At 38.3% G+C, this 144179-nt stretch overlaps 3 protein-coding genes across 6 annotated transcripts; 1 reads left to right on the top strand and 2 right to left on the bottom strand.

The window, feature by feature from the left end:
* Window positions 1–28145: 28145 nt before the first annotated feature.
* rpl15 (ribosomal protein L15) lies at window positions 28146–57745 on the bottom strand. The gene is made up of 4 exons (XM_084423307.1): window positions 57707–57745; window positions 56710–56891; window positions 35106–35242; window positions 28146–28505 (listed from the first exon to the last, which is right to left on the bottom strand). Exons 2-4 carry the CDS (start codon window positions 56879–56881, stop codon window positions 28200–28202), a joined length of 615 nt encoding a protein of 204 aa, XP_084279433.1. The 5' UTR covers window positions 56882–56891; window positions 57707–57745; the 3' UTR covers window positions 28146–28199.
* A 269-nt stretch (window positions 57746–58014) lies between these two features.
* Window positions 58015–63654, top strand: nkiras1 (NFKB inhibitor interacting Ras-like 1). Its single transcript, XM_084423306.1, has 4 exons — window positions 58015–58136; window positions 58727–58831; window positions 60251–60492; window positions 62400–63654. The coding sequence occupies exons 2-4, from the start codon at window positions 58738–58740 to the stop codon at window positions 62640–62642; spliced, it is 579 nt and encodes a 192-aa protein (XP_084279432.1). The 5' UTR covers window positions 58015–58136; window positions 58727–58737; the 3' UTR covers window positions 62643–63654.
* Window positions 63655–64256: 602 nt separating this feature from the next.
* On the bottom strand, window positions 64257–138032 carry ube2e1 (ubiquitin-conjugating enzyme E2E 1). 4 transcript variants are annotated; one of them, XM_084423305.1, is made up of 8 exons: window positions 138013–138032; window positions 126957–127077; window positions 111985–112122; window positions 104409–104569; window positions 103075–103125; window positions 72579–72711; window positions 66460–66607; window positions 64257–64718 (listed from the first exon to the last, which is right to left on the bottom strand). In XM_084423305.1, exons 4-8 carry the CDS (start codon window positions 104561–104563, stop codon window positions 64621–64623), a joined length of 585 nt encoding a protein of 194 aa, XP_084279431.1. In that variant the 5' UTR covers window positions 104564–104569; window positions 111985–112122; window positions 126957–127077; window positions 138013–138032; the 3' UTR covers window positions 64257–64620. The 4 variants fall into 4 exon arrangements, with proteins under 4 accessions (XP_084279431.1, XP_084279429.1, XP_084279428.1 ...); XM_084423303.1 differs by lacking the exons at window positions 126957–127077; window positions 138013–138032 and adding an exon at window positions 112292–112439; XM_084423302.1 differs by lacking the exons at window positions 111985–112122; window positions 126957–127077; window positions 138013–138032 and adding an exon at window positions 105174–105287.
* Window positions 138033–144179: the final 6147 nt, after the last annotated feature.

Raw genomic sequence — 144179 nt, 5'->3', positions numbered from 1 at the left:
TTAGTATGATTTCTGAAGGATCATGTGACACTGAAGACTGGAGTAATGATGCTGAAAACTCAACTTTGATCACAGAAATGAATTACTATGTAAAATATTTTAAAATTGAAAACAGCTGTTTTAAATTGGAATAATATTTCACAATATTACTGTTTTTGTTTGTATTTTTAATCAATAAATGCAGCCTTGGTGAGCAGAAGAGACTTCTCCTAAAAACATTAAAAATCTTACTGACCCCAAACTTTTGAACAATAATATATATATATATATATACATACATATATATGTATGTGTGTGTATGTATGTATGTATGTATGTATGTATGTATATATATATATATATATATATATATATATATATATATATAAATATAGCTGCGAGCAGCGATTACGGGCCAAAGCCGGCGGTACCGCCACCCCGGTGCCTTTAGGTAACTAAAGGCACCGGGGTTGCGGTGCCACCGGCTTGGGCCCGTAATCGCTGCTCGCAGCTATATTTATTATTATTATTATTATTATTGTTCTTCAAGGGTTCGGGGGCTTTTGGGGCCTTTAACGTGCTCAAAAACTCATGAAACTTTGCACACAGGTCAGAAGCTGCGGCCATTAGGGCCGGGCTGAAGATGGTACCTGGGCGTGGCAGGGGGGCTCGACAGCGCCCCCTTGAATGGGGTCCGAGTGCGGTCCGAAAACTTGGTCCATATACCAAACACTCTTGCATGAATTAATATGAAACTCGGTACACATATAGATCTTATTGGGCTGAACAACTTTCGTGCTCTAAGTTTTACGCCAGCCCAACAGGAAGTCGGCTATTATGGGTTGTTTGGAAAACGCATGCTGTGGAATTTGATGTACTCCTCCTAGGAAATGCATCCATTCGCCTCCAAACTCGGTGTGCATGAAGTCAAGACATTGAGGATGATAAATTGCAGACGGATTTTTGATATCTCTAACGGTTTGGCCGAGGCGAGGAAACGAATTTATGGCGAATAATGGGACACAGGAAGTGTATTATAACTTCTGCATACATTGACTGATCTTGATAAAACTTCAGCAGTGTGTTCGTGGTCAGAGGCCGATCATATTGATGTGACTATTGTGAGTCAAAGTTATAGCGCCACCAACTGGCAGCAGGAAGTGTGTCACTTTCAAAATGCTTTGAAATCACCCTCATATTTTTACCCGATTTGCTTCAAACTTTATGTGTATAATGTAAACACACGGCAGATGTAGACCTGTGAAAGGATTTTTGATATCTTTAATACTGTTGCCATGGCAACGCTTCAAACTTTAATATTCTTTTTTGATGCTTTTGAGACTCTTAACATACTTGAAATTGCATGAAACTCGACAGACACATCACATTTATTTGCCCGTAGACATGTGCAAAGTTTCAGAAACGGGTGTGGTGAGGGGCTCAGTAGCGCCACCTTTAGTCATAAGTGGGGCGGTTAGTTTTATCAACAGTAACAAAACTTGGTATGTGTATTGTTCTCATCAAGACGGACAACTTTCTAATTGACAATAACCATCTCCGACCAACAGGAAGAGAGATATTTTGGTTTGAATGTGGATTTTCTGAAGAATTTTCTCTCCCTCTCTCTGTGTCTCTGTGTGTGTGAGGGGAGGGGGGGGATTTGACTATTGCTTTTATATTGTTAATCAAGGTTTCAGGGGCTTTTGGGGTCCTTAACGTGCTCAAAAACTCTTGAAACTTTGCACACAGGTCAGAACACACGGCCATCAGGGCCGGGCTGAAGCTGGTACCCGGGCGTGGCTGGGGGGCTCAACAGCGCCCCCTTGAACGGGGTTCTAAAACTTGGTCCATATATCAAACATGCTTGCATGAATTAATATGAAACTCGGTACACATATAGATCTCATCGTGCCGAACAACTTTCCCCTGGTCAAGTTTTACGCCAGCCCAACAGGAAGTCGGCTATTATGGGTTGTTTGGAAAACGCTTGCTGTGGAATGTGAAATACTCCTCCTAGAAAATTCACCGTGTCCGCTCCAAACTCGGTGTGCATGTAGTCAAGACTTTGAGGATGCTAAATTGCGGACGGATTTTTGATATCTCGAACGGTTTGGCCATGGCGAGGAATCGAATTTATGGCGAGAAAAGAGAAACACGAAGTGGAATAACTTCTGCATACATTAATTGATCTTGATGAAACTTCAGCAGTGTGTTCGTGGTAAGAGGCCGATCAGATGGATGTAGCTATTGTGATTCAAAGTTATAGCGCCACCAACTGGCAGCAGGAAGTGTGTCACTTTCAACATGCTTTTGACAAAAGTGGGGGGGGGTTAGTTTTAACTACAGTAAAAAAAACTCAGTTCATATATTGATCTCATCGACCCGGACAACTTTCTAATTTAAAGTCATTATCTCTGACCATCAGGAAGTCAGATATTTTGGTCTGAATGTGGATTTTTTTGCAAAATCAGCCTCTGAATTTTTAGCCACCTTTATCTAAGTGGTTTATTTTATTCCCACCAAACTTTTTCAACATGATAAAAATATATTAATGATGCTAAATTGTGAACGGATAATAAATATCTCAAACGGTTTTGCTATGGCGAGGGATTAAAGTATTGTCTAAAAAGGAAACACAAAGGCTCATATATTCTAAAAATGTAACTATACACCATTTATTACTATATAAAAGTATACAAATATCAGAACTTAACTCATTTTACTCTTTTTTTTCAATTTAAGAATGAAGTTTAAGTTTAAAAACTGCCAGAATGGTTGTTTAGTCTAAACAATAAATAAATAAAGTCAAACATAGTGCTATACTGCCCTCTTGTGTTCAAAATCAGGTAGGCCTATTATATCTATATAAAAATATACTAGGTATGTGACGGTGAGAATATTCCTCGCTGAGGACGCGCACCATTATGAATGCCTGTGCAGCCGTGAGCATTTTAGTTTCATTTTCGGGGCGGATTGCTTGAATGTATTTTAAAAAAGCACAATGTTGTGTTTTATTGCTACTGTACAAAAATATAAGTTAACACTTTGCAGTTTGAATGATGTTCTGAACAAAATGACAGAGTATGTTTTTATGTGTCCACTGTTCAATCGCGCCCTCGTTTTAGTGATTCCCAAGTTATTTTTTCATTTAAGTTTTTTCATTGTTCTAATCAGGTCAGGCAAGTAAAATTACCTGTGTCTTATCCCTTACATTTTTATATAATATATATACACTACTGTTCAAAATTTGGCGTCAGTAAGATTTTTAAGCGAAGTTTCTTCTGCTCACCAAGGCTGCATTTATTTGATTAAAAATACAAACAAAAACAGTAACATTGTAAAATAGTATTCCAATTTAAAACAGCTGCTTTCTATTTTAATTTATTTTAAACTGTTATTTATTCCTGTGATCAAAGCTGAGTTTTCAGCATCATTACTCCAGTCGTCACTGTCACATGATCCTTCAGAAATTATTCTAATATGATGATTGATGCTCAAGAAACATTCATTATTATTTTAAATGTCGAAAACAGTTGTGTACAGTCTTTGATGAATAGAAAGTTCAAAAGAACAGCATTTATCTGAAATCTAAAGCTTTTGTAACATTAAACACTACCGTTCAGAAGTTTGGGGTCAGTAATAATTTTAATTAAAATTTTGGGGGAAAGAAATAAAATAAATCAATACTTTTATTCATCGAGAATGAGTTAAACTGATCAAAAGTTACAGTACAGACATTTATAATGTTAAAAAAAATTCTATTTGAAATAAATGCTGTTCTTTTGAACTTTACATTCATCAACGCATTTTGAAAAAAAATCTGAACACAACTGTTTTCAACATTGAAAATAATAAATATTTATTGACCATCAATCATCATATTAGAATGATTTCTGAAGGATCATGTGACACTGAAGACGGGAGTAATGATGCTGAAAACTCAGCTTTGATCACATAAATTAATTACAGTGTAAAATATTTTAAAATAGAAAACAGCTGTTTTAAATTGGAATAATATTTCACAATATTACTGTTTTTGTTTGTATTTTTAATCAAATAAATGCAGCCTTGGTGAGCAGAAGAAACTTCTCCTAAAAACATTAAAAATCTTCCTGACCCCAAACTTTTAAACGGTATATATATATATATATATAAATATAGCTGCGAGCAGCGATGGAGGGCCAAAGCCGGCGGTACCGCCACCCCGGTGCCTACACTAAGGCACCATGGTGGCGGTGCCACCGGCTTGGGCCCGCAATCGCTGCTCGCAGCTATATTTATTATTTATTATTTTTCTGTCAACCTTTCGGGCACTTTTGGGGCTCTTATCATGCTCGAAAACTCTTGAAACTTTGCACACAGGTCAGAACCTGCGGCCATCAGGGCCGGGCTGAAGCTGGTACCCGGGCGTGGCAGGGGGGCTCAACAGCGCCCCCTTGAACAGGGTCCGAAAACTTGGTCCATAAATCAAACACGCTTGCATGTAATAATATGAAACTCGGTACACATATAGATCTCATCGGGCCGAACAACTTTTGTACTCTTACTTTTTACGCCAGCCCAACAGGAAGTTGGCTATTTAGCGTTGTTTGGAAACGCATGCTGTGGAATTTAATGTACTCCTCCTAGGGAATTCATCGATTCGCCTCCAAACTCGGTGTGCATGAAGTCAAGACATTGAGGATGCTAAATTGCGGACGGATTTTTGATATCTCGAACGGTTTGGCCGTGGCGAGGAAACAAATTTATGGCGAAAAAATGAAACAGGAAGTGTGTTATAACTTCTGCATACATTAACTGATCTTGATTAAACTTCAGCTGTGTGTTCGTTGTAAGAGGCCGATCGCACAGATGTGACTATTGTGAGTCAAAGTTATAGCGCCACCAACAGGCAGCAGGAAGTACATCACTTTCAAAATGCTTTGAAATCAGTGTCTTATTTTTACCCGATTTGCTTCAAACTTTATGTGTTTAATGTAGACACACGGCAGAAGTAAACCTGTGAAAGGATTATTGATATCTTAGATACTGTTGCCGTGGCAACGCATCAAACTTTAATATTCTTTTTTGATGCTTTTGAGACTCTTAACATACTTGAAATTGCATGAAACTCGACAGACACATCACATTTATTAGCCAGTAGACATGTGCAAAGTTTCAGAAACGGGCGTGCTGGAATGGCTCAGTAGCGCCACCTTTAGTCATAAATGGGGCGGTTAGTTTTATCAACAGCAACAAAACTTGGTATGTGTATTGTTCTCATCAAGACGGACAACTTTCTAATTGACATTAACCATCTCCGACCAACAGGAAGAGAGATATTTTGGTTTGAATGTGGATTTTCTGAAGAATTTTCTCTCCCTCTCTCTGTGTCTGTGTGTGTGTGAGGGGAGGGGGGGATTTGACTATTGCTTTTATATTGTTAATCAAGGTTTCAGGGGCTTTTGGGGTCCTTAACGTGCTCAAAAACTCTTGAAACTTTGCACACAGGTCAGAACCCACGGCCATCAGGGCCGGGCTGAAGCTGGTACCCGGGCGTGGCTGGGGGGCTCAACAGCGCCCCCTTGAATGGGGTTCTAAAACTTGATCCATATATCAAACACGCTCGCATGAATTAATATGAAACTCGGTACACATATAGATCTCATCGGGCCGAACAACTTTACCCCGGTCAAGTTTTACGCCAGCCCAACAGGAAGTCGGCTATTATGGGTTGTTTGGAAAACGCTTGCTGTGGAATGTGAAATACTCCTCCTAGAAAATTCACCGTGTCCCCTTCAAACTCGGTGTGCATGTAGTCAAGACTTTGAGGATGCTAAATTGCAGACGGATTTTTGATATCTCGAACGGTTTGGCTGTGGCGAGGAATCGAATTTATGGCGAGAAAAGAGAAACACGGAAGTGGAATAACTTCTGCATACATTAACTGATCTTGATGAAACTTCAGCAGTGTGTTCGTGGTAAGAGGCCGATCAGATGGATGTAGCTATTGTGAGTCAAAGTTATAGCGCCACCAACTGGCAGCAGGAAGTGTGTCACTTTCAACATGCTTTTGACAAAAGTGGGGGGGTTAGTTTTAACTACAGTTAAAAACAAAATAGTTTGAATATTGTTCTCATCAAGCCGGACAACTTTCTAATTTACATTCAATAGCTCTGGCCATTAGGAAGTCAGATATTTTGGTCTGAATGTGAATTTTTTTGCAAAATCAGCCTCTGAATTTTTAGCCACTCCTCTTAAACTATTTATTTTATTCGTACCAAACTTTTTCAACATGATGAAACTACATTAAATATGCTAAATTGTGAATGGATAATAAATATCTCAAACGGTTTTGCTATGGCGAGGGATTAAAGTAATGTCCAAAAAGGAAACACTAAAAATCTTCTAAAAATGTAATTATATACCATTTATTTCTATATAAAAGTATACAAATATCACAACTAAACCCATTTTATTCTGTTTTTGCAATTCAAGAAGAATGAAAAAGTTAAAAACAGGCTATTTAGTGCTATTTGGTTCAACAAAAAAGCAAACATAGGGCTATACTGCCCTCTTGTGTCCAAAAGGACATCAAAATAGTATATAAAACTTTTTACCAGGTAGGCCAATATTGTATTTAAATATACATTTATTAGGTATGTGTCTGGGGATATTTTCCCACCGGTTAATCGACGTGTGACACGAGTGGGTGCTTTTAAATCGCTAATATAATAGTGAAAGAAAAATAATGATAATGTTGCACACACAAATCACACACATGTGGAAAAGAATGATGCTTTTAAACAACACTAAACCACCATTAGGTGTCGCCAGGCATCCATCTTAATAAGCGAGTCATTGATTCATTCGTTCACACGATTCGTTCGAATGAGTCGATCATGATTAAGACAGATGTTTATGGATTGATCATTCAATCTTTGAGTCAACCGATTCGTTAAAAATGCTGAATCGTTCTGTTATGAGAAAACACGTGATGCGTGATGGTTCTGCCGTGATCTTTGTTTAACTATTTTCGCTGCTGAAACAGAACAAAAACAGTCAACATTGCATCTAAAATGTAAGTGACTTAATTGTAACTGTTTATTAACCTGTTGTATGAAATCTAGGGGTGGGAGAAAAAATTGATTCTTAGATGCATCGCGATGCGGACGTGGACGATTCTGAATCGATTCACAAATGTCAAAAAATCGATTCTCTAAAAAAATATTTTTCTAATAACGTAATATTGACGGAAGGCAAAAGGCGGAACTCTAAGCGGATGTGCGTGCAGTCTGTGGCGCGCACATGACAGAGAAGTTTCTTCTGCTCACCAAGGCTGCATTTATTTGATTAAAAATACAAACAAAAACAGTAATATTGTAAAATATTATTCCAATTTAAAACAGCTGCTTTCTATTTTAATATATTTTAAACTGTTATTTATTCCTGTGATCAAAGCTGAGTTTTCAGCATCATTACTCCAGTCGTCACTGTCACATGATCCTTCAGAAATTATTCTAATATGATGATTGATACTCAAGAAACATTCATTATTATTTTAAATGTCGAAAACAGTTATATATATATATATATATATATATATATATATATATATATATATATGTTTGTATATATGAATATATATGAATATATATATATATATATATATATATAGCTGCCAGCAGCGATGGAGGGCCAAAGCCGGCGGTACCGCAACTGTACACATATAGATCTCATCGGGCCAAACAACTTTCCCCCGGTCAAGTTTTACGACAGCCCAACAGGAAGTCGGCTATTATGGGTTGTTTGGAAAACGCTTGCTGTGGAATGCGAAGTACTCCTCATAGAGAATTCATCCAATCCCCACCAAACTCGGTGTGCATGAAGTCAAGACTTTGAGGATTCTAAATTGCAGACGGATTTTTGATATCTCGAACGGTTTGGCCGTGGCGAGGAAACGAATTTATGGCGAGAAAAGAGAAACACGAAGTGGTATAACTTCTGCACACATTAACTGATCTTGATGAAACTTCAGCAGTGTGTTCGTTGTAAGAGGCCGATCACATGGATGTGACTATTGTGAGTCAAAGTTATAGCGCCACCAACTGGCAGCAGGAAGTGTGTCACTTTCAAAATGTTTTTGACAAAAGTGGGGGGGTTAGTTTCACCCACAATTACAAAAATCAGTACGTATATTGGTCTCACCGACCCGGACAACTTTCTAATTTACAGTTATTAGCTCTGACCAACAGGAAGTCAGATATTTTGTTTTGAATGTGGATTTATTTGCAAATTCAGCCTCTGAATTTTTACCCACTCCTGCTAAGTGGTTTATTTATTCACACCAAACTTTTTCAACATGATGAAAATACATTAAAGATGCTAAATTGTGAACGGATATTGAATATCTCAAACGGTTTTGACATGGCGAGGGATTAAAATAATGTCAAAAAAGGAATCAGAAAACATCTCATATCTTCTTAAAATGTAATTATACACCATTTATTTTTATATAAAATTATACAAATATCAGGACTAAACCGAAACAGAACTAGTTTTGGGTTTATTCAGTTTTTTCAATACAAGAATTATGTACAAGTTTAAAATCAGCCAGAATGCGCTATTTAGTAAAAAGAAAAGTCATACATAGGGCTATACTGCCCTCTTGTGTTCAAAATCAGGTAGGCCCATTGTATATTGTATTTATATATAAATATAATAGCGATGTGACTGAGAATTTTTTCCCACTGGTTAATCGATGTGTGACACCGCGGCGGGGGCTTTTAAATCGCTAACTTAAAGGGATACTCCACTTTAAATTGAAAATTCTGTCATCATATACTCACCCTCATGTTGTTTCAATCCTTTATTAATTTCTTTCTTCTGCTGAACAGAAATGAAGATATTTAGAAGAATGTCAGTAACCAGACAGTTTCTGGTCTCATTGACTTCCATAGTATAATTTTTTTTCCTACTATGGAAGTCAATGGGATCAGAAACTGTCTGGTTACTGACATTCTCCTAAATATCTTCCTTTCTGTTCAGCAGAAGAAAGAAATTCATAAAGGATTAAAACAACATGAGGGTGAGTATATAATGACAGAATTTTCATTTTAAAGTGGCGTATCCCTTTAAAAGCGAAAGTGAAATACGGACGTCCAGTAGGAATGAACTAAAAAACAGTCACTCTGTTCTGCTCGTTCCTCGCTGTAGACGCGTTATTGCCCATGCAGCCGTGAGCATTTTAGTTTCATTTAAAAAATAGCGCCATTTCGGGGGTGGGATTGCTTGAATGTTTTTTAACAAAAGCACAATGTTGTGTTTTATTGCGAGTGTACATAAATATAAGTAAACAAAGTGCAGTTTAAATTATGTCCTGTATGAACAAACCGACGGAGTAGCCTATGTTTTTATGTTTCCACTATTCGATCGTGCCCACGCCTCACACACACACACACTGTGCATTCCAGCATTGCAATCTTGACATCACAGCCGGTTCATTACAGCCGTAATAAAATATAATAATAAATATAAATAGTCAACCTATTTGCAGCAAATGATAGTAGATTTTAGATCAATATATTTGTTTTCCTTACAATTTTAATTAACACCAACTTTATTCTCATCTGAATTATAAATAATTTATTTCTGTATAAAATAATACTACCATTAAAAAATACATTTGATTGTCTTTTTTAATCAATGGAGAATGTGTGACTTAAAAATAAACAGATTAGTGCTCGGTTTGAGGGCAAGAAATGAAAACCAATGCAATATGATGAATGTCCAAAAACGTTCGCTCTTCTCTGCCCGTTCCTCGCCTCGCCATATATGTATATATATATATTTTTTTTTTTTTTTGTTACATTTATGTATATATATGTATATATATATATATATATATATATATATATATATATATATATATATATATATATATATATATATATATATATAAATATAGCTGCGAGCAGCGATGGAGGGCCCAAGCCGGTGACACCGCCACCCTGGTGGCTTTAGTGTAACTAAAGGCACCAGGGTGGCGGTGCCACCGGCTTGGGCCCGCAATCGCTGCTCGCAGCTATATTTTATTATTATTATTTATTATTTTTCTGTCAACCTTTCGGGCACTTTTGGGTCTCTTATCATGCTCGAAAACTCGTGAAACTTTGCACACAGGTCAGAACCCGCGGCCATCAGGGCCGGGCTGAAGCTGGTACCCGGGCGTGGCAGGGGGGCTCAACAGCGCCCCCTTGAACAGGGTCCGAAAACTTGGTCCATAAATCAAACACGCTTGCATGTAATAATATGAAACTCGGTACACATATAGATCTCATCGGGCCGAACAACTTTCGTACTCTTACTTTTTACGCCAGCCCAACAGGAAGTCGGCTATTTAGAGTTGTTTGAAAAACGCATGCTGTGGAATTTAATGTACTCCTCCTAGAGAATTCATCCATTCGCCTCCAAACTCGGTCGGCATGAAGTCAAGACATTGAGGATGCTAAATTGTGGACGGATTTTTGATATCTCGAACGGTTTGGCTGTGGCGATGAAACGAATTTATGGCGAATAAGGGACACAGGAAGTATGTTATAACTTCTGCATACATTAACTGATCTTGATGAAACTTCAGCAGTGTGTTCGTTGTAAGACGCCGATCACATGGATGTGACTATTGTGAGTCAAAGTTATAGCGCCACCAACTGGCAGCAGGAAGTGTGTCACTTTCAAAATGCTTGGAAATCACTCTCTTATTTCTTCAAACTTTAATATTCTTTTTTGATGCTTTTGAGACTCTTAACATACTTGAAATTGGATGAAACTCGACAGACACATCACATTTATTAGCCAGTAGACATGTGCAAAGTTTCAGAAACGGGCGTGCTGGAATGGCTCAGTAGCGCCACCTTTAGTCATAAATGGGGCGGTTAGTTTTATCAACAGCAACAAAACTTGGTATGTGTATTGTTCTCATCAAGACGGACAACTTTCTAATTTACATGAACTATCTCCGACCAACAGGAAGATAGATATTTTGGTTTGAATGTGGATTTTCTGAAGAATTTTCTCTCCCTCTCTCTGTGTCTCTGTGTGTGTGAGGGGAGGGGGGGATTTGACTATTGCTTTTATATTGTTAATCAAGGTTTCAGGGGCTTTTGGGGTCCTTAACGTGCTCAAAAACTCTTGAAACTTTGCACACAAGTCAGAACCCCCTGCCATCAGGGACGGGCTGAAGCTGGTACCCGGGCGTGGCAGGGGGGCTCAACAGCGCCCCCTTGAAACACGCTTGCATTAATTAATATGAAACTCGGTACACATATAGATCTCATCGGGCCGAACAACTTTCCCCCGGTCAAGTTTTACGCCAGCCCAACAGGAAGTCGGCTATTATGGGTTGTTTGGAAAACGCTTGCTATGGAATGCGAAGTACTCCTCCTAGAGAATTCATCCAATCCCCACCAAACTCGGTGTGCATGAAGTCAAGACATTGAGGATTCTAAATTGCGGACGGATTTTTGATATCTCGAACGGTTTGGCCGTGGCAAGGAAACGAATTTATGGCGAGAAAAGAGAAACACGAAGTGGTATAACTTCTGCATACATTAACTGATCTTGATGAAACTTCACCAGTGTGTTCGTGGTAAGAGGCCGATCAGATGGATGTAACTATTGTGAGTCAAAGTTATAGCGCCACCAACTGGCAGCAGGAAGTGTGTCACTTTCAAAATGTTTTTGACAAAAGTGGGGGGGTTAGTTTTACCCACAGTTACAAAAATCAGTACGTACATTGGTCTCATCGAGCCGGACAACTTTCTAATATACAGTTATTAGCTTCGACCAATAGGAAGTCAGATATTTTGGTTTGAATGTGGATTTATTTGCAAATTCAGCCTCTGCTTTTTACCCACTCCTGCTAAGTGTTTTTTTTTATTCACACCAAACTTTTTTAACACAATGAAAATACATTAAAGATGCAAAATTGTGAACGGATATTAAATATTTCAAACGGTTTTGACATGGCGAGGGATTAAAATAATGTCAAAAAAGGAATCAGAAAACATCTCATATCTTCTTAAAATTTAATTATACACCATTTATTTTTATATAAAATTATACAAATATCAGAACTAAACCGAAACAGAACTAGTTTTGGGTTTATTCAGTTTTTTCAATTCAAGAATTATGTACAAGTTTAAAATCAGCCAGAATGCGCTATTTAGTTTAAAAAAAGGTCATACATAGGGCTATACTGCCCTCTTGTGTTCAAAATCAGGTAGGCCCATTGTATATTGTATTTATATATAAATATAATAGCGATGTGACTGAGAATTTTTTCCCACTGGTTAATCGATGTGTGACACCGCGGCGGGGGCTTTTAAATCGCTAACTTAAAGGGATACTCCACTTTAAATTGAAAATTCTGTCATCATATACTCACCCTCATGTTGTTTCAATCTTTTATTAATTTCTTTCTTCTGCTGAACAGAAAGGAAGATATTTAGAAGAATGTCAGTAACCAGACAGTTTCTGGTCTCATTGACTTCCATAGTATAATTTTTTTTCCTACTATGGAAGTCAATGGGATCAGAAACTGTCTGGTTACTGACATTCTCCTAAATATCTTCCTTTCTGTTCAGCAGAAGAAAGAAATTCATAAAGGATTAAAACAACATGAGGGTGAGTATATGATGACAGAATTTTCATTTTAAAGTGGAGTATCCCTTTAAAAACGAAAGTGAAATAGGGACGTCCAGTAGGAATGAACTAAAAAACATTCACTCTGTTCTGCTCGTTCCTCGCTGTAGACGCGTTATTGCCCATGCAGCCGTGAGCATTTTAGTTTCATTTAAAAAATAGCGCCATTTCGGGGGTGGGATTGCTTGAATGTTTTTTTTACAAAAGCACAATGTTGTGTTTTATTGCGAGTGTACATAAATATAAGTAAACACAGTGCAGTTTAAATTATGTCCTGTTTGAACAAACCTACGGAGTATCCTATGTTTTTATGTTTCCACTGTTCGATCGCGCCCATGCCTCACACACACACACACACACACACACACACACACACTGTGCATTCCAGCATTGCGATCTTGACATCGCAGCCGGTTCATTACAGCCGTAATAAAATATAATAATAAATATAAATAGTCAACCTATTTGCAGCAAATGATAGTAGATTTTAGATCAATATATTTGTTTTCCTTACAATTTTAATTAACACTAACTTTATTCTCATCTGAATTATAAATAATTTATTTCTGTATAAAATAATACTACCATTAAAAAATACATTTGATTGTCTTTTTTAATCAATGGAGAATGTGTGACTTAAAAATAAACAGATTAGTGCTCGGTTTGAGGACAAGAAATGAAAACCAATGCAATATGATGAATGTCCAAAAACGTTCGCTCTTCTCTGCCCGTTCCTCGCCTCGCCATATATATATATATTTTTTTTTTTTTTGTTACATATATATAATGTATATATATATATTTTTTTTTTTGTCACATTTATATATATATATATATATATATATATATATATATATATATATATAGCTGCGAGCAGCGATGGAGGGCCCAAGGCGGTGACACCGCCACCCCGGTGGCTTTAGTGTAACTAAAGGCACCAGGGTGGCGGTGCCACCGGCTTGGGCCCGCAATCGCTGCTCGCAGCTATATATATATATATATATATATATATATATATATATAATATATATATATATATATGTATATATACATATATATATATATATATATATATTTAGGGCCCAAGCCCTGAAAGGGCGAAGGCCCTATTGTTTTCGGTAGGATTATTTATTATTATTAGGGCCCAAGCCCTGAAAGGGCGAAGGCCCTATTGTTTTCGGTAGGATTATTGTTTATTAGGGCCCAAGCCCTGAAAGGGCGAAGGCCCTATTGTTTCCGGTAGGATTATTTATTATTATTATTATTATTTTGTCAACCTTTTGGGCACTTTTGGGGCCCTTAACATGCTCAAAAACTCTTGAAATTTTGCACACACATCAGAACCTGCGGCCATCAGGGCCGGACTGAAGCTGGTACCCGGGCGTGGCACGGGGGCTCGACAGCGCCCCCTGGAATGGTGTCCGAAAACTTGGTCTATAAATCAAACACGCTTGCATATAATAATATGAAACTCAGTACACATATAGATCTCATCGGGCCGAACAACTTTCGTGCTCTAAGTTTTACACCAGCCCAACAGGAAGTCAACTATTATGGGTTGTTTGAAAAACGCATCCTCTGGAATTTGAAATACTCCTCCTAGAATATTCGTCCAATCACAACCAAACTCGGTGTGCATGAAGTCAAGACATTGAGGATGCTAAATTGCGGACGGATTTTTGATATCTCGAACGGTTTGGCTGTGGCGAGGAAACGAATTTATGGCGAATAATGGTACACAGGAAGTGTGTTATAACTTCTGCATACATTAACTGATCTTGATGAAACTTTCGCAGTGTGTTTGTTGTAAGAGGCCGATCACAAGGATGTGACTATTGTGAGTCAAAGTTATAGCGCCACCAACTGGCAGCAGGAAGTGTGTCCCTTTCAAAATGCTTTGAAGTCACCCTCTTAATTTTACCCGATTTGCTTCAAACTTTATGTGTATAATGTAAACACACGGCAGATGTAGACCTGTGAAAGGATTATTGATATCTTAGATACTGTTGCCGTGGCAACGCATCAAATTTTAATATTCTTTTCGGATGCGTTTGAGACTCTTAACATGCTTGAAATTGGATGAAACTCGACAGACACATAACACTTATTAGCCAGTAGACATGTGAAAAGTTTCAGAAACGGGCGTGGCAGGGGGGCTCAACAGCGCCCTCTTGAACAGGGTCTGAAAACTTGGTCCATATATCAAATACGTTTGCATGAATTAATATGAAACTTGGTACACATATAGATTTCATGGGGCCGAACAACTTTCCCTCTGTCAAGTTTCACGCCAGCCCAACAGGAAGTCGGCTATTATGGGTTGTTTGGAAAACGCTTGCTGTGGAATGTGATGTACTCCTCCTAGAGAATTCATTCAATCACCTCCAAACTCAGTCAGCATGAAGTCAAGACATTGAGGATGCTAAATTGCGAACAGATTTTTGATATCTCGAACGGTTTGGCTGTGGCGAGGAATCGAATTTATGGCGAGAAAAGAGAAACACGAAGTGGAATAACTTCTGCATACATTAACTGATCTTGATGAAACTTCAGCAGTGTGTTCGTGGTAAGAGGCCGATCAGATCGATGTAGCTATTGTGAGTCAAAGTTATAGCGCCACCAACTGGCAGCAGGAAGTGTGTCACTTTCAACATGCTTTTGACAAAAGTGGGGGGGTTAGTTTTAACTACAGTAAAGAAAAAATAGTTTGTATATTGTTCTCATCAAGCCGGACAACTTTCTAATTTACATTCAATAGCTCTGGCCATCAGGAAGTCAGATATTTTGGTCTGAATGTGATTTTTTTTGCTAAATCAGCCTCTGAATTTTTAGCCACTCCTCTTAAACTATTTATTTTATTCGTACCAAACTTTTTCAACATGATGAAACTACATTAAATATGCTAAATTGTGAATGGATAATAAATATCTTAAACGGTTTTGCTATGGCGAGGGATTAAAGTAATGTCCAAAAAGGAAACACTAAAAATCTTCTAAAAATGTAATTATATACCATTTATTTCTATATAAAAGAATGCAAATATCACAACTAAACCCATTTTATTCTGTTTTTGCAATTCAAGAAGAATGAAAAAGTTAAAACAGGCTATTTAGTGCTATTTGGTTCAACAAAAAAGCAAACATAGGGCTATACTGCCCTCTTGTGTCCAAAAGGACATCAAAATAGTATATAAAACTTTTTACCAGGTAGGCCAATATTGTATTTAAATATACATTTATTAGGTATGTGTCTGAGGATATTTTCCCACCGGTTAATCGACGTGTGACACGAGTGGGTGCTTTTAAATCGCTAATATAATAGTGAAAGAAAAATAATGATAATGTTGCACACACAAATCACACACATGTGGGAAAGAATAAACAACACTAAACCGCCATTAGGTGTCGCCAGGCATCCATCTTAATAAGCGAGTCATTGATTCATTCGTTCAAACGATTCGTTCGAATGAGTCGATCATGATTAAGACAGATGTTTATGGATTGATCATTCAATCTTTGAGTCAACCGATTCGTTAAAAATGCTGAATCGTTCAGTTATGAGAAAACACGTGATAAGTGATGGTTCTGCCGTGATCTTTGTTGAACTATTTTCGCTGCTGAAACAGAACAAAAACAGTCAACATTGCATCTAAAATGTAAGTGACTTAATTGTAACTGTTTATTTGTATGAAATCTAGGGGTGGGAGAAAAAAATTATTCTTAGATGCATCGCGATGCGGACGTGGACGATTCTGAATCGATTCACAAATGTCAAAAAATCGATTCTCTAAAAAAATATTTTTCTAATAACGTAATATTGACGGAAGGCAAAAGGCGGAACTCTAAGCGGACGTGCGTGCAGTCTGTGGCGCGCACATAACAGAGAAGTTTCTTCTGCTCACCAAGGCTGCATATATTTGATTAAAAATACAAACAAAAACAGTAATATTGTAAAATATTATTCCAATTTAAAACAGCTGCTTTCTATTTTAATATATTTTAAACTGTTATTTATTCCTGTGATCAAAGCTGAGTTTTCAGCATCATTACTCCAGTCGTCACTGTCACATGATCCTTCAGAAATTATTCTAATATGATGATTGATACTCAAGAAACATTCATTATTATTTTAAATGTCGAAAACAGTTGTGTACAGTCTTTGATGAATAGAAAGTTCAAAAGAACAGCATTTATCTGAAATCTAAAGCTTTTGTAACGTTAAACACTACCGCTCAAAAGTTTTGGGTTAGTAATAATTAAAATGTTATTTTTGGGGTAAATAAATAAAATAAATCAGTACTTTTATTTATGAAGGATGTGATCAACAGTTACAGTAAAGACATTTATAATGTTAAAAAAATATATATTTGAAATATATGCTGTTCTTTTGAACTAACATTCATCAAAGCATTTTGAAAAAAAAAATCTGTACACAACTGTTTTCAACATTGAAAATAATAATGAATATTTATTGAGCATCAATCATCATATTAGTATGATTTCTGAAGGATCATGTGACACTGAAGACTGGAGTAATGATGCTGAAAACTCAACTTTGATCACAGAAATGAATTACTATGTAAAATATTTAAAAATTGAAAACAGCTGTTTTAAATTGGAATAATATTTCACAATATTACTGTTTTTGTTTGTATTTTTAATCAATAAATGCAGCCTTGGTGAGCAGAAGAGACTTCTCCTAAAAACATTAAAAATCTTACTGACCCCAAACTTTTGAACAATAATATATATATATATATATATATATATATATATATATATATACATATATATGTATGTGTGTGTATGTATGTATATATATATATATATATATATATATATATATAAATATAGCTGCGAGCAGCGATGGAGGGCCCAAGCCGGCGGTACCGCCACCCCGGTGCCTTTAGGTAACTAAAGGCACCGGGGTTGCGGTGCCACCGGCTTGGGCCCGTAATCGCTGCTCGCAGCTATATTTATTATTATTTTTTTCTACTTCTCTGGCACTTTTGGGGCCCTTAACGTGCTCGAAAACTCTTGAAACTTTGCACACAGGTCAGAACCCGCGGCCATCAGGGCCGGGCTGAAGCTGGTACCCGGGGCGTGGCAGGGGGGCTCAATAGCGCCCCCTAGAACACAATCTGAAATCTTGGACACATACAAGAACGTATTAGTATGAAACTCGGTACACATATAGATCTCATCAGGCCGAACAACTTCCGCACTCTATGTTATTATCTCCGCCCAACAGGAAGTCAGCTATTATGGGTTGTTTGAAAAACGTATGCTCTGGAATTTGAAATACTCCTCCTAGAGAATTCATCCAATCCCCTCGAAACTCGGAGTGCATGAAGTCAAGACATTGAGGATGCTAAATTGCGGACGGATTTTTGATATCTCGAACGGTTTGGCCGTGGCGATGAAACGAATTTATAGCGAGAAAAGATAAACAGGAAGTGTGTTATAACTTCTGCATACATGAACTGATCTTGATGAAACTTCCGCAGTGTGTTCGTTGTAAGAGGCCGATCACATGGATGTGACTATTGTGAGTCAAAGTTATAGCGCCACCAACTGGCAGCAGGAAGTGTGTCACTTTCAAAATGCTTTGAAATCACCCTCTTATTTTTACCCGATTTGCTTCAAACTTTATGTGTATAATGTAGACACACGGCAGATGTAGACCTGTGAAAGCTTTATTGATATCTTAAATACTGTTGCCGTGGCAACGCATCAAACTTTAATATTCTTTTCAGATGCTTTTGAGACTCTTAACATACTTGAAATTGGATGAAACTCGACAGACACATCACATTTATTAGCCAGTAGACATGTGCAAAGTTTCAGAAACGGGCGTGGTGAGGGGCTCAGTAGCGCCACCTTTAGTCAAAAATGGGGGCTTAGTTTTAAGTAGAGTCACAAAAATCGTTATGTATATTGTTCTCATCAAGCCGGACAACTTTCTAATTTATAGTCATAAGCTGTGACCAACAGGAAGTGAGATATTTTGGTTTGAATGTGATTTTTTGGAGAATTCTCTCCCTCTCTCTCTCTGCCTCTGCGTCTCTGTGTGTGTGAGGGGTGGGGGGATTTGTCTTTTGAGTGAGATTTGTTTAAAATTCCTGTTTTTCAAGGTTTCAGGGGCTTTTGGGGCCTTTAACGTGCTCGAAAACTCTTGAAACTTTGCACACAGGTCAGAACCTGCGGCCATCAGGGCCGGGCTGAAGCTGGTACCCGGGCGTGGCAGGGGAGCTCAACAGCGCCCCCTGGAACAGGATCCGAACACTTGTCCATAAATCAAACACACTTGCATGTAATGATATGAAACTCGGTACACATATAGATCTCATCGGGCCGAACAACTTTCGTGCTCTAAGTTTTACGCCAGCCCAACAGGAAGTCGGCAATTATGGGTTGTTTGGAGAACGCTTGCTGTGGAATTTGAAACACTTCTCCTAGAGAATTAATTAAATCGCCACCAAACTCGGTGTGCATGAAGTCAAGACACTGAGGATGCTAAATTGCGGACGGATTTTTGATATCTCAAACGGTTTGGCCGTGGCGAGGACACGAATTTATGGCGAGAAAAGAGAAACACGAAGTGTTATAACTTCTGCACACATTAACTGATCTTGATGAAACTTCAGCAGTGTGTTCGTGGTAAGAGGCCGATCAGATGGATGTGACTATTGTGAGTCAAAGTTATAGCGCCACCAACTGGCAGCAGGAAGTGTGTCACTTTCAAAATGTTTTTGACAAAAGTGGGGGGGTTAGTTTTACCCACAATTACAAAAATCAGTACGTATATTGGTCTCATCGAGCCGGACAACTTTCTAATTTAAAGTTATTAGCTCTGACCAACAGGAAGTCAGATATTTTGGTTTGAATGTGGATTTATTTGCAAATTCAGCCTCTGCATTTTTACCCACTCCTGCTAAGTGGTTTATTTTATTCACACCAAACTTTTTCAACATGATGAAAATACATTAAAGATGCTAAATTGTGAACGGATATTGAATATCTCAAACGGTTTTGATATGGCGAGGGATTAAAATAATGTCAAAAAAGGAATCAGAAAACATCTCATATCTTTAAAAAATTTAATTATACACCATTTATTTTTATATAAAATTATACAAATATCAGAACTAAAACGAAACAGAACTAGTTTTGGGTTTATTCAGTTTTTTCAATTCAAGAATTATGTGCAAGTTTAAAATCAGCCAGAATGCGCTATTTAGTAAAAAAAAAAAAGTCATACATAGGGCTATACTGCCCTCTTGTGTTCAAAATCAGGTAGGCCCATTGTATATTGTATTTATATATAAATATAATAGCGATGTGACTGAGAATTTTTTCCCACTGGTTAATCGATGTGTGACACCGCAGCGGGGGCTTTTAAATCGCTAACTTAAAGGGATACTCCACTTTAAATTGAAAATTCTGTCATCATATACTCACCCTCATGTTGTTTCAATCCTTTATTAATTTCTTTCTTCTGCTGAACAGAAAGGAAGATATTTAGAAGAATGTCAGTAACCAGACAGTTTCTGGTCTCATTGACTTCCATAGTATAATTTTTTTTCCTACTATGGAAGTCAATGGGATCAGAAACTGTCTGGTTACTGACATTCTCCTAAATATCTTCCTTTCTGTTCAGCAGAAGAAAGAAATTCATAAAGGATTAAAACAACATGAGGGTGAGAATATGATGACAGAATTTTCATTTTAAAGTGGAGTATCCCTTTAAAAGCGAAAGTGAAATACGGACGTCCAGTAGGAATGAACTAAAAAACATTCACTCTGTTCTGCTCGTTCCTCGCTGTAGACGCGTTATTGCCCATGCAGCCGTGAGCATTTTAGTTTCATTTAAAAAATAGCGCCATTTCGGGGGTGGGATTGCTTGAATGTTTTTTTTACAAAAGCACAATGTTGTGTTTTATTGCGAGTGTACATAAATATAAGTAAACACATTGCAGTTTAAATGATGTCCTGTATGAACAAACCGACGGAGTAGCCTATGTTTTTATGTTTCCACTGTTCGATCGCGTCCACGCCTCACACACACACACTGTGCATTCCAGCATTCCAATCTTGACATCGCAGCCGGTTCATTACAGCCGTAATAAAATATAATAATAAATATAAATAGTCAACCTATTTGCAGCAAATGATAGTAGATTTTAGATCAATATATTTGTTTTCCTTACAATTTTAATTAACACTAACTTTATTCTCATCTGAATTATAAATAATTTATTTCTGTATAAAATAATACTACCATTAAAAAATACATTTGATTGTCTTTTTTAATCAATGGAGAATGTGTGACTTAAAAATAAACAGATTAGTGCTCGGTTTGAGGACAAGAAATGAAAACCAATGCAATATGATGAATGTCCAAAAACGTTCGCTCTTCTCTGCCCGTTCCTCGCCTCGCCATATATATATATATATATATATATATATATATATATTTTTTTTTTTTTGTTACATATATATAATGTGTATATATATATATATATATTTTTTTTTTGTTACATATATATAATGTATATATATATATTTTTTTACATTTATATATATATATATATATATATATATATATATATATATATATATATATATATATATAAAAATAAATAAATATAGCTGCGAGCAGCGATGGAGGGCCCAAGGCGGTGACACCGCCACCCCGGTGGCTTTAGTGTAACTAAAGGCACCAGAGTGGCGGTGCCACCGGCTTGGGCCCGCAATCGCTGCTCGCAGCTATATTTATATATATATTTAGGGCCCAAGCCCTGAAAGGGCGAAGGCCCTATTGTTTTCGGTAGGATTATTGTTTATTAGGGCCCAAGCCCTGAAAGGGCGAAGGCCCTATTGTTTTCGGTAGGATTATTATTATTATTATTAGGGCCCAAGCCCTGAAAGGGCGAAGGCCCTATTGTTTCCGTAAGGATTATTATTTTTTTTCTTTTTCTTTTTCTTTTTCTTTTTCTTCATTCTTTTTTTTTTTGCCTTTTTGCCACTTTTGGGGCCCTTAACATGCTCAAAAACTCTTGAAACTTTGCACACAGGTCAGAACCCGCGGCCATCAGGGCCGGACTGAAGCTGGTACCCGGGCGTGGCAGGGGGGCTCGACAGCGCCCCCTGGAATGGGGTCCGAAATCTTGGTCCATATATCAAACACGCTTGCATGTAATAATATGAAACTCAGTACACATATAGATCTCATCGGGCCGCACAACTTTCGTGCTCTAAGTTTTACAAAAGCCCAACAGGAAGTCGGTTATTATACATTGTTTGGAAAACGCATACAATGGAATGTGAAATACTCCTCCTAGGGAATTCATCCGATCGCCGCCAAACTCGGTGTGAATGAAGTCAAGACATTGAGGATGAATTCTTGCGAACAGATTTTTGATATCTCTAACGGTTTGGCCGTGGCGAGGAAACGAATTTATGGCGAATAATGGGACACAGGAAGTGTGTTATAACTTCTGCATACATTATCTGATCTTGCTGAAACTTCAGCAGTGTGTTCGTTGTAAGAGGCCGATCACATGGATGTGACCTTTGTGAGTCAAAGTTATAGCGCCACCAACTGGCAACAGGAAGTGTGTCACTTTCAAAATGCTTTGAAATCACTTTCTTATTTTTACCCGATTTGCTTAAAACTTTATGTGTATAATGTAGACACACGGCAGATGTAGACCTGTGAAAGGATTATTGATATCTTAGATACTGTTGCCGTGGCAACGCATCAAACTTTAATATTCTTTTCGGATGCTTTTGAGACTCTTCACATGCTTGAAAATGCATGAAACTCGACAGACACATCACATTTATTATACAGTAGACATGTGCAAAGTTTCAGAAATGGGCGTGGTGGAATGGCTCAGTAGCGCCACCTTTAGTCAAAAATGGGGGCTTAGTTTTTCCTAGAATCACAAAACTTGGTAGGTGTATTGTTCTCATCAAGCAGGACACCTTTCTAATTTACAGTCATTACCTCAGATCCACAGGAAGTCAGATATTTTGGTTTGAATGTGGATTTTCTGGAGAATTTTTTCTCTCTCTCTGTGTGTCTGTGTGTGGGGGTGGGGGGGGGGATTTGTCTATTCCATTTAATCTTTGTTCTTCAAGGTTTCAGGGTCTTTTGGGGCCCTTAACGTGCTCAAAAACTCTTGAAACTTTCCACACAGGTCAGAACCCACAGTCATCAGAGCCGGGCTGAAGCTGGTACCCGGGCGTGGCAGGGGGGCTCAACAGCGCCCCCTTGGACATGGTCTAAAAACTTGGTCCATATATCAAACACGCTTGCATGAATTAATATGAAACTCGGTACACATATAGATCTCATCGGGCCGAACAACTTCCGCACTCTAAGTTATTAGCTCCGCCCAACAGGAAGTCGGCTATTATGGGTTGTTTGAAAAACGCATGCTGTGGAATTTGATGTACTCATCCTAGAGAATTCATCCAATCGCCTCCAAACTCGGTCAGCATGAAGTCAAGACATTGAGGATGATAAATTCCGGACGGATTTTTTGATATCTCGAACGGTTTGGCCGTGGCGAGGAAACAATGGCGAGAAAAGAGAAACACGAAGTAATATAACTTCTGCATACGTTAACTGATCTTGATGAAACTTCAGCAGTGTGTTCGTGCTTCAGCAGGCCGATCAGATGGATGTAACTATTGTGAGACAAAGTTATAGCGCCACCAACTGGCAGCAGGAAGTGTGTCACTTTCAAAATGCTTTTGACCGCACTGACATGGATAATGGTGCAGAGCGAGCGTTTTCAATGAATTCCTATGGAAGTAGGAATGAACTAAAAAACGTTCGCTCTTTTCTGCCCGTTCCTCGCCGTGGACGCACACCATATATATTTATTTATATATATATATATATATATATATATATATATATATATTTTGTTACATACATATACATATATACATATATATATATATATAAATATAGCTGCGAGCAGCGATGGAGGGCCCAAGCCGGTGACACCGCCACCCCGGTGGCTTTAGTGTAACTAAAGGCACCAGGGTGGCGGTGCCACCGGCTTGGGCCCGCAATCGCTGCTCGCAGCTATATTTATTTATTATTTTTCTGTCAACCTTTCGGGCACTTTTGGGGCTCTTATCATGCTCGAAAACTCTTGAAACTTTGCACACAGGTCAGAACCCGCGGCCATCAGGGCCAGGCTGAAGCTAAACATGCTAAACATGCCCATGCCAGCCAATTGACTAAATTGACCAATCCACATTCATTGACTTTACAAGCCAATTGATATGTTTTATAAAAGATTTAGGCTGTCTAGCTTGAAGAACTAAAGCTTATTAAACATGCCAAAGAAAGTATCTCTTTAAGATGTGTCACAACAATAGCTAAAGTGTTAAAATAGCTACAGTCTTTAAGTTTCATCAAGATCCGTTAATGTATGCAGAAGTTATACCACTTCGTGTTTCTCTTTTCTCGCCATAAATTCGTTTCCTCGCCACGGCCAAACCGTTCGAGATATCAAAAATCACAACAATAGCTTTAATCCTCAGAAGTAGGCTACTTGTTGTTCACTTCTTATGACAATACATCATAAAAAAAATCTATTTTTTCCCCAGGCGTACATACACAGCATGCTCACAGACATTGATTAGGCAATCTCTCGGGTAGCTTGTTGGCTGTAATTACGTTTTTCAAAAGTATTTTTTTCTAGAAAAACAGCTCTTAAACCCTCCAGCTTTTCGCCGCAGGGAAAAATCTCAGAGGATCTATATAAAAATGATTAAATACATTTAGAGAAACAGTCTCTGCCATATCATTGACATGTTTACCCATGCATGCCTGAATGAATTAAATAACTTCACTCTTAAAAGTGTACTATTCAGTGTTCATGGACTATAGTAAACACATTTGTGAAAGGTGAACAACCAGATGCAATATGGCACAGATTTGCAAAATATATATTTTTAATGGAACATATTGAAATATATTATTTGCATTTCTTCTGCTTCTGCCATTCCACATTATTAGATTCAGTTAACACTGGATAGATGGACAATACAAACCAAATCACTTATTCATTTTTATTCAAAGTCTTGAATTCAGTTACACGCATGCCCAGATTTATCAAGAGGCACAGAAGAGTCAAGATATATTTTTTTAAATGAATGAAGGTGTTGGGCAGCATTAAACAGTATGCCCCCAGTATGGATGACAGTTGGTGTGTGAAATTATATTTCTGATTTCTTTCTTGTGGACAACCAGTGGTCAGCCAAATCTTGATTTGTTGAGCAGAGCTCCTTGCCAGAGGATATTACATGTTGCTATAATCAAAAAGAAGGTATGAGTGCACACAGGACTGATAAAAAGATGAGAGCATTAAAAGGATTGGCAAGATATTTTCTGCATGCACTGAATCTTTTGAGTGAACCAATTTCCTTCAGATATTCTTGACTGGTTTAATAACAGAAAATATCTTATACAGTCAACAAAACAAAAACAATGCAAAAAGAGCTAAGAAGGAAATAAAAACTATACCCATATCATGTGTGGGTGGAATTGTCAGCAACCCAGATGCTGTCATGATACATGGTTAATTAACATTGATGAGTTGCCACGGCACATCCCAATTATATGCGTCCCTAAATCCAATAGAGGTTCTTGAAGGAATCTGAAATTCAGCTAATGCATGTGATGGACTTTCCAACCCCCCTAACTCCATTGAATTGATGGCTAAACAATGGAATTTGCATGCCTGTGGAGTATTTGCATTGAGTTATGGATTTTTTATTTATTTTTTTATACAAGAAGAAAACAAACTTAAACTAACCGTGAAAAGAAGATAGCACCATCAATCTTTTCCTTGGTGTGAGATTATCTAAAAAGGGGTTTATTTCAAATCATTACAGAGAGCTGCAGAAACCAACCACTTCTAAAGCAGAAAGAACAAGGCAAATAACAAAACCTGTCAGCAAAGAAGTCACTCTGATTATCACAAATCTCAATCAACCTTCTTTATAAATTAAAATCCAAAAATAAAGAAATAAAGAAATTGAATGATTCACTAAAATACTGAAAAATTGCTCTTTAAATGGCAGTTCCCTGGGCTTACTCTGAGTCATCTAGTATCAAAACATCCCTTTGTTATGTGGACACATTCTTGAATAATGCATGAATTCATATGCTGCATGATGGCAGTGAAATTATGGCCAAAAGAATGAAAACACCCGCTGAAAAGCGCCATCCATTCAGAAATGATTTACTGTGTCTGATGTGGAAGAAAAAGGCCTCCACAAAAACTCAACGAACACCTTTAGGATGAAGTGGAACAGCGTGTCAGGCTGCATATCACACATCACACTAATGCTCCCATCTTGTTTAGAACATGGCAAAAAAGCATTAATCCCTTCCTTTGCAGCCATAACAGCTTACAGTCTTCTTGGAAGGCTTTCCACTGAATGTTGGAACATGGATGTAGGGATTTGTGGCCATTCAGATCAGCGACGTATGGCATGCCATTGATGGGCAAACGTTGGCTTGCAGTTAGCCTAGTGTTCCAAGTTCCAACTGATCCTGTAGCTGTCCAGATCCAATTGAAAAATAATAAAAGTTGTGTTAACATTGTCCGTCATGTACATTGTCTTAACAGACTGGCTGATTGAGCTTAAGTTTAACGCGCATTCAGATGGAACCACCAGGGGGAGACCGTGAACTTTTATTGAATTACTTGTGACAAAATTAAAATGACTTGGTGTAAATCATTGGTTTGATGTCGAAAGGAAGACGTTCCCAGCGCAATTTATACCGTTATCAATGTCAAAAGTTTGAACGTGATAGAAGCCTATTGGCTTTATCCATATTATTTTTGGGCTTTTTCTGTCCAATCTGAAAGAACCAAACAACATCTTTCAACTTGCATACAAGGTGAGCTCTGAATGAATGGCATTTCATATTAAAAAGAAATGGATTTCCAAACCCTTGATTCTATTAGTTCCATTACCTCGTGCTCACAGCATCTGCGCGCGACCAAAAAAAAAAAAAAAAATCATCTTTCTATCTGCGTGGCACACCTGGCGCGCTCTGAATTACATATGCAGAATAGAATCGGTTTCCTACCGATTAAAAAGAGAGAACTGTATTTGAAAGGGCTCGTCCCTTCGTTTCCTCTCAGAGCCGCGTGTTCGCAGCATCTGCTCATGTGTGCGCGCGACTTCTCTTCAGGCACGCGCTGCGCACTTGGCAGTGACGCTCAGAGTAGTGAGGTGTGTGTAACCAAGAGCTAAAATTGGTTTCGTGATGAGGAAAAGTGAAGGAACAATCCGTTGCGATCTGTTCTGCTGTCTTGTTTGAAGGAACAAACTGTTACTGTAGTAACAAACCAAGAAGTTCTATCGAACAGTATTTGTCAAATTTAACACTGTTACATTTTGTAAATTTCTCACGAAGCTGATCGCGGTTACGTGTCAGTTAAACTTTTCATATCCAATCCTGTCTGTATTTGTGAGAAGTGGCGCTGTCCTTGAAAGATTACTTTACGGCTGTATTATCAAGTAGGTTAAATAGGTGTGTGTGTTCGTGTCGGCCGCTGTCCATTTCCTAAGGTTCTGCAATGCAAACATTTTTTGACTACTTTTTTTTTTTTTTTAAAGGGCTTGCGCCTATGAGCACCCACGGAGGAAAACATAAATCGGCGCCTATGTATGACGTGTTTAAATAGCATTCAGGGATTGGTGCTATCTTTCTGTATCATTTCAGTTTTACAAAGATTCCTTCATGAGAATTACGACAACAGTAAAGAGCCTTGAACTTTACTCCAGCCTCTGACTTTCTCTTGAAGCCTGTTATCTGTCGATTTGTGTACAGTCACACACACTGAGGACAGAATAAAAAAATATATAAAAAATTTAGCCTACGTGTATCATTACATGACCAGTTTGAAAGTTTTATTACATTTTTTTTCCCTGAAATTCACCCTTTTGCTGGGATCAGTATAATCCCGTGTGATGTCCCAATCTTAATAAGTTTTGAACAACCTAATGATTTGATCCACATCCAAACCAAGATTGGACTTTGTGATCTAAAGGATCCCTTTTTTTATTTTATTTTAACAACCCATTTTCAAGATTTGATCCAATCCGATAGCCAAAATCTGTCAGAATACCTTTGAACAGCTGGGCCCATGTCCCTTTATTGCCTCCATAAGGGTGCACAAAGAAAGCTGCATTACCTGATCCTGGATAGAAAAATGGGGGATTTACAAATCTGGATCATTCTGATCAAGACTACATACAAACAAAAGGGCTATTACATTCGACACTCATCTTTGGAATTTACACTCGTGCAAAATCCTCTTTAGAAAGACCTACAATGCAAACTTAATAGTGCAAATAACCAAAAACACATTCTATCATCTTAATAACTTGCGTATTACAGATTCTGTTGGTCTAAACCCACAAAATAAAGACATCACATGACCATAGAAAGGTACTTTATTTGGATAAATGTACAGTTGTAGCACACGTGGTTTAGCGATAACGGTGCAGCTGTAGGGTGTTGCGTCTCTTCCAGGCTGCACGACGAGAGCCGCCGATGGTGAGGTGGAACTTGTGGCCCTTGCCCAGACCACGGCTCTTCTTGCCAGCCGACGTGAGCCCACGCATTTCCCTGTGCTTGTGCACAGCCTTGGTGATCCATTGCGTGTCAGGGTTGCGCCTGATGGCTTTGTGGAAGGTGTCAATGAGGATCACTTCAAAGAACTTGTAAGTGGAATCTTCACCAACCCAGTAAGAGTTTAGCACCCGCAGACCTCCGCAATGACGACCAGCGCGCTCCTAAAAAAACAAAACAAACAGGGTTAGAACAGCACAATACCACCAGGACACAGGTGAGAAACTGACGTCAACTTGTGTAAATTAAAGCCATAAAAAAAAAAAAAAAACATAAGACATTGACATTTCAAACCACAACAGAGATGTGTATTGAAGACAGCAGAGGAAACAGAGTGAGCTGCAGCAAGTAATAATCCAATTTGTCTAAAATATGAGACATGCTTTATATTAAGGCCTTCAAAATAACTTGAGATAGTTAATGCTATATGCATCAGATGCTCTGACAGATACTTGTGCGGTTTAATGCATTTAACTTGTATTTCACAGGTAATTTCCCCATCTGTTTATGTTAGAAAGTCATGCAAATATTTCCGTTTTGCTGTCAGAAGTGGACAAGCCTTATACAAGCGAGTCTCTGCTAAACTTCACAGACTTCAGTGAATGAGCGACAAAGTGCAACAGAATAGAAGTGTAATAATGCTGAACAAAATATAGCACATTTAATGTCCAACACATATTTTAGATACATGTATATGTAGAATTTTAAACCTGAATTTAACTTGTGCTTTAAAAAAAAGCAGCATTATTTTCATTTTTAGATGGTCACCTTCATTTATATAGATGGTAATGTTGTTGCTAATACAGCATAGCCTACATGGTTACATTTACTTGTTTTCATAGCCTTCAATATGAACATTGTAGGATACCATTGGGCAGGGTGTATTCAAGTGTATACAGATCTATGGGGAGTAAACAAAATACTTTTAGATGGAGCAAGCATGAAGGCGGCCTTCTAAACAGTAGTCAATTGCCTCTGTCTAGTGACCTAGACTGGCGAGTTTGTGATCGTGGGCCCGCATAAAAATGAATGGCCGGTGTGAGGACCCAATGAACGAGTACAATAAGAGTAAAGAGTTAAATAAAATAATCAAAACATGTAGCTAAACTATTATATAAATGACCTATTACCAATTGGCATTCCAATTTGAGGTCGTGATAAAATGGAGTCAGATAAGTTTAATTGGAATTAAATTACTTTGCCACACTGAAAAGAAAACCTTCACCCGCTTATCGGAAACCATCGTTGGGTCGATTGGGCAGGCCTTACCATTATGTTTAAAGTAAACAACTGTTTAAAACAGATTAAAGTGCACATAATTTACAGTGAGCCTCTTTCATGCAGCATACAGACATTGTTGATAAACCGAACCAATTGATGGAAACGATGTCACTCAGAGCATCCACTAGTGTTGCACGGTGTACCGATACTTCAAAAGTATCGCGATACTCGGAAATTAAAAACGTCACGATACCTAAATTTATCAGTATCAAAAAAAAAAAAAGCCTCCCTATGGACGTCTGTGTTTTTTTTCCTGACGCACGCAGCAAAGAACCTGCCGCTGTCAGTGTCATGTGACAAAACATTTTTGATGGCTGCATGTGCGAGCACAAGTGGTCCACGACTCGTAGAAAAAGATGACGCGAGGAGTGACATATGGAAGTACGTTGCCTACCTTGCTCTGTTGCACGGTGCACCGATACTTCAAAAGTAAATCGGAAATTAAAAACGTCACGATTCCTTAATTTATTAGTACCGATAGGCTACTTCTAAGAATGACCGCGTTCCAAATTTGTAAGGCCGGCGACACACTGGCTGCGTGTCGTGTCCGTTTTTATTTCGGCTCCCATGTTAACTACCTGCGTGACACACGCGTCTGGGCGCAGCTCGAGACGCGCGGAAAACACGTGCATGCTAGAAATAGAACCGACGCCTATTTTTCACACGTCACGCAAACGTGTTGGAAGCGTTCCCAGGCAAAATAGAATAGGAAAAGATGTTTCTATGTCATTTTGACACGAATACATAAATGACATTTTGATGTTTGAAAGTTTTGACAAATACAATATAAATGTAATTAAAAAAACTATTATTGATGATGACATGATTTTCAAATATTGCACCTCTCAATACAGAACGAATTATTCTGTAGCCTATTTTGCCGTCAACACTGCCGACGTTGTCTTTACTGCTATATATTTATGTTTAACATGAAGTATAGGCCTTCCACAACTCTCTCCCCACATGTCAAATATATCACCAGTGAGGCTTATCATATGTTACCAATATTCAGAGGTGTCAAAAGTATTCACATTCATTACTCAGGTAGAAGTATAGATACTAGGGTTTAAAAAGACTTCTGTAGAAGTTGAAGTATCAACTCAAGCTTTTTACTCAAGTAAAAGTATAAAAGTACTTGTTTCAAAACTACTTAAAGTATAAAAGTAAAAGTAATGTAAGGAAAAAAAATGCAATTCTCTCTCTCTCTCTCTGAATCAATATTTGACGCGATTTGCCCCGATTTCTCCCTCGCTTACCGCATCTAGGTTTCCTTTGGAGTAGTTTTGCACGTATTTACAAGTATTTGTACTTCGTTACTTGACACCTCTGCCAATATTAAACATTGTTTAATATAATCGCTGTTCATATTTTTATTCAAAGTTCAGAATCAAGATAAAGCTCTTATGTTTCTTATGATAAATGAGAATGCTGCTAAATTTATTAAAAAAAAATGTACCTTGAATGTTATTGCTCTAATTTATTTTTTTATATTTTGATATTTCATATTTTGTTCAAATGTTTAATATATCTGCTGTTCATATGTTCATTTATTAGTGTGTTATATGATTAGAATGTTGTCCCGGTTTTAAAATAAAGCACAGCAATGATATTTGAGAGTGTTTCTCCCTTTTCAGGAAAAGTATCGAAAAAGTATCGAAATCGCAATACTTGACTTGGTATCGGTATCAAAACAATAATTTTGGTATCGTGACAACACTAGCACAGGGCTCGCAAAATCGCCTGCCCGACGTCCCGGGGCTATTGTGTTTTCCAGTCGGGCTACCAAAATGCATAACCGGCCTGCCCGACGGGCTATCTGAAGTAGTGTTCGCTTCAATCTTGTTATAATCAGATTCAGCGCGTTCTTCATCTTCAATCCGCAGCGACGCCGAGCAGAGTGCACGTCAGAAACAGAGAGGACAGGGTGGGTGTGTGTGTGTGTGTGTGTGTTCATCTGAGTCTCATTGGTCTGTAGTGCTCGTCAATGTCAGAATATTTGAGATGACCAATCAAATCAAAGTAGGCGGGCTTTATGTTCACAAGAAGCCGCTGAGTGCGAATTTGAGCAGAGCGACTCGCTTCAGTTTACGGTCAAGTGCGAGATAAGATGTAAGTAGCTAAACTAAACATTTCATATTTGACAGCTTTTTTTGGTCATAAATGTGAAACGAATGACAAATAATCAGGCAAATCAATATACTTTTGTCGAATTTCGCCACTTTGAACTGAAAATAGGCCTATATTGTGACTAATAATTAGTTTACTGTCATTGTGAGGGGACATTAGCATTAACGTAACAAAGCAGTTTTCATCATAGGCTTTATAATGAATCATCACAAGATTAATAATGAATGTGTACATGTTGAGAATTAATATACAATTTGTAGCCTTCAGTAAATTAAAAAAAGTTCAGCTTTAGGTGGGGAAGAGACAGGGCAAGAGAGAAAAAGAAAGTGATGGATAAGAAGTGAGAGCAGGTAACAGTTATCATCTACTGCCCGCTGACATGGTTTTAAAGCTATTTCTTATCCTTTTTTGGCCTTCAAACGTCTTGAAATGGACATATCGGTGAAATAAAAAAATGTGAACCCCCTAATAACCTTAAATGTAGGACCTCTTTGATTATAAAGCCCTGTCTACGGCCCTGTATTAGGAATAAGATCAATAATGAATGTGTACATATTAGGGCTGCACGATATTGGAAAAAAAATTACATTGCGATATTTTTCCCCCAACGATATATATTGCGATATTGCGAGCCATCAATCCAGGCTAAAGTCAATAATTACCATTCCATGTTATTAATAATTTCACTAATAAGCAAGCTTCATTACAAGTAACAAAAAGGCCACTTAATATTTTATTCCAGAAACATATTTCTCTCAGAATTCGGTGAACGTTCTACACAGGACCTAACGTTCTTCGGGTTCTAGGACCTGAAAAATTATGTTTTCTGTGCTGATTCAGTGACGCGTTCATGTAAACGCCACCTAGACCCAGCAAAAGTAATGATTCATATGTAAAATATTACAATGAGACATTTTAATTGTTTATTAATAAACAAGTGTTTTCTGTAAAGCTGAAGTTGACAATATACTGACTCGCGATCTTCGCAGCAGTGATCGGGAGAAATGCACTTTTCATACAGATTAAATATAGCTATATATTTTTTTTAATGGTTCTGTTTAAAAGTAGAGATTTCTGTAGATAATAGATATATTTCTTTTTTTTTTTCTTTTTTTTTTAGGTGTGTGAGGCGAGTAGGCTACCTTTTACGCTGAGTTTCGGTTCATGGATGATAGCTTAATCTCCGGTTAAGGCGCTGGCTGCTATTTTTAATTATTATTAATCATTATTAAATCCAGGAAATTGGATAATGAAATACTGATTAAAATTAAGATACAATTAATACAAAACGAAATTCGTTTTAAAGAAAGGCTTTGTGCTTTCTGTTTGAGGTTTCTGTGAAAGTTTTAAAGCAGTCTTTTAGTGCCGCTTTCATAACGGTCGCGTCCGTAATGTCACGTAACATTGTTTTTTCCTCATAAATGCGAACACGAAAAATAAACGAATGTTTAAAAAAGACAACCATCCACAACTTTATAACACTCCAGCAAAGTAGCCTACCTCTTTTTGGTCAACATCCTCCTTTTTGTAGACGAAATAGGCTAGTCCCAAATAGCTGATTTTGACTTTTTTTGCGGCAGATCCTCTTCGTCGCGCATTTTTGAATGTTGGCTGTGAGCGCGGTGAGCTGCGGCACAGCGAACCAATCACTGTTCGCTGGCACAAAAAGCCATACAACAAACTCGTGTTTACTGTGTGCTACCGTTCTCTTATGGGTACTACTAACGTTACCCTTCACATCGCATGTTCCGGCGATGTGACTATCGCTCATTCGCACATCGCGATGTCGATGTTAAAACAGAATATCGTTCAGCCCTGGTACATATTGTGAATGAATTTAATAAACTTAGTTAGGCTACCTAACGTTAGCTTTCCTAGTAGCTTTCAGTAAATGAACGCATCTGAGAAAATGATTCATAAATCAACCTATCAGTTGACCTTTTGCTTACTTTCTTCACTGACAGACAAAAATGAAAAGCCTATATCAGTCAAAGCTCAGTTTTAGGAGGGGAAGAGACAGAGCAAGAGAAAAACAAAGAGAATAGGAGTGTGATGCTGATGAGGAGAGAAAAATAATCAGCTGCCCACTTACATGGTTTTAAAGCTATTGTTATCCAATTTTTTTTGGCCTTCAAAACATCTTAAAATGCACATATGTAGATTAGAGAAATCAAAATTTTCCCTGAAACCCCCTAACTAGCATATCTCACATTCAGGACCTCAGTGATGAAAAAACCCTGCCATCTGCATGTTAATGAAACTAGTTAATAGTGAGAATTAGACCCTAAACTAAAGAGTTAGCCTACTTTTTTTTTTTTATTATCATACCCTCATTGGGGGCTAACCCACAGACACAGACTGATTCATGTTCCATACTGGTCACACACATTTCAGTTCAGTTAGAACCAGATGCATATTTGTTGATATTTGTGTTTTGAAAAAGTTTTTGATTCATTGTTTTGACTCCTAACTAATATTCTACATTAAAAGTTGTAGTCTTTTTATATGGGCTAGTAAAATTTATTTCGGGCTACCAAAATCTGAAGAGTGCCTGCCCGAAGGGCTACCAGCGATTTTGAATTTTTGCGAGCCCTGTAGCATCCACACTCGTGTGTGTGAGAGATTGTCAAAGCAATGGCCCAAACAGAAATGTATTGATCGATTCAAGTTCAACGCACGTAGCCTACTTCGAAGTGGTAGGCTGAGTGTACCTTGTGATGACATCACAGGATGCATCTAGGCCCAAAATCTGCAGCAATTTAGAAAAATTGCAAGCTCCTCCAAATTTTGTGGATTTTGCACTAAATTCTGCACTAAATTCTGCGATCGCAGAATCCTGGAGGGACTGTTTAACAAAGACTTCAACTAATTGTTTTGTTTTTTATTGGAAAATACTTGCAGAACCAAGTCACTAGGGGTGTTTATATACGGAGAGAGTTGTGGCTTGATAGTAGAGATCACAAAAGTACCTGTACTTTGGTACCAATTCAACAAGAAACTATACCAGTCTCACTATAGTACCAACTAACTCAGTAACCACACACTGTCTAACGTGCAGCAGTTTTCTGTGCACACGCGCTCTGTGAAGAACATCTTAAGAACATTTACACTGGAACTGATCCTAGCGTGCATTATTGACAAACTACAGGTCATAAAATTAATAGCATCTAACCATTAAACCTTTAACACCCATTATTCTACACTTGTGCCTGATTGTGTACTTGAGCACTTTTAAGACAGTTGTGAAGTGTGCACGGCGTGTAGATTTTAGCAAATACAATCTGTCTGAACAAAACGTGTCAAGGTTTTGCGTCCAACTGTGGATCACCTCATAGGCTGAGATGCTGCTCACATACCTCAGCTACTGACTGCAGGCTGCGTGCGAACTTGATCTGGTTGACGCCATGGTGCACGGGTTTGCCGTAGGTAGCACCTTTAGGCACGGGACGCTTGCGACCTCCACGGCGCACACGTATACGGTAGATGACGTAGCCTGTTTGGTCAAGAGTACATGAGTTCAGATACACACAAAAAACATGAGGCAGAAATTACAGTTACAGGACATTCAATTAGTTAAATAACTGATCGACAAAAATCAATGATAAATCAGATTAATTTATAATAAAGTGTAATAAAGTCATGTTTGACACACCTCTAGCACGTAGAGTCAACAGTTGCTGATAAGAATACAGTGGATAAAAAAAAAATGATCTGAGATTTCACTATAACTGTTATAACAATATTGCTATTCTAGAATTTTTCATTTTTACTATGCAGTGAATCTAATTGGTCGGTATGTACCTCAGGTTTTGACGTCACAGTTCGGTACAGCGGGGGGAGACCTAAACAAAATTGCTTTTTTTCTATTTAACAGTGGTTTAATAAACTAATTGAGTCTCTGTCTTTAAAGAAATTCATTTATTAGTTAAAAGTTTAAGGATAAAAAGTTATCTCTGCTAATGCTGTAGACTATATAGGGAGCCCTTACTTGCACATTATTATTATAACTAGATTAAAAAGTTCGTCGAGACAAACTAAGTTGGCTTGAGAAAGTTTGAAGTTTAAAGTAGTTTGAAGATTAAAGTAGTTTAAAGATTAATTTAGTTTAAAGTTTAAAATTAGTTTAAAGTTTAAAGTAGTTTGAAGTTTAATTTAGTTTAAAGTTTAAAGTAGTTTGAAGTTTAAAATAGTTTAAAGTTAAAAAATTACTAGTGTGTTCTGGGTGGTTGCTAGGCGGTTGCTAGGGTATTCTGGGTGGTTGCTAGGCGGTTGCTAGGGTGTTATGGGTGGTTGCTAGGGTGTTGCTAGGAGGTTGCTAAGATATTCAGGGTGGTTGCTAGGGTGTTCTGGGTGGTTGCTAGGCGGTTGCTAGGGTGTTTTGGGTGGTTGCTAGGCGGTCGTTAGGGTGTTCTAGGTGGTTGCTAAGGTATTCTGGGTGGTTGCTAGGCGGTTGCTAGGGTGTTATGGGGTGTTGCTAGGAGGTTGCTAAGATATTCAGGGTGGTTGCTAGGGTATTTTGGTTGGTTGCTAGGGTGTTCTGGGTGGTTGCTAGGGTGTTTTGGGTGGTTGCTAGGCGGTCGCTAGGGTGTTCTAGGTGGTTGCTATGGTGTTGCTAGGCGGTTGCTAAGGTATTCTGGGTGGTTGCTAGGGTGTTCTGGGTGGTTGCTATGGTGTTGCTAGGCGGTTGCTAAGGTATTCAGGGTGGTTGCTATGCTGTTGCTAGGTGGTTGCTAGAGTATTTTGGTTGGTTGCTAGGGTGTTCTGGGTGGTTGCTAGGCGGTTGCTAGGGTGTTCTAGGTGGTTGCTATGGTGTTGCTAGGCGGCTGCTAAGGTATTCTGGGTGGTTGCTAGGGTGCTCTGGGTGGTTGCTATGGTGTTGCTAGGCGGTTGCTAAGGTATTCAGGACGGTTGATATGGTGTTACTAGGTGGTTGGTAGTTGTCACAGATGGTTACTATGGAGTTTTTATAGAGTTCTTAGCATGATCTTGGCATGATTTAACACTTAAATAATTGCTATTAGCATGTAGCTATTCACTGCTAGCATGTGTAGCATGTTGGAAGTGCTGTTTGCTAGCATGAGTCAAAAGAGCCAAACCTCATCTCTATACGATGTTCTGATACAGAGATATCGGTCTTGCTAAACGGTTGCTAGGGTACTCAAGTTTAAAGCTTCCAGCTCCCAAGCAACTCCATAGCAACTAAACTTAAGTTTAAAGTGGTTTGAAGTTTAAAGTAGTTTGAAGTTTACTCAGAGTTTATGAATTTAGAGTTTATAAGTGTATAAATTGAGTTTATAAGTACGAGTTTTTGAGTTTAGAGTTTATAAGTTTAAATGAGTTTAAGAGTTCAGAGCTTATTAATGTATGAGTTTAAGAGTTCATAAGTCTATGAATTCATGAGTTTATAAGTTAATTAGTTCATAAGTGTATGAGGTTAGAGTTTATAAGTTAAATGAAGTAAATTTAGTAGTTTGAAGTTTAAATTAGTTTAAAGTTTAAAGCAGTTTGAAGTAGATAAATGAGTTTATTAGTTTAAATGAGTCTCATTGGTTAATATAGTATATAGAACGGCAGTTTGGTTTAGTCTTCAAGGTGTTTGGATTTAAATTTTTGTCGGTTGGAGACGGAGAGTTTAAAAAACTCTGCATTCCGCAATGTTAAGTCAATGGGAGTTTTTCCGAGTTTTGATCGTCATTTTTAGGAAAACCGTCAGTCCGATCAGCTAGAAAAGATATAGCATACCGAGTCAGAATAGTCTGAAGGTCTGAGCCGAGTTTGGAGTATGTAGAGTTAAAGCTCTAGGCTGCATTAAATTGATAATTTTAGTCTCAGAAGAAGAATAACTAGATGCGAAAGTTCGTCGAGACAAACTTTAAGTTGGCTTGAGAAAGTTTGGAGCAGAAAGTTTTTTGCTAGGCAGTTGCTAGGATGTTATGGTTGGTTGCTATGTTGTTGCTAGGGTATTTTGGGCGGTTGCTAGGGTGTTCTGGGTGGTTGCTAGGTGGTTGCTAGGGTGTCCTGGGTGGTTGCTAGGGTCTTTTGGGTGGTTGCTAGGGTATTTTGGGTGGTTGCTAGGGTATTCTAGGTGGTTGCTAGGCTGTTTTGGGTGGTTGCTAGGGTCTTTTGGGTGGTTGCTAGGCGGTTGCTAGGATATTTTGGGTGGTTGCTAGGGTCTTTTGGGTGGTTGCTAGGCGGTTGCTAGGATATTTTAGGTGGTTGCTAGGGTCTTTTGGGTGGTTGCTAGGCGGTTGCTAGGGTCTTTTGGGTAGTTGCTAGGGTCTTTTGGGTGGTTGCTAGGCGGTTGCTAGGGTGTTTTGGGTGGTTGCTAGGATCTTTTGGGTGGTTGCTAGGCAGTTGCTAGGGTATTTTGGGTGGTTGCTAGGGTGTTCTGGGTGGTTGCTAGGCAGTTGCTAGGGTGTTATGGGTGGTTGCTAGGCGGTTGCTAAGGTATTTTGGGTGGTTGCTAGGGTGTTCTGGGTGGTTGCTAGGCAGTTGCTAAGGTGTTATGGGTGGCTGCTATGGTGTTGCTAGGCGGTTGCTAAGGTATTCTGGGTGGTTGCTAGGCTGTTTTGGGTGGTTGCTAGGGTATTTTGGGTGGTTGCTAGGGTATTTTGGGTGGTTGCTAGGGTGTTCTGGGTGGTTGCTATGGTATTCAGGGCGGTTGATATGGTGTTACTAGGTGGTTGGTAGTTGTCACAGATGTTACTATGGAGTTTTTATAGAGTTCTTAGCATGATCTTGGCATGGTTTAACACTTAACTAATCGCTATTAGCATGTAGCTATTCACTGCTAGCATGTGTAGCATGTTGGAAGTGCTGTTTGCTAGCATGAGTCAAAAGAGCCAAACCTCATCTCTATACGATGTTCTGATACCGAGATATAGGTCTTGCAAAACGGTTGCTAGGGTACTCAAGTTTGGTTGCTATGGAGTTGCTTGGGAGCTGGAAGCATTAAACTTAAGTTTAAAGTGGTTTGAAGTTTAAAGTAGTTTAAAGTAGTTTGAAGTTTATGACAGATAGATAAATAAGTTATAGATACACACGCACACACACACACTCAAGAGTTTGAGTTTAGAGTTTATAAGTTTAAACACACAAACAAGTAGACACGCAGACACGCTCACTAACTAAGGTGTTATGGGTGGCTGCTATGGTGTTGCTAGGCGGTTGCTAAGGTATTTTGGGTGGTTGCTAGGGTCTTTTGGGTGGTTGCTAAGCGGTTGTTAGGGTGTTTTGGGTGGTTGCTAGGCGGTTGCTAGGGTATTTTGGGTGGTTGCTAGGGTGTTCTGGGTGGTTGCTAGGTGATTGCTAGGGTGTTCTGGGGGGTTGCTATGGTATTCAGGGCGGTTGATATGGTGTTACTAGGTGGTTGGTAGTTGTCACAGATGGTTACTATGGAGTTTTTATAGAGTTCTTAGCATGATCTTGGCATGATTTAACACTTAACTAATTGCTATTAGCATGTAGCTATTCACTGCTAGCATGTGTAGCATGTTGGAAGTGCTGTTTGCTAGCATGAGTCAAAAGAGCCAAAACTCATCTCTATACGATGTTCTGATACAGAGATATAGGTCTTGCAAAACAGTTGCTAGGGTACTCAAGTTTGGTTGCTATGGAGTTGCTTGGGAGCTGGGAGCTTTAAACTTAAGAAGTTTAAATTGGTTTAAAGTTTAAAGTAGTTTGAAGTTTATGACAGAGAGATAGATAAATAGATAAATAAGTTAGATAGATACACACACACACACACACACACACACACACTCTCACTCAGACTACCTCGCTCACACACTCACTCAGACACACACACACTCAGAGTTTATGAGTTTAGAGTTTATAAGTGTATAAATTGATGAGTTTATAAGTGTATGAGTTTTGAGTTTAGAGTTTATAAGTTTAAATGAGTTTAGAGTTCAGAGTTTATTAATTTATGAGTTTAAGAGTTCATAAGTCTATGAATTCATGAGTTTATTAGTTAATTAGTTATTAAATTTAAGTTAATTAGTTTATAAATGTATGAGATTAAAGTTTATTAGTTTAAATGAGTTTCATTGGCTAATATATATAGAACGGCAGTTTGGTTTAGTCTTCAAGGTGTTTAGATTTGAATTTTTGTCGGTTGGTGAGTTTGAATCTGGATTTGAATTTTTTAGAACTCCCCAATGTAAGTCAATGGGAGTTTTTCCGAGTTTTGATCGTCATTTGTAGGAAAACCGTAAGTCCGATCAGTCTGAAAAGATAAAGCAACTCGAGTCAGAACAGTTTGAAGGTCTGAGCCGAGTTTGGAGTATGTAGAGTTAAAGCTCTAGGAGGAGATTGAGTGGAATTTTTTGGTAAGAAGAATAATAATAACTAGAAAAAAAAAGTTTGTCGAGACAAACTTTAAGTTGGCTTGAGAAAGCCGGACCAGAGAGTTTGAAGAAGTTTGAAGTTTAAAGTAGTTTGAAGTTTAAATTAGTTTAAAGTTTAAATTAGTTTGAAGTTGAAAGTAGTTTGAAGTTTAAAGTAGTTTAAAGGTTAAAGTAGTTTAAAGGTTAAAGTAGTTTAAAGGTTAAAGTAGTTTAAAGTTTGAATTAGTTTTAAGTTTAAAGCAGTTGAAAGTAGTTTGAAGTTTAAAGTACTTCGACGTTTAAAGTAGTTTGAAGTTCAAAGTAGTTTAACATTTAAATTAGTTTGAAGTTTAAAGCAGTTTAAAGTTTCAAGTAGTTTAAAGTTAAAAAGTTGCTAGGCTGTTGCTAGGGTATTCTGGGTGGTTGCTATTGTGTTGCTAGGCGGTTGCTATGGTATTCTGGGTGGTTGCTAGGGTGTTGTTAGGCGGTTGCTAGGGTGTTCTGGGTGGTTGCTATGGTGTTACTAAGTGGTTGCTAGGCAGTTGCTAGGGTGTTCTGGGTGGTTGCTATGGTGTTGCTAGGCAGTTGCTAGGGTGTTCTGTGTGGTTGCTATGGTATTCTGGTTGGTTGCTAGGGTGTTCTGGGTGGTTGCTAGGGTGTTCTGGTTGGTTGCTATGGTGTTGCTAGGTGGTTGCTAAGGTATTTTGGGTGGTTTCTAGGCGGTTGCTAAGGTATTTTGGGTGGTTGCTAGGGTGTTGCTAGGCGGTTGCTAGGGTGTTCTGGTTGGTTGCTAGGCTGTTCTGGGTGGTTGCTAGGGTCTTTTGGGTGGTTGCTAGGGTGTTGCTAAGGTATTTTGGGTGGTTGTTAGGGCGTTCTGGGTGGTTGCTAGGCGGTTGCTAGGGTGTTCTGGGTGAAACTAGGATATTTTGGGTGGTTGCTAGGGTCTTTTGGGTGGTTGCTAGGCGGTTGCTAGGGTGTTTTGGGTGGTTGCTAGGATATTTTGGGTGGTTGCTAGGGTCTTTTGGGTGGTTGCTAGGGTATTTTGGGTGGTTGCTAGGGTGTTCTGGGTGGTTGCTAGGCGGTTGCTAGGGTGTTCTGGGTGGTTGCTAGGGTCTTTTGGGTAGTTGCTAGGCGGTTGCTAGGATATTTTGGGTAGTTGCTAGGGTCTTTTGGGTAGTTGCTAGGCGGTTGCTAGGATATTTTGGGTAGTTGCTAGGGTCTTTTGGGTGGTTGCTAGGCGGTTGCTAGGATATTTTCGGTGGTTGCTAGGGTCTTTTGGGTGGTTGCTAGGGTCTTTTGGGTGGTTGCTAGGCGGTTGCTAGGGTGTTTTGGGTGGTTGCTAGGATATTTTGGGTGGTTGCTAGGGTATTTTGGGTGGTTGCTAGGGTGTTCTGGGTGGTTGCTAGGCGGTTGCTAGGGTGTTCTGGGTGGTTGCTATGGTATTCAGGGCGGTTGATATGGTGTTACTAGGTGGTTGGTAGTTGTCACAGATGGTTACTATGGAGTTTTTATCGAGATCTTAGCATGATCTTGGCATGATTTAACACTTAACTAATTGCTATTAGCATGTAGCTATTCACTGCTAGCATGTGTAGCATGTTGGAAGTGCTGTTTGCTAGCATGAGTCAAAAGAGCCAAAACTCATCTCTATACGATGTTCTGATACAGAGATATAGGTCTTGCAAAACGGTTGCTAGGGTACTCAAGTTTGGTTGCTATGGAGTTGCTTGGGAGCTGGAAGCTTTAAACTTAAGAAGTTTAAAGTGGTTTGAAGTTTAAAGTAGTTTACGAGTTTTAGAGTATTGAGTTTATAAGTTTAAATGAGTTTAGAGTTTAAGTTTAAATGAGTTTAGAGTGTGTGTGAATTTTTTAGAACTCCCCAATGTAAGTCAATGGGAGTTTTTCCGAGTTTTGATCGGCATTTTTAGGAAAACCTTAAGTCCGATCAGTCTGAAAAGATAGAGCAACTCGAGTCAGAATAGTCTGAAGGTCTGAGCCGAGTTTGGAGTATGTAGAGTTAAAGCTCTAGGAGGAGATAGGGGATACATTTTTAGTAAGAAGAATAATAATAATAAGTTTAAATAGGATTTCAGTAAGTTGGCTTTCTCAAGCCAACTTAATAACTAGATGCGAAAGTTCGTCGAGACAAACTTTAAGTTGGCTTGAGAAAGTTTGGGCCGCAAAGGTTGCTAGGGTGTTCTGGGTGGTTCCTAATGTATTTTTTAGGGTATTTTGGGCGGTTGCTAGGGTGTTCTGGGTGGTTGCTAGGGTGTCCTGGGTGGTTGCTAAGGTCTTTTGGGTGGTTGCTAGGGTATTTTGGGTGGTTGCTAGGCGGTTGCTAGGGTTTTCTGGGTGGTTGCTAGGGTCTTTTGGGTGGTTGCTAGGCAGTTGCTAGGGTGTTTTGGGTGGTTGCTAAGATGTTTTGGGTCGTTGCTAGGGTCTTTTGGGTGGTTGCTAGGCAGTTGCTAGGGTGTTTTGGGTGGTTGCTAGGGTCTTTTGAGTGGTTGCTAGGCAGTTGCTAGGGTGTTTTGGGTGGTTGCCTGGGTCTTTTGGGTGGTTGCTAGGCGGTTGCTAGGGTGTTTTGGGTGGTTGCTAGGATATTTTGGGTGGTTGCTAGGGTCTTTTGGGTGGTTGCTAGGCGGTTGCTAGGGTGTTTTGGGTGGTTGCTAGGATATTTTGGGTGGTTGCTAGGGTCTTTTGGGTGGTTGCTAGGTGGTTGCTAGGGTGTTCTGGGTGGTTGCTAGGGTGTTTTGGGTGGTTGCTAGGGTATTTTGGGTGGTTGCTAGGGTCTTTTGGGTGGTTGCTAGGGTATTTTGGGTGGTTGCTAGGGTGTTCTGGGTGGTTGCTAAGCGGTTGCTAGGGTGTTCTGGGTGGTTGCTAGGGTCTTTTGGGTGGTTGCTAGGCGGTTGTTAGGGTCTTTTGGGTGGTTGCTAGGCGGTTGCTAGGGTATTTTGGGTGGTTGCTAGGGTGTTCTGGGTGGTTGCTAGGCGGTTGCTAGGGTGTTCTGGGGGGTTGCTATGGTATTGAGGGCGGTTGATATGGTGTTACTAGGTGGTTGGTAGTTGTCACAGATGGTTACTATGGAGTTTTTATAGAGTTCTTAGCATGATCTTGGCATGATTCAACACTTAACTAATTGCTATTAGCATGTAGCTATTCACTGCTAGCATGTGTAGCATGTTGGAAGTGCTGTTTGCTAGCATGAGTCAAAAGAGCCAAAACTCATCTCTATACGATGTTCTGATACAGAGATATAGGTCTTGCAAAACGGTTGCTAGGGTACTCAAGTTTGGTTGCTATGGAGTTGCTTGGGAGCTGGAAGCATTAAACTTAAGAAGTTTAAAGTGGTTTGAAGTTTAAAGTAGTTTAAAGTAGTTTGAAGTTTATGATAGATATATAAATAAGTTAGATAGATACACACACACAAGTTAGATAGATACACACACACAAACACACACACACACACACACACACACACTCACTCAGACTACCTCGCTCACACACTCACTCAGACACACACACACTCAGAGTTTATGAGTTTATAAGTGTACGAGTTTTTGAGTTTAGAGTTTATAAGTTTAAATGAGTTTAGAGTTTATTAATTTATGAGTTTAAGAGTTCATAAGTCTATGAATTCATGAGTTTATTAGTTAATTAGTTATTAAATTTAAGTTAATTAGTTTATAAGTGTATGAGATTAGAGTTTATTAGTTTAAATGAGTTTCATTGGCTAATATATATAGAACGGCAGTTTGGTTTAGTCTTCAAGGTGTTTAGATTTGAATTTTTGTCGGTTGGTGAGTTTAAATCTGGATTTGAATTTTTTAGAACTCCCCAATGTAAGTCAATGGGAGTTTTTCCGAGTTTTGATCGTCATTTGTAGGAAAACCGTAAGTCCGATCAGTCTGAAAAGATAAAGCAACTCGAGTCAGAACAGTTTGAGTGTCTGAGCCGAGTTTGGAGTATGTAGAGTTAAAGCTCTAGGACGAGTTTGAGTGGAATTTTTTGGTAAGAAGAATAATAATAATAACTAGATGCGAAAGTTCGTTGAGACAAACTTTAAGTTGGCTTGAGAAAGTTTGGAGCAGAAAGTTTTTTGCTAGGCGGTTGCTAAGATGTTATGGGTGGTTGCTTTGGTGTTGCTAGGGTATTTTTGGCGGTTGCTAGGGTGTTCTGGGTGGTTGCTAGGTGGTTGCTAGGGTGTCCTGGGTGGTTGCTAGGGTCTTTTGGGTGGTTGCTAGGCGGTTGCTAGGATATTTTCGGTGGTTGCTAGGGTCTTTTGGGTGGTTGCTAGGCGGTTGCTAGGGTATTTTGGGTGGTTGCTAGGATATTTTTGGTGGTTGCTAGGGTCTTTTGGGTGGTTGCTAGGCGGTTGCTAGGGTGTCTTGGGTGGTTGCTAGGATATTTTGGGTGGTTGCTAGGGTCTTTTGGGTGGTTGCTAGGGTATTTTGGGTGGTTGCTAGGGTGTTCTGGGTGGTTGCTAGGCGGTTGCTAGGGTGTTCTGGGTGGTTGCTAGGGTCTTTTGGATGGTTGCTAGGCGGTTGCTAGGGTGTTTTGGGTGGTTGCTAGGATATTTTGGGTGGTTGCTAGGGTCTTTTGGGTGGTTGCTAGGGTGTTTTGGGTGGTTGCTAGGTGTTTTGGGTGGTTGCTAGGGTCTTTTGGGTGGTTGCTAGGGTCTTTTGGGTGGTTGCTAGGGTGTTCTGGGTGGTTGCTAGGGTGTTCTGGGTGGTTGCTAGGCGGTTGCTAGGGTCTTTTGGGTGGTTGCTAGGCGGTTGCTAGGGTGTTTTGGGTGGTTGCTAGGATATTTTGGGTGGTTGCTAGGTGGTTGCTAGGGTCTTTTGGGTGGTTGCTAGGCGGTTGCTAGGGTGTTTTGGGTGGTTGCTAGGATATTTTGGGTGGTTGCTAGGGTCTTTTGGGTGGTTGCTAGGGTGTTCTGGGTGGTTGCTAGGCGGTTGCTAGGGTGTTCTGGGTGGTTGCTATGGTATTCAGGGCAGTTGATATGGTGTTACTAGGTGGTTGGTAGTTGTCACAGATGGTTACTATAGAGTTTTTATAGAGTTCTTAGCATGATCTTGGCATGATTTAACACTTAACTAATTGCTATTAGCATGTAGCTATTCACTGCTAGCATGTGTAGCATGTTGGAAGTGCTGTTTGCTAGCATGAGTCAAAAGAGCCAAAACTCATCTCTATACGATGTTCTGATACAGAGATATAGGTCTTGCAAAACAGTTGCTAGGGTACTCAAGTTTGGTTGCTATGGAGTTGCTTGGGAGCTGGAAGCATTAAACTTAAGAAGTTTAAAGTGGTTTGAAGTTTAAAGTAGTTTAAAGTAGTTTGAAGTTTATGATAGATATATAAATAAGTTAGATAGATACACACAAACACACACACACACACACTCACACTCACACAGACTACCTCACTCACACACTCACTCAGACACACACACACACACACACACACTCAGAGTTTATGAGTTTAGAGTTTATAAGTGTACAAGTTTTTGAGTTTAGAGTTTATAAGTTTAAATGAGTTTAGAGTTCAGAGTTGATTAATTTATGAGTTTAAGAGTTCATAAGTCTATGAATTCATGAGTGTATTAGTTAATTAGTTATTAAATTTAAGTTAATTAGTTTATAAGTGTATGAGATTAGAGTTTATTAGTTTAAATGAGTTTCATTGGCTAATATATATAGAACGGCAGTTTGGTTTAGTCTTCAAGGCGTTTAGATTTGAATTTTTGTCAGTTTGAATTTTTTGAAGTCAATGGGAGTTTTTGAATGAGTTTTTTCGAGTTTTGATCGTCATTTTTAGGAAAACCGTAAGTCCGATCAGTCTGAAAAGATAGAGCATACCGAGTCAGATCAGTTTGAGTGTCTGAGCCGAGTTTGGAGTATATAGAGTTAAAGCTCTAAGAGGAGTTTGAGTTGTAAATTTTTAGGGTCAGAATAATAATAATAACTAGATGCGAAAGTTCGTCGAGACAAACTTTAAGTTGGCTTGAGAAAGTTTGGACCAGAACGTTTTTTGCTAGGCGGTTGCTAGGATGTTATGGGTGGTCGCTATGGTGTTGCTAGGCGGTTGCTAGGGTATTTTGGGTGGTTGCTAGGCGGTTGCTAGGGTATTCTGGGTGGTTGCTAGGGTGTTTTGGGTGGTTGCTAGGCGGTTGCTAGGGTCTTTTGGGTGGTGGCTAGGCGGTTGCTAGGGTTTTTAGGTGGTTGCTAGGGTATTCTGGGTGGTTGCTAGGGTGTTTTGGGTGGTTGCTAGGGTGTTTTGGGTGGTTGCTAGGCGGTTGCTAGGGTATTTTGGGTGGTTGCTAGGGTATTCTGGGTGGTTGCTAGGGTGTTTTGGGTGGTTGCTAGGCGGTTGCCAGGATATTTTAGGTGGTTGCTAGGGTCTTTTGGGTGGTTGCTAGGCGGTTGCTAGGGTCTTTTGGGTGGTTGCTAGGATATTTTAGGTGGTTGCTAGGGTCTTTTGGGTGGTTGCTAGGCGGTTGCTAGGGTCTTTTGGGTGGTTGCTAGGCGGTTGCTAGGGTGTTTTGGGTGGTTGCTAGGGTCTTTTGGGTGGTTGATAGGCGTTTGCTAGGGTGTTTTGGGTGGTTGCTAGGATATTTTGGGTGGTTGCTAGGGTCTTTTGGGTGGTTGCTAGGCGATTGCTAGGGTGTTTTGGGTGGTTGCTAGGATATTTTGGGTGGTTGCTAGGCGGTTACTAGGGTGTTTTGGGTGGTTGCTAGGGTATTTTGGGTGGTTGCTAGGGTCTTTTGGGTGGTTGCTAGGCGGTTGCTAGGGTGTTTTGGGTGGTTGCTAGGGTCTTTTGTGTGGTTGCTAGGCGGTTGCTAGGTCTTTTGGGTGGTTGCTAGGATATTTTGGGTGGTTGCTAGGGTATTTTGGGTGGTTGCTAGGGTGTTCTGGGTGGTTGCTAGGCGGTTGGTAGAGTGTTCTGGGTGGTTGCTAGGGTCTTTTGGGTAGTTGCTAGGCGGTTGCTAGGATATTTTGGGTAGTTGCTAGGGTCTTTTGGGTGGTTGCTAGGATATTTTCGGTGGTTGCTAGGGTCTTTTGGGTCGTTGCTAGGTGGTTGCTAGGGTATTTTGGGTGGTTGCTAGGATATTTTTGGTGGTTGCTAGGGTCTTTTGGGTGGTTGCTAGGCGGTTGCTAGGATATTTTGGGTGGTTGCTAGGGTCTTTTGGGTGGTTGCTAGGTGGTTGCTAGGGTGTTATGGGTGGTTGCTAGGTGTTGCTAGGCGGTTGCTAAGGTATTCAGGGTGGTTGATATGGTGTTACTAGGTGGCTGGTAGTTGTCACAGATGGTTACTATGGAGTTTTTATAGAGTTCTTAGCATGATCTTGGCATGATTTAACACTTAACTAATCACTATTAGCATGTAGCTATTCACTGCTAGCATGTGTAGTATGTTGGAAGTGATGTTTGCTAGCATGAGTCAAAAGAGCCAATCCTCATCTCTATACGATGTTCTGATACAGAGATATAGGTCTTACAAAACGGTTGCTAGGGTACTCGAGTTTGGTTGCTATGGAGTTGCTTGGGAGCTGGAAGATTTAAACTTAACAAGTTTATAGTGGTTTGAAGTTTACAGTAGTTTACAGTAGTTTGAAGTTTGACAGATAGATAAATAAGTTAGATAGACACACACACAAACACACAAACACACACACACACACACCCACTAACTCGCTCACACACTCACTCATAAACTCAGTGTGTGTGTCTGAGTTTAGAGTTTATAAGTGTATAAATTGATGAGTTTATAAGTGTATGAGTTCTTGAGTTTTGAGTTTATAAGTTTAAATCAGTTTAGAGTTTATAAGTTTAAATGAGATTAAGAGTTCAGTTTATTAATTTATGAGTTTAAGAGTTCATAAGTTTATGAATTCATGAGTTTATAAGTTAATTAGTTTATAAGTGTTTATAGTTTAGAGTTTATTAGTTTAAATGAGTCTCAATGGCTCATATAGTATATAGAACGGCAGTTTGGTTTAGTCTTCAAGGTGTTTAGATTTAAATTTTTGTCGGTTTGAATTTTTTAGAACTCCCCAATGTAAGTCAATGGGAGTTTTTGAATGAGTTTTTTCGAGTTTTGATCGTCATTTGTAGGAAAACCGTAAGTCCGATCAGTCTGAAAAGATAGAGCATACCGAGTCAGATCAGTTTGAGTGTCTGTGCCGAGTTTGGAGTATATAGAGTTAAAGCTCTAAGAGGAGTTTGAGTTGTAAATTTTTAGGGTCAGAATAATAATAATAATAATAATAAGTTTAAATAGGATTTCAATATGTTGGCTCTCTCAAGCCAACTTAACTAGATGCGAAAGTTCGTCGAGACAAACTTTAAGTTGGCTTGAGAAAGTTTGGACCGGAAAGTTTTTTGCTAGGCGGTTGTTAGGATGTTATGGGTGGTCACTATGGTGTTGCTAGGCGGTTGCTAAGGTATTCTTGGTGGTTGCTAGGTGGTTGCTAGGGTGTTTTGGGTGGTTGCTAGGGTCTTTTGTGTGGTTGCTAGGCGGTTGCTAGGTGGTTGCTAGGGTGTTCTGGGTGGTTGCTAGGATATTTTTGGTGGTTGCTAGGGTCTTTTGGGTGGTTGCTAGGCGGTTGCTAGGGTCTTTTGGGTGGTTGCTAGGCGGTTGCTAGGGTGTTCTGGGTGGTTGCTAGGCAGTTGCAAGGGTGTTATGGGTGGTTGCTATGGTGTTGCTAGGCGTTGCTAAGGTATTCTGGGTGGTTGCTAGGTGGTGGCTAGGGTGTTCTGGGTGGTTGCTAGGCTGTTTTGGGTGGTTGCTAGGGTCTTTTGGGTGGTTGCTAGGCGGTTGCTAGGGTGTTTTGGGTGGTTGCTTGGATATTTTGGGTGGTTGCTAGGTGGTTGCTAGGGTCTTTTGGGTGGTTGCTAGGCGGTTGCTAGGGTATTTTGGGTGGTTGCTAGGGTGTTCTGGGTGGTTGCTAGGCGGTTGCTAGGGTCTTTTGGGTGGTTGCTAGGGTGTTCTGGGTTGTTGCTAGGCTGTTTTGGGTGGTTGCTAGGATATTCTGTGTGGTTGCTAGGCGGTTGCTAGGATATTTCTGGTGGTTGCTAGGGTCTTTTGGGTGGTTGCTAGGCGGTTGCTAGGATATTTTGGGTGGTTGCTAGGGTCTTTTGGGTGGTTGCTAGGCGGTTGCTAGGGTGTTTTGGGTGGTTGCTAGGGTCTTTTGGGTGGTTGCTAGGTGGTTGCTAGGGTGTTTTGGGTGGTTGCTAGGGTATTTTGGGTGGTTGCTACGGTGTTCTGGGTGGTTGCTAGGGTCTTTTGGGTGGTTGCTAGGCGGTTGCTAGGGTGTTCTGGGGGGTTGCTATGGTATTCAGGGCGGTTGATATGGTGTTACTAGGTGGTTGGTAGTTGTCACAGATGGTTACTATGGAGTTTTTATAGAGTTCTTAGCATGATCTTGGCATGATTTAACACTTAACTAATCGCTATTAGCATGTAGCTATTCACTGCTAGCATATGTAGCATGTTGGAAGTGCTGTTTGCTAGCACGAGTCAAAAGAGCCAAACCTCATCTCTATACGATGTTCTGATACAGAGATATAGGTCTTACAAAACGGTTGCTAGGGTACTCGAGTTTGGTTGCTATGGAGTTGCTTGGGAGCTGGAAGCTTTAAACTTAAGAAGTTTATAGTGGTTTTAAGTTTACAGTAGTTTACAGTAGTTTGAAGTTTGAGAGATAGATAAATAAGTTAGACACACACACACACACACACACACACACACAAACAAACACACAAACACACAGACACACACACACACACACACACACACACACACACACACACAAACTCGCTCACACACTTACTCATAAACTCAGTGTGTGTGTCTGAGTTTAGAGTTTATAAGTGTATAAATTGATGAGTTTATAAGTTTATGAGTTCTTGAGTTTTGAGTTTATAAGTTTAAATCAGTTTAGAGTTTATAAGTTTAAATGAGATTAAGAGTTCAGAGTTTATTAATTCATGAGTTTAAGAGTTCATAAGTTTATGAATTCATGAGTTTATAAGTTAATTAGTTTATAAGTGTGTATAGTTTAGAGTCCATTAGTTTAAATTAGTCTTAATGGCTCATATAGTATATAGAACGGCAGTTTGGTTTAGTCTTCAAGGTGTTTAGATTTAAATTTTTGTCGGTTTGAATTTTTTAGAACTCCCCAATGTAAGTCAATGGGAGTTTTTGAATGAGTTTTTTCGAGTTTTGATCGTCATTTTTAGGAAAACCGTAAGTCCGATCAGTCTGAAAAGATAGAGCATACCGAGTCAGATCAGTTTGAGTGTCTGAGCCGAGTTTGGAGTATATAGAGTTAAAGCTCAAAGAGGAGTTTGAGTTGTAAATTTTTAGGGTCAGAATAATAATAATAAGTTTAAATAGGATTTCAATATGTTGGCTCTCTCAAGCCAACTTAACTAGATGCGAAAGTTCGTCGAGACAAACTTTAAGTTGGCTTGAGAAAGTTTGGAGCAGAACGTTTTTTGCTAGGCGGTTGCTAGGATGTTATGGGTGGTTGCTAGGGTATTTTGGGCGGTTGCTAGGGTGTTCTGGGTGGTTGCTAGGTGGTTGCTAGGGTGTCCTGGGTGGTTGCTAAGGTCTTTTGGGTGGTTGCTAGGGTATTTTGGGTGGTTGCTAGGGTGTTCTAGGTGGTTGCTAGGGTATTCTGGGTGGTTGCTAGGCGGTTGCTAGGGGTTTCTGGGTGGTTGCTAGGCTGTTTTGGGTGGTTGCTAGGGTATTCTGGGTGGTTGCTAGGCGGTTGCTAGGATATTTCTGATGGTTGCTAGGGTCTTTTGGGTGGTTGCTAGGCGGTTGCTAGGATATTTTGGGTGGTTGCTAGGGTCTTTTGGGTGGTTGCTAGGCGGTTGCTAGGATATTTTGGGTGGTTGCTAGGGTCTTTTGGGTGGTTGCTAGGCGGTTGCTAGGATATTTTAGGTGGTTGCTAGGGTCTTTTGGGTGGTTGCTAGGCGGTTGCTAGGGTCTTTTGGGTGGTTGCTAGGGTGTTTTGGGTGGTTGCTTGGCGGTTGCTAGGGTGTTTTGGGTGGTTGCTAGGATGTTTTGGGTGGTTGCTAGGGTGTTTTGGGTGGTTGCTAGGATATTTTAGGTGGTTGCTAGGATATTTTGGGTGGTTGCTAGGGTCTTTTGGGTGGTTGCTAGGGTCTTTTGGGTGGTTGCTAGGCGGTTGCTAGGGTGTTTTGGGTGGTTGCTAGGATGTTTTGGGTGGTTGCTAGGGTCTTTTGGGTGGTTGCTAGGCGGTTGCTAGTGTGTTTTGGGTGGTTGCTAGGATATTTTGGGTGGTTGCTAGGCGGTTGCTAGGGTGTTTTGGGTGGTTGCTAGGGTCTTTTGGGTGGTTGCTAGGGTATTTTGGGTGGTTGCTAGGGTGTTCTGGGTGGTTGCTAGGGTCTTTTGGGTGGTTGCTAGGGTGTTTTGGGTGGTTGCTAGGATATTTTGGGTGGTTGCTAGGGTGTTCTGGGTGGTTGCTAGGCGGTTGCTAGGGTGTTCTGGGTGGTTGCTAGGATATTTTTGGTGGTTGCTAGGGTCTTTTGGGTGGTTGCTAGGCGGTTGCTAGGGTGTTTTGGGTGGTTGCTAGGATATTTTGGGTGGTTGCTAGGGTGTTATGGGTGGTTGCTAGGTGTTGCTAGGCGGTTGCTAAGGTATTCAGGGTGGTTGATATGGTGTTACTAGGTGGCTGGTAGTTGTCACAGATGGTTACTATGGAGTTTTTATAGAGTTCTTAGCATGATCTTGGCATGATTTAACACTTAACTAATCACTATTAGCATGTAGCTATTCACTGCTAGCATGTGTAACATGTTGGAAGTGCTGTTTGCTAGCATGAGTCAAAAGAGCCAAACCTCATCTCTATACAATGTTCTGATACAGAGATATAGGTCTTACAAAACGGTTGCTAGGGTACTCGAGTTTGGTTGCTATGGAGTTGCTTGGGAGCTGGAAGATTTAAACTTAACAAGTTTATAGTGGTTTGAAGTTTACAGTAGTTTACAGTAGTTTGAAGTTTGACAGATAGATAAATAAGTTAGATAGACACACACACACACACAAACACACAAACACACACATACACACACCCACTAACTCGCTCACACACTCACTCATAAACTCAGTGTGTGTGTCTGAGTTTAGAGTTTATAAGTGTATAAATTGACGAGTTTATAAGTGTATGAGTTCTTGAGTTTTGAGTTTATAAGTTTAAATCAGTTTAGAGTTTATAAGTTTAAATGAGATTAAGAGTTCAGAGTTTATTAATTTATGAGTTTAAGAGTTCATAAGTTTATGAATTCATGAGTTTATAAGTTAATTAGTTTATAAGTGTTTATAGTTTAGAGTTTATTAGTTTAAATGAGTCTCAATGGCTCATATAGTATATAGAACGGCAGTTTGGTTTAGTCTTCAAGGTGTTTAGATTTAAATTTTTGTCGGTTTGAATTTTTTAGAACTCCCCAATGTAAGTCAATGGGAGTTTTTGAATGAGTTTTTTCGAGTTTTGATCGTCATTTGTAGGAAAACCGTAAGTCCGATCAGTCTGAAAAGATAGAGCATACCGAGTCAGATCAGTTTGAGTGTCTGTGCCGAGTTTGGAGTATATAGAGTTAAAGCTCTAAGAGGAGTTTGAGTTGTAAATTTTTAGGGTCAGAATAATAATAATAATAATAATAATAAGTTTAAATAGGATTTCAATATGTTGGCTCTCTCAAGCCAACTTAATAATAATAATAAGTTTAAATAGGATTTCAATATGTTGGCTCTCTCAAGCCAACTTAATAAGTTTAAATAGGATTTCAATATGTTGGCTCTCTCAAGCCAACTTAACCCCCTGAGGTCGGCGGTATCGCCGGCGATACCAGCTCGCTTTTTTTTTATCAGTGTAAAAGAAACTCATAAATATTCTGTTGACTTTGATTTTCCATTGGAGTTTCATACATCAATCGATTCTGTTAAATGTGTATTATTTTTGTGTATACTCACAATAAAAACAAAGTGTGGTGCTTTTTGCCAAATAAAGAAAAATAAACACGAAGCTAGGTTCTGCCTTCTCTCTGTCCGTGTAGTCCATTCTGAAACGCGTCCGAAAATGAATCATAACTCAGCGAATACTTCTCACACAGGCATGTGAGTTATGTCTTTATGAAGCTTGAAATCTCTTCTTTTAAATGAAGTAATTTATATAAAACACAAATGTTTTCAACTCATGTAATCCGTTTGAAAGCAAGGAGAGGTACCGTTTTTCCTTCTGCCTCATTATCTTTATAATCAGCTGCGGGCGCCCCGCCCCCAGCGCGATTCACATGTAAATAGTTTAGGTGATCTAGTATGCATCGCATACGCCCCCCGATCAATGCCATAAAAACACAGTTTCTATCAGACTTACTGATAGTTCATCGCGTTTTGAGTATGGCACGCTTCTCCGGTAATAAAGACGCCCTTCAGATGATTCTGGACAGCGAGGAAGGAAGAATGCACGATACCGGGTTGTTTCCTCAGAGGAACATTGTAACAGACGACGAACGGCAGCATATTGAAGAGCGAATTCCGCCGAGGACACAATTTCGGAGTAAGTTTTACTTTAAAGTCTTTTGTCTTTTATTTTTCGTGTTCGCATTTATGAGGAAAAAAACAATATTACGTGACAGTTCTCCATTATGGACGCGAGCGCTCTAAGCACTAAAAGACTTTCAAACATTCACAGAGACCTCAAAACAGAAAGTACAAATCCTTTCTTTAAAACGAATTTCGTTTTGTATCAATTATATCTTAATTTTAATAATTTTTTCATTAACAAATTTACTGGATTTAAAGTAAATATAGGCTAGCAATCACAACATAAGGTCTGAACTGGAGATCATCATGAACCATCATGTCTAAAAAATTTTAAATATATTTACAGAAAGCTGGTTCTAAACAAAACCATCCAAAACAAAAAAAAAACTATGTAGCCTAATAAATGTGCATTTCTCCGGTGCGTTCACTAGCCTACTGCGAAGATCGCGAGTCAGCCTATCATCAACTTCATCTTTGCCAGAAGTTAAATTTAAATCGCGTGTGTGAATGAATTATGTTGTTTTAGCAAACTGTATTGCTATACTGAGATGAGTAAAAATCAACTGAAATATGTTTAAGTAAAATGTAGGCTATTTGTATAAGCAACGTATTAAACGGCAAATTAACAATATGCACTAATATTTCATGAAAACAACGTTACAGTCAGGCGAAATATGAAAGACAACATTTTGTTTAGATTTGGGTACAGTTTTTACTGTAGAATATACTGCCACATCAAATAAGCTTTTGTTTAGCAATTTCTATATATAAAATAGCCTACTATTTTTGTCAAAAATAAAGTCATCAACTAAGATGTTAGCTGTTCCAATGTTGGCTATATTCAAAGTAATGAATACATAGATAAAATGTAGGCCTATAATCTTTTTTTTTTACAAAGAAAGAGTACACTTGAAATATTGTTGAAATTGTAATTATTGTTGTTGTAACCTTTTTAACTTTGAAATATGTATGATAAAATGTATACTTTAGTTTTTACAAAGAAAGATTACACTTGAATTGTTGTTGTAATTGTAACCTTTTTAATAAAAAAATATATTTACAAGGTAGATGTAAACAAATGATTAAAAGGTAAATATAAGCCTTTTCTTTAAATAATTTTTATTGTGTTTTATTAGTGACAAATTTGGGGAGAGGATAAATATTCCAAAACTGAAAATACAGTATGAGAATTAACTGCACAATTACTAGACATGTTTTCCTTGGATATTATAGGCCAAATTGCAAGCACAATATGTGGAAAAATAAAAAAGAATTGAGATGCTTCCAACTGTTGCTCTTGCATTCTTGTGGCTCAGTGACTCACCTGAATGAATGGCTAATTAAGTATGCAGGCCCCATTGTCTCCTGAGGTGTGAACCACTACATATGCATTATCTGTGACGCCCACTCCGCATATTGGCTTTCCAAACAGAAAGTGCTTTGCAAAATTCAAATCAATGTATTGTGTTATGTGAATGATTAGGCAGGGTGATTTTCACATCATTTTGAAGAAAAAACACTAGGCAATGACATCTATTAGACAAAAGTCTTATTGGCACATATTTAGTATGTGTTTTATGGCCTTATTTCAGAAACTTTAGTTTTTAGTTTTTTCAATAACCACGCATAAACATTATTCTCTCAAAAATGCAGACATGTACATTCTTGTTGCTCACATATTATGGTAGCCCTGTTTGTGCTAAATAGTGTGTAATTTTTTTTTGCCATTAATATGTTTATAAGCAACTGAAAAAAGCACAAATGTCAGGGCATGTCAGAACATCTCAAGGACCCCAAAAACACCTCAGACCCCAGAGGGTTAATAATAAGTTTAAATAGGATTTCAATATGTTGGCTCTCTCAAGCCAACTTAATAATAATAAGTTTAAATAGGATTTCAATATGTTGGCTTTCTCAAGCCAACTTAATAATAATAATAAGTTTAAATAGGATTTCAATATGTTGGCTTTCTCAAGCCAACTTAATAATAAGTTTAAATAGGATTTCAATATGTTGGCTCTCTCAAGCCAACTTAATAAGTTTAAATAGGATTTCAATATGTTGGCTCTCTCAAGCCAACTTAAATAGGATTTCAGTTAGTTGGCTCTCTCAAGCCAACTTAAAGGTTAACAGAGCACAAACTATTAGCCTAAATTAAGTTGCTATTCATTTTTTGATATAATAATCAACACTCAAATAACAAATTGCATGCAAACATAGCTGCACATAAGGCAGTTTTTGCATTATGCGATTTTACTCCAATTCGTTGTTGAAATAATCATTTACACACTGGCTGTCATTTTCATGACAGATTTTAAACATAAATTAAATAATCAAGACATCAACAGGTCAAGTAAAATATAATGAACATATAGGCTAATATAGTACATAGATTTAGCAAAATAGTTATTTCTCTAGCTGACTAACCAGCTGTGGACACTGAATAACTTGCCTGAGGTAAATGTAATGCTACATGGGATATTGTTTACAAGCGGTTTAATAATGTCTTTCCGCTGTTGAAACATTGAGCGATTACATGAGATATTATACATTTCAGTAAGTTGTACTTTATCTTTCAACATACCTTCTGCTGCTTAAACTGAGGCACCTATAAAGTGATCTGTCACGCCACATTAAAGAGCGTTAAAATAGCATTTATTGTTTGAATTTAGTGATAAAATGGACAAAAATAACACTTATCAAAAGTAACAAAACACGGAGCTTGTGATTATTGGTGGTGGTTAATGGTGATTAGGCTAGAACGCTCTATTAGTCTTGTACACAAGACACGAAAATTCACGGGACGAATACGTGTACAGTTACACTCCTAATTACTATATAATCAAATGCCAAGGAAGTAATTTTTTTTTTTTGGCAAGGTTAAGTGAGGTCAACCTCTCTTTACCTCAACAACGGGATTGTTTGTTGTGTATTGCGGTTTTTAGGTTCGGTTTGAAAATCATTACACCCCTACTGAAAAGTGCTGTGAGATATATAGCTCAGAAAAACCATACGCAACCAGTAAACCCTTAGACACCGGATTGGTCACATCACTCACCCTGTTTGGCCTTGTATCCCAGTCTGCGGGCTTTATCGGGTCTGGTGGGTCTCGGAGCCCGGTGAAGGGAGGACAGCTGACGGTACTGCCAGCACCGCACACGGAGCAGAAACCTCATCACATCCGACTGCTTCTTCCTCCATAGCTCCTGCATGTACTTGTACGCTCCCATGATGCCTCACCTGTGACACCAAAAATTTGAAAAATGTCAAGAAAACTCTTAATTAATGAAAAATACATTTACCAATTTACATACGCAGATAGCTTGGATATGTTGTTTTTTCATAAGTTGACAATGCTCCTAAAACTTTTACAAACACCATTTTACTCACATGTGTGCACATTGTTTATGAGCTCATTGAGACTACATGAGCACTTACATTTTTAATACTACATCACAAGCAGCCTTATACAGCCAGACAGACTTTAACTTGAATGTTGTGTCTATATAGTTCGGCATTTTCAACCATAATATGACGGGTCAGAGATCTATTGAGCAGGTCACATACCAACTTATCAGGAGTAACAGTTAAATTATCGTATATTTCATATCCAAAGCAGTTGCTTTAAGGGAGAATTATGTAATAACCCATTGTAAAATATACCCATTAGCAGTGTCTGTTGTGGACAGCTTTTGGCATGGCGACTGATACATGCAGTCATGTGAAAACAATTCAACTTTCGAGTCACAATGATTTCAGTAATATTTTAAAATGCAATGCAAGAAAATTACATTTGACATAATATAATATGTTTAATTCAGTTCTGACTGAAAATGTAAGAAACGTGCAAACTCCGGCATGACATTAGCTACCCTACTCTTCACAATATAGCGTTAAAATTATGTACATCATCATTATGGGATAAAAATAATGGTTAGATAGCACAGCTAAGATATTCCGCATTAAATACATTAATTGTGTGATTTGGATGTCATTAAATACATTGAGATATTTGATGGATTCTGAGTGCAGAAAAATGAGAAAGTCTCGCTTACTTGATGGCGTACTAACCGGAAAGAGAGAGAAAATTTACCCATAATGCTTTATTAGACTTTATCTTGCAAATTTCCGGTTCCGTTGCTAAATAGTTCTGGGAAATGTAGTCTGTGTTTAAGAATTATATTTTATAAATCACAACCAAATGTATTTAACCGATTAGATACAATGCGCTGAAACATTGTTATAACACATTTATTCTTAATCTCAAGTAATATATTTTTTTGTTGCCACCGTTCTCTTATCAGCAATGGTGAAGGTTCAGACCATAGACTGTTAAAAAAAAGGTTCAGACCCAGAGCAAAAAGAGGCAAACGACTCCCGGAAGTAACGTAGTGATGGTATTAAAAGTCTTATATTCACATTCATCTGATTTAACACTGATCGATTTCTTCGATCATATGTTTATTGTCAAGCAATCCGCGTAAGGTGAGTTATTGTTTATCAGTCTAGTAACTGTCATGAATGAATGCATGTCTGGTCTCAAGTTAAGACAACTGGTTAATGCCTTTCCTTTGACAATCATTATATAACAAACACTAAACTAAGCACTATGTTTATTTTATTTAAGCTACGGAATATTTCATTTAAGTTTAAATACATATTATTGTCATATAATTTTTGCATAAAAAAAAAATCATTTGTAACATTTAAAATAAAGAAACGATTGCATCGAGGTCACTAATCAGGTGTAAAAGTACATGTGTTCCTTAGAACCTAATGCGAATTTCTTGCTTCCATTGCTCAAACATGCTAGGGAACATGAGCATCAGGATTTGATCATTAATATATATTAATTATTTGCATATGCTTTATATATATATATATATATAAAATGTTCAATTTAAATTGTCAAATTGTTATTTATATACAAAAATTTGTAATGTGGAATTAATAAAAAAATATAATAAATGAGGAAAATAGAAGCATTTTTGCCTATTTTCACATTCACCTGTCATGCTTTTTACACTGCTGTCCTGCTGGTGGTTCTGGATGTGTTGTTTGTTTGTGTGTTTCAGGCCAGGTAACTATGGGTAAGGGTTGTAAGGTTGTGGTTTGTGGTATGGCATCAGTGGGGAAAACAGCCATCCTGGAGCAGTTACTGTATGGCTCTCACACTGCAGGTATGTGTGATCCGTCCATTCAAAAGTCATATCAAAAACGCCTCTTTTCATAGTTCCCATGACTCCAAAATTCACAGTGTTCATGGCAGCTGCTGCTCATCAGCTTGATGGGAAAACAGACACTCTAGCAAAAGGTATCGGTAACGTACATGAATGTGACTTGAATCAGATAAAAATTAAATTCCAAATGGATATTTACAGTAAAGACATCATAATTAACAGTAACTTAAATATATAAAAATCAACATGCTCTTTGTTAAGTCTGAATGCACAGCAGAAGCTATTTTAAATTGATCTCTGTGGCAGTATCTTACTAATTTATAAACAGAACCAAGCATTATAGACAGTTACAAAAAAATATGGGTAATAAAATATTGTCTGCCTTTGGCTTGCTCAGTTGGGACTTAATAAAAGAGAACAAACATTCCCAAATATATTATATAAATATTATAATATAATGGGTATTATATCAGACTTGATATAACGATATTACAAAACTTGGTAGAGAACTGAACTGAGCTGATTAATGACACTTGTCTTTACAGCTGAAACTGAAGTCATTTAATTATTGGTGAATTTTGCAACATTAACACTGTAATTTAGTGAATAATTCATTTATTTGTTTGTTTTTGGTTAGTAATAAATTCTTTAATTTACACTTCATAAATAGACCAACTGCATATAGTAAACTAATAGCCTACATTGTATTTTTAACATACTGTATGCATGGGTTGCAGTGGAATTAATATTTTTTTGTTTAAAAATAACATAATTTATATAAAACATTAGTTTTTCTGCAGGACATTAGTGCGTAAGGGTGGAGGGGTTACTATAATAGTTTGAAGTAAACAAAGAGATTCATTCCTATATGCTGTCATTTTAATTAAAGGGATAGTTCACCCAAAATTAAAATACTGTCATCATTTACTCACCCTCAAGTTGTTCCAAACCTGTATGAATTTTTTTCTTCTGTTGAACACAAAAGAAGATATTTTGAAGAATGTTGGTAACTAAACAGTTGATGGGCGACATTGACTTCCATAGTATGGGCAAAAAAAAAAAAAAACCTATGGAAGTCAGTGGAGTCCATCAACTGTTTGGTTACCCATATTCTTCAAATTATGTTCTTTTGTGTTCAGCAGAAGAAATAAATTCATATAGGTTTGTAACAACTTGAGGGTGAGTAAATGATGACAATATTTTAATTTTGGGGTGAACTATCCCTTTAACATTATAAGTGAACCTCAAGGAACATATTAAAATAATTAAAAAAATCATGTCATGACCTCTTTGAATTGTCTGAAATGTATGAATCAGGCATCAATGATCCTGGGTTGTGAGTCATTCATGAAAGAATGAATAGTGTATGAAGATACATATAAGTAGACAATTAAATGAAACATGACTGTCCTGTTTCAGGTGCAGAAACAAACAACACTCAGGAGGATATATATGTGGCGTCTGTCGAGACGGACCGTGGTGTGAGAGAGCAGTTACGTCTCTATGACACAAGAGGGCTCCGTGAAGGTCTGGATTTACCCAAACACTTCTTCTCAGTGTCCGACGGCTTCGTGCTGGTCTACAGTGTGGACAGTCTGGAGTCCTTCAAAAAAGTCGAGCTCTTGAAGAAGGAGATAGACAAGTCCAGAGACAAAAAAGAGGCATGAAAATCCACAAATATTAAAGATTTAAAAATGTCTTATTGACATTAAAAATGTCTTATTTTATATTATATAAATATATAATATATATATGTGTGTGTGTGTGTGTGTGTGTGTGTGTGTGTGTGTGTGTGTGTGTGTGTGTGTGTAACCTATAGGCCTACAACAACAATATCTAAGTTTGTGATTGGTTTATTTGATAAAAACTACAGTAAAAACAATAATATTGTTAAATTATAACAATTTAAATGAACTGTTTTAGATTTGAATATATTATAAAATGTCATGTATTCCATTGATGGCAAAGCTGAATTTTCAGTCTTCAGTGTCATGATCTTTTAGAAATCATTATAATTATGCTGATTTAGTGTTCAATTATTAAAGGGATAGTTCACCCAAAAATGTTGTCATCATTTACTTACCCTCAAGTTGTTCCAAACTTGTATGAGTTTCTTTCTTCTTTCTCTCTTTCAGCTTGACAGTTGACGGTAGCCATTGACTTCCATGGTATTTCTTTCCTACTATGGAAAAGTCAATGGCTACTGTCACCTGTTTGATTACTGACATTCTTTAAATTATCTTATTTTGTATTCAACAGAAGAAAGAAACTCATACAGGTTTGGAACAACTTGAGGGTGAGTAAATGATGACAAAATTATAATTTTGGGTAAACTAACCTTTTTACATTATAAATGGTTTACTGTCACTTTTGATCAATCACTGAATAAAAATATTAAATTATATATTATACAGACAGTACTGTGCAAAAGTCTTACGCACATTAGTATTTTCACAAGAAAAAATGGTTTTAAGCCAGTTATTTATATATTTTGCTGTAGTGTGTCAGTAGGAAATGTCAAATATCAGTCTACATTTCCAAACATTCCTTTAGCCATAATTGTAATAATCCAGTGAGATTTTTGTATGCACAAGGAGTCTTCCAACAGCCAGTATGCTCAACATGGAGATCTGATCTCACCATCATCGAGTCTGTCTGGGAAAAAATAAAAATTGTATTACTAGTTACTAATATTTTATTAGACTATCCAGAAGAACTGTGGCAACAAGATGCTTGAAGAAACCTACCTGCAAAGCTGAAAAACTATGTGCAAGTGTACCTGGACAAAAACTGTTTTAAAGCAAAGGGTGGTCACACCAACTATTGATTTGATTTAGTTAATAGAAGTTAATTGATAAATAAAATCTATTTTTGACATTATTTTTGAAATCATCCTCACTTTACAGCATTTTTACACAAGTGCCTTAAACCTTTCACAGCTTTTCAGGTAGGTTTCTTCAAGCGTCTTGTTGCTGCTGTTCTTCTGGATTTCTTCTGTTTCTTCATGTAATCACAGACAGACTCGAGGATCGTGAGATCAGATCTCCGTGTGGAGCATACCGGCTGTTGTCAGACTCCTTGGGCATACAAAAATATCACTGGATTATTACAATTAATGACTAAAGGAATGTTTGGAAATGTAAAGTGATATTTCCTACTGACACACTACAGCAAAAAAATATAAATAACTGGCTTAACCCTTTTTGGGGATGAAAATACTAAATACGTGCCTAAGACTTTTACATATCTAATTTGTTTACACATCATTATTGTATTTACTTCAAGCTGATTTAAATTGGATTATAGTAATGAAAATCTAAGAAAACATTTGAAAAACTTGAGAATTACAAAAATACTCCAGTAATAAGAAAGATATATTTATTTTAGTATGGTAATGATTTCCTTGAAAATGATGTCCCAAAACAATTCTTTAGATTTTGAGGTAAAATAGAACCTGGGACTAAAATAGGACAATTTCATTTCATCCCATCCTACACCCATGATAATGTGCTCTGATCTGGTGTAAGCTGTGAAGATGTTCTCACATTGACTGTATTTGATTGTGCAGGTGATGGTGATCGTGTTGGGGAACAAGTCTGACCTGCGTGAGCGTCGACAGGTGGATCAGGATGCTGCCCTGCAGTGGGCACGTGGGGAGAAGGTCAAACTTTGGGAGGTGACCGTGACAGAGAGAAGCTCATTAATCGAACCCTTCACCAGCCTCACCAGCCGCCTCACACAGCCACAGAGCAAGTCTGCCTTCCCTCTGCCCGGACGCAAGAGCAAGGGAACCCCCTCCAACGACATCTGAACACCGCACACTAGCACAGTTTCAACACTATATTTGGTTGTCTATTCTTCGTTCAGGGTACTTAAGATGTTTAAGGGCTTCTAGAGAAAGAGCTTAGCTTGGACTAGATCTATTTACACATAAATAAATGCACAATTTTTTTAGGTTATGTTTGTGCTCAGTGATGGGAAAAAGGTATAACATAGATGCAGTGCACTCCATAGCGAACTGCTGCGTTAGTGTGCTTGGCTTACTTGTCAGTCAATCACGAAAGCTGCTTTTTTTTGTTTTGGAAGACATTTTTGGGACCATTACGATTTTTTTTTGGTTACACTTTACAATAAGGTTTGTTAAAATGAGTTAACTACATCAGTTATGAAATAACCATGAAAAGAATTTCTAAATCATTTATTAATCTTAGTTAATGTTAATCTTAATATTTATGATTAAAATCAAAAGTTGCATCTGTTAACATTAAAGAACCTGAGCTAACATGAACAATAAGCATGGTAACAAAGATTATTAAGTACTGTAACAAATGTGTTGCTTTTTGTTAGTTAATATTAGTTAATGCATTAACTAACCTTAACTAATGGAACCTTATTGTGAAGTGTTAATGATTTTTTAAAAAGATTATTAGGAACTAAAACTGTAAAGCTAAAGATTTCATTCTCGTTAATGCAACTTCTCCAAATTTTTGACATTGAGGTTTTGTAATTATTCTCATTAACTCATAAATAAAACACTAATGCTTTTTTTGTTGTTGAATCTGGCAGTACAGCAAATCCTACTATGATGACTATTTTTCATAAACGATGGGGCGGAATCTAACCTGGACATGAGAATCACCAGTTGCATTTATGCAAAATGGTATAATGGCATGGTATAAAGAAAATGGACCGTTTCACTGCTCCTTCCATGTCCTTCAGATGTGAACTTGAATTTCATTCAGCCAACAAGTGCTTTAAAATGAGTAAAAAATATGTAACATTAGGTTGTATATTTAAGTCATATAGTATGATATCTTCCAGTATAATTTCCAAATCTAACTATAATCTTAGCTTTAAAATCCCAAAGCGATGTATTTTATAATCATGTAGCTAGTGGGATGAAGTTGTGTAGGCTGTTTGTGTAGTCTATCGATTTAAAAAGCAAAAATAACGTGTTATGAAGTTCCCTGCTACAGCAGGTAGTGGAAATTTCCAGTGTTTATAACTCAGAAATTGTGAAATCCTTGTTTTAGCACATGTTCTAATTTATATAACAGATATTTTAAAAATACTTCAATTATGCACTATGTAATGTTGTGATTCAACAAAATAAATATTTATTGACTGGCTTTTTTTCTGCCTGCCGCTGCATTTCAGTTAATTAAAAAAATGTGCACATCAATAAAGTTGCTTTAACAGCAACCTGTAAGCTCTTGTAATACAATGAGAATGAGACTTCACAATGCAGAAAAGTCTTAATCATATATATACATATATATATACACCTTTGATTTTGGAGTGAAACGTGCTCTAGAGATGCTCTTGGCAGGCTTTGTGACATTCCCCCTGTACTAGAAATACAAAATCAGTGCTTCCACCTGAATTATTGCATTGTTTTTGGCATGAAAGATACTGCACGACAGTGTACACCAACTTCAACTTTAATATTGGTGGGAAAAATACATACATGGAACAATCTTGCTAAAGGCTCATGCCATGACTTCATTTGACAAGAATGACGAAGCTCCAAAAAAGATCAATTTACAACAAGGCGGCAAAGAAAACACACATTAAGATCCATTTTTGTCAAATCATGATGCTACTTGAGCCAAGGGAAACAAACACAACAACAACAACAACAACAAAAAAGCTGGGAAAGACAAAATAATTGAAATGGGAATTTAAATTCCATCATAAAATCCACCCTGTATCTCTACCCTATGGATCCCCATTCCTCCCCCATCCCCCCCACAGATGTCTGACAGGCATTGCTCTGCAGTCAGAGGAAATTATGTGGCGTAGCGTTTGGTCCACTGTTTGGCTATCCTGTCGTGCTCTGGTCTGTTGGTTGTGTACTGCGTGGCAATGCTTCCTACCAGAGGATCAGCTGTAGAAGAACAGTCACATGTTTCTTCAGGTTAAAAACAATCATTGGCTTAGTTTCAAAACCTAGTGAGCTATAGCTAAAATCTATATAGGCAGATTTCTAAGGTAGTATCTAAATCAAAAGGGAACCTCAAGCAACTGAACTGAAGTCCTTTGAACACCTCATTAGTGGTCAAAAGTGATGTCAGGTGGGGATTTTTTTTTTTTTATGACCTTATATGTTCGATTAAACCATCAAAATATGAGGAAAATATTTTTATTTTTTTAAATATTTTAAATATGAGGGAAGAACAAAACACTAAACTTGGTTAAGATATTTATCGGCAAAAAAAAGGCAGAAAACGGATTTTTTATTTAAAAAAATAAATAAAACAAAAAGCATAGAAAAACAAAAAGCTTACAGGAAAAAACATGCATTGAATACAACAATTATATATTAAAATGTAGCTGATTCTCTCATTTTTGCATGTGTTCATTTTCTTTGTATGACAGCCTGGTCAAAAATTATGTCCGCACAATTTATCATCACAGATAAAAGAATTGACTCCAAGCACAACTACACAATATGCTTTTGAAATCTTAAACACATTTTTACTAATATTTGAGTAAAGGGTAAAAATCCTAGGCCGGACATCACTTTTGATGTTGTTTAGGCAAATTTATTTGTTCTTTAATTGCTCTATTACAGGCTAAACTGCCCTTAAACAAAAAAATATCGGTATCCATTTGAAATGAGACAACCACTGAAATTGATCATGATCAAATATAGATGCTACACACATGTAGCATGAGCAGTTGTTTTTGCAAAAACAGAATGGTCTGACTTTAGATTTGTGAAATTTTGCTACATACATTTCACTTAAAGTGAACAAACAAAAACCAGACTGAATAAAAATGCAAATTCACTCTCCTCCAGTAGGTGGCACTTACGGAAGAGCAGAAATTGTGGAAGGAAGCATTGTGCTTCCTTAAGAAGAGTTCCCTTTAGAGATACATTTATATAAACCCCCACCCCCAATACAATATTAATATTTTTCTTCCAATATTTCAGTCATTGGGAATAGGGATGCACCGAAATTTCGGCTGGCAAAAATTATTGCTAAATGAGAAAGAGAATAACGGGCAAAAATGTATGCCGCCCTGCCCTGCTCCACAGTGTTCAGCGCTCAGGTTTCACTCTTGCTTTAGCAATTATCATGGTGTGGTGTGAAGATCCGTTCACTACTCCCCTCTATGCACGTGCAGAGCTCAGTTGCTCATTCATTATTTGGATAATTGGTCAAAAAACTAATCTGTTAAATCTGATTCTGTTGCACAGAACTGAATAAAGAATAATATATTGATATTGGTTTTTAATATTAATATATTTCAGTCAATTTTTAGTGTTACATTAAATAAAAGTGTGGTTATTTTTTTGGCTTGTATTTTTTAAATTCAGTATTAAAATTACTGAATTTTAAAAGGTCTAAAATTATTTATTTAAAAAAAAAAGAAGCAAATTTAAGATAATAAATACATTTTAAAAAACATTTTCGTTTTTGTACGCAGTTTTATACATGAGCATTAAGCAACTGCATATATGCCCACACCTGTAACTGCCTTTTCTGTAGTCTAGGTCAAACAGGTGGAGCTCCAACATACTGACAAACACTGGAGCTCCAGCCCATGACCAGCAAATCAGCTCTTTCCAACCACTTCTTGTTATACAAGTTAGAAGTGTTTCACATGGTTGTGTATCTTACCAGGGTTACAGTCTGTGAGTAGAGAGCAGATGGACAGCAGCACTTTGGAGATGGTGAGTGCTGGGCTCCAGTTGTCCTTCAGGATGTCCAGACAGATCACACCCTGACTGTTGATGTTGCAGTGGTAGATTCTCGTGCGAAACGTCACCTGAGAGATCAGAACAGGTCAAGATTTGTTAGGAAATCCCCTTAAGTGACTCATCAAATAACTTAAATTGCTTGATTCATTTAGATTTATTTTATGATCTCTTTATGAACTTTCTATAGTGTCAAAGTTTATTATATCCTAATTATTGTTTGAATGATGAATGAGAATCTTATGGGTTTGGAATGATAAGAGGGTAAGTAAATGACATAAGACATTTATTTTTATTTTTGGGAGAACCATTCATTAATGTAGAGATACTAAGATAGTATTTGCAGTGAAATGTACAGGGGTTGGGTTACAGCAAAGTCGCTTTCAAGGAAAGTCTGTTCACTATCAGAAAAATGGAGCGCAACTGGAAGAAAACAAAACTAGAGGTATTTCGCATTTCATGGAAAGAGAAGAAAACTATGCAACCGTCTACTACAGTATCGCATCAGGCAGTGCATTGTAGTGTCCCTAAGGAAATATTTGATTCATTCATTGCTATAGAAGAGGAAGAATTCGTTAAACTCGTTAAATCATCTAAATCGATAACATGTATGTTAGACCCTATAGTATACCGACTAAGCTACTGAAAGAGATGCTTCCAGAGGTCATAGATCCTCTTCTTAATATCATTAATTCATCTTTGTCATTAGCATACATACCAAAAACTTTTAAGCTGGCTATGATTTAACCGCTTGTTAAAAAAACGCAACTTGATCGTACAAAATTAGTTAATTACAGGCCGATCTCGAATCTACCTTTTCTGTCAAATATACTAGAAAAGGCGGTATCCTCACAACTATGTTCCTTTTTAGAAAGAAATGATATCTGTTAGGATTTTCAGTCAGGATTTGGACCGTACCATAGTACTGAGACAGCTCTCGTTAGAGTTACAAATGATTTGCTCTTATCATCCGATCGTGGTTGTATCTCTCTATCAGTGTTACTCGATCTTAGTGCTGCATTTGATACTATTGACCACAACATTCTTTTAAATAGACTCGAAAATTATGTTGGTATTAGTGGAATTGCATTAGCATGGTTTAAATCATACTTATTTGACCGTTATCAGTTTGTAGCAGTAAATGAAGAGATGTCTCATCGATCACAAGTTCAGTATGGCGTACCACAAGGCTCAGTACTAGGACCGTTGCTTTTCACTCTGTACATGCTACCCTTGGGAGATATCATTAGGAAGCATGGAATTAGTTTTCACTGTTATGCCGATGATACTCAGCTCTATATTTATTCACGCCCTGACGAAATTTCACAAATTCACAAAATTAACGGAATGTATAGGTGATATAAAAAAATTGGATGACTAGTAATTTCCTACTACTTAATTCTGAAAAAAACAGATTCTAATTATTGGACAAAAAACTTCCTCACGTAATAATCTAGAATACTGTCTAACACTTGATGGCTGCTCTGTCAAGTCTTCGTCGTCGGTTAGGAACCTGGGTGTGCTCTTTGATACCAATCTTTCATTTGAAAGTCACGTGTCTAGTATCTGTAAACCCGCATTTTTCCATCTTAAAAATATATCTAAATTACGTCATATGCTCTCATTGACAAATGCAGAACAATTAGTTAATGCGTTCATGACATCAAGGCTAGATTATTGTAATGCTATTATGGGTGGTTGCCCTGCACGCTTAAATTACAGCTGGTCCAAAACGCAGCACTGGCTCCCTATTAAACATCGTATAAATTTTAAAATATTGTTGATTACTTACAAAGCACTAAATGGTTTAGCCCCGTAGTACTTGAGCGAGCTCTTAACGCATTATAGTCCTTCATGTCTTCAGGAACCAAGACTGACCCCTTCCACAGCCAACGACCCTCTGTCCTCCTTTTCTCCGCTAACCGAGGAAGAAGTATCTACACTTCTCCTCTCCAGTCATCCTACCACCTGCCCTCTAGACCCCATCCCCTCACACCTTCTACAAGCCATCTCTCCCACACTTCTACCAGCACTCACACACATCATCAACTCATCCCTCCATACTGGCACCTTCCCTACAGCATTCAAGCAGGCTCGGGTCACTCCACTGCTTAAAAAACCAACACTAAACACATCATTTGTAGAGAACTACAGACCTATCTCTCTCCTACCATTCATTGCGAAAACACTTGAAAGAGCTGTTTTCAACCAAGTAACATCCTTCTTGTCTCTAAACAACCAGCTGGATGTCAACCAATCTGGCTTCAAGAAAGGGCATTCAACTGAGACTGCATTACTGTCGGTCACCGAAGCCCTACGGACTGCAAAAGCTGCTTCCAAATCTTCACTCCTCATTCTCCTGGATCTGTCTGCTGCCTTCGACACTGTAAACCATCAGATCCTTATGTCCTGTCTCTCATCACTGGGCATCACAGGAACTTCACTCGACTGGTTTGAGTCCTATCTCACAGGTAGGTCCTTCAAGGTCGCATGGAGAGGCGAGGTATCCAGAGCACATCAACTGACCACAGGGGTTCCCCAGGGTTCAGTTCTTGGTCCCCTCCTCTTCTCCATCTACACTACATCACTGGGACACATCATACAGGCACACGGTTTTTCCTACCACTGCTATGCTGATGACACACAGCTCTTCCTCTCATTTCAACCAGATGATCCAACAGTAGCTGCACGGGTCTCAAGCTGTCTGGCAGACATCTCCACATGGATGAAGGAACATCACCTGCAGCTCAACCTGGCAAAGACAGAGCTTCTCGTCCTCCCTGCCAATCCATCTCTACAGCACGACTTCACCATCCAGCTTGATTCATCATCGATCCCCCCATCAAGGTCGGTCAGAAATCTGGGAGTAATGTTTGATGACCAGCTGACCTTCACAGATCACATTTCAAAGACAGCTCGATCATGCAGGTTTGCGCTGCACAACATCAGGAAGATCAGGCCTTTCCTAACTGAGCACGCAACACAACTTCTCGTCCAGGCCCTGGTCATTTCTAGGCTTGACTACTGCAATGCTCTTCTGGCCGGACTTCCAGCATGTGCAACCAAACCTCTACAGATGATCCAGAATGCTGCAGCCCGTCTTGTCTTCAACGAGCCCAAGAGGGCCCACGTCACTCCTCTGTTCATCTCTCTGCACTGGCTACCTATCGCTGCTCGCATCAAGTTCAAGGCACTGACGCTTGCTTACAGATCTATCACAGGCTCAGCTCCCTCCTACTTTCACTCACTCCTACGAGCATACATCCCTACCAGACACCTACGATCGATCAACGAACGACGTCTCGTGGTTCCATCACAGAAAGCCACAAAATCACTTTCCAGAACATTCTCATTCACAGTTCCATGCTGGTGGAACACTCTCCCCACCCTCATCCGGAATGCAGAATCCCTGACAACATTCAAAAAACAGCTGAAAACCCATCTCTTTCGTGAGCACTTACCTTCATAAAAAAAAAATAAAAAAAAAAATAAAAAAAAAATCCTTTAAACCTCACTTATCGGGCTTATGCTACTCTGAATAATGCCTGAACCTCGTATTCTGAGCACTTCTTGCGTTGTTATTGTTTTTTGCCTCTTCATGATGACTCGCTTAATCTTAGTCCTAATTTGTAAGTCGCTTTGGATAAAAGCGTCTGCTAAATGACTAAATGTAAATGTAAATGTCTATTGCGATCTCAAAATTCCGGCCAGTTCCCTGTGAAGGCCGGCCTCCCTCCCCTCCCTTTACCTATCTACAGATAAAGCGTTGTCGGTTGTCCGGTTCGCGTGGCTACGTGGAAGCGATAACAATTCTGTATTATTAATTTTAAGGCCAGACAAGTAGTATGTTGAGGGTTGATTTGTAGGGAAGGACAACACGCCTGCGCACATATATTCAAATGCACATACAACTTCACATAGACTGAACTCGTAATACACATGTGCACGCCATCGGTGTTCTCACTGGTTTGCGTTTTTGAAGTTTGCGCAGAAAGAACTTAAGAGTTTTCTGTTAAAACGGTGTCGTGTTAGCGGCCCCTAAGTTAATAACTAATGATCGTTGCAACGGAAGTGAATCAATCAAACTAACTTTAGCTGGACAATAACTTTATTCTAGAGCTGCTATAAAGCCAAAACACTTTACTTTAATTTCCTATTATCAAATGTAAAGCTGCTTTGGAACAATCTACTTTGTTAAAAGCGCTATATAAATAAAGATGACTTGACTATTGTTGTCTGGCCATATTTCCAACACTTTCGGACAGCTATTTCGGGCATCCAACACCAAGTCCTCTATTTGAATGGGGGAATCCTGAAATCTCAAAAACTGCTTGGTCGAACTTGCATTTAAATAACAGATTTCAAATCAGCAACAAGATCTGACATGAACTGTCCCATAAATGTTGTTTCTTATGCTCAAATAGCGTTACAAGCTTAATTTTCAGGCTAGACCAGTCAATGCACATGTGCAGTCCTAAGCTCGAGTGTCAGGTTTCTATGGGAACCGGAGCTTCTAATGGCAACTCCAGTGACGCAATGACATTATCTATCAGCGATTGGCTCTTTTACTTAGAAGGCGGGACTATTCCGTGTATTCCGCCATATTGCGCGTTGCAGTTTCTCCCATTTATTAGTAATAGGAGTGAACAGTCTTTCTAAATCTATAGTCATTGGTTACGGTGTAAAGAACCCCAAAGAGGCTTAATAGTGAAGCACGGTAATGGTTCTAACATTGTAGCCTGAAGGGGGTGCCAAGTAACAGCATGATAATGCACAAATACACACAGAAAGACTTGTGACAGAATGTTTTGATGAACATGAAAGTGAAGTTGAACATCTCCCATGGCCTGCACATGAGATCTAAATATTTTTGAGACACTTTGGAGTATTTTGGAGGAGCAAGTCAGAAAAAGTTTTCCTCCAACCCCTGTAAGTTAGTCACTATTAACTTTATTGACAAACTGATAGCTCATTAAATCCTAAACCAGAGGCTTTTCTTAAATAAAAAATAAAAAAGTTTGCACACCCCCTCACTTCCTTCCTCTTTACGTCCCCAGTTCCTGTCTGATATGTAAAGTAGCTATATTATCTATTTCACAATATCACAAACAATGAAATCAGGTGAACACTAAAAAGCAAGCACCTACATGTTTTTTTAGTTTTTTTTTTACATTCTTGCCAGCTCTTTTTAGTTGAATATGGCTGTCGGCCCGGTTTGAATTTCTAAATATGGTTCTGGTCACAATTTGATAAATGAAAGGTTATGTTGAACGCATTAAAACACATCATTAAAATATGGCATGAGGCATGTGCCTCATAAGTTATTCTTTGCTGTCAAACTAATATAAGTGTTTTTCACCTCTCAGGTTATGAATAATGTCAGAAAACAGCAGTATGATGCAGTTAGAAAGTTAGACAATTCTCCTATAAAGTGTTAAGACGGAATATCATAATGCTACTGCCCTGGAATGTCACACAGTTTCTGAGACTCGTTCAATCGGAATTTACAGTCAAAACTATCCACCTAATAGTAACAATTCAATTCTTAAAAGACATGGGGGCAGGGGTGAGGGGCCTGATGATCAAACTCTACAAACGCCCCTGAAATAAACTACCACTCAAAAGTTTGGGTCAGTAATATTTAAAAAATAAATAAATAATAATAATAATAATAATAATAATAATAATAATAATTTATTTGATTAAAAATACAGAAAACCCTATTGCAAAATATAATTTAAAATAACAGTTTTCTATTTGAATACATTTTAAAATGCAATTTATTCCTGTGATGGAAAAGCTGAATTTTAATTTTGAGGAATCGAAAGTTTAAAAGAACACATTTACTTGAAATTGATTTTTTGAAGAGTGTAAATAAATATAATACATTGTTGCTAAATAAATGTATTAATTGATTTTTTTAAATGTTACTGATCCCAAACACTAACTGTGTGAACAAAGTCATTATGTTGTCAGATGTACGTGTGCATTATTAATATTGATTTAATTGATGGTAACAAGGAGCTGGAGGAAGGCTCTGACCTTGGGTGGTTTGAAGGGGTAGTCTGGTGTGAAAGCGATGTCCAGGAAGAACACTCCTCCCTCATACACTGAACCTGGAGGACCCAGGATAGTGGACCTCCACTCATAAATGTTGTCTCCTTTAGGGCCGGCACTGAGAACAGAAGCAGAAAAGTTAATTTTCTCAAACAATAGCACAAAAGTGTGTTATATCTATAGAATTTTAAGCAGCTTTGTCTAGAAATACATCAAAATAGTGCATGTAACTAGATGTCACGCATGGCGGTACAAAATATGACCGCCGCTCAGGCCTGCACTGGCTTTTCACAAAAATAAATGACGTGGAGCAATTTGGCTGTATTGCGTGTTTATGTATATAAGTTGTATATTTTAAAAGACTGTCTGGAGTATTCCTGTGGATCATGGATAATTTAGAGTTTTGTAATTATTTGCTATTACTATTTAAGTTTTATATCAAAAGTCATTAGTTTAGACACTTAACATCCGTAATGTGAAAATGTCACATTCATAACAGTGGTTTTCCCTACATAATGTATTATAAAAATGAGTTTCAAAAACACACTTATTGTGTTCAAGCAAGTCTTTTTCATGCTACATTGGTAACAACAAACAGCTTTTTAAACAAAAAACAAACAAAATTAAACTCATTCCCACTGTACCTAGTAGAACACTTAAGTAAATGTCCCATTGAAATTAATGGGATTTTATGGATTTAGGTGAAGAAAGTGTACACATAATACATTTTGGTCTGTACCATGAAGAGAAAACTGATTCAACTATATAAACTATATATTTTCTGAAAGCGTAGACTCTCAGGATGTGATCTAACATGGCATGAAACATGTCCCACCCACCTCATTAGTATACTGCCCAAGCATAACACATTGGGTATTGGTAAATCGGGTATATGGCTGATACCTAAAAAAACAAGTAGTATGTGCATGTCTGTCTGTGTGTGTGTGTATGTATGTGTGTGTGTTTGTGTATGTGTGTGTCTGTGTGTGTGTGTGTCTGTGCGTGTATGTATGCGTGCGTACATGTGTGTGTGTCTGTGCGTGTGGATGTCAGTGTGTGTCCCTGGTATCGTTGACGAAAAATTCAGTAGATGACAAAAAAAAAAAAAAAAAAAAAAACCACCGACAATCCCTATATGACCGCTTTCGCTAGCTATGCTAGCGGCGGTCATAATAATTTATTTTTAACCACATGCAAGCTGTTTTCTGTGAATGTGCGAGAAGAACAGTGCAGCAAATGGAAAAACTATTTGTGCTACAAACTAGAGATGCGCGGATGGGCTATTATTTCATCCGCAACCGCGACACATCTGTCCGCCATCCATCCGCACCAACGTTTTTGACCAATTTTCAAAACCGCACCTGCCCGCCATCCGCTGATTGGTGTATACATATATTTTTCATTTGATTGGTTCAACCGCCCGCCACCCGCCCGAATTTAATTAAAATATTATTTTTCGTCACGTCATCCGCCCGATCCGCGGTTTATCCGCGGAGGTCCGCGGCTGTAACCGCAAACCGCGCATCTCTACTACAAACCAGTGTGTTTATAATTAAGACAATACATTGAACTACTATGGTAAGAAATACCAGTTTGCAATATCAAGCAGTATAACAAGCGGTTTAGCACAGCTAAAAATATCTGGAAGTGGATGACACCGAAAGCCAGACACACCGAATTTACAAATATCTGCGCCCGCCATTACGTTACAAATAAGGTGGATTTCTTTGATCTTCGGTAGCGTGGCTAAAAGGTCAAATACAAACAAAAACAAGTCAAAATGCCAGACTTGGCAAAGTATTCACAAAAACACACTGTTGTTAAGGCCATCCTTAAAAATATTCTTGTTTGCCGTAACCCGACCGACCCTGTCAATTTAGTACCGACCCAATTATTTATTTATTTTCCCTTTCAGTCCGACCGACTTGCCGGTTGTAAACTTGCGTTAAGACCGACAGATTTTTTTTTAACTCTTCAAACAACTAATACAAATGCAATAAAATAATATTAGTTATTAAGTATTGTGAATATAAATTGCCTAGACCTACATACAAACATAAGCTACGTTCTTTCTTTTAAATAAAAACCCGTGGCGCGTCATCTATGATTATGTTTACACCATTGGTTAACCGTTAACGCATGTCACACTACTGGCTTTTTTTGCTTCGTTTCATTCACTGTTCGCGCTTGGTAATGATGGCTGCGGCTTTACTCTAAAGATTATTTCATTTTTATATGTTGTTGAATATGGTTTATTAAAAAATAAACATGCGAGAGCGTGTTATAGGCTATATGTCATGTTTTAGTCAGATATGACGACGCTACTGCAACACGCATTGCCGCGATGAGAAGCTGAGCATCAACGTGCAAACTATCGCAAATCAAAGTGAAAGTAAGTCGCTGACGCTTAACACACAATCATCATCATTAAATGTAAAGAAACGAAATGATCTTACCAGGGCTGTTTCCGCTTTCTCTTATTGCGGGCTTTGATTCAGAAATTTTAGCTGATGATAAATAAAATAATGTAGTCATAACTGTTGCTTTCGGTGACGTGCACTCCATTAAATCTACATATAGCGGTAATTGAAGATCGGATTTATATCCGCAAAAAAACAACACACATTTAGCCTATGTAACCAGGTGTAAATGGAATCGTTTTGATAAATCAGATTGCAATCCGATCTGAGAAAACGCATGAAGTGGCCTGGTGTAAACAGCCCTTAGACATAGGTGAAAAATGTCACCTAATGTCACCCGACCCTGATTTTTTTTTTTTAAATGAAAAAATATATACTTTTTTATATTATTTTTTTTATATATAAAAAAATATAGACCGACCTACCGACCCTTTTTTTCTTTTTTTTTGCTGTTACTGCAAACCAAAATATTTTTAAGGATGGCCTAAGTCTTAAAGAAATAGCCTAGTTCATCCTTAAATGTTGTGTTTTTCTTTGTCTTGATTTCTCATAACTTGTGTGCTTTTCTCTGGGCATGTCGGAGTGAACTGCGGCGCTAATGGCGTTGAGTAGCCATGCACAGAAGGCTGATTTTTGATAAATACATTACATTTCAGTTGCTTAATTACCAAACCCTATTGTACACCCCCAAAATATACGACATGATGAATCCGACCATTCTGTGATACTTCTGCGTCATTTTTTAAAAGCTTGATTCTGGTCGCTATTCACTGCCATAGCGCCATAAACGATTGTGAGTGGGACTTTTTTTTTTTATTAGCCTTTTCTGGTCCAATAAAGGTTGACATTGTTAGGCGCATCTCGTCAGTAAAGCCGGTTCCTTGATTAGTAGTAAATCGCCATCACCTGCTTTTAGATGGAGCGGCATTTACAACACAGAGCCTAGTCTGGGTTTCCCAATGCTGCCTTGAGCGCAGCGCGATTTTATTCACGCTGCTAGGCAGCCTGGATACCATGGACAAGATTTTCGCCTCAGCTAGGGAACCAATCACAGAACGGGGAGGGAGCAGCAAGACGATGACGACATCTATGCGACACACCGAAGCAGTTTGTTTATATCTATGGATCAAACATGACAGACGTAAAAATATATGCATAATTTTAGGAACACATCTACAAAAATATGCCTGTATTTCAAGTTGATAAAATAATTTAAAATCCACGTCAGTTTATTTGTGCCCACGCGCCACGCCCTCCCAGGATCTATAACGTTACCTAGGCTACTTTCATTTTTAAAAATTCTTCGTAACCGCGCGCGCGCGATCTGCTTGCAGTCGTCGAGATAGATGCTGAGGAGTTGAAGAAAAGAATAGCTAGTGGAGATTGTAAAGTTGTCGACAATACGTCATCAAAAATCAAGTCCAGTGTGTGGGAGAAATTTGGAGTTATCTGAAGAAAATATTGTGAAAGGCTTTGCTACATGCATTTTCGTGTTGGATAGCCACAAATGTGGAACTTCATCCTAGGGATGCACCGATCCGATACTCAGTATCGGTATCGGCTCCGATACTGCCATTTTTGCCGGATCGGGTATCGGTCAGACAAGGCCGATCCAAATCCGATATTGTGCGTATACTATTCAGTGTTATTGTTAAGCCCCACAAAAGGCACACAAACATTATAAAGCACCATACGTTTTCGTGCACAATATTATAACTGTTCTGAAGCCGTTATATAGTATAATGTGAGATATAAATTCATATTTAAGTCGTTAAATTCAAGATCACTTAAACGTTTCCCTCAGCTGCGCTGTCAGTCATTCTTCATTCAAACAGCGCGTCGCGTTCGGTTACAACAGTTAACACAATGAAACTCTCTCCAAGATGATTCAGTGTTACTATTATTATACTTGATCTGTAGATAAAGGTCTATGGTTTCGCATAAAACAACTCTATCTTGCTGGACTTTATTGCTGTACCTTAATCATGTTACTTTCTACCGGGTGTCTGTTAGATCACAACACTGGAGTAAAGTCAGAGCACTAGCAGCTATTTGTTCTTCACGCGCACATTAACTGAAATTTAAAACTGTTAAAAGAAAATGCTGAATAGACTATTGCATAGATAGATACTGTACAATACACTACGCATCAATATGTATTTTCTTTGTGCTATAAACTTTTCAATGCGGACTCGACGCGCTGCGCGCTGTGACTCATGTTGCTTCAAGCGCATCATTCTGCGCTCGGGATGCGCATAAGCGCTTTGTGCCGCTCTGTATTGGAGCCTTTCATATCATAATACAGTGACGCAATGAAACAATATCAATAGCCGTTCTTGTTCTGTCCTATCTATTATGTTGCTACCTCATTAAACAGCTGTGCTATACATTTAAAAAATGTCTCAATTTTATTGTAGGCTATAAAATAATTAATATTTTTGATTTTTGTTGTTGTTTTTCATGAATGTATTTTACAACAATACAAAGAGCAATGTGTAAAGTTTTACCAGATTTAGTGTTACACTTATTGTGTCTAATTTGTTCCCCACTAAACATTTTTTTTCACAAAATGTTCAAATTTTATACAATTATTGTGCACTCGTAATTTTTCTAGACTAAATTTTACTGCTGAATTATCCACTAATCTAGTTTATAATAGCATTTATGTCAGATTATGATCATATATTTTTTGTTGTTGTTTTTCTTTTTTCAGTTCTTATTATCAGTTCAACACAGAGTTATAGAAATTCTACTTGATTAAAAAAAAACTGCGCTGGTATCGGTACGGATCGGTATCGGCCGATACTCAGAATTTTTGGTATCGGATCGGATCGGTTCTGAAAAAATGGTATCGTTGCATCCCTACTTCATCCCTGAGGAAGCACGCAGAAACTGTGGTAAGAAAGCAGTTCTATCGAACGGTATTTTTCATATTTAACACTGTTAAGTATGTGTGGTGTGCAGGGCGTGTTTGAGCCCAAAATGGTCAGATGTAGCTAGACGAAATTGTGTGGCAGATATAGTGTTATAGCCGCGTCTGTTCGACTGGTAAAATGTTATAAGGCTACTCAGTTTTGTGGTAACGTTAGCCCTGTTCTTCATGTACCGGCCTTTTGACAGCTTCGGCCAGGCTACACAGAGCCGTAGTTAACTGACAAGCTGAGCCATATCGCCTGCAATAATTAATGCGATATGGCTCAGCTTGTCAGTTAACTACGGCTTTGTGTTATAAATGCCGCTCCATCTGAAAGCAGGTGATGGCGATTTACTACTAATCAAGGAACCGGCTTTACTGACGAGATGCGCCTAACAATGTCATGTGATATATCGCCCAGCCCTAATTATAAGGCTGCAAAATTAAGAAATTAAACCGCTCACAATTTGGCAAAGGCTGCAATTATTTTATGTGCAGCTTGTCAGTGCAGCAAGGCTCTGTCTGTGATCAGTAGTAAATGCTGATCCATCTGAAAGTCAGAGGGCGCTCTCACGCAGAAACTCCAAATATGCCCTGCAGCAAGATAATGCACGTCATTCCAGGAAACCCCTATGGGCATCATACTATCTGTAGCTGAATAAATAGACGATCGAAACAATTTGATCGATTAAACATGACTAATAAATAGGGGTGGGCGATATCTCGATATTTAAAATATATCGAGATATTTTTTAAACACGATATGGATTTTGACATATCGTATATATCGATATATTGTTTATATTTAATTCTGATTTCGCCACTTTGCTTGTTTGCTTTCTCTGTGCTGTGTGTGCTCGCCCCCGCCTCCTTGCTTTTGTTCCCCCTCCCCTCGCGTGTTGTCTCATTCAACATGGCGGCGCCCGCAACCAGCCCGGAGGCTACTGAACTCGTCTCAAAAAAAGGACAACTGGCTCCATTATATGGAGATTAGGGGTGTAACGATACATCATACATGTATTCGTACTGAACCGTTCGGTACGAGGCTTTCGGTTCGGTTTTCGGTACGCATTTTTCCTGCCGACCAAAATTTCATTATTTCAAATGTAGGCGCGTTGCGTGTGGCAAGCGCGCTCATACAGAGACGCCGGCGCGACCACAACATTGCCCAACATCAAATGGCAAACGTAATGCAAGCGGAACGAAACTGCTCGTTATTGTGTGGTTCATCAGTTTGGACCAGTGCAGCGCGAGCCGATCGTGATCATGCGACACTGTTACTACACAGCGCTAATAAGAGATCCAGTAAAGAAAGCATTTGAATTCGCCACAGAAGAAATAACATCGCTGCGAGATCTAGTGAGAAGCATTCACATTTCTCCGTTATTAACGGATCAAACAGCGCTGACGTGGAAACCAGGAGAAATGAACCATGTGCCATGAATGAACCATGAGTGTCCACAGATCTGCAACATTCACCATGGATTTACTGTAGTAACACTAACTGCAACCATGGAAGTTTGGCAGGAATAGTAGGCTATAATGCCTTCAAGTAACATTACGTCGGTTTTATTTTGACATTGAATACAATTGCCTCAAATGTTAATCTGAACTAAAATAAACCTTTGTTTATAACTACTATTACATTTCATTTTTTCCAAGGGGCTGTTTTGTTTTATATGCTCCTAAGAAGAGTCAATTATAGCTCCAGAATTGCTCAAAGTAAAAAAATATCATACTTTATGATGTTAGTTTTAATAAAAATAAAAAAAGTATTTAAAAATGTCACAGAAGCACTTTGTTCCTACATGAACTGCCTACCTCTTTGCACTCCAATAAAAAAAGACTTTGTGGTATTTGGCATATTTGTTTTTGTAGTAGTTTTTGGGGGGTTATTTTTCCTGTAAAGATATCGAGATATATATCGTATATCGAGATATAGCAAAATATATCGAGATATATTTTTTGCTCCATATCGCCCAGCCCTACTAATAAACAAACGACTGCCTTATTCTGTGTAATCATCTGACAGAAGGATGCTCAACTGTTGTTATGAAGTGAGTTTGGAGTAAGAACATTATTATGGCCCAAGCCCTGAAAGGGCGAAGGCCCTATTGTTTTCTTTAGGATTATTAGGGCCCAAGCCCAAAGGGCGAAGGCCCTATTGTTTCCGGAAGGATTTTTTTAATAAAAATTTTTTCATTCTTTTTTTTCTGCCTTTTTGCCACTTTTGGGGCCCTTAACATGCTCAAAAACTCTTGAAATTTTGCACACACGTCAGAACCTGCGGCCATCAGGGCCGGGCTGAAGCTGGTACCAGGGCGTGGCAGGGGGGCTCGACAGCGCCCCCTGGAATGGTGTCCGAAAACTTGGTTCATAAATCAAACACGCTTGCATGTAATAATATGAAACTCAGTACACATATAGATCCCATTGGGCCGAACAACTTTCGTGCTCTAAGTTTTACACCAGCCCAACAGGAAGTCGGTTATTATACGTTGTTTGGAAAACGCATAAAATGGAATGTGAAATACTCCTCCTAGGGAATTCATCCGATCGCCACCAAACTCGGTGTGAATGAAGTCAAGACATTGAGAATGAATTCTTGCGAACGGATTTTTGATATCTCGAACGGTTTGGCCGTGGCGAGGAAACGAATTTATGGCGAATAATGGGACACAGGAAGTGTGTTATAACTTCTGCATACATTAACTGATCCAAGTGGATGCTGCACACTGGTGGTGGTTGAGGAGAGATCCCCTGATATGATTGTAAAGCGCTTTGGGTGTACAGTAGTACATATGAAAGCGCTATATAAATGCCCGATTCCGATTCCGATACATTAACTGATCTTGATGAAACTTCAGCAGTGTGTTCGTTGTAAGAGGCCGATCACATGGATGTGACTATTGTGAGTCAAAGTTATAGCGCCACCAACTGGCAGCAGGAAGTGTGTCACTTTCTAAATGCTTTTGACAAAAGTGGGGGGGTTAATTTTATGTACAGTCACAAAAATCGGTATGTATATTGGTCTCATCGGTAGGAATGAACTAAAGAACTAAAAAAGAATCACTCTGTTCTGCTCGCTCCTCGCCGTTGCGCACTCCTCGCCGTGGACATTGTTATGAATGCCCGTGGGCAGCAATATACCCTGTGAAATATTATCCCCGCGTCAGTTTTGGCACTCTGCCAGCTAGATACATGAGTGTTTCAACCAGGTCCTGTACCCGGACTGTGGGGGCTTTAGCTCTTTGTTGTGTTAATCTGCTACGCCGTGTGTAACATTTTTCTGTCAACTCTGCAGATACTGATATTAAATTAAAATAAATGCCTTAAGCCTTGTTTTTTAAATAAGTTTGATTGTTTTAAAATATATATATATTATTTTATGCCTAAACATACCCAGTCACAAAAAAATATTAAAGCTATCCTATGGCTTTATATCACTTTAACACGGTAAAGGGCTCATACTGTAGGCCTAAATTTTGGCTAATTATTTCCAATGCTATCACAGTTCATAACCTCATCATCTAGAAACTGCCACTCAGAATACATACATAGGACATGAAGATACCATAGGGGATTGTGAACATATTTCACTGGAACTTCATCTTAATTACATATACATATATATATATACATATATATATATATATATATATATATATATATATATATATATATATATATATATATATACACATATATACATATATACATATATATATATATATATATATATATATACATATATATATATATATATATATATATATATATATATATATATATATATATATATATATATATATATATATATATATATATATATATATATATATACACATATATATATATATATATATATACATATATATATATATATATATATATATATATATATATATATATATATATATATATATATATACACATATATATATATATATATACACACATATATATATATATATATATATATATATATATATATATATATATATATATATATATATATATATATATATATATATATATATGCCACCGGCTTGGGCCCGTAATCGCTGCTCGCAGCTATATTTAAATGTTGTCTTTTTGTTGGACAAGAGGTTCATAAATTATGAAAGATGTTTGACACGTTGCTTTTCAAATGCACGTTATAAGCGACTCAAACTCACAGTGCTTTCAGATGGAGCAGCATTTACTACAGATCACAGAGTCGTTCTCCATTAACAAACTGCGATCGCAGTTATTGCAATTTCATAATCGCACGGCAAATCAGTTTAAGCACGATTTCATGTTATTTGCAAATAATCGTGCAACCCTACTGTATTAGAATAACACCAGGTTGAGAAAATTATGACTTCATTTTCATTTTAGGGTGAACTAAACCTTGTGAAAAAAGTGTGTGTGTGTGTGTGTGTGGGGGGGGGGGGGAAATAAAAAAACAAAAAAAAAACATTACAGTAATACAAATTTGCATGTGTATCATTAGGGCTGGCCATAGGCTATCAGTAGGCTATTTATCGACGGTACACCATTGTCGGTAACAATGTAAAAAATATTTTCATTAAAATGCTGGAGCGAGCTAGCCTGGCTAACGTCAGACCACTTTCTCTTTGAGACGTGGTCTGGGAACTACATGTTCATTTTCTCGTATTTGAGGCGTGGTTTACGAATGCCCAGAGCCGTTTATTGGGCGCTACAAATGTCTATCAAATGCGCCTGTACGTAGCTCATAGCCAATCGTTTCAATTATACCAGATGACGTATGTTAGGGTTGCGCGATATGCTCCATTTTCATATCGTCCTATCGTCAGCCTGTGAGATCGGCGATACACGATATTATCGTGAGGGGGCGGGGCTTACTTATTTGATTATTAACTTGCTTATTTACTCATCAATTTGCTTGTTTTATTACTTCGTTTTAAATGAGAATCTTTTTCTATTTTGCTAGCAAAGGTGGAGTGTTTATTAATAGGCTAAATCAGGTTATTTCCTGGTATAGTGAGGTAAAAAAAAAAAGATCCTAATCATTCTTGTATCTGACCATTCTTGTATATTTCAACATGTCAGCGGGAAATTTACGGACACACATTATCCTCTCATGCCGTTACAGATGCAGTATTTTGACTGTAGGCTGCTTCTGCACGAGATCATGAAAACACGTTTGAATTTATTGGGTCAAGAAAGAGTCGGAGTCTGCGATATGTCCTCCTCTGTCTGGATGCACTTCAATAAGCCCAAATAACGCGGGTTTTAAATGCCGGGAGAAATCAGAGGCAAAAATCTAAAAGTCGATCGGTAACGTAGCCTACTTATTATGACTTGACTCTGATAAAGGAAAATGGGTTAATTCGTTTACATGACCACATGCATTGTCAGTTTATTCAGCATAATCGAGTTAATAACGTGCATGTAAACGCGCTCATTCCCTGAAAACGAAAGCAGAAACGGACTGCGCTTTCACTGCATTAACGGCGCGTTCTCTCAGAGACGACGGTGGATATAACGGTAGGCTACAGCATCTTAATTTACTGGCTTAATATTTCTCTTGTGGACTTACATTATTGACAGTGAAAAAAAATAGAAGAATATATTTCTTGTTAAACAAGTTTGAAGTTGCTTGTGATTTTCACAGGCAGAGTTCCACAGATGCTTCGTGTAACCTACTAAAGACTTTATTAGGCCTAGGCGGCCTATATAATTTTATTGATATTATTATTATAATTAATATTTTGTAATTGTACTGTTTTTAGTGTTTTTACTGTCATTAAATATTTTGTTGATGTGCTATGGAAACAAAATACTGACGAACAACGATGCCGCGTCTTCATCTTGGCTCTGTATAAGAATGATGCGTCTGTTAAGCACTCTTGGCAATTTGTGAATGGATCACCTTGCAATTAAATTTCGTTGTGGGATGTAGTTTTTTTTAGTCTGTTTTAAAAATATTTTCTTTGAGGAGTCCTCATACGCGCGCGTCGGTGACGTCGCATGTGTGGTTATGTGATGTCGCAAGTGTGGTTATGTGGTGATGTCGTTATGAATTTAGGCAAGGCAAATATAATTGTAACTATACTAGCTTCATAATAATAATAATAATAATAATAATAATTTAATACATTAATAGGAAAACGAGCCAATTATCGTATTGATATCGTCAAAGGCATCTGCCATCGGCGATATCTCTGTCTATCGTCGATACACGATACTATCGTCTATCGGCACAACCCTAACGTATGTAGAGCGACAGATATTCAACGAAGAAGACGACGATGGGTCAGAGATTTATGTGTACACCTGAGTCCTGCACGGGTCCGATTTTGTAAATCCGCACCCGCCCGTACCCGCAGTGCTTAAAACAGCACCCGACCCGTTTCCCAACAGCAGCACTAATTAAAATCTTCACCCGACCCGCTTAAAATAGAACCGACACCCGACCCGCACCCGAAATAAAATCAGTTTAGACAATCACATTATAGACACACTTACAAAAATGTTTATTGCCAGGTCATACAGAAGTTATTACACGACAATTAACACAAGGACAACTTCAGCCGAAGCTGTCAAAAGGCCGGTACATGAAGAACATGGCTAACGTTACCACAAAACTGAGTAGCCTAATAACAGACGCGGCTATAACACTATATCTGCCACGCAATTTCGTCTAGCCTACATCTGACAATTCTGGGTTCAAACACGCCCTGCACACCACACATACTTAGTGTTAAATATGAAAAATACTGTTCAATAGAACCGCTTTGTTACCACAGTTCCTGCGTGCTTCCTCAGGGATGAAGTTCCACATTTGTGGCTATCCAACACAAAAATGCATGCAGCAAAGCCTTTCACAATATTTTCTTCAGATAACTCCAAATTTCTCCCACACACTGGACTTGATTTTTGATGACGTATTGTCGACAACTTTACAATCTCCACTAGCTATTCTTTTCTTCAACTCCTCAGCATCCATCTCGACGACTGCAAGCAGATCGCGCGCGCGCAGTTATGATGAATTTTTAAAAGTGAAAGTAGCCTAGGTAACGTTATAGATCCTGGGAGGGCGTGGTAAATAATAAACTGATGTGGATTTTAAATTATTTTATCAACTTGAAATACAGGCATATTTTTGTAGATGTGTTCCTAAAAATATGCATATATTTTTACGTCTGTCATGTTGGAGCCATAGATATAAACAAACTGCTTCGGTGTGTCGCATAGATGTCGTCATCGTCTTGCTGCTCCCTCCCCGTTCTGTGATTGGTTCCCTAGCTGAGGGGAAAATCTGGTCCATGGTATCCAGACTGCCTAGCAGCGTGAATAAAATTGCGCTGTGCTTAAGGCAGCATAGGGAAACCCAGGCTAGGAGCGACCACCACAATCAGTTTGGACCAATGCCAGTGCAGCGCGAGTCGATCTTGATCAAGCGACACGGTTACTACACAACGCTAATTGATCCAGTAAAGAAAGCATTTGAGCATTAATTCGCCACTGAAGTAATAACATCGCTACGAGATCTAGTGAGAAGCATTCAAATTTCTCCGTTATTAACGGATCAAACAGCACTGACGTGGAAACCAGGAGAAACATTGTGCCATGAATGAACTAGTTAAGTCCACAGATCAGCAACATTCACCATGGATTTAATGTAGTAGGCTAACACTAACTATAACCTTGGAAGTTTGGCAGGAATAGTAAAATGCTTTCAAGTACGTCACACATCTTTTTCCAGCACTTCAAAACTCAAATATTATCATATTTAAATGTTATTTTTAATGTGATGACCAAAACATTATTTGTTCATCCTTCAAATATTACCCCCTTTTATAAAACTAAAAGTTTCAAGATGTAGGAAAACTCAAACTTATTTAAAAACATTTTTTCTTTTAATAAATAATTGTATTTTTTTAAATCAAGGACATTTCTCTGCCATTTCTTTCTTTTTGCTGTATCGAAAAGGTACCTAACCGTGACACCACTTTGTCGTATCGAACCGAACTATGAATTTACTGAACCGTTTCACCCCTACTTATTACAGATGTTGATCTACCTCAAAGTTTGCTTTGATTGTTCTACTTTTACACTGCACACATTTTGTAACATTTTATTAAGTTAAAGAGTTTCTTTAACACTTACTTTATTATCTTAATATAAGACATAAAGAAGATATTTGTGACTGCTAAAACTAATATAATTTGTTGTTTGCCTTAATGTGGATAAAAAAATAAAATAAAAACAGTGGTTTAAATTCAAACTTTTCTACTTGTCTTTTTTTTTTTTTTAAGGGTTATTAAAAAAAAAAGTCAATAATTATCGATACCTAACGATATGAAACATATTGTGATACATTTTTTAGCTATATCGCACAGCCCTATGTATCAGTATATTGCACCCATACATTAGGTATTAAGTTAAAACATCCTAATATAGGCTACCTGCTGCTGTCTGCCTGTGCCATTGATAATCAATAGTAATCTTATTTCATCATAGTAACCTTATTTCCAGCCAAATATGCTTCATATATACTGTGAAGATAATTGCTCATAAGATTTTGGTCATATCGCCCACACCTATTCATGTTAAATAATCATGATTACAAAATGACCTATTTTGGGAAATTTTGGTCAACATAATGTGTGACCATAATGTGATTACATTTTTTTCCATAACCCAGCAGCCCTACTTTAATATGGTGTTCATCTGCATTGGATGAGGAATGCAGATGATTTTTCGGTTCCCGTACAAAGGCCATATTTGATGTAAACGTGCAAAGGCAATATATTTGTTTACAGGAATGAAGGAATTCCTTTATTAGCCATGCCAAGTGGTGTGGTTTCAGATCAAAGCTGTTACATAATATAGAATAAATGTGTTCAGGCTATATCTTAAAGACAATCAAGCACAGAACCAGAGGAAGCTCCACTGACCATTTTACTTACAGCAACAGAAGGTGAATATCAACACAGGTGCAAGACAAGCTGAAAGAATATTTTTAAGGTTAAATTACAGATCTGAAACTTCATAGCAGGAACTTCATTTACAGCTTGTATAAAAGTTGGCTAAACACACATGCCCCTCTGTGTTTTCAGAGCAGTGCAAATAATCTGACCAAAATATATATCCTAAAAATAATCTGCAAGGCAAATTTAGGCTCAAGTTTACCCAGAAACAAAACTTGACTCAAAAAAAAGAACAAAAAAGAAAGAAATGAATTAATACATTTAGCAAGAATGTATCAAACTGATCAAAACTGAATGTAAAACCATTTGTTACAAAAGATTCCAATATGAAATTTTAAACTTTCTATTCATTAAAGAATCCTGAAAAAAATGTATCACGGTTTCCACAAAAATACAAAGCAGCACAACGGTTTTCAACATTGATAATAATAAGAAATGTTTGAGCATCAAATAAGCATATTAGAATGATTTCTAAAGGATTGTGTGATATTTCACAATATTACTGTTTGTACAGCCTTGGTGAGCATAACAGGCTTCAAAACAAATCTCTTTCTATATATAAAACGTTTGAATGGTTGTGTATATTTTAGTGTTATACTGACCATCAACCACCTTCATCTGTAGATATGGGTACAAAACACATTGTTTGATCACTTGCTTATTGCGATTTTAATTACAAATTTATTTATTTAATATTGGTGTCATATATTAAATTGCCTCATCACATATTACAAGCAAAAATCCTCAGAATTTCACTTTACTTCATTTTAAATCGCCTGTTGTAAAAAACATAAGTTGGTTTTAGACTGCATGCAGTGCAAATTGCCCCAGGTGACCATATTAGCAGGTTACAGCATTCACAGTGTGAGCAGTGCGGTTCTGTGTAGCTGGAGTGTAGGTGCAAACAAAGTTTTGCACTGAACCTATTTTTGCTCATAATAAATAACACCGAACAATAGGTTTACTATAAACATATTTAATTATCAATATGGTTTGTGAAAAAAAAAAAAAAAAAAAAAAAGGTGTGGATAAAGACATCTACTGCTTATGTGTGATTCGAAACAGACCAACCGCATAAGCCGCTTTCCGACCAAGTAGTTACAGGAACTTAGTTCTAGGAACTGTCCACTTCTAAACAGTTCTAAGAACTACTCTCCCCCAAACTCGGTTTTGCTGTTTGCGTTCGCACTGGCCAAGTGGCCATAGGAACTGGTAGGAGGGGTAAGGGAGTGACACAAGCACGGTGACTTTTATTTTGGCGGCGCGACGGACCTTTATTTTGGCGGTGCTGAGAACGCCAGAGCAAACAATGCTCACATTCTCTGTGTTTATTAGTTAGCGATCTGTCTAACAGAACTGTTATAGAAAGTACACAGTATATGAATAAAAGGTTATTAGCCTATGCCGTGTGGTTGATGTCCAGTGTTGCTAGGTGGGCAGATAAACATAATCATGTTTGGCTTGGTCCCCTCAAAGTTGCGTTGGATTTTCTCTTCAGCATAAAGGTTTAGAGACCCATCTATCACTGTTTTCCATGTTTGTATAGTTAGTTTATGGAGAAAATATATAGGCTATAATCTGTGTGTTTACATTCTAGCTGTTTTAAAAATGGCGGGTGCTGGTGTTCCACGTGCGTTCGGTCAATCAGCGTACACTAACGTCACGGGTAGTTCCTATAGTGCTGGTTTAGACCCTACACTGAAGTAGGACCTAAATTAGTTCCTCCAAATGGAGTTCCTAGAACTAAAATCGTTCCTAGTTCCTGCGGTGCGAACACGCCGACATCCGGGTACTTTAGCCAATAGTTCTAGGAACTGTGAAAAGGTTCCTCCGGTCGGAAAGCGGCTATAGTCTCATGTCCTACTGCTGTATCAAACACCCAAGCAGTCACATGAGCAATAATAACAGCAGCATTGACTATAATTATGGAGACAGGCTATTTCATTATCTTTTTCATTTCCAATCATTTCACATTCAACTGCAAACCCATGCAAAGTAAAAGTGTTCACCTCTTCACCAAAAGTCCCACTACATGAAAACCAAACAAAGAGCAGCTTAACTTCGCTATAGAGAATCACTTCACAAGTCTGTCAGATACTACAGTAGTGAGACCAGAAAACAACTGCAAGGCCTTATATCTGTTCACAAGTAACACTGAGCTATTAGAATTCCTCAATGTCTTCAGATGCAAAGCGACTGTTCTCTTTAATGTAGTTGAAAGTTTGCGTGGCATAACAGGCACAAGCCCCTGAGAACAGCAGCTCTAAAACAGGTTCTGTTTGTCCTACAACAATCCCTGAGCTGGCATCTATAAACACACACACTTGTGTGACAACATCAAAGGTCACAGGATCCTCTGGAGAATTTACAACGCCAACTTCTGCTTTGAAACACAACACACACACACACGTGAGAAAGCCAGAGGTCTGATGTCTTTAAAAAAATAAATAATAATATATATAATATTATATTATATATTATATTATATTATATTATATACATATATATATATATACACACATATATATATATATATATATATATATATATATATATATATATATATATATATATATATACACACACACACACATACATACATACATACATATATATATATATATATATATATACATATATACATACATATATATACAGTGCTATGCATAAGTGAATACACCCATGCTAAAGTTGACTAAAAAGAGGAATAAAAAAATCATATTTTGGAAATTGAACTTAATGCCTTAATTTAAAAAATAAGGAAAAATCCAACCTTTATGGACACCAATTTTCTTTGTGAATGAATAATGTATCGTAAATAAATAAATGTTCTTCCTCAAAATACATGGTGCATAAGTGTGTACACCCCTATGTTAAATTCCCATAGAGGCAGGCAGATTTTTATTTTTAAGTTTTTTTTTTTTTTTTTTTTTAGGATACTATGCATCCTGATAAAGTTCCCTTGGCCTTTGGAATTAAAATAGGCCCACATCATCACATAGCCTTCACCATACCTAGAGATTGGCATGGAGTACTTTCCATAAGATCATCTCTCAATGCAAATCAAACTAGCTATTAGGCTAACTGAAATAAAACCATGCCAATCTCTAGGTATGGTGAATGCTATGTGATGATGTGGGGCTATTTTAATTCCAAAGGCCAAGGGAACTTTATCAGGATGCATAGTATCCTAAAAAATTTTTTTTTTAAATACTTAAAAATAGAAATCTGCCTGCCTCTATGGGAATTTAACATAGGGGTGTACACACTTATGCACCATGTATTTTAAGGAAGAACATTTATTTATTTACGATACATTATTTATTCACAAAGAAAATTGGTGTCCTTAAAGGTTGGATTTTTCCTAATTTTTAAAATTAAGGCATTAAGTTCAATTTCCAAAATATGATTTTTTATTCCTCTTTTTAGTCAACTTTAGCATGGGTGTATTCACTTATGCATAGCACTGTATATATATTTATATATATATATATATATATATATATATATATATATATATATATTATATATATATATATATATATATATATATATATATATATATATATATATATATATATATATATATATATTTATATATTTATATATTTATATATATATATATATATATATATATATATATATATATATATATATATATATATATATATACACACACACACATATATATATATATATATACACACACATATACACACATACACACATATATATATATAATAAAACGATATAGAATATTTAGGAATATATAACGATATAGAAGAATATAGGTTAGCGCTTCCTGCAAAGGCAAACACTATTATTAGGCTATTGCTCATTCAAGAGTTAGTGATCTGATGAACTACAGACATGAATGAAACCTCAAATCACATGGTTTGTTCACCTCTGTAAAGTTGGCACCCCATAAAACAAAATAGGCCTAATCCCCAAATCTATGCTATTCGTTTGTGCTACGTTTGTGCTGCAAACGTGTGGGCTGGCGTAGTGTTTGAGATATTAAACACTATTGTTTTGGTTGTGTACCATCACTCATTGTTCAAATCACTTCAAATAGTTGTGGTGGTTTTCGCCGTTAAAACAAACACTGTACTGTTTTCCTTTCACAGATATAACATATAATTCGGGAGTTGTAACGTCACTCCACCCCATTCCTAGCCTGACGTCGTCATACTCAATTCTAGTCAGAATGTGAGTCTGATACTTCTCCATTGAGCTTTGATTATGGGGCGTGTTTCAACCGAACCAGGAAAAAAAATTCCTCTGCACTCAATTGGATAGACCTACAACCAATCAGAGCAACGGAGTAAGTGACGTATGTTTTTCATTCATGTTTCCGATCGCGGTTCTCTGTTCCTCTTTTAAAATTAATGCGCTGTCGATATCTTCTATAACAGACGCGATGGCGGAATCTACACATGATGTTTTATAAACAAATTTCAGGAGGAGCACATTCAAATAATCAATCCAATCAACCGTCTATCAGCATGAGAGGAAAGCATATATTTATTCACTCGGTCAACTCACCTAACATGACAGTTTTCAGCATCCCTGCACTCACTCTTGGCTTGTTCTTCCACAGCCAGGAATACGGGGGGAGTACTTTGGGTTCGGGCCGAATACCGAGCCCGAAGCCTCTCCTCAGACAGCACGCCAAATATGCATTTATTCTATCTGACTTTATTTGTAAGCGTGAACTCGTGAAATCTCAATTCTTCAGCGGCAGTCATTTGAATTCAACCCAAGCGCTCGTTGATGACGTGGATGATGACGTTACCGTTGCTTATCTGTCCATCATCTTATAAAGCCCGCCCTGACAATTTGATTGGTCCGAACAATTTTTGTTCGGGCATAATAGCTCCTCAACGGAGCGAGTCCAGACCGAACTTCCCGACAAAAAAATATTGTGGGCGGGGTTCGGGCTGGCACCCAGGCTACCCCATTCCATTTAAATCACACAAAACTGGTATCATACGTTTGTGCGATTAGTGCCTGTTTGTGCTGTTAAAATGAACATTGTATTTATTTGAAATAACAAATATAATTCGGGTCAGGGACGTCACTCTCCACCCCATGCAGTCCAAATTGCTCCAAAACAGTGCTGTTGGTTTGAGCTCAATTTGTTACATTTAAAGAAACCCTGTAAGCGATGACCTTTTCTTAAATAATAAAAAATAAAATAAAAACTCTCCACCCCATGTCATCCAAATCGTTCCAAACCATTTATTTGTACTTCTTTTCTTCATATGACACCCTAAACTGATCAAAATTTTGCAAAGGCAAAAGTCTAAACCTACAGGTTTTCCTAAATGCTGAATAAAAAAAAAAAGAATAAAAAAAAAGAGTGAGTTTACAGCAAAAAACAAAAAAACATTTAAGAGTTTTGCTTGAGGCACTGAATTTAAAATAAATGTGTTCACATGTATGCATGGGATACAGAAAAAGTGCTATTTTCTGAGCTAGGCCGACCCTTTGGATTCCTGAGTGATTTTATTTTGTTGTTTGTCATCTCACATTAGGCTTGCTGCAACATCACTTGCCAACATTGCCGTTTTGATTTTTATGGTAAAACAAATCATTTCGTCAGACACTGCTCAATTCAGCATGAACCGAACAAGAGTCAAAGCACAGATCAGCAGCAGGAGTTAGATTTCACCTCACTTCGCCTCACTCTTGAGTAGGGTTGGGTATTGGTTGGGTTTTATCCGATACAAGTACCTACTCTGTATTTTTTAAACCGTTCCGGTGCTTAAACGGTTCTTGAAACAGTACTTAAGAAAACGAAACCGCACACACTTTATCAAAAAAATAATACGTGTGTGTGTGTGTGTGTGTGTGTGTGTGTGTGTGTGTGTAAAAACTGGACACAATACTGATGTAGCCTAAAACACTTAAGTTAAGATCAACATTTTGTCTTCTCATATGACTTTTACTTTAAAACAGAAAAATATCTGACACTGAGCAGAAGTATTTAACACACATAGTATAGCCTCATAAATATACTTGAAATACTTCATACTTGATATGCAAGATTTGCAGTTGGCATTAAAATACTAGACTTACCATGTCCACCACGACACTGGCAGCTGAACTTGAACTTTCATCAAGCGTGTCAGAGGTTTTGGGTTCTAATCCGCATTCGTACAGTTTTTTTTATTTTATTTTTTTTAACCGATTATGCTCATCAGTGGTTGTATATCAAGCAGGGACACGTTTGTGTGCATTATATTTTGTGATTTCACCGGAACGAATAGAGAGTCTCCACAACGTATTGAAGCGCGCGTCCGGTTCCGACGTAAACGTTAGTAACCAGACCAATAAGAAAGAAACTTTCGGTGCCTGATTTCGGTGCCTGACTTTTTTTTACCGCCCCCTATAAAACATCTCGCGGCACGAATGTTCCAATAATAAAACATCTCCAGTTAACCAGCAGAGCATTCATTTCGTTCATTTGTTAAATAAGAGACGATCTAGCGCTGAAATGTGTTTTTTTTTTAAATCAAGTGATCAAAGTGCTCGTTGCCGCTGCGATCAGTGGCGCTGATACAGTGTTTTCTTTTGTGGCTCGCACACACCGCACTGTCTTCACTCGGCACTGCACTTCAATACGTTGTGGAGACTCTCTATTCGTTCCGGTGAAATCACAAAATATAATGCACACAAACGTGTCCCTGCTTGATATACAACCACTGATGAGCATTATCAGTAAAAAAACAAAAAAACAACAACTGTACGAATGCGGATTAGAACCCAAAACCTCTGACACGCTTGACAAAAGTTCAAGTTCAGCTGCCAGTGTCGTGGTGGTCTAGTATTTTAATGCCAACTGCAAATCTTGCATATCAAGTATGAAGTATATCAAGTATATTTATGAGGCTATTAGGGATGCTCATATTGACCGTTTAACCGTTAACCGAAAGTAAAAATTTTGACCGATTAATACTATCAGTTAAACGTTTTAAAACGTTTTTTTTAAGCTTCTTTTTTTTTTTTTTTTTGCTGCATGGTTTAAAAATAAAATACTATATAGCTTATATTTATTAACTCACGGAGCGCGTCGACACGCGCAACCACACACGTCTCTAGCGAGACGTTACCTGTGTATTCCCGGGACATCCGTCCCATCGGAGAGGGTGTTCTCTGCCGCAGGTCTAACTGTCAACAGGCTGCGCTCCAGACTGACACCACATCACGTTGATATGTTGCTTTTTTTAAATAAAAATTAGACAAGGTGTTGAGGTAGGACTCCTATTTTTATTTAACAAAAAATCTTAGTCTAACGGAAAAAAAATGGCCGGTTTTTGAAAGCTTTGTTCAAACGTATTCAGTGTTTTCTTTTTGTCATCTTAATTTGTTAATTATTTAAGTTTAAAAAATATATTTAGTGTAGGCCTATTTTGTTTTTTATTTGTATTATTTTATTCTGTTTTTCTCTCACTGTCAGAAATCCTGCAGGTGCGTGAAAATTTTAACTGAATCCAGGTTCTGTTGTTGATCTGTTCTGTATGCTGCTGTTTGCACGTTAAAATAAACCCTTTGATAAAAAAATAATTAAAAAAATTGTATTTTTTTAAAGGATCACAGATACGCGTCAATTTTATTCGTATTTAATGCCAATTCAATATTATAATCTTATCAGTTAACGGTTAATAATCGATTAACGAGCGACTGTTGTCGGTCGGGAAAATTAATCGAAATGAGCATCCCTAGAGGCTATACTGTGTGTGTTAAATATTTCTGCTCAGTGTCAGATATTTCTCTGTTTTAAAGTAAAAGTCATAATATGAGAAGACAAAATCTTAACTTAAGTGTTTTAGGCTACATCAGTAGCCTATTAAACGGCGCAATTTTTCATTCAATCAGAAATCAGAAAATCTTTAAAGATTTAAGTTAATATTGTGTCCAGTTTGGACACACACACACACACACACAGGTATTATTTTTTTGATAAAGTGTGTGCGGTTTCGTTTTCTTAAGTACCGGTTCAAGAACCGTTTAAGCACCGGAACCGTTTAAAAAATACAGAGTAGGTACTGGTATCGGATAAAACCCAACCAATACCCAACCCTACTCTTGAGTGACAAGACGATGGCGGAAGATTTCATTTTAAAGCGAAATGTAAAAGCGACTATTTAAGCGAGTTTGTCATTGTACTGGTTTCTGTTTTTACATTAAGAATAATAATGAACCCACCATTTCAAGCAACTGCCACCCCTGAATTGCAAAAAGCAAAAGTATAATGCACAAGGCCGCATGGACATTCATAATGTACTGGCACCAAGCAAGGAATGAACTGAAAATGCTCACTCTGCTCTGCTCCAGTGGACACGCAATGCAAGCGATTTAAAAGCGAGGTGGAAAAAGAGGGAAAAACTGCAATGGGAAACCTGGGGTCAGTCTGTTATAGCATGCAGGCCTGTTATTGTAACAACATTTACCTGCCCCAAAAATCACGGTAAAAGGAAACAAAACTGTGATTTGTTACTGAATATGTCAGTAACGTGGCCTCCTGACTAACTGGGTGGTTCTTGGCCAATTGCAGAAGCTATGGAGCCTAGACCTTGTGTCGTCAGGCAAAGGCCAGGCTTTGTGAGACACCCAAGCAAAAATCTAGCAACAGCCAACAAGCCAACCAAACAGTCTATTGGATTTTATGCCCATTTATTAAAAATCTATTTGAAATCTGTTGCATCTCACAAGTGTACTAACTAGGGATGCACGATATTGCATTTTGGCCGATATTCGATATGCCGATATTTTCAAACTAATTTTGTCCGATGCCGATACCGATATATATTTTCCCCCTGATATATTTACACTTTAATTTTACTGAAGAGAAATCCAAGTCTCTCTCCTGTACTACCTTTACCGTATTACACTCATGTGTTGTAGATAAGGCAATACACAAGACAAACAAAACAACATTTGATTCTACCATAAATGTATAATTTTACAAATGTAGACAGACATTCACCCCTGAAAAATAGGCAAATTATTTCACTTGGAGAATAAATTATATGCCAGTGCCACATTTTATTTTTAAGTTCAGACTTCAAACTTCAGTCCTTTGGAGTAAAATAAATAAAAATAAATTTTTCAAATAAAACATTTACATCTTCTACTTGAACAGGTCTACCAAATGCTCCCCTGTTTTCGGTGCTGATGCAGTGGTGACCCGTTCATGTAACATGTAAGGGTGGCGCTGCCAATAAAGCAACTAAAAGCTGTCACAACGAACCGCAAAAGTAATGATTATGAATATGTCAAATATAGCAAGGAGACATTTTAATTGTTTATTAATGAACAAGTGTTTTCTGTGTCGGCTGCAAAGATGAAGTTGACGATGACTCGCGATCTTCGCAGTAGTGAACGCTCCAGAGAGAAATGCACGTTTCGGATATAGTTTTCTTTCGTTTTGAATTGTTCTGTTTAAAAATATGATTTCAAGCGTTCTGTAGATAATAGATATATTTCTCAGGTCTGTGAGGCAAGTTGGCTGTGCTGAGTTTCGTTTCATTTATTATGAGACTAGCTCCAGTTCAATCGCGGGCGCCTCCGTGTCGTGATATCTATTATCTATTATCTGCTTTACTTATTAGGGCCCAAGCCCTGAAAGGGCGAAGGCCCTATTGTTTCTGTAAGGATTATTAGGGCCCAAGCCCTGAAAGGGCGGAGGCCCTATTGTTTTCGTAAGGATTATTTTTAGGGCCCAAGCCCTGAAAGGGAATTCATCCGATCGCCGCCAAACTCGGTGTGAATGAAGTCAAGACATTGAGGATGAATTCTTGCAAACAGATTTTTGATATCTCGAACGGTTTGGCCGTGGCGAGGAAATGAATTTATGGCGAATAATGGGACACAGGAAGTGTGTTATAACTTCTGCATACATTATCTGATCTTGCTGAAACTTCAGCAGTGTATTCGTTGTAAGAGGCCGATCACATGGATGTGACCTTTGTGAGTCAAAGTTATAGCGCCACCAACTGGTTGCAGGAAGTGTGTCACTTTCAAAATGCTTTGAAATCACTTTCTTATTTTTACCCGATTTGCTTAAAACTTTATGTGTATAATGTAGACACACGGCAGATGTAGACCTGTGAAAGGATTATTGATATCTTAGATACTGTTGCCGTGGCAACGCATCAAACTTTAATATTCTTTTCGGATGCTTTTGAGACTCTTCACATGCTTGAAAATGCATGAAACTCGACAGACACATCACATTTATTATACAGTAGACATGTGCAAAGTTTCAGAAACGGGCGTGGTGGAATGGCTCAGTAGCGCCACCTTTAGTCAAAAATGGGGGCTTAGTTTTTCCTAGAATCACAAAACTTGGTAGGTGTATTGTTCTCATCAGCAGGACACCTTTCTAATTTACAGTCATAACCTCAGACCCACAGGAAGTCAGATATTTTGGTTTGAATGTGGATTTTCTGGATAATTTTCTCTCTCTCTCTGTGTGTCTGTGTGTGTGTGTGTGTGTGTGGGGGGGGGGGGTATTTGTCTATTCCATTTAATCTTTGTTTTTCAAGGTTTCAGGGGCTTTTGGTGCCCTTAACGTGCTCAAACTCTTGAAACTTTCCACACAGGTCAGAACCCACGGTCATCAGAGCTGGGCTGAAGCTGGTACCCGGGCGTGGCAGGGGGGCTCAACAGCGCCCCCTTGGACACGGTCTGAAAAATTGGTCCATATATCAAACACGCTTGCATGAATTAATATGAAACTCAGGACACATATAGATCTCATCGGGCCGAACAACTTCCATAAGTTATTAGCTCCGCCCAACAGGAAGTCGGCTATTATGGGTTGTTTGAAAAACGCATGCTGTGGAATTTAATGTACTCATCCTAGAGAATTCATCCAATCGCCTCCAAACTCGGTCAGCATGAAGTCAAGACATTGAGGATGATAAATTCCGGACGGATTTTTGATATCTCGAACGATTTGGCCGTGGCGAGGAAACAATGGCGAGAAAAGAGAAACACGAAGTAATATAACTTCTGCATACGTTAACTGATCTTGATGAAACTTCAGCAGTGTGTTCGTGGTAAGAGGCCGATCAGATGGATGTAACTATTGTGAGTCAAAGTTATAGCGCCACCAACTGGCATATATATATATATATATATATATATATATATATATATATATATATATATATATATATATATATATATATATATATATATATAAAGCTGCGAGCAGCGATGGAGGGCCCAAGCCGGTGACACCGCCACCCCGATGGCAATCAGCTTCACAGGAGACGCGAACGAAAAACTTTAAATCCTTCATTTTAAAATATGCTGTGCTGTATCCAGTTACCCACTGTGTCATATTCATATCGTTTTCACTGTGTGCTGTATGTAATATAAGCGTTACCTTGTCTTTATTTAAAAAAATATGATTACCAGTGCACACAATATTATCAGATTACTGAGTGCAATGTTACAGTGTTAACTTCCTTTTTATTCAGATATTCATATATTTTTAAACAATTACTTTATTTGTGAAAAATACTGTAATAGGATTGCAGATTCAAGAAGTAGCCATCTAAAGTATAAGCATGTTTATTTAAAAAATTTGTTTTCTAATTTATTTAAAATTTATAAAATATTGATTAAAATAAATATAAAGTATATAATAAAAATATCGGCTTTATATCGGCCATCCTGCTCTCTAAGATATCGGCATCGGCCATCAAAAAACCAATATCGGTCGACCTCTACACAGTACTACATTCTCTTGAATAAATGATTCAATAACAAAAATTAAACAGCCACTTGTCGCCACCTAGTGGCGAAACAATGTAATCGATAAATGCGTTATTTTAAGTGCCACGTTTCTATCAAAAGATGATTTACTCTATTTTGATCGCTACCGTAGACATCAGTGTTTATATTTGAACTTTAAACTATTGTATCACAGAAATAAAGATACTATAAGGCTGAAAAGACTTTGTTAGGCTGTTTCATGACAACTCTCTGGGTCTGCAGCAGCACCAACACAGATTTGAATGTTGCGATATGATTTTGTCAAAGGTTTAATAGACAGACAAATTGGAAGATCGTGTGGGTGATTGAATCAAGATCACAGTCTTTTAAAGATGAATCATGCAGCTCTATTGTCTTACCTCTCTCTCAGCATATGAGTAGCGTGAGGGCTTTTCAGTGCATTCAGTCTCACGTCGCTTTCACGCGTCCACTTGGGACATTACGTCACTCAACACTCTTAGATAACGACATTTCATCCTCTGTTGGAACAAAAGTGGCTAACTTCTGTCAACCTCGTCTATAAGCAAGGACAAAAATAAAGCAATTTAATTTGAATTATTATCGATTCTGGAATTTAAAAATCTATTTTAAAATATTTGCGATAGTTAGGTGAAACGATTTTTTCTCCCAGCCCTACTTCTTAGTGTATTGAATAGGGAGACATCTAAAACGTTCTGGGAGGCGGGCTCCGAGGACTGGAGTTGAGAAACACTCCTTTACAGGGTCGAGAACACAAAAGAACGCTAGATGAGGTGGATCTTTATCTACAGTCCATTTGTAGGAAACAAAACTCGCAAAGATTTTAAAACCATTTGACACCAGAGAAGCAGCTCTTTACCTTACATGCAGATTGGGAACGACTTCACATAAATTGCAATTAGTTGCAGTATGAAGTTCACAGTGTAATTTTGGGAGGAGTGAACATCTAATCTTTCAATTAACTGCTGGAGCATATAAACAGCCACTCACCTTGCTCTGGCATCAGCTGTTTTTGCATCCCTCCACCAACATAATTTAGGCATCTTGCTACTATACTCATCCAAGCATTATTAGTAGGGATGTCCCGATACCGATACTGGCATCGGGCCGATACTGTCCTCATATACTCGTACTCATAAAAATTCGCCGATACCACGCACCGATACCACGTAGGCCTACATTTTGCAAAACGAAACTGGCCGCCGCGAGTGCTTTGTGGAGGTGAAGTGAACTGAGGCATAGAAAAGTATAATGTCGGCGGTTTGGGCTCATTTCACAGGGTTCGTACAAGGTGCGTGTGTATAGTAACATAGCTGTGGTGCGTGAGCTGATAAGAGAAAAACAAGCAGTGGATTAAGTGCGCAACGGCACAGACGCGCGAGCTGGTCGAGCACATCCCTTTAAACAGACGTCAGTGGAAAGTTTGTTCAGTCGGATGTCAATGGCAAAGAAAATAAAACGAGGCATGTAGCTTATTAACGTTAACTGACGAGAGAGAGATAGAGAGCGAGCGCACTTCTGTTGAATGCTCTTGATTGCTGATCGTTCACTCAGCACATGTTATTTGGATGAAAACTAAATCGTATATGTAAGTAAAGTAAAACATGAACTGTTACCTTATTTAAGTATAACGCGTGGTTTCCTACATTATTACAGGACGTGTGCCGGTCAAGAAGTTCCATGAACGCAAACATCCGAAGCGCGCGCCCCGCAAACCAGCGTCTCAGCACGCGAATACTGAATTAAATTGTCTTTCACGTCTTGCGCTTGTACGGACGAATTCACACAAAATTATGTAAAAACGCCCGTCTTGGCGAGTATCCTATAGTAAACAAAGTCGGTTATATCTCAAATGAACGTAACCATGTTCAAGTGTGGTCCGTGCATTCGGTCTTAAAGGGATACTCCACTTTTTTCGGAAATAAGCTCATTTTACAACTCCCCCAGAGTTAAACAGTTGAGTTTTACCGTTTTAGAATCCATTCAGCCGAACTCCGGGTCTGACGGTACCACTTTTAGCATAGCTTAGCACAGATCATTGATTCTGATGAGTCCAGTAGCATTTCTTTCAAAATGACCAAAGAGTTTCAATATTTTTCCTATTTAAAACTTGACTCTTCTGTAGTTAAACCGTGTACTAAGATCGACGGAAAATGAAAAGTTGCGATTTTCTAAGCCTATATGCCTAGGAACTACTCTCATTCCGGCGTAATAATCAAGGAACTGTGCGGCTGTACCATGGGTGCAGCAGGCGTAATGATATGACGCTGCGCCTGAAAATAGTCCCCAGCTCGGTAACTTCTTCCAACGTGACCGGGACTAAGTTTGTCTAACCTATTAGACCTATTTTCAGGCGCTGCGTCATATCATTACGCCTGCTGCACCCATGGTACAGCCGCACAGTTCCTTGATTATTACGCCGGAATGAGAGTAGTTCCTAGCCATATAGGTTTAGAAAATCGCAACTTTTCATTTTCCGTCGATCTTAGTACACTGTTTAACTACAGAAGAGTCAAGTTTTAAATAGGAAAAATATTAAAAACTCTTTGGTCATTTTGAAAGAAATGCTACTGGACTCATCAGAATCAATGATCTATGCTAAGCTATGCTAAAAGTGGTACCGTCAGACCCGGAGTTCGGCTGAATGGATTCTAAAACGGTAAAACTCAACTGTTTAACTCTGGGGGAGATGTAAAATGAGCATATTTCCGAAAAAAGTGGAGTATCCCTTTAAAGGGGCAGCAGTTTGATAAACCTGCTTCTGTGTTTTAATGTTAATCAAACAAAGAACAAAGAAATACTCACTGCTCTTGACTAAATAGGCTACCCTTTTCAACTTTACAAAAATATCTATCTATATATAATTTATACAGTAATGAATATGCTTTTTTTCACATTTGATTACTTTATTCAAATTTCTGTACCTGTTAGATCTACCTGAAAAACTCTAAAAACACTGTTTATTTCATTTGTAGCCTTTCTTTGTTCTATTGTATTTATTTGTCCTATTTGTAATTCGATTGTTGGTTCTTATTTTGTCACTGACTGCTTTCTTGTTTTAAATTCACATTAATTAAGATGGTAGGTTTTGTTGTAGTATCAAGATTGGATTAAATAATTGATATTTCACTGGTTTTGACAAACATTTGAATTTGATGAACAAATTAAGCCAACTAATATGATTTATATTCTTTTGGTTTATCTACTAATACATTTAAAAATTACAAATGCAGTGAAAATTCAGGGATCGGTTACGGTATCGGTGAGTACCAAAAATCAAAGTATCGGTATCGGACTCGTTCTGCAAAAAGTAGTATCGGGACATCCCTAATTATTAGTCCCACTGGGGGTATATCTAAGCTCGAGCTGAAGCTGCTTCCTTGAACCCCTCCATTGCGGAAAGCAAACCAAATATGCTTAACCTTATTAGCTTAAAGATTATATGGTCAAACAAACTCGTGAAATAGTATCAAAAAAAGTATTGAAATATGGGGACACTTTTTTTTAAAGGAGAGCCTGTGACCCAGTACTAATGAAAGGCTAAAATCCCCCTGCATTACCCAACATCGAAATTATAATAGCACATGCATTTCAAAGATAATATAATGATACCACATTTTCTGTTAAACTGTGTTTTCTGGAAAAGTCACAAATATGACAAATTTTTTACATCTATTACCAACTTGACCCCACAAAGACACACAAACACATCAGATCCTGCTGTTCTGGTGAGCATATCATGCTCAGGGGGGTAGACTGGAGCTCTCTGGGTCAAATATATAAAACACACTTTCCTGATATTCTACTCTTAGAAAAAAAACAAAATAAAAGTTAAGTATCATGCTTATCCCTCACTCCTGAGACAACAACTGCTGGGAAAGGTTTACGGGTTATCATAGAACATGACACTGCAACAGCATCAACCACACTTTGACCTCTATGAATCAGTTGCATGAATGTATTTAGACAGGCAACTGATGCCAACAACATATACAATTAAAGAGCTAGAGGATACACTGCAACAACTACAAACAAGACCAGAGTTAAAGAGTGGTCACATCACCACTGCTTGCCGAAATTTCAATAGGAATCTATGCAATTAGGAGTCTAATGGACAAAGTACCCTGAGTAGATTTTGAGAAGTTGGTCACACAAATTCGCCATCTTCACCAACAAAAATATTTTTTGTTTAAAAGTGACTTCTGTGCAAGCTGTGCTTCATACATAGCTACTCTATTGACAATAGACAATGGACCTTTTTTGGCCAACACAATCTTGCTTATGTGGCCGCACCTTTATTTGCTGTAAGAAGTCTGTTTGTTGCATCTGGTTCTTTAATCAAGCATGAACCAAACATTGATACCCACTAATGCAAGTGGAGAATTTCAAATAAAGCCAAAGCATTTCCTCACCTGCAGTTTGGTGGGGGGTCCAACATGATGTCAGCTAGCTCTTTCTGAATCCTGAAAGAAGACATGAAAGCTGTGAAACCGGTTGTCCGAGAAAAAAAAAAAAACCCTGCCTAAGACGACGTGACGGCGCCTTCAAATCCTTCATCTGGTCAACTTTTGAAGTCAGCATAATTGTATCATTGGCTGCCTCTGCTATCCCACAATCCTGTGTGTGCGGTTCCATGGTTGATGAAAGGATAAAAATGGCATCTGATGACAGGCCTGTAACAACCTTTGACAATAATAAGATATGGCCAAATTATCCCCCCTCAATATTTAATATTTTTCATGCTGCTCTGCTGCACACATTTATGCACCACTCCACTCGATGACAAAAAAGTTTTACAAGTTAATTTTTTAGGATGCTTATAAAACATGAAAGATGTCATTTTGACATTGATGGTCTAATAACACCAGTCAGTGTCAAAATAATTGAGGTTAATCAAATCAAAGGCTGCAAAGCCAAAAATGAGTTCCAGCACAATGCTTGTTTTAATGGACAACTGTTTTATGATAGAAATGTTATACGACAGACAGCAATATCCAGTCAAGCAAAGTACTAAAGTTTTTTTTGTCTAAATTTGCAATTTTAAATGAAAAATATTGGCTACATTTTAAGTTAGCGGTGTCCAAACTCGGTCCTGGAGGGCCACTGTCCTGTAGAGCTCCAACTTGCCTCAGCACACCTGCCTAGATATTTCTGGAATGGCTAGTAAGACCTTGACTAGCTGGTTCAGGTGTGTTTAATTGGGGTTGAAGCTGAACTTCAAAGGACAGTGGCCCTCTAGGAGCAGTATTGGACACGAAACAACGATATGTTTAAAACAAAGAAGTTTTTCCTTTGCGTTTTCGCGTACATTGTCAAAATGATTCCCATTCACATAGATCCGCGAAAATGACTAAAAACCCTGTAACCAGCGTCAGCCAATAATGAGCCTACGTTCTGACGTACAACCCAGAAGCGCTGCGCTGTTACACTATGTGAACTCACTCAGAGGCCCTAACAGAAGAAAACGAATAGTTGAATAAAGTCGTTATTTTTGTTTGTTTTTCGCACAAAAAGTATTCTCGACGCTTGATAAACTTTTGGTTGAGCCACTGTAGTCACTTGGACTATACCACCAAACACTTAATTTTTCAACTTATGTTTTCATTTCGATTTTGAAACAATCTCTGTAGTTATTCAATATTTACTTATCTTTAAGGCTTACTTAAATTTGATTGAATGTGATTGGGTCACATTTGCCCACAGTCTGAATGTAGTCTAGGAGTGGGGACTCATGGGGTCTGCTCACCTCTTGGCGCTGGTGGAGAGGAGTTTAGAGGTCTTGCTCATGTTGGCTTTGTTGTCTCTCTTTTTCCCAGGTGTGTCTTTCTCCTGCTGCTGATGGGTGGAGGAGGATGAAGAGGAGGATGAACTAGAGCTTGCTCGCGAGTCCTCATCCGACATCCCGATCTATGAGAAAGAAACAAACATACACTTCATTGAAAAAAAATTATGTAAAAAAAACTGTGAGAATAGAACAGCGTATCTACGCAAAGATACAATGTGTAACAATGTATGAATGTAACCATGTATCAAGTGTTTCGACGCGGGTTTGACCTTTAACTCCAGATCAACAACACGGCGCGATCAGCCTACTTCTTGTTTCATCTCAGAATAACAGTAAAACCACCTCTAAACGGCCAGACGTTAATCCGTCGTTTGCGTTTGTCCCAACGCTGAATCTGATCGAACCGAGTCCGTAGGCTACACACGCGATCAATGACACGAGATTAAACCGAAGGAAGTCAAGCACAAACACGCATCAATGTCGAGTTCACCAAACTCCAACTTTACCCCGTCCCACAAATCCGGTGAATAGATACGGTAAAAACACAGTAATTGTGTCGTCATAACTATAGGATCGTAGCTGCCTGAGCTCAATCTTCATTTAACATCGATGGGTATTTGTTTCTGACCCTTACAATACAGACGAGAATAAAGGCATCCTAACGCACCACCGACGTAAACATGATAGAAATTTGAAGTATATTGTAAGGTTTGAAGGGTTGTGTACCTCTCTTTGTGTCGGTGTGTGTCCGTGGACGCGCGTGTCTCTCAGAGCGGAAGTGCTGCTACAGAGAGAGAGAGAGGCGACGACGACTCTCAAACACATAATATCAGCACAAAATGGTCCTTGAAGAGTTGGAGTGTCAACGGACAGTTAAAGGGCAATTAACATAATCTTTTCATATTTTCATATTCATATTCAATTTTCATTTATATTTTATTATTAATGTTTATTTTATTTTTTATTTTTTACACGTTTACATTTACAGTATGTGTATTCTCTGTAAAGTAGGCCTACGTTGTATTTTTTTTTATTGTGCTATAATAGCACAATTAAAAAAAAATACAACGCACAGAGAACACACACATAAATATATTTATTGATTATTAATTAGCTTATTTATTGTGTGGTACTTATTATTAGGCCTGTTGATCACATTGGTTGTTTTATTTATTAGGTAATAGGCTATTACTCATTTATTTGCTCTTTTGTTACTTTATAAAACTTAATTTACACAATACTTCTACTGTACACTCAGGTGCAATAAATACTACCACACAATAATTAAGCTAATAAATAATAAAGATATAATGATAAAAATTATTTAACGTGGAGATACATGAAAAGAGTTAGACTAACTAGTTTACTGACACAAAGGCAAAGCCTATCTCTATGGTCTGCACACAGACTCAAAACAATGTATGTATGCCACAATCTTATTACAAACTCTTGCATTATCAATTCCCAGTCTAAGTTGATAAAAGACTATTAAAAACTAAACCAAAAATATTAAAGTTACAGATGCTGTATAAAGGACGTTGTAAAGTCATTTAGTTGAACATCTATCCAGTTTGGAGAGATTAAACTAATGTTTATTTGAGTCAAGTTGTTTATACAGAACATATTAATAATTTCACAAGTAGGCTATGTGAAATGCCTGTCACAATCACAATCATATGAACACATAGGCTACAGTATAAGTTGCACACAAGCATGGGATCTTAGAGACACAGGAAGTTTTTATTTGTGAAACTTTCTTTTTCCATAAAGTAAATAAAGTTATCTGTTTTCCAGTTTACTTTATTAGAAGTAATAGGATATCTGTAGTGGATTGCATTTTCGAACATTTCCCCAAAACAGGTCACATCAGAGGTTCTCAACTGTTTCTGCTTTAGGATCCAAATTGTATATTACATCAAGTGACTGTTCAACATGTACAGTACCGCACTTGTTTATCATTCAACATAAACAAAATGTTTTATTAAAAACACAGTGTGGGCTATTCATATTACCAATAATGGCATAGGCCCAATGATTTGTTCATTTTATTTACAAAAGATATAGGAAGTGAATTACTTCCCTTTTAAAAGATGATGAGCCTATTTATGTTATATGGTTATGTTGTTTTATTTGCTTTTGCCGCTGTTGACGACCATCAGAACAGACTTGCAATCCACTTTTGGTTATTTAGGGCCTTGTAACTGTGTTATAAGATCTGAGGGTCACACTTGTGATGTAACTGGTAGAGTAAAATGTGCGGTCAAGTTCCTTCCTTCTTCCAGGCAATGATCGCTGTGGCATGATCTCACCCACATCATGTGCCATTGTTTTATAGGAAACCCCCTATTATTCCATCTTAGATATTTGAAGAAACAAACACCCTCCACACATTTGGAAAGGGGAAGGTGAGCCGATCTACTTCCTGTCTGTCTGCTTTACAGACTCTCGATGTGGTGTTGCACACTGGATGCAGTGCAGGCTGAGTGCAGCGAAAAATCTTTCTTGATGTCTTTTATTGATGTGGGCAGATATTCTGACTGCTGCAGACAATCATTATGAGTTACACTCAACAACCGATGCCACATACACACTTGAAGTCAATAAGAGATTCTTTACTTGCCATTTAAAATTGTTGTTTTGACTCTAGAAAGAGGGAATGACTTCATACATCACTTATAGATGTTCTAAATCACTGGTTATGTTCACAATGGAATATTAGGTCTTACTGCAAATAGTGCAGTATATTATAGACTTAATATTTCATGTTTATATTGTTGTCATGTTTAATGTAATGTGTATTCACAATGGCTTTTTTAAATGATGTATTAAAGTGTACACTGCACTATTTTCTAATTTGTTTTCAAATAAAGTCGCCATAGTTCCTGCAAATGACAGGGAAACGTACAGTATATACTGTACAGATTTGGGAATGGCTGTGCAAAGAGAATACATCTGAATTTCTCAGTTCTGAGAGTTACTTTTTTCCATTATTTACTTTCAGAGGCAGTTTGGCAGAAATGACAGTGAGTGGAAAAATATGGGCCTAACTATCAGGATGTCAATGTTACTGTCAGTAATTATATTTTCTCTCTTCAAAACCACAGTACCAGGAGCCTTCAATCCTGCCACTGAAATTATATTTATAATTTGAACAGATCAAAATTCATACCACACCAATTTTTTTAACAGTCAATATTTTTGTACCTTGTGCCAAATAAAAGAAACCTATTTTTTCTCCAGTAACATTTGGAATATTCATCTTGACAAGGCAAGAGTAAACATACATATAAAACTACACTAAATGAGGTGTGACTTTATTCCAACAAAAGCAAAATTATGTAGAATGTGATATTTTTGTTCTATAATAACTAACTGAAATGGTGATAAAGGAGAGATGCAAATTGTCTGTATATGATATCTGCAAATGAACAACAACAGGTTCCTTAATAAAACTGAATATTGTGCACATTAAGAGTTGTGATTTTCCAGCAATGGTGAGATTATGGACTATTGTTTGACTACCATTGATGTTTTGCAACAACTGCATTTGTGGTAATGCGTATGATGGTTGTGTCATGAACATTCATAAAGCTACTCATAACAATAGGTTTGTGGTTTTGATGCCTGTCATATTGAAAGGTGGATGGAAAATATTAACAAGCCACAGAGCACTACTGACAAGACTATTAGTCTGGTTAAACATGTGGTAAGCCATTCATTTATTGAAAGAAATCTTAGCAGTTATAACAAGCAGCAAATGTGAACAGGCTGACCAATACTAACAGTCAAACAGTACAAACACTTAGTAATTCGTTTGCTTATTAGAATATGAACAATGTAGTCTCACAATGTGTGTTTTACAATAAACCGCATTTCATAAGAAAAAAAAAAAAAAGCAGTAACAATTATATCAAATGAAAAACAAAATGAGCTTGTTTCATGAAATGAAGGTCGCAAAAAACAGCCATCTCACATTTCACTACAAATTCAAGTAAATAAGTTACATTTTGCAGAAAAAATTCGATTTTTAGGCACATAATTTTAAATGACAATTAAGCACAACTCAATACAAATACACTAATTCTCATTACACTAATGTATTTAGAACTGTGGTCAGAGTCTGTGGCATAGTGTTTGGTCCACTGTCCTAACTATCCTGTTATCTATCCTGTCGGGTTCCAGTCTGTTGGTCAGGTATGTGGCGATGCTTCCTACCAGAGGATCAGCTGTAAGGAAAAGGAATAATGAGAGGAGTTCGTAGCAGTTTGGCCCCCCTTCACACTATTGTCTGATCTGGTCTATCATGTTGTCCTACTTTAGAAACACTCCTAAAGTGAAGAAAACATTAACACTGATATTCTGAACTCTGCCGCTGCATTTTTAAAGACGTGCATACAATGAGCCTCAATGTGAAAGTACAACAGTTTCCAAAACGTAATAATTCATAAAAAGTATCTCTTTAGGTTTAAGTAATATGGCACTCAGTGGATAAGGAAATCCAAATGTGCTCTTGGAAAACGTACGTGCGTTAGACATGGCCCAGATTCTGTATGAGGTGTGTGAAGGGACATTCATATAAATTAATTTCAGTGAAGTTAAAGCAGTTAAAATGTTGCTCATTTGTGCATAAAATTGGGAATTTTAAATTACATTTTCATAATGTTGTTAAATATTACTTGTATTCAAGTGTCAAAAAGTTATGCGCATGCTCATAACACTTTCATGTCAGTGTCTGCCTTTATAAATCCTGATTTGTGCCTCACTTTTAACATGGGATAAAAACCATAGAATTAAGGTTCAAATACGACCGTGCATGTGTTTTATAAGAGGCCCCCCCAGATCCTAAAAATTGCACAAAACTAAAAAAAAACAGATTGAGAAAGCTCTTGTCATTTGTCTTTGGGCATCCTTTATGAGAATGAAACTACACCCTTATGATTCCAGCATATTGGATTATTTAATGCGGTGAAGGAAAGAACTGTCATTGGCTCTTGCCCCACGATAATGAGTTGAATCTCATATAGATGTCAGAGACTGGAGGGGAAGGGCACACGACATGGGGGAGGGTTGGATATCCTGATTCTGTCCCAAAGCCTGAGCTCAACAGCAGGGAAACCGGGGGATGGGTGTGTGAGAAACACTGAAAGGGTTTTTTTTTTTTTTTAATATATAGCCAAGCAACTGTATAAAGTAAGAGTGCTGCATGCCATTCTCCCAATAACAAACATACAAATGACAGCAGTGAGAGAAGAGCAGTTAATAGCAATAATGGGAATGCAGATGTTCAAACCAGCTCTTCAAATTAAACTCTAGTGTCTTCACATTTTTACTTTACCACAGTGTGAGAAGCAGGATGCCACATTTCCCCAAAATATATTGAATACTATTGTGCCCAACAGAGAGTGGGCAGACAAAAAGACAACCCTTTCTTAAAAGGTTCTCAGGCTGTATTTTGTACCTTAGATGTGGAAAGCATCTGAAACACGTATGAAAATAAGATGTCAAATTTACATTTACCAGCAGTGAGCAATGATAGTGAATCTGTTTTGCAATTAGACCAGAATATGCTAAATAATGCATGATTGCTTGTTTCCCCTGCAGCTCAATGACCTTGCTCATTTTAATGGAGTGAATATGAGCACTGAGCTTATATACAGAGATGTCTGATATAACATGTAATGTCACTATGAGATGCTTAACTGCTTCATTATCAGCCCATTGGACATGCTCTGAAAAATCATTACATCTACTGAATATTGAGTTGTGAGGCTTGAACTAATAATCAACAGCATTGTAAACTAATGCTCACATGAATTATATTGAGTATGGGACAATAGCCTTGATTAGCATTTAGAACATTCTATTCGTTTTAGGTTCATGAAACAGACAATTCAATGGAACCTGCAACCATTGCTGGCGAATGATGCTTTTGGGAAATGCACCCAAGAATGGTTGAGTTCGAACTTTAAATTTACATGGACATAAATGGTTAAGTTCACAAAGCACAATGACTGACAGTAGGCAGGTTACAATATTTTATAATTAAAATAATTTTTATTTTATAATTTTAATAATTTCTAAATAAACAACTCAAGGGACAGAGGCAACACCACCACTGCAATAAAGCAAATAGAAAATGATCCATTTCAGTCACGGTGCATGACAGTAAATACCTTACCCTCAAGATCATGTGCAATACAATCAAATGGTATGTAACTGCACTTAACTTGAAATATTGAGAAAGCTGGCATGCTTTAGTAGCACACAAAAATAAATCTAAAATGTTGTATTACCCTTGTTGAAAAGTGAACTGATTACCTTAAACTTAAGTTCTGCTAAGAGTTTACAGTTAGACTGTAACAATCAGACATATTAGGCGAGTAACATAAGCTATACTGACATGAATTCACTTAAGACTATCAACTGGTTTTTATACTAATAAACAAGACCACTGCATGCATTCATTTCTACTCTTAAAAAAAAAAGAAAAAAAGAAAAGTATGTCTGACAGATACAAGGTTATTAAATCACATTAAAATGGAGGTGCAATGAATTTCACAGATCACCAGTGGTCAATTTTGCGCTTGACCTGAGTCATGAGTGAGAGAGCACCAGAAATAATTGTAATGGATGGTTCACAGACAAGGCTTAAACTAGTCCCAGATTAAATGCGTGTGAGTTGTCTGAACTGAAATCAGCATGTACTGACACCTCTTGAAACATATCAGTGCCATTGTTTTGTCTCAAGATACACACCAGTAATGTTCTTCAAAGGCACGTTTATAAAAGCTACTTAAATGCCCTAAGGCCTAATCATGTCATAATCTTAGCCTTGTCTGTTAAACCAGGCCTTAATGTCTCAGATTTAAACCTCAGCAAAAATGTCTCGTTGAATAAGTTTAAAACGCTGATTCAATCCCTTGTTCGTCACTTAATGTAAACTAAACTCCTAAAACTTGCCAACTGTGGTTGTTTTGTTAGAAAAATGGACTGAATAAAATTACTCCAAAAATATTTCTTGAATAGTCAAATGGTGAAAAATTAAATAAGTCAAGCATACATTTTTGCAACAAGACCACATATGCTGCCTTAATGCAATTTAAGCTGAGCACACACTTAACGACTACAAGGCCGATTATGAATGTAACTCCATTACTTACGACTGATCATGCCCAAACAAGCGGAGTCAGAGACAGTCTGTGTTCAACATCTACTCCAGTCGTTGGAAACAGTCTGTAAGTGTGTTTAGTTCAGTCTTAGAATTTACAGTATTCGCTAAATCTAGAAAAGCAGCATTTATTCAGCAGCTCAAATATGAGAGCAAAAAACAAAACAATTGTACGCAGTTTTATACATGAGCATTAAGCAACTGCATATATGCCCACACCTGTAACTGCCTTTTCTGTAGTCTAGGTCAAACAGGTGGAGCTCCAACATACTGACAAAAACTAGAGCTTCAGCCCATGACCAGCAAATCAGCTCTTTCTAACCACTTGTTAGACAAGTTAGAAGTGTTTCACATGGTTGTGTATCTTACCAGGGTGAGTAGAGAGCAGATGGACAGCAGCACTTTAGAGATGGTGAGTGCTGGGCTCTAGTTGTCCTTCAGGATGTCCAGACAGATCACACCCTGACTGTTGATGTTGGAGTGGTAGATTCTCGTGCGAAACGTCACCTTAGAGATCAGAACAGGTCAACAGTTGACGTGAACAAAAATAAGACACTGTGTTCAATAATTAATGGTGAGAAACCAATTCAAGACCTTATGAAATCAATTAGTTTTGAGAGAAGTGAAATATAGGCTACTGTGATGGTGAGGCATGGTTTTAAGGAAAGAAGCTCACCATAACAAAGTAACTTCGTGAAGCAGTGTTTTTGTATATATATTTTTTTGTATGTCTGCATTGAGTCCAAACACAGTAAAAGTTTCAATTAACATAATAGCAAAAAAAATTCCAGGGCACAGAACTGAACATATCAACAAAACACACCATAGAAGAACAAAACCTGACAAATAAATACACATACACTAACAAGGGTAACGAGACAGAGGTGAAAACAATCAAGGAGCAATAAGGTAATCACAGGAAACAGGAACTGAACTAGACTACAAACTAAAAGTGCAACAAAGGAACACAATGTCAAGTCACCTTTATTTATATAGCGCTTTTTACAATACAGATTGTATCAAAGCAGCTTCACAGTGATAACATGAAAATAATACAACAAAGTTTGTTTCTAGAAGAAAATTGTGTCATCGTCCACCTTAAGTAAGGCAGATCAATAATACTGTTGAATATTAAATGTCCCCAACTAAGCAAGCCAAAAGCCAAGGCAACAGTGGCAAGGAATCGAAACTCCATCAGGTGACAGAATGGACGAACAGTGTATGATTAAGATTCAGGCAGCATTACAGGTCAGAAGTCAGATTGGATCAGAACATTCAGAATATTTATCCAGTTCCATATGGTTGGAAGTCGGAGTCATCACGCTGGTATGGAGACGAGTTTGTTGAGGATCAGTGCCGATGGCTGTCATGTCGATGTTCACAGGGCTGATGAGGCTGGCTCTTCAGGGATCCGGCTGACTTCAGTAAACCTCGGAAGAAACAGAAAGACTAACATTAGCGTAGGTGCCATTCTTCTTATGATGTAACGAGTACATCAGGTGTTATAGGAAGTGTCTCCAGTTCTGGCTGACCTAATCTATGCAGCCTAATAATCATTTAACTGATTTGAATAATAGAAATGTATAATGTTCTATAATGCCAGGTAAAAGAGATGCTCTTTTAGTCTAGATTTAAACTGACAGAGTGTGTCTGCTTCCCGGGCAATGTTAGGAAGACTGTTCAAAAGTTTAGGTGCTAAATAGGAGAAGGATCTACCACCTGCAGTTGACTTTTATTATCAACTGGCCAGAATTTTAAGGTCACAGTAGACGTGAAGGACTATAATGCGTTAAATGTATATGTTTAATAGGGAGCCAATGCAGTGTTGACAGAACCGGGCTAATATGGCCATACTTTCTGGTTATAGTGAGAACTCTAGCTGCTGCGTTTTGGGCCAACTGGACTTTATTAAGCGTGCAGGGCAACCACCCAGTAGAGCATTACAATAATCTAGCCTTGAGGTCATGAACGCATTAACTAACTGTTCCGCATTTTTCATTGAAAGCATATGTTGTAATTTAGATATATTTTCAAGGTGGAAGAATGCGGTTTTATAGATGCTAGAAACGTGGCTTTCAAATGAAAGATTTGTATCAAAGAGCACACCTAGGTTCCTAACCGACGACGAAGACTTGACAGAACAGACATCAATTGTTGGACAGTATTCTGGGTTAATACCTGAAGAGGTTTTTTTGCCCAATAATTAGAAACTCTGTTTTTTCTAAATTAAAGGGATAGTTCACCCAAAAATGAAAATTCTGTCATCATTTACTCACCCTCAAGTTGTTCCAAACCTGTATGAGTTTCTTTGTTCTGCTGAACACAAAGGAAGATATTTGGAAGAATGTTTGTAATCAACAGATCTCGGTCCCCATTGACTTCCATAGTAGGAAAAATATATACTATGGTAGTCAATGGGGACTGAGATCTGTTTGGTTACAAACATTCTTCCAAATATCTTCCTTTGTGTTCAGCAGAACAAAGAAACTCATACAGGTTTGGAACAACTTGAGGGTGAGTAAACAATGATAGAATTTTCATTTTTGGGTGAACTATCCCTTTAAGTAGTAGGAAATTACTAGTCATCTAAATTTTTATATCAGCTATGCATTCCGTTAATTTTGTGAATTGGTGCGTGAAGAAATATAGAGCTGAGTATCATCGGCATAACAGTGCAAACTAATTCCATGCTTCCTAATGATATCTCCCAAGGGTAGCATGTACAGGGTGAACAGCAATGGTCCTAGTACTGAGCCTTGTGGTACTCTATACTGAACTTTTGATCGATATGACATCTCTTCATTTACAGCTACAAACTGATAACGGTCAGATAAGTATTATTTGAACCATGCTAATGCAATTCCACTAATGCCAACATCATTTTTGAGTCCATTCAAAAGAATGTTGTGGTCAATGGTATCTAATGCAGCACTAAGATCCTGTGACACTAATAGTGAGATACAACCACCATTGGATGATAAGAGCAAACCATTTGTAACTCTAATGAGAGCAGTCTCAGTACTATGATATGGTCTAAATCCTGACTGGAAATCCTCACAGATACCATTTCAAACAAACACAGAATATGATAGTATCCTTCTTTTGTTCACTCATTAGGCTACATCTTTGGTTCAATGTCATTTGAACTATTCGTTTAAACTATTTAAATGCTTTTCTGATTAAATAAATTGTGTTGGTCCTGCATTAGACAACCCATCAGAGAATCAACATGAAACATATAATTAAAATAACACACTAGATAACAAAATATTAATAATATTAATTAAAGATAACAAAATAAACAGGATTTAAGTGCAGCAGTCTGGTGTTTAATAAGAATTCCTTGACTACAGACAAAGGAATGGAACAACCAAACTTCATAAGATTAAATCAGACAAAGAACTGAACAAAACACAGGGCTTAAATAACAGAGTGAACTAATCAAGCAAAACCACATCAGGTGCATGCTAATCAATCAGTAACCAAGGAGACAAATGACAGGGAAAAACCAACTCATTGTAACACATACAGAAAACACATCAGAACCCTGACAGTTGGGGAGTAACTAGTTACATGTAACTGAGTTACGTAATTTAATTACAAAATAAATGTAACTGTAATCAGTTACTGAGAAAAAAATACATACAAAATACAAGGGGGTTAAATCTTAATATTTTCTGTAAAAAGCTAAGATATGTTGAATAATATTAATTTGTTACTTTGCCTGTTTTTGATGTGTACGATGCCCCATGTCTTTTAAAGGCCGTTTAGTAAAGCGATGCTATTCTGATGCTTTTGATTGGTTCTTTAGGCTATAATCTGTCTAAGAGTTGCCACCACGGCGAGTGATAAAAATGTGCAGTGCTGGAAATTAGAAAAGTAATTAAAAAGTAATCAAATATGATCAGTTACATTACCTTAATAACGTAATTGAAATAGTTACACTACTTATTACATTTTAAATAGGGTAACTTGTAATCTGTAACCTATTACATTTCCAAAGTAACCTTCCCAACACTGCTTAAACGCACAACAAAAACAATGAGAAAAGTGCAGAACTCTTTCAAAACACTGAAACAAACTCCAAAGGAACTTTGTTTTGGCCAGTTTCGTTTGAAATTATGTCACACCCATTTGTTTTTTCATTTTGTCTATCAGGGTCTTAAAGGTGACATACAGTGGGTACGGAAAGTATTCAGACCCCCTTAAATTTGTCACTCTTTGTTATATTGCAGCCATTTGCTAAAATCATTTAAGTTCATTTTTTTTTCCTCATTATTGTACACACAGCACCCCATATTGACAGAAAAACACTGAATTGTTGACATTTTTGCACATCATAAAAAAGAAAAACTGAAATATCACATGGTCCTAAGTATTCAGACCCTTTGCTCGGTATTTAGTAGAAGCACCCTTTTGATCTAATACAGCCATGAGTCTTTTTGGGAAAGATGCAGCAAGTTTTTCACATCTGGATTTGGGTATCCTCTGCCATTCCTCCTTGCAGATCCTCTCCAGTTCTGTCAGGTTGGATGGTAAACGTTGGTGGACAGCCATTTTCAGGTCTCTCCAGAGATGCTCAATTGCGTTTAAGTCAGGGCTCTGGCTGGGCCATTCAAGAACAGTCACAGAGTTGTTGTGAAGCCACTCCTTCGTTATTTTAGCTGTGTGCTTAGGGTCATTGTCTTGTTGGAAGGTGAACCTTCGGCCCAGTCTGAGGTCCAGAGCACTCTGGAGAAGGTTTTCGTCCAGGATATCCCTGTACTTGGCCGCATTCATCTTTCCCTCGATTGCAACCAGTCGTCCTGTCCCTGCAGCTGAAAAACACCCCCACAGCATGATGCTGCCACCACCATGCTTCACTGTTGAGACTGTATTGGACAGGTGAAGAGCAGTGCCTGGTTTTCTCCACACATACCGCTTAGAATAGCCCCAACTGGTGGATGGCTGCAGTGATGGTTGACTTACTACAACTTTCTCCCATCTCCCGACTGCATCTCTGGAGCTCAGCCACAGTGATCTTTGGGTTCTTCTTTATACTTAGGACCATGTGATATTTCAGTTTTTCTTTTTTAATAAATGTGCAAAAATGTCAACAATTCTGTGTTTTTCTGTCAATATGGGGTGCTGTGTGTACAATAATGAGGAGAAAAAAATGAACTTAAATGATTTTAGCAAATGGCTGCAATATAACAAAGAGTGAAAAATTTAAGGGGGTCTGAATACTTTCCGTACCCACTGTGTTATGCCCCTTTTCACAAGATGTAATATGAATCTATGATGTCCCCAGAATATGTATGTGAAATTTCCACTCAAAATACCCCCCAGATCATTTATTATACAGTAGCTTGTCAAATTTGACCCTTTTTGGGTGTGAGCAAAAACGCTCCGTTTTTGTGTTCCTTTAAATGCAAATGAGCTGCTGCTCCCCGCACCCGTTCAGAAGACGGCTGGTCCTTTACATGAGCTTCGGATACTCCGTCAATAACAAAACATGCGAATAATCTCACTCATCCAAAATCTCAGAAATAACCAGTAGCGGAGTGCAGCCATTCGGAGAGACTCAGGAAGAGGTTGTAACTTTTAGACTGCACCTGGACGTTTCTGAATGATTAGTGGATGTTTAGTCATCTGTTTCTGGGGAATTTCCGTTGATAATGAGTCCACTGCTCTCTTGTTTCATCTGAGGCTGGGACTCTAAACAGTGTTCTGTGTACGTCTGTGCAGCCAACAACAGAAAAGTTTGCATGCTTTGCTCGAACTTTTGCCATTGCGTTAGAACTGGTTACACTGTTGTCGCTTGCGAAAACCCAGACAGCATGGTAACATTGATTCAATATTGAGTTTTGATCCAAACCATCATTTTGGTTGACATCAAAATATCAATGTTTAAAGTGTGTTGGATCAGCATTGAAATGTTGATGAAAGGGAACAGCACACATGGGTGAAGACAGTGACATTGAACTAACAGTGAGTCTTAGTTCATGAGCACAATATCTTGCAGGCATGTATCTGTGCAAAACACTACTGGGTGTTTCCCAATCAGTGGGGCGTTTCAGTTCATGATGAGCACTTTCAATGGTGTTACCTCATTTGTTCTAATACACTGGGGGTTTGGTTTAGGGGTGGGCTCTCATGATTTTAGCAAGTCTTTTGAAAAACCAATTGTAGTTTGAAAGTTGGCACTAATTGGTATACGCCCATTTTGGTTTTGCATGTGGGCTTCTCGGTAGTTAATTGATGCTTCCTTATTAGAGAGAAAACACAAGGTGCATCCTATACGGAAGTCTTGTGTGTTTGACATGCATGAACTCTCTGAGTTTCAAACAATGCATGCATATAATGTATTTCTGTTTTTAGCATGCTTTTTACTTGCATTTTATTTATTGTTACTAAATCTACTAACATACATTAATTTTCCAAGTAAGTAAATTGTTGAAATAAATCGCACAGATAGCATGGGAACATTAATACAATGTTGAGTTTTGATCCAAACCATAATTTTGGTTGAGATTGACATTTCAGTGTTTAAAGTGTGTTGGATCAGCATTGAAATTTTAATGAAAGCCAACAGCACACATGGGTGGAGACAGTGACATTGAACTAACAGTGATTTGTAGTTGATGAGCACAAGATCATACAGGCAGGTATCTCTGCAGAACACTAGTGGGTGTTTGTCTATCAGTGGGGCGTTTTCAAACCACAATGGGCATTTTCAACCGCTTTACCTGATTTGCTCTAATCCAGTGGGGGCTTGGTTTAGGGGTGGGGTGGTTTAGCAAGTCTGTTGAAAAATGGTTGAAAAACATTTATTGTAGTTTGCAATTGGCCACTGATTGGTAAACGCCCATTTTGGTTTTGTATGCGCACTTCTCAGTAGTGTAATGCTTCCTCATTAGAGAGAAAACATAGGTGCATCCTATACAGAAGTCTTGTTTGTTGAAGCACCTGACATACTTACATCACTTCTCTAGCACAGTTTCAAACAATGGTGCATCTACATACTTAAAAAATGCACATTGCTTTAGTAAAGTTTATTACGAATTTCCTGAATAAAGTTCTAACGTCATTTAACATATTTCTTGAAGTCCAGGAGACATGAACATGAGCAAGAAAGTTACACTGCAAACATAGCCCATGTCTTGCATCCATCAGTGCTTGCATGCAGAGCACATTGCTCCTTTAGTAGGAATGAAGGCCGACGAAGATGGACAATAAATAAATAAAAAGCACCCCCCTCCTGATAATGCTGACACTGATTATACACCGAGCTGTTGTCGACAGCATAATCACCTGACCTGGGACTTGATGATATCCTGTGCCTTATCACTGCTTAATCAGGTAATCATTCATATTCCTGAATCTGTATTAAATTTGAGAAATTTCCACTGAAACACAATAACAAAAAACATCTTGTGTTTATTAAGAAAGTGACTGACATGGCTATTTTGTGATATTTGAAGAGATTAAGTTCTACATAAGGTGAATCTGCAGCTTCAAAGGGATAGTTCATCCCGAAATGAAAATTCTGTCATTATTCCTCTTCATGAAGTCATGAATTTAGCTCCAACACCTGCATGGAAGTTTCCATTGATCCTAATGACCTTGATTAGCTGCTTCAGGTGTGTTTAATTAGGGCTGGAGATAAAATCGGACACCCCTGCCGTAGTGATTTTTTTTTATATATATTGAAGCATTAATAGATTTTAGAAAAATAAATGAAATAATCAGAATTTAACGATACTTTAATCATAGTTCGAATATTTTGTGTTCAGCAAACTTTTTTTTAAAGAGCGAATCGTATTGTGTTTAGTATATTAACATTCTTGAATGTGGCAACTGAATTGACTTGTTCTCGAGTAACATCATGCTTTCTTTTTCAGATTTCAGAGAACCCAGAGGAAAAGAGGCAGTAGTCTGATGTATGACAGATTTTTAAAAACCTGAACCGTTGGACCACCTGTAGTTATGACATCAGACTTCTGAAGCCAACTTTATTTTTAAAGGTTGAAATGCTTTTGTCCTATTTCTCCCCCTTTCTTTTTTAAAGAATGATCTTTTAATACATTTTTGTCATTGATTGATTGAATAAAATAAATTAACTCAACTGCTGGAAATGTGTCATTTATATTTTAAAAGGTTTTTGCCAAATATTTGGTCAGGAATTTGTTGACGCATCATTGAAGTGTAGTTGAAATATTAATGTTGTTTCAACATTAACTTGGTACATCAGATGGCAACATTGGTTGACATTCCTTTTCAGTTGTATTTTCAGTGTTTCAACAAAATGTATTTAGAATCAACATCACATTGTAACATTGATCAAACCATATTACCAAAGATTATTTCTGTTAATTTCAGTGTTGATTCAACAGCAGTGACGTAGATTCAACATCATAGTGTAACATTGATTCAACAATATTACCATTGATTTATTTTAGTTAATTTCAGAGTTGATTCGACAGCAGTGATGTAGATTCAACATCATAGTGTAACGTTGATTCAACAATATTACCATCGATTTATTTTAGTTAATTTCAGTGTTGATTCAATAGCAGTGATGTAGATTCAACATCATAGTGTAATGTTGATTCAATATTACCATTGATTATTTGTGTTAATTTCAGTATTGATTCAGCATCGGTGATGTAGAATCAATCATAGTGTAATGTTGATTCAGTAGCATTACTATTGATTTTTTGTTCAACAGTTTCAACATTAACTGAGGGTGCAAAAGTGATGTTGATAAAAAAAATCACTTTGTAATGTTGAATCAATACTATTACCGTTGATTTTTGGTTGAAATCTCAACATTGCTTCAGCATTAACTGAGGGTGCAAGAGTGATGCAAAAACAACATCACTTTGTAATGTTGAAGCAATATTAACACCATTGAATTGTGATTGAAATCTGAACATTATTTCAATATTAACCGAGGGTGCAAAAGTGACATTGAAACAACATCACTTTGTAATGTTGAAGCAATATTAACACCATTGATTTGTGATTGAAATCAGGGGCCGTATTCACAAAGCATTTTATCTTACCACTAGGAGTACTCCTAAATCGCACTAAAAGATTTTAGCTAGGAGTTTTCTCTTAAAAGTTATTCACAACGCCTTTCAGACCTACTCTTAATAAAGAAAAATGACAACTCCTAAACTAAGAGTGAGTCTTCGTTGCTATGGATGACGTCATTACTCATGCACGAGCTTGACTGAAGTGACCACCTTGATTGGCTGATGATTGTAACGCGGGAATGATTCCAAACAGCTCCCCTACGATGATGAGTGACAAGTGACAGGTCTGAGAATGCGTGCGCTACACAAGTAGTGCGAAGGACGGAAGATGATGAATAACTGAATAAATAGCCTAAATGAATAAAGAGTAAGGCAAAACAAATAGCCTAGTAGCCTAATGAAACATATGGATTGATGCAATATCTTTGCAACATTATTGAATTAATCTCACTATATGCCTCTGCCTACGTTTGCAAAGAGAAGAACATTTTAATTTGATTCACAATTAAACGTTACAATTAGTTTACATGCAATGAGTAGCCTAGGTTTGCTTGTTGTTGGTGGCGTTATGCCTACAATGCAAAATTGTTCCCTCGCGATTGGGAGCTCCTGTAGCCGCCGCGTACGCATTTCAAAACATCGCAACGTGAAATGCCACAAAAAGCGGTTTGTGAATAGGTCTTAGTGAGTTAGGAGTCCTCTCGACTTCTTTTAAGCTGTCCCAGGCTTAGGTGCTACTTTTAGGGCTAAAATGCTTCGTGAATTACTCTTAGTCAAAAAAATTAGGGCCCGTATCCCTAAAGATTCTGAGAATCCTCTCAGAGAGCTCCTAACTTAACCTAAAAGTTCCTTGCCAGGAGTTTTAGCTTAGAAGTGATTCCAGAACATTTTCAGTGAACTCTGAGCAAGGAATGGATGGAAAATCCTATCTTAATGAGGAGGTGTGGTTGACCCCGTTGCTAGGTATGAGTCATCATTTCAAAAGCCGTGATTGGTTGATCCTACAAGTTTGATGAAAATGAACTTTTGGTGATAATGAGCAAAGGATGTACCCTCAAATCAATAAACATAATTATACACTCTAATCTTATGCAGACTGTAATTGTAAATAATATTTCACATTCAAGAAAATATCTGGAAAATGAATAGTAAGCTGTAGGGGTTATAGCCTAACATTAGAATCTAAAATATGTGAAAACTTAAGCTCATTACACCCTGTTCAAATAATGATTCGTGTCTTATTTGCTCATATTAATATCCTAGCTGGCATATTTTGTACTTTCACTCCCATATGGACCCCATTGAAAACAAGATGGCCTATCTCAAGGGGCTGTCCTTAATGAAGTAGAAATTGCAACGTTACAACTCAGTGTGGTCTTAACGAGGGTAACACGGCTCAGCTTTTATCAATGTCTGTGATTGCTGGCTGGTCTATTTATGAAGGCTTGTTAACAAATATCCTACAAACACAGAAAATGGAGAAAAAAGGAATCGCAAGCCGAACTGAACTGAGGAGCAAGGTTTGTTGCTGGCCCAGTTGGTGAACGAACATAAAGGTATGTTACGAGGAAAATTTGGCACTCCTAAGCCACTAAAAGTCCTCTTCCCTGCTCTTAGCAGATCTCGCCTTAGGAGCCCTTTTAAGCGCTAGGAATCTTGAGGAATAGCTTTTATATTAACTGGGATTTTCGTGTCACTTTTAGGGGAAATTCTAAGAAAACGTCATGACTCTGAGAATTTTCTTAGAATTTGGCCGCTAGGAGCCACTTTTTGCACAAAAATTCTTTAGGGATCCGGGCCTAGGAGTCCTAAAGTTACGAGTGACACGCCCATTATTTTTAGGAGTTGCTCCTAAATTCGCCAGTTAGGAGCTACTTTTAGCCTTAAAATTCTTTGTGAATACGGCCCCTGGGCCCGTATTCATAAAGATTCTAAGAATCCTCTCAGAAAACTCTTAATTTAGCTTAAAAACTTTTATGTAGGAGTCTTAGCTTAAGAGCGATTCGGGACCGATCTGAGAGCAACTCTGAGTAAGGAAAATACAAAAACTTTTATCTTAGTGAGGAGGCGGGGTTGACCCCGTTGCTATGTATGACACAATCTTTTGAAGACTGTGATTGGTTGGTTGTCCAAGAAGAAAAAAAAAAGTGATTTTAAGTATAGGGTCTATTCTAAGCCTCCACTTTGAACTTACATGCGTAATTTTTCCTATTTGATCGTTCTCTCACACACACACACACACATTATATATGTGTATATAAATCCTTTTTTTATTTACCTTGCTGTTGATTTCCTATAAGGTATTTGATTGCTTAGAATGATAAAAATTGTTCCACTCTTTCCAGTTACACTGATTGCTGGCATGTCTATTTAAGTGGTGGTTTTAATGTTGGTTTTAATGTATCAAACATGGAATTTTCCCAGTTGCCAAATATCGTAATGTAGTGATTACTTTCATTTCAGGCGCTATGGCATTTCTGCGCTGTATCGGCCCTGGGCCCGTATTCATAAAGATTCTAAGAATCCTCTCAGAAAACTCTTAATTTAGCTTAAAAACTTTTACGTAGGAGTCTTAGCTTAAGAGCGATTCGGGACCGATCTGAGAGCAACTCTGAGTAAGGAAAAGACAAAAACTTTCATCTTAGTGAGGAGGCGGGGTTGACCCCGTTGCTATGTATGACACAATCTTTTGAAGACTGTGATTGGTTGGTTGTCCAAGAAGGAAAAAAAAAAGTGATTTTAAGTATAGGGTCTATTCTAAGCCTTCACTTTGAAATTACATGCGTAATTTTTCCTATTTGACCGTTCTCACACACACACACATTATAGGCCTATATGTGTATATAAATCCTTTTTTTTTTTTTTTTCACCATGCTGTTAATTTCCTATAAGGTATTTGATTGGCTTAGACTGATAAAAATTGTCCCACTCTTTCCAATTACACTGATTGCTGGCATGTCTATTTAAGTGGTGGTTTGAATGTTGGTTTTAATGTATCAAACATGGAATTTTCCCAGTTGCCAAATATCGTAATGTAGTGATTACTTTCATTTCTGGCGCTATGGAATTTCTGCGCTGTATCGGAGATGTTAGCGTGTCTCTAATAAGATCATTCACAAACATGATCCCTGCACGATCTAATCTATAGCGTCTTATTAACTCACTGTCATCCATTGTCTGCAACACATTTCTTTTCCCTCTTGTCTTTCTGCCATTTTCTCCTCTGCTAAAGAAACTCTTAAGCCTTTTAAAAGTCCTCGTCCATGCTCCTAACAATATTGACCTTAAGACCTCTTTTAAGGGTTAAGATGCTTTCTGAATTACTTTTTTCTTTACTAGGAGTTTTTCTTTAATTTTAAGAGTAAACGCCCACATTTCTAAAAATTTTCTTAGAATTTTGTCACTAGGAGCTACTCTTTGCATTAAGATTCTTTATGAATACGGGCCCAGGGCCCGTATGTATAAAACTTCTAAGAAATGCTCTTAAGAATAGTCTTAAGCTTTGACTTAAGTGTCAGAAAATACTTAGTAAAGAGTAGGACTTTTCTAAGAGTAGGAGACTTTTATAAAGCAGCTAAAAGCAACTTTCAGTAAAGTATAAGACTGATTCTTAAGTGCTGACTGAAGTGGCACTTAAGTGTTGTGAACTAAGGACTACAGTGATGTCAACCCAAAATGGCCGCCCTCAACCACTGAATCAGCCAATAGTGAGCCTGCAAGGATGAGGTCACTACAGCATGACACCAATCATTTAATTTTATTATAATAAAATCGTTTAATTAAGACACTTTAATATTTAAATTTATTTAAAAAAATGCTTTGCATTGTGCAAAATTTTCGCAAATTTGTATTTATGCTGTGGAATCCTTTTCTATTGATGTGTCTCCTCATTTACAATTATGCAAACATGTGTTCCATCAATGGATCCAACAACTCAGGAAAGCCCGAAATACTCATTAAAGTGGCTTTATTTTGCTGCGAGATTTGCAAAGTCAATGAACTGCCATACAGTAGTGGCCAAAAGTGAGGCAAAGGAAAATTGTCAGATTCACCCTTTATTCAAATAGGGTTACAAATGTGTTAAAGATTTTGTACGCGTATTGTGTAGTTGTGCTTAGAGTCAATTGTTTATTTGTGATAACACAATGAAACATGTCAAATTGTACAGACATAATTTTTAGCCAGGCTTTCCAGATTTTTTTTTCTCCTGTGAGCTCTTTAGTGTTTTTTTTTTTTTTTTTACCTGTAGCTGTAGTTAGCCCTTTTTTCAACCATATTATTGATCTGCCTGCATTGACACCATTGTCTCTGAACTGAACTGAGCTGAATGATGACATCACTGTTTTCTCCAGAGCGACTGTATAATGAACTAAATAGATAACTAATGACTAATGATCTTTTACAATGGAAATGAATCATCATCGAACTTAAGCTGTACAATGGCACTATGTTCTTCTAGAGCTGCTGTACAGCCCAAACTAACTTTGTTGCATTATTTTCCTGTTATCACTTTAAAGCTGCTTTGAAACAATCTGTATTGTAAAAAGTGACTTGAAATAATTTAGTCAGATAAATATTTTCACTAAGTTTATTTTTATATATATATATTTCAAATATTGTAAAATATGAGGGAAGAACAAAACACCATTTTCCTCATATTTTGATGGTTTAAGCAAACTTGTAGGGTCATTAAAAAATTAAAAATAAAAACTCCGCACATAACTTTTAGCCACTACTGTATTTGATGTGGTCAGTGCCACAATAGTGCTATTGAGGCCCTACTTACAGTGGACTGATGAGCTCAAGTCATCACTGGTGCACTGCTGCTTTTTTCCAGTCAGCAACAATGTAATTATTACTACTTTCCTTTAATTTCATTGCTATAAAATTTCTTAAAAGTCAGTTCGAAAAAGGATCCCTTGATGATCAAACTTTTATTGTTTGATCAACTCCGTCATCATTTACTGTAACTCCAATACATCATATTTTCATTGAAAAGTGCGTGGCCTCCTCCTCTCTGTGGCCATCTTGTTACTCCTAACTAGGTTAGGAGACCTCTTCAGCTCTCTTAAGTAATTTAGGAGCTGAGACCTAGTCTTGACACTTAGGAACCTTTATGAATCACACTTATTTTTAAGTCTAGGAATAAAAGTAAAGTGACGTCATTCTTAGAATTTTGAGAGACTTAAGACTAAAATTTTACTCTGAGTGGCTTTATACATACGGCCCCTGATCATTATCTCTCATTAAATCACAAATCTTCCCTTACCCTCTTCTCATATCCTCACTTCAATGTGTTCTATACAGCCACACAAGATGTTAACAGCTAGCTAGCAGTGAGTAGAGTGAAAGTGAAAGCTTTGTGGGTGACGGCCCATCTTTCTACAGAAGGCTGACCGGGAAAATTAAGTCTGGGAAGTTTATTGATCTAAGATCAAGCTCTCTTTTGGACTATTATCAGTCTCGACAAGGTTTTAATGAACAAATTAACTTTTTTTCTGAAGTGACAGACACTAAACCCTGGTTTCTTGAGTAGTTTAACTGTCTTTTATGTAAAAAGAAAACAAAAAAACATTTTAGCCTATAAACACATCTATTTCTGTCTTCAGTTAGAGATTTCAGAAATCGTTCAGCAGGACTGCTATCACATCAGTAGATGAAAGCAGTGAGAGCAGGTGAAACCTCAGGACACCAGAGATTCCTTCTCATCATCAAAAGACAAGGGAGAGAGAGAGAGAGAGAGAGAGAAAATGAATGCACAAAATAATCTTAGTGGGGGGGAAAATGAACTCACAGCTCACATTCAAACAGAGAGAGCTGAGACAAAATAATCACTATATTACTATATACACTATATATGACACACTATATTAAAAGCACAGCTAAATGTGGCATTTATTATAATGTTTATGTGAAGTTTGTTTTAAGTTCACTTGCATTAAATGTTGTTAAAATATTTTAAGACTATTAGATGGTTAAAAAGATGGCTTTAATACTCGTTTCATCCCCAGAAATTGAGAAAAAAACAAATGCATTAAGTTGAACTTAATCAATTTTAGTTAAACAATGCATTTGTTTAAATGTAGATAAAATCAATTGAATGCAACCACTTACGCTAATTTTTTTTTAAATTAATTTCAACGAATCATTTTTTTCAGTGTGGCACCTTTAGTCCTTTTCTTGTGATCTCTGTATGCTTTAATTTGAAAGAGATTTAAAAGAATAACTTGTATTCCAAAGAAAAATACAAATTAAATGGACTCAAACTGACATGAACGAGTGAACGATGACAGAATTTACTGTCTGGGAGAAGGCTCTGACCTTGGGTGGTTTGAAGGGGTAGTCTGGTGTGAAAATGATGTCCAAGAAGAACACCCTCATACACTGAGGACCCAGGATAGTGGACCTCAACTCATAAATGTTGTCTCCTTTTGGGCCGGCACTGAAAATAAAGTACAACCAGTTCAATGCAGAAAAGTGGAGCTGCACTTAAACATTAGACTGATTCAAAAATATGCAGATTATGCAATCCTCTTTAGTGTGACATTGAATATGAACTAAAAAATGTGTGTTTGTGGTGCAAACTGCCAGGCACTGTGTGGTAATGAGCAATTATGGGATAGCATTACTGTGCCAGAATATTTGGCTACCAAGAGATTGCTGGGACTGAGGACAGCTATTTAGGCTCATATCTGAATTTGGTTCTTGTCAAAAAGCCTGAAGGAAAGCTAATAGAATTTCTATCATAATTTGATAATTGGAATCAATCCCAATGGGACTTTTCAGGATTTTTAACTGCAGTGCACAGATGTATACGAGTCTGTGCATATGTGTGCAAGACAATCTGGGTTTACACATTGTTTCTTGTTAATGTAGCTGATATGAAGATACAACGTGGAACAACTTTGAGGTCTCATTAAAGCAAAAATGTACACATAAAACGCAAAGTGTAAATGCATTTACGAACATATTTATTTAGTGCTAGCGTGTTCCTCAGCAACCACCATGCTCATAAAACAAGGTATTTCCTAGATCTGTATAAATAACACAACACGCAACAAACAAGGGATCGACTGGGAGTCTGTTCACATGAAATCTCGTCTCCAGAGATATTTCCAGAGATATTCTCCAGACTCCACAGACACAGATGGAGAGAAAAAAGAATAAAAATAGAGAGAAAAAATTAGCAGCAGCCACTGTGTTCAGAGACTGTCTTTGGCTTCCTCTGCTTCAGTGTGCAGACAGGAAGTGTGAGAGAGGATTTCCTTGTCATCATGAGTTGCCCTATTTCAGTGCTTGAATACTTTTTCTCAAAAAAATTATTTGTCCTCCTCCAAATGTTAGTTTTTGTTTTACATTTGCATCATTTTCACAATTTTTATTGAAGAAAACAAATAAATAAGAATAATTCAAAATAAATAAAAACAGACTCACTGACAACCCTGCTATGAAATTCTCACAGTATTTGACTTTGCAGCTCAAGATACACTTCAAAGAAATTACCAGATTTGTACAACAAGGCAGCATAAGTCTGGAAATTACCCACAACCCCTGGCAGATTTTTTTTTATCTTTTCAATTATTTGTGGCTTTGCCAAAAGACTCTATTTTTCTTTCTCTTCTATGAGCAAAAGTTTTATGAGTGAGCAGAAATGAGGCTAGGAGCTGGGACCCTGGTGTACATCACACATCCTCTGACCTTTCCATAAGCTCAAACTAATTGTAACAAGTCCCCATTGGTTCAGGCAATGTTGCCTAGCAACCTCTCCCAAGGGGATGAAAAATATCTGTTTTACTGCAGGGGAGGATTTCCATGGTAACAACACCAATCCCCTCATGACAGGATGGGAATTCTGGTGCTGTTTGGAATGACAGAGGGTGAATGGACCAGCAGTACTCGGCACAACTCTTCTTTGCATATATTAAAATTAATTAAACTCAAATTAATGTTTCATGTATTTATTTAATTAACTTATTTAAGGAGCTGTGCAATCTCTGCAAGTGCTGTGTGAAAGTGTTGTGAAGAGGCAGAGACAGTGGGATCCATTTGCAGCTTTATTAGAGAGTAGTCAAGACAGGCAGGGTCAAACACAGCAGACAGGGGAAAGCAGGCTAGGCAGAGACAAACCAGGTGAACAGGCAAGGGTCGAGGCAGGCAGCAAGAATCAGGAATCAATAGACAATCCAGGTCAGGGCAGGCAGCAGAGAATCAGAAACGATAAACAGTCCAAGGTCAATAACAGAAATCAAACACGGGAATAAACGCTCAGAAATGATGGCCGGGGCAGAATCAAGACTTCGCATTGAATGTGTGTGTGGAAGTGGTTTATATGAGTGTGTGTAAATGAGGTGCAGGTGTGTAACGCAATCAGTCCCAGGTAAACGGTATTATGGGAAATGGAGTTCAATGGGTAAAGTTAATATTCTGGGGAAGGTTCCCTCCGGTGGTGAAGAGGAGGCGGTGCGGAAGCCTGCTCTGTAACAGAGCCCCCCCTCTGCGAGCAGCTCCTGAGGCGAGAAGGCAAACGACGCCGGGGTCTTCCACGAGGTCGAGGGGCCGGTTTTTCCGGATGCATCCGATGAAACTCTTCCGTGAGTGTGGGGTCTAGGATATCTCCAGCGTTGACCCAGGATTGCTCCTCCGGACCGTAGCCCTCCCAGTCAACCAGATACTGGAGGACGTTACCCCGGCGCCTGGAGTCCAGCAACTCGTGCACACGGTACGCCTCCTCGCCATCAACCAGGATGGATGGGGGGTCTGGAGCCACGACTCCCTCCTCCGACTCTCCTCTCGGACCACCGGCAGGTTTCAGGAGTGATACATGGAATGTAGGAGAAATACGGTAATTAGCGGGCAAATCAAGTCGAAAAGATACAGGGGAAATTTGTCTGAGAATTTGGAACGGACCAACAAACCTGGGACTGAGTTTGCGACATGGAAGTCGAAGTCTGAGATCTCTGGTAGAGAGCCAAACCCACTGGCCGGGTTGATAAACTGGAGCGGGGCAACGGTGACGATTAGCCTGGACCTCTTGACGTCTGACGGCATGGAGGAGATGAGTGTGTGCTTGATCCCAGACCTCTTCACTCTTTTGTAACCATTCTGTGATAGATGGTAAGTCAGTGGGTTCACCGGACCAGGGGAAAAGTGGAGGTTGGAAGCCCAGGATGCACTTGAAAGGAGTGATGCCTGTAGCAGGTTTGACCAAAGAGTCCAAAGGAAGCGAATTACATCTTGATTAAGACGTTCTGTTTGTCCGTTGGACTGGGGATGATAACCAGAGGTAAGGCTGATGTTGACATTGAGGTGTTTGAAAAAGGATGTCCATACCCGGGAAGTGAATTGGGGTCCTCGGTCAGAGACTATGTCGTCAGGAAGGCCGTAGAAACGGAAAACCTGGTTGCAGAGTAATTCAGCAGTCTCTAATGCAGTGGGGAGTTTGGGAAGAGGGATTAACCGGCAGGCTTTGGAGAATCGATCTACTATGGTGAGTATGGTGGTATGGCCTTGTGAAGGTGGTAAGTCTGTGATGAAGTCGATGGCTATGTGAGACCAGGGGCGTTGAGGTGTAGGCAGAGGAGTTAAGAGACCTGCTGGGAGTCGTCTGGAAGACTTGGAGGTATTACAAGTTATGCAGTTCTTGATGTGAGTTATGGTATCTGATTGTAAAGTTGACCACCAGAAGCGGTTCTGAAGTAGATGGATAGTAGCTGTGATTCCGGGATGTCCTGAGCTGGGTGCAGAATGTACTTGGTCGAGTAGTCTTGAGCGCAAAGGTTCTGGAACGTACAGAAGGTTTTCAGGGCATTCGGATGGAAGTTCTGCTTGGTGGTTGAACTGTTCAATTTCTGTGATTATGTCCCACTGTACCGGGGCTACCAGGAGACTCTCAGGAATGATGGTGTCGTTGGGGAGAAGTTGAGTGGGTTCTTCTGCTTGGCGGGAGAGAGCGTCTGCTTTTACGTTCTTTGATCCTGGTCGAAAGGAGACAGTGAATTGAAATCTGGTGAAGAATAGAGCCCATCTAGCCTGACGAGGATTCAGACGTTTAGCTGATCGAAGGTATTCAAGGTTCTTATGATCAGTGAGGACAATGAAGGGTTGAGCAGCACCTTCCAGCCAGTGTCGCCACTCCTCGAGGGCGAGTTTCATGGCCAACAATTCGCGGTTTCCCACGTCATAGTTTCTTTCTGCTGAGGATAGTTTTCGGGAGAAGAAGGCACAGGGAAACATTTTTTCAGGGTTACCTTGGCGTTGAGACAGAATGGCTCCGACCCCGGTATTGGAGGCATCCACCTCCACGATGAATTGACGTGTGGGATCTGGGTGTCGAAGAATGGGAGCGGAGGTAAATTGGGTCTTTAGCTTTTCAAAGGCTTGTTGAGCTTCAGGGGACCAGGTCAGACGAGACGTGTGGCGTTTGGTCATGGTAGTTAGAGGAGTGGCTATGATGCTGAAATTTCTGACGAAACGTCTGTAGAAGTTGGCAAACCCTAGGAAGCGTTGCAGTTCTTTGACGGTTTGGGGTAATGGCCATTCCAGTACCGCCTTGACCTTCTTATCCATTGCCACCCCTTCTTGGCTGATTACATAACCCAGAAATGAAGTGCTGGTTCGATGAAATTCACACTTCTCTGCTTTCGCGTAGAGTTGGTATTGTAGCAGACGTTTTAGGACCGTTCTGACATGGTGAATGTGTTCTTCTAAGGAGTTTGAGTACACCAGGATGTCGTCGATGTAGACAATCACCCATCTGTCCAACATGTCCCGGAACACGTCGTTCATGAACGATTGGAACACTGAAGGACTGTTAGCCAGGCCGAAGGGCATAACCAAGTATTCGTAGTGCCCGCTACTGGTGGAGAATGCTGTCTTCCATTCGTCACCCTCACGAATCCGAATTAAATTGTATGCATTGCGAAGATCCAACTTGGTATAATATTTGGCTTGTCTAAGTTGTTCGAGAGCAGCTGGAACCAAAGGTAAAGGATAACGAAATTTGACAGTGATGTCATTCAGTCCACGATAGTCAATGCAGGGTCTCAAACCTCCATCCTTTTTCTTCACAAAGAAAAACCCGGCGGATGCTGGAGAAGTTGATGGTCTAATGAAACCCTTGGCTAGTTCCTCTTGGATGTAAAGTTTCATGGCATTAGATTCGGGTTGCGACAGGGGAAAAATTCTACCTTTGGGTGGTGTGGAACCTGGAGTGAGTTCGATGGCACAGTCAACAGAGCGATGTTCAGGAAGTTGAGAGGCTTTCTTTTTGCTGAATACTTCAGTGAGGTCTGCATATTCGGAGGGTAGTTTTACTTCTTGGTTATCAGGAGGGGACACGATGGAAACAGGTTGAGAAACTCGAGTGATTTTCGAGAGACAGTGTTCATGACAGTGCTCACCCCATTGTGTGATCTGGCCATCTCTCCAAGAAATGTGTGGATTATGGGTGCGTAACCAGGATAGACCGAGGATAATAGAGTGATGAGGGGCCTGGATGACATAAAACTGAATGGTTTCTGAGTGCAGGGTACCGACGTGCATCTTGATCTCTTCAGTCAAACGATGAACTTTTCCTCCTCCGATGGGATGGCCATCTAGCGCCTCCACTGTCAGAGAAGACTCACAGGGATTTAATTTTAGTTGATGTAATGACGTGAATTCATGAGAAATGAAGTTTCCTGTGGCTCCTGAGTCGAGCATGGCAGTAGTGACAATAGTTCGGTTTTTGATGTGCAGGCGAATGGGTAACAGGATACTGGATGTGAATAAATTCTCTTTGGTGTGAGAACTCACCGATTGAGGTTTGCTGACAGGACGAACAGGGCAGGAAGCTTTCATGTGACCTGGTTGACCACAATACAGGCAAAGACGGTTCTGCTGGCGACGCTCTCGTTCTTCAGGTGAAAGATGAGTAAATCCCAGCTGCATTGGATCGTGCATTGTAGTGGATTCGTGAGCGGTGTATAGGGGTGTTCTGACTCGGCGTCGAGAATGCATGAGATTGTCAACCTGGATAGTGAGATTGATGTATTCGTTCAAGCTCCTACCCTCATCTCGGCAGGCCAATTCAGACTGTAGTTCGACGGTGAGACCTTTTCTGAACAGAGTTTTGAGGGTATCCTCTATCCAGTTGGTTTGTGCAGCGAGAGTGCGAAAAGCGAGAGCGTAATCAGCAGCGGTGTTCCTTCCTTGAGAGAGTTTTAACAATTGTTCTCCCGGATCTCCTTCTGCTGTGGAGTGTTCAAAGACATTACGGAATTGTTGAAGGAATGCTCTGAATGAGGAAAATGATGAACCCTCTGGTCTCCAAACTGCCGTGACCCATTCAAGTGCCTTTCCAGTCAATAGTGAACAGACAAACGTGATGCGTCCAGCATCGTTAGAGTATAATGAAGGTTGCTGATCGATATAGAGATTGCACTGTAACAGAAACCCCTTGCATTTAGTGGGATCACCGTCATACTTCTCCGGGAAGGCAAGACGAGTGTTGATTGAAGTACTGACGGGATGTGCTGATGCACTCTGTGCTTGTTCCGAAGGAGCGTGACTGTAAGTTCGGAGAGCTTGTAGTACTTGAACGAGTTCCTCAGTGAGGGAGGTAAGACGACTCAGCTGATGATGATGAAGAGATAACTGTGATGCTTGAGCAGATAGTTCAGTGGTGATCTGCATGACTGCTGCTGGATCCATAAGTGGCGAAGTCTTCTGTTGTGAAGAGGCAGAGACAGTGGGATCCATTTGCAGCTTTATTAGAGAGTAGTCAAGACAGGCAGGGTCAAACACAGCAGACAGGGCAAAGCAGGCTAGGCAGAGACAAACCAGGTGAACAGGCAAGGGTCGAGGCAGGCAGCAAGAATCAGGAATCAATAGACAATCCAGGTCAGGGCAGGCAGCAGAGAATCAGAAACGATAAACAGTCCAAGGTCAATAACAGAAATCAAACACGGGAATAAACGCTCAGAAATGATGGCCGGGGCAGAATCAAGACTTCGCATTGAATGTGTGTGTGGAAGTGGTTTATATGAGTGTGTGTAAATGAGGTGCAGGTGTGTAACGCAATCAGTCCCAGGTAAACGGTATTATGGGAAATGGAGTTCAATGGGTAAAGTTAATATTCTGGGGAAGGTTCCCTCCGGTGGTGAAGAGGAGGCGGTGCGGAAGCCTGCTCTGTAACAGAAAGCAACAAAATTATTAAAATTTAAATTAATTATTGTAATTTTACTGTTTTTTAATATAATAATAATAATAATAATAAACTAAATGTTTAATAATAATGTTTTAACTAAAATTGCTCATGTGTAATGGAGTAGGGGTATAATAATTATATAAATAATTTATAAATCATATAAAATGTTTATAATAAATAATAGCTAAAAACTGATCAATTTTGTATTTAAAATTGTTTTACTATCTTTTAAAAACTGGGGGAGAGAGTTTATTGCATCCAAGATGTGTCACTTTGCTCACAACTGATTAGTCCAATTTCGGTTTGAGATCTCTTACCTAGAACATAACCTGCCCTGGAAAAGGTTAGCCATGGAGTATAATGGTGATGAACACTGCTAAAAGCTGAGCCACTTTCATGGTCCCTAAAACCCAGGGTTGGCACAAATTAAATTGAAACATACCTGGCTATCCACCTAAACTGTCATCATGGTATAAGCCCCAGAAAAAAAACTATTTAAATCAAAAATTTAATTAATTTAATTTAAAACTTTCTGCGTTTTTAGATTTTCAAAAAAACATCACTTGATTTGATGATTTATAAGCTGTTTTAAAATGTATTTTCATTGTATTTTGTTTTGGTTTTCAAGGACACCGAGGCCCCATTACACGAAGGGAAGACGCAGATATTTCCCTGCGGTTTGGCCTCTCATTTACACGAAAACCCCGTTTTTTTCACAGAAAACAATTATTTCTAAAAACTCCAGCCAAAGTGGAGATTTCTGATAACGCCGGTTATCTAGGAAGTCGCTTGTGTTATTCGTTGTTGTTGATTCTGAGGATTCTGATTGGCTTGCATGGCTTTATCCTTCTCCCTAACACTGCCGCCCATAGGTTTGGCATAGTTATGATGGTGCTTGACGGCATATTTATGCGGGTTGATGTAAATTACAACTTTTTTGAAAAAAATGTTGTGTGCACGATGTTATTATTGAATACGGGGGTGGGGGGGGGGGGGGGTGGTTAGTTTCTCTAAATACCCGGCTATGAGTAAATGTGGCCTTAGTTTGCTTCTCTGTGTTTTCCTGCTTCCCTTTGTCTTGTGTTCCCTCTCATCATTTGTTGCTATGGTGATTATTTGTTTCATTAATTAAAGCACACCTGGTTGTATTTGAGTTCATTATCTTGTGTTTGCCTCAGTCTCCTCAGTTTTTTGTCTGGTGTTGTTTGTGTTTCAGTACACACTGTTACATTGTCTAATTTTGGATTGTTTGTATTATACTCTTTTGTTTCGTTTAATAAAGTTCCGTTAATTAATCCCACACCTGTTTTTGTCCCAGTTATCTCCCTGTTATTTAAACCTTGAGTTCTATTCAGTTCATTGTCAGGTATCTCCTGTGTTTCTCCAGTGTTGAATGTTTGGATACTCCTTTGTCCTGCACTTTTATCATAGCCACTCGTGACAGAATACCCGACCTTTAAAAACAAGAAAGACAAAATAATGGACGTACCAGCATTGCGTCTCCTCCCCCCTCTGAAAATCTGAATTTTTGGGGGTATTTGAGCTGGATGATTCAGAACGGCTGCTTCTCCATCATGACCTGTGAGCCCAAGGCAACCACAGTGTTCGTTCTGGAACCAGAGCTGGCTACTATCAGAGCTTGGAGTCTACGCGTAATGCTCAGTCCATCCCAGAGCCAGGAGCGGAACTCTGCCTTATAGATCTGTGGTCTGTGGATCCAGTTCCCTCCAGAGTCCCCACCCTTGAGTCTTCGCCTTCTACGCCGGTCCCGCCCGGCGATCTGGATGCTCCGGTCCCATCTGGAAATCTTCCTCCTTCAATGTTCCCGCCCAGCTGCCTGGTCTCATCCCCTCTTCTGGTTATGTCCAGTCCCCTGGAACCGTCGGCACCGCTGGTGTTGTCCAACTCCTCGGCTCATGCGTCTCGTCAGCTCCGCCTCGGACTCTTCCTCCACCAGCTCGGTGTGACACTGTGTCCCCGGCTGCAACTTTGGCCTCTATGCCCATGTCTCCACCTTGGCCTCTCAGCTTGTCGGCTCTGCGTTCCCTCATCTCCACTGTGGTCCGTCTGCCCTAGTCCGTTAGCCCTCCTTCAGGCTTCCTCGTCCCTCCAGATCAGCCTCAGTCAGTCGTCACTCTGCCTCCACCACAGACTTCACTTCGGCTCCACCGGGCTTATCCCCTGTCTTCGCCTCAGTCCTGGGAGCCTCTGTTAGTCAGCCCCCGGATTCTGCCCGGCCCTTCAGCCAAAGGTCCACAGCTCCACCGCCACCACCAAAGCCCCCTCCCTCCCTTCACAGCTGGATTATGAGTTACGGCGCAAGGTTGCACCTTCTGGGAGGGGGGACTTCTGAAGTATCTACCTGACTCCACCTCAGTCTTCGCTTCCACCCACTGTGAAGGTCCACGGCGGAGCCCTCCAAAATGTGGACCAACAGCATTGTCAGGAAGTGATAGTCTGCTGATTGCACCGTAGCCTCCTCTGCCAGCTCCCCCATGGTCTCTGCCTCCATTGGTCTCCCATGGACTCTTCCATCCAGGCCCTCCTTTCCTCCCCCTTTTATCTCCTTATCAGTCTTCAGTCAGGGTTTTTGGTCTGCCAAATAGCTTGGTCCAAAGTGGGCCAACTGGGGCTTGATGGGGCTATTAGTCAGGAGAGGGTCAACACCACTGCTCATTTCCCATATAAGGCTACCAGCTCAACATTTAAGACAGTTTTTTATATCAGAACTCACTTTCACTTTGTAATCCTCCTTGGTTCCCGGGGGCACCACAATACGACCGAAAGGGCACTTTACTATTAGCGATTAAAGGGGGAGGTGCTCAAGGCACCCTGCAAACCCCCTCTCATGCATGCCATTGCAATGAATGTCTAATATTTTACTGCCTCTGGTGATTAACTGATTGAATTAGTTCTAGCTCAAACAAATAACCAAAAAAAAAAAAAAAAAAAACTGTCCTTAAGAGTGAAGCTAAACATTCCTATTCAAACACACTGTGTGTTCACATATCTGATGGCCATCACACACAGATTAGCTTTAAAATAAAGGTCAAGAGTGTTTGTAACATGTCAGGAAACACTAATAGTGAAACAGCGGGGACTATGTTGAGTACTGTAGCATTTATTTACACAGTGCTGATATGGAATATACGAGAACACACTGATACTGTACATAAACACAAAGAGACTGCAAGGCATGTTCCATCACTCAATAAAATAAATATGCCTTTTTAATAACTGTCTGAAAGTCATTTGGCCAGGGTTCCCACACGTTTTTTTTTTTTTTAACCCAATGAATTTCATTTAGCTTTCCAGTTGTTTCAATTGGGATTACTTGATAATGATTTAAAAATATAGATTTTATAGAGATTGTCAACTGCTGTAATCAGAGCAAATCAGTGTGATTTAGACTTCTTTGATTCAGATACTGTGTACAGTTCTGTCATTATATGTCTTATTTATATCTAAATCACTAGCATGACTTTGATCTAGAAATCTAAGTGTGATTTGACAGTCACCAATTCAGAGGCTGATATCCATTCTTTGTTGGGAAAATGGCCAGAGTCAGTTTGGTTCAGCTCAACCCATGCCAGATCAGCAACGGAATCCCTGAATAGTCAGTACTCGGTTTGTGTCCTGACACATGCAGACCTTCAACCAGATGCCCTCCAAAATGCCTCATGCGAATCCAACAACAGCTGCCCTCATGCTCATTTACACACAGTCATTAACTTCTTTTAAAACCACATTCATATTTTTGCTGTTCATAAAGCGATTGAGAGATGAAAGGAGAGAATATGCCATTAACAACCAGGTTTAAAGGCAATGATTTAGATACACACAAAAGGGCACATTAACAATTCATCTCACATGAGAGGCCTGGGAAACCTGGATGCCCGCTGAGACAATTACAGAGAGATTTTCAGTCTGTTATAGAGAAGTGGCTTTGTTCTCTATTGCTGTTTTGAAACGCCTGAATTTACTGATTGTATTATACGCCATGGAGACACATGCTGCAGTAGACACAAGACTCAGCTTCCTATTTGCAGGGTCCTTATGCAGTGTTCACTCTCTGCTATCTACACACTAAGGAAGGAATATTTGTGCCAGGTTCACTTAACTTGACAAAATATGTCCATTCAAAAGCCCTGCAATGTCATCAACGGAGAACACACACACACACACACTTACCCAGAGTTTCTTCTCAGCCACCCACAGCAATCTGTGAAGCACGTCAGTGCTGATGCACCTGTTATTTACTAGCTTAGTGACACCTCTGCTTATCTACACACACGCACACAAAACAGGTTGACCTAGTGAGTCAGATAAAGTGTGTGTGTGTGGGCACTACAGGTAGTTTATTAGGCTGCTCATTATATGTACTCATTTTAAATGTGCGTGTATGTGAATACATACTCCCCTCCCACCTTTTTTTGTCCACATTAAAATAAGTAACTAAAATAAATAGGTCTATAACATAAAAATAGTTACATTTTAGAATTCCAGAAGTTTCGAAAAAAACATCTCACATGAATTCACGCAAGACTTTAGAGAGTCGCTGGCTCATGCTCGCTGCCATATGTGCATAAAAAGATGAGACAAAAAAAAAAGGAAATTGGGCAGAAATACACGTGGCCTGGCAGTTCATGTCTGTTCAGCAAAAAATGTATGGCAAATAAAATATATCATAATGTTAAGTATAGAGCAAAGACCACTTATTTACATTTAAAAAGTATATTTCTTGTTAGTTTATTAGTATAAAACAATTATGATTACATTTTCACCTTGCATTCATATACATTAAGGTACATGAGCAGTTCACCATGTTGTTTCATTGCTCACACTATCACGTGGCGATAATATCAAAAAGGTTTGAAAATATCACTGCATCAGTGACCGCAATGAGCAACGATTTGGCCAAGATCCGAGGGTTTTGTCGCAGACCTTGGAAATCTGTCTGCAACAGCAAAATCCAGCCAAAAGTCAAGGAGCCTGCCTTTACAGGGAGTTGGAGAACTAGAGACTGGAAGCATTGGAGACAAGGAAATGAACATGAAAGCAGGTATCTCTGGTAAGGAATGTCCACAACTTGGGTGAGTCCTATAGGCTGCGTTCCACTCCGCTTTTAGACACGCACTCACAAATTTCCCTAAGCACTTCCCCTTGGGGGAATCCCCACCGCCATTTTGAAGTGCTCCACTTCGTGAAGTGGATGAGTGAAGTTTGACAGAGGGAGCGAGTCTACTTCATATGTACACTTCAGGCAGATACATATCCATATACCACAATGCAACACGATTATGACGTCACTTCACCTCATATCATATCATGGTTAATTTACCACCACCACCAACAACTCTATGATATATATATATATATATTTTTTAACCACCTAAACACACCTATATACATATAGAATGCTGCATTAAACAAATTCTTAAAGGGATACTCCACTTTTTTCGGAAATAAGCTCATTTTACATCTCCCCCAGAGTTAAACAGTTGAGTTTTACCGTTTTAGAATCCATTCAGCCGAACTCCGGTTCTGACGGTACCACTTTTAGCATAGCTTAGCATAGATCATTGATTCTGATGAGTCCAGTAGCATTTCTTTCAAAATGACCAAAGAGTTTCAATATTTTTCCTATTTAAAACTTGACTCTTCTGTAGTTAAACCGTGTACTAAGATCGACGGAAAATGAAAAGTTGCGATTTTCTAAGCCTATATGGCTAGGAACTACTCTCATTCCAGCGTAATAATCAAGGAACTGTGTGTCTGTACCATGGGTGCAGCAGGCGTAATGATATGACGCAGCGCCTGAAAATAGTCCCCAGCTCGGTAACTTCTTCCAACGTGACCGGGACTAAGTTTGTCTAACCTATTAGACCTATTTTCAGGCGCTGCGTCATATCATTACGCCTGCTGCACTCATGGTACAGCCGCACAGTTCCTTGATTATTACGCTGGAATGAGAGTAGTTCCTAGTCATATAGGCTTAGAAAATCGCAACTTTTCATTTTCCGTCGATCTTAGTACACGGTTTAACTACAGAAGAGTCAAGTTTTAAATAGGAAAAATATTGAAACTCTTTGGTCATTTTGAAAGAAATGCTACTGGACTCATCAGAATCAATGATCTGTGCTAAGCTATGCTAAAAGTGGTACCGTCAGACCCGGAGTTCGGCTGAATGGATTCTAAAACGGTAAAACTCAACTGTTTAACTCTGGGGGAGATGTAAAATGAGCATATTTCCGAAAAAAGTGGAGTATCCCTTTAAGGGAAAAATAATAAATCAGCTCCATAGTGGATTCCAAGTAATCAAGGGCTTAGGATGTTCCAATTCAGCCCATTACAAGGGTTCCGCCAGTAGTGGGCACTTCTGCAACATAAGCAATGACGTACATCCGAGTGAAAGAGACTGAGGGAAGTAAGCGAGGGAAGGGCATTAAAAAAAACAACAACCAGACAACGAATGGTTGTGTGGTGCAGGCTTTTGCAGTGTGAAGCAGATGAGGGTGATTGCTAGCAGGTGCTGGTGATTATGGAGTGTATGCAGGTGGGAGTAATCTTAAGGCCCCTCTGGAAGTGTGTGGAGTCCCCATAGTGGGCCCCAACCCCCTGGTTGAGAACCACTGCCCTAAAAGTCAAATGATAGACCTTATTCAAGACAGATGCAATACTGAATTACGTAGATAACGCTATGATGGCATGCACTGTATAAAAGCCCTATATCACATGTAATTTTCATGTAAACTGTTTTATGGAGTTTTTATCTATTAAAAAATGTCTTTTGAAAAAACATTTCATCAAATGAACAATGCATGTTGTTAAACAACAGTACACTCCACTGAACACACTGTACTATCCCCCACAGCCTCGTTTTCATTCCTGTCAAATAAATATACTACTCTACCCACTGTCTATTCTGACAAAAACATTTAATTGGAAAAATCTGTAAATAAATTTTGTATTAATTAAATATGCTTGTATATTCCTGCCATTGGTCATGTGTGTGTTTATGTGTCGGCTTTGATTTTTGAGCTGCTGTGATAAAGTGCATACCATGGCTTGGCTGAGAAATAGAGCTGTGTGTGTGTGTATGAGAGTAAGAGGCATAAATAGAAAGTTGTGGTTAAACTGAAACACACTTTCATGACCCACTATCATAGAAAAGGCGCCACTGAAAATAAATGTGTGTGTGTTTATGTGCAGATTTATAACACAGGGAAAGTAAGAGAGACAGAAAAACCATGATGTAGCCACAGCTCTGAGCCTTGACTTCATATGCCCTCTTTCTGTATAAATTCAACAGAAGCCCCATTTATTCCACGTAGGCCTATGCCATCTACAACACCTCCAGACACACAGGCACCAGCTCTTTGCTCACAGTATTTGTGCTGCTTTTAAATGGTTAACTCATCCAAAAATGTATAATTATAATCGAACATAGCACTGTGAAATTGTTTATGATAAACAAAGGCATAAGGAAACATTGACTTCAAAGCATGACTTGCATGCCATATTTGAATGTACATGGGCAGTGGGCACGAATGAGATTAGAGAGTGTAGGATTACAAATTTATTAAATGTTTAATTTAGTTTTCCACTGCAATAGTATATAAACTGATAAAGTTTAGTAGACTGATTTCAGATGATTATTGAGTTTCCAGCAAGAGATTTCCTGCCAGACCTGTTTTTCCATTGTAAGTTAAATGAGTCAGATCACGGAGACTCTCACCTGTTGTCCTGCAAATGGCTTTCGGAGCCCCTTGGCCTAGACGTTGAATCATTAGGTTGATTGGATTAGCTGTAGGGGAGACTTTCACCTTTTGTCTTTAATGGCTCTGGGATGGCCCTTGGAATGTAGCCTATATAACTACAATGTATAATGTTTTAGTTAGACTGTTGGAAGAACTGCAGCAACACAACGCGAAGTTCTCAATAAAGAATAACTTCTGTTTGAACGCGAAAAAGTTCCCTACAAGAGCTTTAGCAGACAAAATGATTTTCAAAGAATAATGACTTAAATTTTGTCTGTTGTCATAATGTAGTGCACTGCATAATATATATATTTTTTTTTAAAGCATGACAGACCTAGCCTGACTACGTCAGACTTCGTACTTCCGCTCAATTTCATTTCGCTTCTGTACTCAGTCTGAGACCGCGTCATAGCTTTCCGTTTTCCTCCGGCCTGAAAACAGCCGGCCAATCAACAAACAGAGGGCGGGCTGAGAGCCGTGACGTAGACGCTGATTGTACCGTGGATGCGTAGATTTACTTCGCATAATCTGCAAAAGTCCAGGTATTTCGCTCAATGGTTTTGTTTTCGCATCATACATGTGTTTACAGTGGAAGTTAGATGCGGCTGAGCATGCGCATAACACACGCCATAACCAAACGTTATGTGATTGGCTTAGGGGTAACCAATGATTTTAAGCTTCAGACTAGCGCCCCCAGGCGGTAAATAAAACGTTTTTCTATTACGGAACTCCAGACTCTCTCTACGAAGCAAAGCGAAGTAGCAGAGTCTGGTATTACCAGGCTATGACAGACCCACCCTAACGAAAAATAAGTTTATTCAAGGGTGCTATACTTCTTTTAAACTAAAAAATAAGAAATTATACTTTCAATCTTGTTATGTACTTCTCAGAAATATACTTAAACTTGCACTTAAGTATACTTGACTTATACAGACTGACAGAAAAGTAAGTACATTTGGACTATACATGTACTAAATCTTTTGACAAAGATATACTTAAAAGTATACAGTATTTTAAGTATAGGCTACTTGACTTGTTGTGTTTACTCTTTTGATTGAGTAGCCTATTAAATACTTAGCGAGCGAGCGAAAGTCGCGGGTTGCGTTTTTTTGGCCTACATTTATAATGTACCGCGGCCGAAAAAAAAAAAAAAAAAAGATAAAATGAAAAGGGCAGAGCGTCCCTCTCTCTCTCTCTCTCTCTCTCTCTCTCTCTCTCTCTCTCTCTCTCTCTCTCTCTCTCTCTCTCTCTCTCTCTCTCTCTCTCTCTCTCTCTCTCTCTCTCTCTCTCTCTCTCTCTCTCTCTCTCTCTCTCTCTCTCTCTCTCTCTCTCTCTCTCTCTCTCTCTCTCTCTCTCTCTCTCTCTCTCTCTCTCTCTCTCTCTCTCTCTCTCTCTCTCTCTCTCTCTCTCTCTCTCTCTCTCTCTCTCTCTCTCTCGTCATGATTTGACGCGATTTGCCCCGATTTCTCCCTCGCTTTCTCCCTAGGTTTCCTTCGGAGGAGTTTTTGCAAACAACCAAATGTGACTACAGCCTCTCACAAGTTAGAAAGACACCACAACGCCAATCAGTTTAGCGATGTGTATTCAGGAGGCGGGACTCAGATCTAAACCGTTTGTGTAATTGGCCAATTTTTTTTTTTTTACGACGACAAGCCGGAATGAAAACAAGCCAAAATTAAATAGGAGTAACGAGGCTACTTTTAAAATGTAAGGAGTAGAAAGTACAGATAATTGCGTGAAATTGTAAGGAGTAGAAGTAAAAAGTCGTCAGAAAATTAATTACTCCAGTATTTGTACTTCGTTACTTGACACCTCTGCGTGCGACTTATGACTGATTTGTGATCCAGGCTCACATATGTCAGAGAGATTAGTGACCCTTATGACTCCATACATAAAAACAGCTATAACATTACTTAAATCAGCTATATGAATTAATTACTGACAAGCTGAAAAATGACCCAAGGATTTATATTTAATCAAAGTGAAATTTACTAAAAATTATATATTTTTTAAATAAAAAAATTCAATTACAATAACACACTTTAAAAAAAGATTTTTCTGCGCATTTTCACTATTCAACAACCTTAATATATATTTAGACGGACCTATCATTAATAATTAAGTCCTACTCTAAAGTGCAAAATGACAATTTCAACAATTTGCACAGCACTGATTACATTGATAAAATATTTTCATTCAGAAAACTCCATAATGGTTCCACACCTGCAGGAAGGAACCGCAGGAATAGTTCACACAAAAATGAAAAATCATACATAAGTCAATACAAATCTGTACTTTCTTTTTTTCCTGGTTTTTGGTATTCTCTGCTGCAAAAATTTTGGTCTTTTCCTCACAATGCTAAAGTACCATACACTGTAAAAATAAAAGGTGCCTGGAGGAACCTTTTGGGGTTCTTCACTTTGCCATACCGGCGGAACCGTCTGTAGATCCTCTAGGCACCCTTTAAAAAAGGGGCGGTTCTCTGAAGAACCACACAAGTTTCCTGAGGAACTCTTATCTAAGGCACTGTGTGGAACCACTTTGGGTGCCTCCAGGAACCAAATTTCATTTTTTAAAATATTTAATTTAATTTTGTTA

The sequence above is a fragment of the Rutilus rutilus genome (assembly GCF_951802725.1).
Source record: "Rutilus rutilus genome assembly, chromosome: 11".
Lineage (NCBI taxonomy): Eukaryota > Metazoa > Chordata > Actinopteri > Cypriniformes > Leuciscidae > Rutilus > Rutilus rutilus.
This window is presented reverse-complemented; position numbering and strand designations above follow the sequence as displayed.

Bases quoted from the DNA above. Each gene is read 5' to 3' on its own strand.
- rpl15 (XM_084423307.1), bottom strand. From the start codon at position 56,881: ATGGGAGCGTACAAGTACATGCAGGAGCTATGGAGGAAGAAGCAGTCG. The intron at 35,243-56,709 runs GTGAGTGATGTG...TTGACCAAACAG, and splicing joins GGGATACAAGGCCAAACAGG to GCTACGTCATCTACCGTATA. The intron at 28,506-35,105 runs GTATGTGAGCAG...TTGTTTTTTTAG, and splicing joins GCCTGCAGTCAGTAGCTGAG to GAGCGCGCTGGTCGTCATTG.
- nkiras1 (XM_084423306.1), top strand. From the start codon at position 58,738: ATGGGTAAGGGTTGTAAGGTTGTGGTTTGTGGTATGGCATCAGTGGGG. The intron at 58,832-60,250 runs GTATGTGTGATC...GTCCTGTTTCAG, and splicing joins GTATGGCTCTCACACTGCAG to GTGCAGAAACAAACAACACT. The intron at 60,493-62,399 runs GCATGAAAATCC...TTGATTGTGCAG, and splicing joins AGTCCAGAGACAAAAAAGAG to GTGATGGTGATCGTGTTGGG.
- ube2e1 (XM_084423302.1), bottom strand. From the start codon at position 105,272: ATGTGTTTGAGAGTCGTCGTCGCCTCTCTCTCTCTCTGTAGCAGCACT. The intron at 72,712-103,074 runs GTGAGGAAATGC...TTCTGTTCTCAG, and splicing joins GACCCCCCACCAAACTGCAG to TGCCGGCCCTAAAGGAGACA. The intron at 64,719-66,459 runs GTAAGATACACA...GTTCTTCTACAG, and splicing joins ACTCACAGACTGTAACCCTG to CTGATCCTCTGGTAGGAAGC.